General features: G+C 47.3%; 3 protein-coding genes across 4 annotated transcripts; 1 reads left to right on the top strand and 2 right to left on the bottom strand.

The window, feature by feature from the left end:
* The first annotated feature begins 6,914 nt into the window (after positions 1 to 6,914).
* Ubr2 (ubiquitin protein ligase E3 component n-recognin 2) lies at positions 6,915 to 88,097 on the top strand. Of its 2 annotated transcripts, none has more exons than XM_021185715.3 (47): positions 6,915 to 7,341; positions 16,869 to 17,128; positions 24,574 to 24,652; positions 26,532 to 26,645; positions 28,784 to 28,914; positions 31,134 to 31,272; positions 31,883 to 31,945; positions 34,834 to 34,954; positions 35,821 to 35,928; positions 36,750 to 36,838; positions 37,636 to 37,734; positions 42,105 to 42,268; positions 42,356 to 42,455; positions 44,159 to 44,287; positions 45,174 to 45,357; positions 48,031 to 48,092; positions 48,889 to 48,999; positions 50,704 to 50,769; positions 51,827 to 51,949; positions 52,044 to 52,107; positions 52,866 to 52,990; positions 54,312 to 54,364; positions 55,399 to 55,501; positions 56,279 to 56,327; positions 57,789 to 57,943; positions 59,906 to 60,008; positions 62,553 to 62,662; positions 62,773 to 62,853; positions 63,235 to 63,413; positions 63,990 to 64,189; positions 64,981 to 65,074; positions 65,532 to 65,693; positions 67,628 to 67,731; positions 69,249 to 69,327; positions 71,830 to 71,978; positions 73,083 to 73,138; positions 73,298 to 73,394; positions 73,610 to 73,677; positions 74,738 to 74,873; positions 75,405 to 75,495; positions 77,205 to 77,335; positions 78,881 to 78,989; positions 79,596 to 79,652; positions 82,794 to 82,871; positions 84,066 to 84,236; positions 85,827 to 85,928; positions 87,837 to 88,097. In XM_021185715.3, the coding sequence occupies exons 1-47, from the start codon at positions 7,264 to 7,266 to the stop codon at positions 87,976 to 87,978; spliced, it is 5,268 nt and encodes a 1,755-aa protein (XP_021041374.1). In that variant the 5' UTR covers positions 6,915 to 7,263; the 3' UTR covers positions 87,979 to 88,097. The 2 variants fall into 2 exon arrangements, with proteins under 2 accessions (XP_021041374.1, XP_021041375.1); XM_021185716.3 differs by lacking the exon at positions 37,636 to 37,734 and adding an exon at positions 37,805 to 37,903 and having other exon boundaries at positions 6,916 to 7,341.
* Positions 88,098 to 95,101: 7,004 nt separating this feature from the next.
* Positions 95,102 to 108,406, bottom strand: Prph2 (peripherin 2). Its single transcript, XM_021149850.3, has 3 exons — positions 107,767 to 108,406; positions 98,952 to 99,198; positions 95,102 to 95,336 (listed from the first exon to the last, which is right to left on the bottom strand). The coding sequence occupies exons 1-3, from the start codon at positions 108,345 to 108,347 to the stop codon at positions 95,124 to 95,126; spliced, it is 1,041 nt and encodes a 346-aa protein (XP_021005509.1). The 5' UTR covers positions 108,348 to 108,406; the 3' UTR covers positions 95,102 to 95,123.
* A 16,952-nt stretch (positions 108,407 to 125,358) lies between these two features.
* Tbcc (tubulin folding cofactor C) lies at positions 125,359 to 126,557 on the bottom strand. The gene has a single exon (XM_021149462.2). The coding sequence runs from the start codon at positions 126,506 to 126,508 to the stop codon at positions 125,486 to 125,488; it is 1,023 nt and encodes a 340-aa protein (XP_021005121.1). The 5' UTR covers positions 126,509 to 126,557; the 3' UTR covers positions 125,359 to 125,485.
* Between the last annotated feature and the right edge of the window lie 15,790 nt (positions 126,558 to 142,347).

The raw sequence follows: 142,347 nt of genomic DNA on the forward strand, positions 1-142,347 counted from the left end.
GCAAGCCACTGTATACCCCTATTCAGTGCCAATGTCCCCTGCTGCCAGCATGCCCAAAAGAAAGGCTGAAGAGGATGCTAAAGGAGACAAAACCAAGGTGAAGGATGAGCCACAGAGAAGATCTGCAAGGTTGTCTGATAAACCTGCTCCTCCAAAGCCAGAGCCCAAACCTAAAAAGGCCCCCGAGAAGAAGGGAGAGAAGGTACCCAAGGGGAAGAAGGGGAAGCCGATACCAGTAAGGATGTGAATAATCCTGCAGAAAATGGAGATGCCAAAACAGACCAGGCACAGAAAGTTGAAGATGCTGGAGATGCCAAGTGTCGTGTGTGCATTTTTGATAACTGTGTACTTCTGGTGACTGTACAGTTTGAAATACTATCTTTAATCAGGTTTTATAAAGATGCAGCATTTCGTTTTACTTCTTCTTCTTCTTCTTTTTTTTTTAAAGCTATATTGTTAGCACACAGAACACTTCATTACTGGGTGGGGGAAGGATCATGTGTCAGTAACAAAATTTCTCCCAAGCTGGATTGAGGACAGAAAACCTCTTTCCCTGATACTTTTGGAAGGCTTCTGTTGGCTCCCAGGAGAGATATCTTGGTCTTGACCTAGGTGGCCACCAAGGCACAACAATGCCTTGTGGTCTGGAAAAACTATAAATCTATTTTTATATCCTTTTCCCCCTGTACTGTCAGCATAGACTTAATTCCCTTAAAAACCAGAGACCTGTTGGAACCTGGCCCCCAAGATTGGTTTTCCAGTCCATTGGGCGATGTGGACTTTGCAGTGACTTCATCGAGTGTTCTCAGAAGAGCGCTGGTTCCTTTTATAAACGATTGTGGATCTTCAGACTGATAATTCTGCCATGTTCATTTCCTGAAAGTCAGGGTTGGCTTGTGAAAAGTTGTTAAACAATATCCTTAATGTGAGATGGCAACCCTCACTCTAAGCTACTTCCCCCTTTTCAAAGCACAGAATGGAGACTTCATTGGGTTTTATAGTGGCTTTCTGATTTTGGTAGTCTATACAAGCAGGGAATTTGGAAGTTCTTGTGTATTGTTGATTGTCTGCCCATGTCCTGCCTGAAATACCATGATTGTTTATGAAAAGTATCTTTAGTAAAGCTGGTTACAGTTAGAAATGCAAGTTTAATAGTTAATCAAGCTTGTCGTATTAGATACTAGTTTAGTTCATTACAGAAATTTGTTTTCTAGGTTGAACAGATAGTAAATAACTAGAATAAGCAATTCTTGCCTATTCAGATATATTGTAGATGGGTAGATGGTCTTCAAAAACCCCAGAGATCTACAGAATACAGAATTTAAAGATATTTTATTATAAAAGGCCTTTTTTTGACAATGAGATAGTCAGCTCCTGGCAGCACCCCACTCTATTTCAAGGAAGATGACGAGCATCGACGAACCTCCATATGGAGTTTGCTTCATATGTGGCAAGCTAGCCACTAAGCAAGAAACTGCCCTTGCTTCGACTGCTGACAGTACGCTGTTCAAACTGGACAAAGACACAGGAAAGTCAACTGCTGAGATTTGCCAAGACAGAGTAAGCAGTCCTTCACAATTCCTGCTTCATAAAACATCTGCCATATACTGGACCAGAAGGCTAAAGATGGATGCTTCAATGTTATAGAAGCATCTGGCAGAAGCATCTAAGCAGCTGGCTTTCTCTGTCATTTTATCCGTTTTGGAAGCTGCTTGCCTGTACTTCTTATACACTCAGGTAATGTTTATTCCTTCTCAAGTTGCTGATGGGTTATAGTCTCACAATTAAGCTTAAGTTGTTTAGGATTTAAGAAAATGTTCTTGAGTCTAAGAAGATGGTTTAAGTTGGTAATGCAAGTCACGATTGAGGTTGATTTAGGTACAGAACTCTTAGCTCACCAAGACAGGATAGACAGTAGAATAATTTCTCCAAGGTTGCCGAATACACATGGACTGGACATTATTCTTACCTGATGGTTTTCATCATTGTTCTTATGTTATATAATTTTAAAGAGAGCCTTTTATTGGACTAAAAGGGGGAAATGTATAGGTAATCCTTTGTGCAATGTGTGGAAACATTCCCCTGTCAATTAAAAAAAAGCCCATGGCCAGTAAGCTGAAGCAGGATGAGAAGGTGGGACATTCTGAAAATAAAGAGAAAATTCTGGGAGTCAGCGATAAGAGATTCCACCTGGGAAATCTGAGGTGATGGTTGCAAGAAACCGAGAAGGAGGTAACTGTTTATGTGGCACACAAAGAATAAGAATAAATAGGATAATTAAGCTACAAGCTAGTTGGAAAACAGAGCCAAGGCTACTGGCCTAAGTATTTATTCATATATAAGAAGTCTCAGAGTTGTTGTTTAATGGACCTGGGCATGGGTAGAAAAACCCAAGGTTACATTGGGGTACATTGTGTAAATATCAATTATTAATTCTGTATTGGCAGAGAGCTAAATGCAGGCAGGATCTTGGTATTGTTATTTCTATGGCCCATTACTGGTCTCGTGTTTTGTAAATATTTGTTCTTCTCCTCACCTGACTAATGTAATGTAGAATTGTATCTGATTACTATGATAAAGATCTGACAGCCAATAGCTGGGCAATAAGTGGAGGGTGCATCTTCCAGGCAGAGAAAGGAATGCAGGGAGAAAAAAAAAATCAGAGGCAGGGATTCAGCTAGTGGACATGGAAGTGAACTGATGGACCAGAGTGGAGCAGAGAGGTAGACCTGACCATGTGGCAGGACGTAGTGCTAGGATTAGTAGTCAGGAGACTGACCAGCAAAGGTCTAAGCTTTAAAATATTTATAAGCTGCCGCAGACCCTCCGGGTCCCGTGCCTGTGTAAAACGGTTCTCTAGAGTAGATGGGCAAAGCTTAGGATGGAGTGACAGACAGACACACACACAAGAGAGGTGTTGAATCTGAATGTAATTTTCTGGTGGAGACTCAGACCTTTTATAATACAGAGTAACAGAATAGGGCACATTGAAGTTTTCCAGGTGCAAGAGGAGTGACTTCAAAAGGAACCAGATAAATGTTTACTTTAGAGATTATCACCCTGCCTAGGATCAGCCCTGTGCCAGGCAAGAGTTTCACACTTTTAATGTTAATTGGGCTAGGGGGGGTATTAACTCTTGCCTGGCCTCAGGAATAAAGTAGTGTCAAGGACCTTGGAAATCTTAGGTCTTGTTAATTCTTATCTATGTCTGGAGAATTCCCATTATCAGTATAGTATATTAATTTGCTGTTGGCATGGAATGTAGTCTGTAATAAGAATTTCTATCTCAGTGAGAATTCCAGTCTCTTTCTGCAGATAACTGAGCTAATGGCTAGTGCTTTATTGTTTTATTGCCTGCGTAATTAGTTACTGAATAGGTTAAGCTCCTTGCTGCTATCTGGGACCTTAGCACACTGGGAAAGGCTTTAGCTATGTTAGAATTCAATCTTAAAAGGCATTACATTAAGGTAATACTAAATAGAGCACACGTGAATCCATACACTAGGCTAATGCGTGGATGGAAGATTGATTTTATGGTTTATAAAGATTATGGGAGAAAAGTGACAGACCCCAGGAAGAGAGTTTCCTTGAAACTCATTGCTTCATCGGTCAGCTTCCTAGCTTTCGCTATGTCAAACTGACTCAACCAAAGTACGTGGCAATAAGCCTCTGTGTCATTATTTATATTGCTGGTGGGCCTGAGATAGTCCCGCTATAGAAGAAGATGATGGTTCTGCAGAATTGAAAACAGAAGTCAAACATAGACGCTGAAATAGAGAAAATAGAATCAAAGATAACATTTAACAAGCAACGGCTTTGAAGAATTCCTTGGCCATACATGTAGTCCAGACAACAAATATCATCAAACACTAAAGCAATATCATATGAGTCAGCTGCTCTGCCCACAGTACAATACAATGAGGTAGCCACAGAACTACACACATCTGGAGGCTTAAGCATATATCGAAGGACAGAGACTAAGGTTGGGAAATGCTCATCAATAGATGGCAGGAAAATCCGATCCACCAAATATGTGGAATGCTGTTAAGACATTCTATGGGAAATTGTGGGCAGGTCGTTGTGGTGTCCTCCTGGAGTCACAGCCCTGAGGAGGCATAGGGAGAGGATGGCTGCAAGGTCAAAGCCAGCCTGGTCTTCAGCATGAATGCTAAGGCTGCATAGAGGTCCTGCCTCAAACAAACTAACTTATATATGAAATTATATGTTAACATGCATTGCGTTCATAAACCTGTAGGTCTCTTTTGTTTCCAAGCCAAGAAATACCTAGAGCCATAGAAATTCAAACCAGAGGTTTTACTCAAAACCCACCAGATCAGAAGCTCTGATATCTCATTTCCAGGCTTTAGAGTTCCATATTGTATACATAGATAAGCTTCAGAGCCATTGTCCTAATATATTCATAGTGAAAAATGAAAGACTGATAACCCATCCAACCCATGCACTTTTAAAAAGAGCATCATAAATATCAAAGTATTAGAAACATCGACATGGTAGTCAGGGATAAATTGTGGAGGGTTGTGGAGAGTGCTTAGTCATTAAAGCACTTTTCGTGCAGACATGAGAGTCAGAGTTAAATCTCCAGAACCCACAAGTGGGTATAATCCTCCATAAAGAGACAAGGGATCCCTAGACAAGCTAGTAGCAGGCCTAGCTATCTCTGTAGCTGTGAGTTTGATTGACACGCTCAACCTCATGGAATAAGGATGACTCCCATCACTCATCTCCCGGTGCATGTATACACACATATACAAAAATGGGGAAAATAAGCTGAGTGTGGGGGTTACACATCTTTCATTCCAGTACTCTGGGCGGCAGAGGCAGGTGGATCTCTGTGAGTCTGAGGCCAGTCTGGTCTACAGAGTAAGTTCCATGATATACAGGTCTACATAGTGAGATCTTGTTTCAAGAAAATGGGAAAAAAAAAAAAAAGAATAAAAATGTTCCTGGGTATGGTGGTGAATGCTGTTCTGTCATTCAGGAGACCAAGTCAAGAAGATACCAAGTCCATGCCAGCTTGGGCTACATAAGGAGATCCTGTTTAAAACAGGCCTAGGAGTACATGGGAATTGAAAATGGAGCCATTGGGTCATTTTTAGAAAGGCATAAAGTTAAGAGTGTGGGGAGGTGTGAGTGGATCTCAGAAGAAAGGGTTTATTGCAGCTCACAGATTCAGAGAGTGAGTCTACATCATGGTGGGGGAGCCTGGAAGCAGATAGGCAAGCATAGAGCTGAAGCAGTAGCTGAAAGTTTACAACTGATCCACAAGTAGTAGGCAGAGGTAGGAGCTAACTGGAAAGGGCTAGGACTTTTGAAACCTGAAAGCCCTCCCCTACTGACACACCTCCTCCACACAGTTCCACCAGTGGGGAAGCAAGCGTTTAAATACATGAGCCCCTTGAAGGGCCATTCTCATCCAGACCGCCACACATGCTCTTCCAGGGTCCCACTCCTGACTTTAGCACATCTAATGCCTTTGTGTTCCCTAACCACAAAGGTACCACTATTTTTGGCTACCAAGCTTTTAAGACAATGGCCCCCAAGTAATAGGAGTTGGAAAAGACTGGGTAGTCTGGTATCAACCAGAGCTTGAGCTTGCCTCCCAGAAAGACGTGTCTTACAGTTTCTACAACTTGCAAGAGAGACTGGAGTCAAGATAATGATGGACCAGCGATGGACTAGGACCACACCTTGACCAGGGCTGCCCTTTCTTTAAAACTAAACCTCATGTCAGGACTCTGAAGGTAGTGAACGTGGGGGTGGGCAGAGGGGGGTCACTGGACCTTTTTGTCCCTCTTCCCAATGTGACTATATCGAATAAGTCTCCTTTCTCTGCCTCTTCATTATTGCTTATCTCTTTAATTGTCATATTGAGGATATATGCTTGAGCCTAGCTTGTTAGAACCGCTGGTTCCAAGGTCTAACCCTAACAACTCCAGTACAAAATACCAGCCTCTTCCTACAGGGCAACTAGGCTTTGTTTGTCTGGTCATCTGTGAGAGCCTAAACTTCTCCACGAAGATAATTTAAAAGATATTCAAATACATGTCACAAATTACAGTCAGTATATATAAGCCTCCAATCGGTCTGCTTTTAGATCTGCTTCTGTCAGTATAGTCTTAAAGCAATGCAGCTAAAAAAATAAATAAATGAAATAAAAAATCCAGTATTTCTTCTGCTGCTTTGTGGCCTGCCATTGAACCTTAAAGTCTTTTTTTTTTTTTTCCTTGACCTTTTGAGAAACTGCAAAAAAACAATGGCAGTGGCAGCTCTAGCCCTGGCTCTCCCTCCGCGCAGCCGCAGGAGCAGGCAGGCTGGACGCGGAAGTAAGCGCGTGCTTCCAGGGTTGTCTGACTCTGAGAGTTGGTCTTTAAGTTGATTCGTTGGATGCCTTTTCTGATGCAGCAAGACTTAAGGAAAGAAAAGGATATCTATCAATCAATGGTCATAAATTAAATTTCTTGCAATTGTACCTTAAAACTTTTCAAAATCTCCGTACTAAATACACCTCGGTGACTACTGCCAGGATGACAAGGCATTAGAACCTCGGGATAGAACGCGCGATTCATTCATTCTTTTGATAATTGAGGGCTTATCAGATACCAGACTTTTGACAGACTGCTGAGTGTCTATCGCGCCAGGAATGATTATTCTTGGTGCTGGGGAGATAAAAAAAAAATGACAAGAATAAATAGGACTAAGAGACTAAGACGAGATCTCAAACGTTATTTCGTTCTTCTGGTGTCAAGCCCCTCTCACGGATTCTAAATTGTCTTTTTTCCAGGCTTCCGCCAGGGGATGGACTACAACTCCCATGATACTCGTGCGCCACTCCTTATTAGAGGCTTCGCTTCTCTCCCTGGCCGCTCGGGACGACTACAGTACCCAGAATGCCCTGCTCCCCCGCTTGGGTGTTTTTGCCCCTCTCTTGGCGTTGAACGCGGTAGTGGCTATCCGGAGTGCCAGGCCTGGGGTTCTCGGTGTCCTTCCCCGGGTCACGGGCGAGGAGGCGACTTGACTTCTGGGCGCCGAGCCCGGGCGCGCGCGCAAGCGGCTGCCGTCCTCGCTGCAGGTTCGCGTCCCGCTTTGCTCCTCGCGCAGCTCGGCTCGCGGCCGCTCGGACGGCCCGGGACTGACGGCCCCAGGACAGGGGTGACCGTCGCGGCTGCGGGAGCAGAGGCGAAGCTGAGACCCGGGGAGAGGCGACAGCGGCGAGAGCACCGGGGGAGAGGAGGAGGAGAGAAGATGGCGTCGGAGATGGAGCCCGAGGTGCAGGCCATCGACCGCAGTTTGCTGGAATGTTCTGCCGAGGAGATCGCAGGGGTGAGTGCGGGAGCCCGGGAGGGCTACGTCCGGCTCTCGTAGGCCGCGCCCTGGGGGAGGAACAGAGTCCTGGGAATCCCGAAGCCCGCCACTGACTTCGGCTAACAGTGGCGCTGGCCATGTCCTGTGGGGAAAAGGACCCAGGAGGCCATCGAGCCTGCTCCGCGCCTTCGGTGCTCAGATCCTCCTTATACCCGGCGAGTCTTACTACAGCGCTTTCATTATCCCTAATTAGCTTCACCCTCCATTAAGTCCACAGCACTTGGGCTTTTGCCGTATATGCTGGCTGTTGGAAGATGGGAGCGAGAGGCTTCCTAACGTTGTCGTATAAGCGCCCTACTTTCCCTTCTGATGCCATTTCCTCTCCCAGCTCCAACTTTGTTGCTGGGGGGTGGGGGTGGGGGTGGGGGTGGGAGTTTACCCAGGCTGCAGGCAGCACAGTCCAACATTACCCCCTCGGTGCTTTTTTAAAAAGTTGTTTTGCACTTGTTTATTTCGTTAGTTGGTAACCTTGGTGCCTGTGTGTAACGTAGTGGTGCCTCGACACGTTTGCTAAGCATGGAGGCTGGCAGATTTGAAAAAATAATAATAATAATAATTTTTCTAGGAGTTGGGAAAAGTTGGACGGAGAACAAACGTTATATAACTTTGAAAAAGCAGCTTGGTGAACAGATGCAAGCTCATTAATGAGAGCGTTGATCACAGCCTATCAGGAACCCTTAGGCCCTAAACTTAAGCCATTCAGACACAGTAAAGACTTAAAATGTAGTATCAGCAGCTCCGATACAAGTAGCAAAGTTACAAAGACAACAACTTTCAACAAACTCAGCGTCATCTTTTGCCAGTGAGGGCAGGGGACACCTATCAGAACAGATTGTCCACAGTGACTGAAAATAGCTCAGACAATTGGGAGCCTAGTCTCAGAGGCCTCCAGTTGAAAAAGCTCCCAGGAAATGAGTGACTCTTTAACACATCATCACACAGGATGTTAAGGGTCAGTAATTGGGATGTGCAGTCGGTGATGAATATTTGGAGTGAATAGACCAGAGGAAGATAGTTTGGGTGAGGAAATGAGAGGGAAGTGGGGGTAATTTAAAAAAAACAAAACAAAACAAAACAAACCACTGTTGCCTGGTGAGTTTTAAGTTTTGTATTCTTGTAAGGCTAAGTAAGGTGTGCAGTCTGTTTTCCTGTACTCTGTGTGATATCACACAACCCAAGGATTTTTTTTTTACCTGATACCTCCCCCCATCTGCCTTTGATTTATCAAAGACATCTGGAAAAAGAAATGAAGGCCCTATTATAAGAAAACAGGAAAATAAGTAATTAGTGACGTGGCTTGGTATCTTATTCTAACTGTCAGATCTGCTCGTGTTGGAGGCAGAGGGGATTTTTTTTTCCCTACCACTGAGTTTGTTGCATCTGTTTCTGGTGGTGACACCAGCTGTGTTACCCCCATTCTGACAGTGGCGATGTGTCCTGAGGATCTCGAGGAAGCCATTTATAAAGCCAGTGCCAGAGGCAGTTACTCCCAGCTCGCTCTTACGTGGTGACAATTTCAAGCAGATGGAATGGGGAAAAATAAGGGAAATGCAACAAAACCTTTATTTTTTTATTTTTTTTTATTTATAATTATGTGTACATGTGTGTGTCTGTGTTGCAGTATGTACATATGAGTGCAAGGTCCCCTGGAGCTGGAGTGACAGATGCTAGAGTGAATTCTGCTTCAAGAGTGGTCTCTCCAGACTTACTCGGAGACTTACTCCGAGTTTGAGGAGATCTCCATCCGAGCTCACTTTACTTTTAAGCACCGTTCCTATATAGATTTATGAGATTAAACTTAAGGAAGGCCAAAAGAAATCCTTCAGATACATCAGGTGCACGTTAGGATGGATGCTATGATGTCTGGAGGGTCTACTGGGTGCATTTAGTTAGGATGCCAGACACGTCACATTGTTCTTTCAGCCCTAGGCTCCAGCATGGCCCTTGACCACAACTGAAAACTTTAGTCAAGTGTGGTGGTTCATACTTTTAATTCCAGTGCTGCTGAGGCAGAGGTCAGCAACCTGTCAGTTTGAGGCTAGCTTATTCTACATGGAGTTCCAGGCCAGTTGGGGCTATTTGGAAAAAAAAAAAAAAAAAAAAAAAAAATATATATATATATATATATATATATATATATATATATATATTAAAGTAAACTTTAGGAAAGATCTAATAGAGAACAGAATTATCTTTTATTAGATATTTTCTTTATTTACATTTCAAATGTTATCCCCTTTCCTAGTTTCCCCTCCGAAAACTCCCTATCCCTTCCCCCCTCTTGAGAACGGAATTATTGCTGAATTTGGACCTCTATAATTGGTAATTTTCTAAGACCAAGTAATTCCGTTTTAACTTAATAAGTACTGATGCCTTTTGTGTCGTTGGGCTTTCAGTGTCCCAGGCTAGCCTTGAACTCACAATCTTCCTGCCTGGGCCTCCTGCATACTGGACTTCCAGGCATGCGACAGCCACACCTGGCCTGTGAGTAAGTACCAAGTCTTCAGCACTTTATTGACACTATATTAGACAAAGGAAGGACTCTTTGAGCGCATCCTTTTTGACCAAGCTGACTCTACTGTTGTAATTTTTTTTTTTTTTTTTTTTTGGTTTTTCGAGACAGGGTTTCTCTGTATAGTCCTGGCTGTCCTGGAACTCACTTTGTAGACCAGGCTGGCCTCGAACTCAGAAATCCGCCTGCCTCTGCCTCCCGAGTGCTGGGATTAAAGGCGTGCGCCACCATGCCCGGCTTACTGTTGTAATTTTAGAGGGGACCAGTAAAGCCAGCTTCTGTCAGTCTTCTCCTTGGTAGAATGATTCAAGTACAATTGATTATTCCCGTATGTTCTTACTGGTGATTATCATGTAAGAACTACATGTATTGTTTTCTCCCAAGCATAAAAAGAAATCTAAGCTGTGTTTGGATGGTGAGCACTCTAGGGCCTGAGGCAGCGGGGTCACTTGGAAATTTCAGTCCAGCCTGTGCTGTATAGGGGACCCTTGTCACAGAGAGAGGGGGTTGAAAAGAAAAGAAATTTGGAGCTGGGTAGATGGCTCATTCAGGCACAGCAGTGTATGGCTGTGATCCCAGGAGAGCAGGAGACTGGAGGATTCCTGGGACTTGCTAGCAAGCTAGTCTGGCGGAATCAAGGAACCCTAGATTCTGTGAGCAACTTGTTTAAAATACGGCATCAAGCAATTGGGGAAGAACCTGATGCTCCCTCTTCCTCCTCAGGCGTGCGCGCACACGCACACACACACACACACACACACACACACAGAGCCAATGAGAGACTTCCAGATGTTCTGTCTATCTGTGGGTGTGTGAGGGATGAAGGACGTGGAGCTACCCGCATGTCAGGCTCTCTTGCCAAGGAGTCTATTCTTTCCTTCCATCTTTTCTGTGGACTCTGGGGATTAAACACAGGTTACCGGGCTTGCCAGGCCAGCTCCTTTAGCCAGTGGGCTCTTGCCTGCACTTCTTTCTTATAGACGGTTTGTGTAGCATTGTGTGTGTGTTGCTTCTTTCTAGCTTCCCTTTGTGAACGGTCTTAGTGAGGAACAGCGCACAGTGTGTGGTTCAGGGGTTGGGGAGCGGTCCTAGAGTTGGATGCTCATTTTCATCTCTCCTCAGATCTCTAAGCTGTGAACAACTGCTAATCTGCTGCTTTCCATCTCCATAGATTCACTTACTCTGACCATCATATCAGTGGGGCCACGCAGTGCGTTTTGTGATCGCCTCCCTTCTGTTCCCAGAGTTCATCAGTGTTGTAGGAGGCATCGACCTTTCACTCCTTTTTATCGCCAAGCAGTAGCCCCTTGTACAAACGGATATAGCACATCTTATCTGTTCACGAGTGGAGAGAGATTTGGGCTTGCTCTTTTGGATATCTGGAACGTGCTACTGTGAATATTTGTGTAGAGGTGTGTGTGCACACGCTTTGATTTCTCTTGGCCATGTCCCTGGGAGGGGAGCTGCTGGGTCATATGTTAATAATAACTCTTTTGAGGAACTGCCAGCCCATCTTCCAAAGTGGCTGCCGCATTTTATATTCAGTCAGCAGGGCAGGAGGGTTCGTGGTTTTCTGCATCCTGGCCAGCTCTTGTCTGCTGTCGATTGTTGCCATTATGGTCGGTGAGAAGTGCTGTCTTGTGATTGGCTTTACCTTTCTTACTTGTCATGAGCTTAGGGCCTATTTCCAAATATTTCTACCTATCAATGTAGCTTTCCTCCAGCTGTATACTCCATTTGGCCAGTAGGGTTTGCTGTTCTATAGCTAGCTAACTTGCACGTTGCATATAGCCTTGCTTGAAGGCTAGCCAGATGTGCTTGAAGGATGTGAGTTAATTGGCTGTAGAACACTTAGGAATAGTAATGAAGGAGGCCAGCCTCTGGGGACTCCTTTGTTTTTGTGTTTATATTTTTATAACTGCTCTCAATCCCAAGACTTTAACCTTTAATAAAAGGAAGGCTGGGAATGTCGTCCTAGCATATTTGCTCTGGTAGAATGAGATGGCGGTTTCTTTCCTTGATGGGGACTTCCAGGGTGGTAAATGTCTGTTACCCTAGTCCCTGTTTCCGAAATAAGGACAAATGAAAGCACAGCCAAGTTAGAAATCCCAGTGACATCTCACAGACCACTCAGATATAGGGGGCAGGGGAGAACTGATACAGAAAACTGATGGTTTATTATTTTGAGAAGTATATGAGCAATCACTATCAGAGACATCCTAAAATTTTCTTGCTTTATATAGTGATGCTAAGTTTAATCAGATTATGGTGTCTGTAATAGAGTTCAAATATGTTACATGGTTTTTAATTTTCCCACAGCTGTAGTAAACTTTTGTATTTGTTTAATTATTTGGGCAGTACTGGGTGCTGTACCCACAGCGTTATGTTCTGTAGTACTGAACTACGCCAGCCCCAGTTGTTTACTTTCTACAGATGGAGAACATATGTCAGCCTTTTTAGCTGGATTTTGAAATAATAGCATATAATAAAATGATATTTAAAATTAGATACTTGTCTTACTAATGGCATGTTTTGTGTAAGGATAATAGCCTAAACTTTTGTCTTTCCTCTAAGATTTATTTTTAATTTTTAGTTATGTATATGTATGTATATGTCTGTGTGTATATGTCCATGTGTGCTGGTGCCCTTAAGATGCCAAAAGAAGTCACCAGATCCCCTGGATCTAGAGTTACAGGTGGCTGTGAGCTGCCCCGTGAGACTGTCTCTGTGCCACAGTCCCTTCTCCAGTCCAAGCTTCTTTTGTGACCTTTCGGAGCAGACTTGATACACGTGCTGTGGAAGCCACAATTAGTAGTACAACACAATTTCTTCTAGGAACCATTTGTTCTTGATTACAGTGCTGTAGGAGGAAAGCTTCAGGAGAGCTCCAGCATCAAATAAGGAAAACTAAACTCTGTTCTTCACTCTTTTAAATAGGATCTTAAGTGGCACAGACTGACCTCCACTTCCTAAGGAGCTGAGGCTGACTTTGAACTGATAGTCCTGCCTCCACATCCAAAGTGCAGGGATTACAGGCTGTGCCCCCATCCCCTACCCATTTCACCATTACAGGCTGTGCCCCATCCCCTACCCATTTCACCATTACAGGCTGTGCCCCCATTACCCATTTCACCATTACAGGCTGTGCCCCCATCCCCTACCCATTTCACCATTACAGGCTGTGCCCCCATCCCCTACCCATTTCATCATTTTAAATTTAACCTTTTTTAGAAACTCATGTTCTCATTCTCTCTTGTGCTTTCTGTCTTATCATACTGGGGCTTGGATGCAGGGCCTTGCTCACTCCCAGCAAGGGCTCTAACCCTGAGCTATAGCCCCAGTTCTTTTCTTTTTTGAAAATCTATTTTTTCAAGACTTATTTCTGACAAGGCTTGGTACCACATGCCTTTAATCACAGCACTCAGGTAGTGGAGGCAGGAGGATCTCTGTGAGTTCCTAATCTACATAAGGAGTTCCAGGCTAGCCAAGGCTATAAAGTGAGACCCTGTTATCCCCCTCTAGTTTTTATTTTAAAAGGTGTGTCTGTCTGACTGGGTGTCTGTCTGTCCTACTGGGTGTCTGTCTGTGTGCATGGGTGTACTCCCATGAGGGCAGGTACCCGCAGCATGCAGAAGAGTGTTGGATCACTTAGAGCTGGAGTTATAGCTGGGTGCTAGGAGCCAAATCATGTCCCTGTGCCAGAACAGCACATGCATTTAACCTCTGACCTATCTCTCCAGCCACTGCATTTATTTTTTAAGTGAGTATGTTTGTTTGTATGGATGGATGCCATCATGCTTTGTTCTTCCACAGGAAAAATGCTTTTAAGTAAAACTTTTCCTAGTGTTGTCATTTAAATTGTATTCAGACTTTTTACTTTTTCATTCATAAAAAAAAAAAAAGTGCATAGGCTAATTTGATAATCCTTATTCTTATCTTTGCTTATCTGACAACGGGTAAGCAATTAGACGTTTCCCATCAGATACGACGATAAAGGTGCCATTTAGAACTCAGTGAGTCAGACGTGGTGGCGCATGCCTTTTATCCCAGCACTTGGGAGGCAGAGTGAGAGAATGTCTGAGAGTTCAAGGCCAGTCTGGTCTTACATAGTTGTTCCAGGACCGCCAGGGCTGTGCAGACAGACCCAATGTCAAGAAAACAAACAAACCCGTCAGTGAGTAAGACTGCGCTGTCCTTTAAGTGTGGAGCTTACAGTGAGAGTGAGAGTGTGTGTGTGAGTGTGTCCGTGTGTGTGTGTGTGCACGTGCTTCCTCACGTGTGTGTGTGTTCCTGCAAATACAACATCTTGATTTAGAGTTACTCTTTAAAAAGGGAGAATCCTAAGCTCTTGGGATTGCCTCCTAAGAAATACAACCATTTTAAAAATAATTTGTAGTCTCTTCCATCTTACATACCGTAAACATGAAAGCAGCGTTTGGAAAATTCACTTTTATATAAGCAGTAGAAACTCATTCTCTCAGTACCATTCCTTATGAATGTTAGATTTTTAGCAAAAGTTCTCTGGAACATGAGATTGACTAAAAAGCTAATATATGCCACTCATGAAATTTTTGTTTGTTTGTTTGTTTTGTTTTTCAAGATAGGGTTGCTCTGTGTACTAGACCTGGTTTTCCTGGAACTCCCTTTGTAGGGCGGGCTGACCTCGAACTCTCAGAGATCCACCTGGGTGCTGGGATTAAAGCCATGCACCCTAATCCCTGGCCTACCTCGTGAATATTTAAAATGTTATGGTGAGCAGGGTTGACGTTTCTGTAGATAATAGTTACGTGAAGGCCTTACATCCACTTCTCAATTTCTTCTTCTTGTGTGCGTATGGGCACTTTATCTACATGCCTGTGTACCCTGTGCATGTCTGGTGCCCTTGTTTAGAAGAGGGAGGGCATCATATCTCTTGGAACTGAAGTTACTGATGGCTTATGAGCTACCACATGGGTCCTGGGAACTGAGCCTGGATTCTCTGCAAGAGCAACAAGTGCTTTAACCTCTAAGCCAACTTCCAGCTCTGTACACAGACTTCCTCTGGTGCTAGCTTTCATCATAGTCCCTTGAATTCTTGGTCTTCCTGCTTCTACCCCTGGTGTTCTGGGGTTACAGGCACACGTCAACCATGCCTGACTTGACTAGGAATCTTTTTTCTTTTTGGCCTTTCTTTTTTTCAAGATTTATTTATTTTATATATATATGAGTACACTGTCACTGTCCTCAGACACACCAGAAGAGGGCATTGGATCCCATTACAGATGGCTGTGAGCCACCATGTGGTTGCTGCAAATTGAACTCAGGACCTCTGGAAGAGCAGTCAGTGCTCTTAACCACTGAGCCATCTCTCCAGCCCTCTTTTTTGGCTTTTTTTTTTTTTTTTTGAGACAGGGTTTCTCTGCTTTTTGGCTTTTTAAGACAGGGTTCCCTGTGTAGCCCTGGCTGTCCTGCAACTCACTCTGTAGATCAGGCTGGCCTCAAAATCAGATCCACCTGCCTCTGCTTCTCAAGTTCTTGGACTAAAGTTATGTGCCACCACTGCCCAGCAAATAGTCTTTTTAGCAAGATTGCAACCTAAGTAAATGCTGGGTCTGAGAGTTGTGTTAGCAGTTCAGGTAACTGTGTTTTAATAGAGTGGCTCATTTAATCTCACGTTTTGAGGTTCATAATCTTTTTCTTGCTTAGAGGCAACATGACAGACACAAAGACATTTACGAGAACAATGAACACATGGGCAGAGGGCAGGCATGCAGGGCAGGAGGCAGGGAAAGGAGTGGGTTTAGACTTAGAGGCTTACCTGACCCGCTGCAGGCCTAAGCCCACCCCCACCCCACCCACACACACACTTTCTTTCTGTGTATAAGTACAATGGGATTGTAGACCTATTTGCAGTCATTCACTGGTGCTCAGGGTTTTAAACCTGGCAATCGGGGAAGGGAGTTGGGAAATGGACCTAGAATACACCTTGCAGGAGGCCAAGCAAGTGCACTTGGAGAGGATGGGTAAGGGATTTTGTAGTAGATGAGAGGATGCCTGACTGATGGCGGAACAGAGCCTTAGATGCTAAGCGAAGCAGAAGAGGGATCTTCACAGACTTGGACGGCAGTGGGAAGATCGCAAGCTCAGTTTCGGGCATTTTGACTTGGTACCTGTGAGGTACCCAGTTATATAAGAGCTGGAAGCAAAAGTTGAGACACAGAAAAGGGAGGTGTTTGTTTTGTTTTGTTGTTTTCAATTTGTATCTAGTGGGGAGAGCCAAGAGGAAAGGATTTATAAGGAGAAGTTGGTCAGAGAAAGAAGTCATAGTCCATAGGCCAGGTTCTGGTGAGACCATATACATGTGTATGCGAGTGCCACACACACACATACACACACACACACCCCTATTCATCTACCCCTGACAACAAATCCCTGTCACAATTTGAGCAGAGCATTAGACTTCAAATGAACATAGCAGCTGGGGTTTGAATAAGGTGAGTGTGAGTGGGTGTGTGGGGTGGTGTGATGTAGGGAGCACATATGTTAAGGCAGAGGGACAACCAAGTGAAGTCTGTTTTCTCCTTCTACCTTTATGAGGGTCCTGGGATTGAAATAAGTCATCCGGCAAGCACCCGTTCAACCATCTTGCTGGCCCAGATTAAATTTTTTTTTTTGTTTTGTTTTTTTGGTTTTTTGAGACAGGGTTTCTCTGTATAGCCCTGGCTGTCCTGGCACTCACTTTGTAGACCAGGCTGGCCTCGAACTCAGAAATCCGCCTGCCTCTGCCTCCCGAGTGCTGAGATTAAAGGCATGCGCCACCACGCCCAGCCTCAGATTAAATTTTAATGTACAACAGCATAAGCAAACTATGATTTTTAGTAATAGTAGTAGTAGTAAGTTTTTTTTTTTTTTTAACCCAAAATGACGTTTTGTATACTTACTGAAGCCAACAGTTAGTTGACTTAATTTAAAACCTTGTTTTCTTTTTCTGAAGAGATGGCTGCAAGCAACTGACCTCAGCAGAGAAGTGTACCAGCATTTGGCCCACTGTGTGCCCAAAATCTACTGCCGGGGCCCTAACCCCTTCCCTCAGAAGGAAGACACGCTGGCACAGCACATCCTGCTGGGACCCATGGAGTGGTACATCTGCGCCGAAGACCCTGCGCTGGGCTTTCCAAAGCTCGAGCAGGCAAACAAGCCTTCTCACCTCTGTGGCCGAGTGTTTAAAGTGGGGGAACCTACATACTCCTGCAGGTAAAAGACTACAGTTCTCCTGTACAACCGCAAACTTTTATTTCTAGATTATAAAACCTATGCATTTCAAAGTCCACAGTTTAATAAACTAATTGGGAAACAAATATTCACGAAATGATTCCCCAGTTCAACAAACAGCCTGTCATCAGCACGGGAGAAACCCAACCGTCTCCGTGCTAGCTGCAGTTCCTTCGTGACCCTTCCCGATGCATGGCGTTCACAGTGATCCTTTCTGAGGTGGCCATTGTTCTAGAACTGGCTGTGGAGCCTCGTCACCTAGCGCCTTTGTTGCTTTCCTATCCCTTGATTACCTTTGGGTGGTTCTGTCCTTTCTGGCACGGTGAGGTGACCACAGCTTTCTGTATTTGCTGCGACCTATATGGAGAACCAGCTATGTATCCAAAGAGTTTCTTCTTAATTGGGAGTGGTAGAAAGTAGGATATGTTGACTGCATGGGCTTACTGATACAAGATGGCCTTAAAAGATTGGTGAAATTGAATCTGAGAGAGCAGGCGGAGAGTAACATGCCCTGACCTGTCTGACTTTCCATTGTGATTATCACCGTTAACACTTTTGTCTGTCCAGAAATTCTCTATGCATGGTAGGTATCATGTGTGCATGTACACGTACAGACTATCTTAACCATAAGTATGCACACATACACACAAAATGGGCTGGTGAGGGAGCTTAGTGGGTAGAGCCTCAGGACCAGATTTGATGATTTGATGCCAGAGACCACTGGTAGAAGGAGAGACCTCCACACATACTCCATGGCACCCAAAAGCCTATACACATGTGTCCATGCACACAAAATGGACAACTGTAATGAAAATAAACATAGAAGCCGGATGTGGTGGTACACGCCTCTGATATCCGCATTCCGAGTCAGAGACCGGCATAGCTCTGACATTGAAGCCAGCCTGGTCTACATAGTAGGTTCCAGGATAGCCAGGGCTACACAGATCTTGTCTCAAAAGAAAGAAAAGATATATGTATGCAGATGTAAAGTTTCTGTTTGACAGAAACTTAGCATCTTTCCATTCAGTTCTTATATATGGCTAGATACTACTCCACTGTGCAGACATACTGTTGATAGAGGCCCTGTTTAACTTTTAAAAAGCATTTTCTTGTAAAATTCAAATTAAGCTAATTAAGGTGTCTGGGTTCCCATGTTAGTTTCCCCTTACTAGCGTGGTCAGAATATCAATTCTAATTGTACCAACCAGTGAAGCACTATTAGATTGAATTCTTTAGTGTTATAAAGATCTCTTTGTGTGGACTGCTGATGCGTAGAGAGCAGGTCTGGTTCAACCTTGTGATTTGTGAATATGGAAGCTGTGTTTCAATGGGTCTCTCAGTGTCCATTATACCCAAAAGATACAAGGCCAGTCACACATTTGTATGCTGTACAAGTCTAAAGTCTTGAGTATGATCCCCTGGCTTTATTTGATTTATTTTCCCATAATCTTGACACTTTTGAAGACTACAAACTAGTTCTTTTGAGAATGTCCTTCCAGTTGGGTTCATCGAGTACATGATCTTTGCACCTTTGGCCAGATTGCCACAGAGAGGGGGAATCTGACCCTGCCATGGCCTGTGGTCCCATTGATCACCTGGATATGCTGCTGTCTCTACTGTGAGGTCACTTCCCCCATGTGGTCAAGAGTCCTGTGGGAAAGCACTTTGGTTCTGTAGCTGTCTTTTTCTCTATACAGTTTGAGCTTCCTTGTTTTTTAATATTTGTGCAGCTCTAGAACTTGAACATGAGATGTACTGACGTGTGGCTGTCGGTGTGGTGCCGATTGTTTTTATTTGCGCCCTTGTCCTCGCCTCCCGCAGTAGGACCCTTCCACACCATCAGCTCTTTTTATACAGTTCGTGTTGACATAAGTGCTTCCTCAGTTTCTGGCACAAGATGCCACCCTGGCATCTCAGATTTCTCCCCGCCTGCCTCGAAATCAACCATTTTCCCAAGAAACTGGTTTTTTTTAGTAGAGATAGTATTTGGAAATAGCACAATGGCCAGGTGGCAGGTGTGCCTATTGCTTTGGGGTGTCCAGTACTTCTGTACCCTCTCCTAGGGCTTCATTTTATCTCTGTCCAAGCACTGAAAGTAGATATCCGGGGTCAGGCTCCAGTGATTTCCTACTTCTAACCAACCCATCTGGGTTCTTTTGAGGTTGTATAGTTCCCTGCTCTGACAGGAGGAACATGAGTCCATCATTTTGCGGTGTGCGGCCATTGCGTGGCTCTTGCCACCCAGCTGTGTGTGATCACCCTTCTTACCTTGTGCAGGGACACAGCCTCGCCTTCCTTGTATCTCTGCTGAACATCTGTCCTGACCAGAACTCTAAAGCCCCCTGGTTCTCTGCCTGCTGGAGCAAGGGTCTTTGTGTGGTGCTCTCTATTGCAGGGCAGTGTAGGAAGCCTGCAAGCCCCGCCCGAGCCTTAATGAGGGGCTGATGTCACATCGTCTGCTGTCCTTAGGACACCTTACAACAGAGCGTTTGCTAGGATGGCTGGCATGACGGTGTCTGGGAGCCCTAAACTCCCAAACTTCATGGCTCAGTCCATGAAGCTTCATACCTCATCACTACCAGTCTGGTGCTGAAGACCTGGATAATTCCCAGAGAGTCCATCTGAGTGGAGGATGGCGGCTGCAGCAGGGATAGAGATACTCATTCAGCATGGAGTGTGGGACGGGGCATTGGTCGCACTGCACTCAGCCAGGGAGCAGAGAGATGGATGCTGCTCTGCCTGCTTCTCCCTTTGTTCAGTCAGGACCCCAGCCCGCAGGCTCGTGATGGGTGATCAGGATGGGTCTTCCCACTTCCTTTAAACCTCTCTGGAAGCATCCTCATAGATATATCCAAAGATGCATGTCTACTGTGATTTCTAAATCCAGTCTCATTGATGATGAGAATGGCCAGGAAGTTTCCACCCCACACTCATCCTTGAGCACACAGGAAGCTATTTTATCTCCGATGTGCTTGTGTTGTCTGTAGCCCTGGGCTGTCCTTGGCTGACCTTGGGGTCCCTTCCCTTAGTTACTGCCCCTTGGGCTGCCTAGTGTTCAACCTCTCTGTACTACATCTCATCGCACTTGGTCTCAGTGGCCACCATGGTAGGAGAGCTACATTACTCTATACACCAACACAAGCCAGTCAGGTGGAATCACATTTAGTCCTCTGAAGTAATGCCCTTCAGGAACCCAAGGGGCAGTGAGTTACTTCCCTACAATCATTAAGCTTAAAACTGGGCTGGAGAGATGGCTCCGCAGTTAAGACCAGTGACTGCTCTTCCAGGGGTCCTGAGTTGAATTCCCAGCAACCACATGGTGGCTCACAACCATCTGTAATGGGATCTGATGCCCTCTTCTGCTGTGTCTAAAGAGAGCGACAGTGTACTCACATACAATAAAATAAATAAATCTTTAAAATAATAAATAAGTAAAGTTTAAAACTACATCCAATGTAGAGGAAAACTCTGATTCAGTTTCCGTTTCTCCTGTTATATTCTCATAATACAGATGCCAAAATATGTGGAGATCATCCATCCCCATCACACACACACATACACACCCTCCAGCCCCCCCACCCCCCGTGAGTGTAGGCAGTCAGTTTTAAAGATAGGTTGAAGCTTCAGTTCTACAGGACTGCCCCCTCCCGCTCTATCTCAAATGATTATAACAATTCTGAACCCCTAGTGTTCAGGAGGATCGCTTAAGAGTCCTGGGACTCTCTCCTTGGGTTTGATTAATTTGCCGCATGGAATTGTATTTCTTGAGCTACTATAAATCATGTTGCAAAGAATACAGATAGAATGATGTGCAGGGCAGGATATGGAAGGCAGGGTGTGTCTGTGCCTCCCTTGGGAGCTCAGCATCCTGTAAGCTCTCTGTGCTGCAGCCTTTTTGGGTTTCACGGAATGGCCGCGAAGCTCAAACAACAGAAAGGGTGAGACCCAGTGCTAACACTAGGCTGAGGGGTAAACCCAGCAAAGTCTGTCTATGGCCTCTTCTCAGCCTCTGCAGCATTTCCTCGAGGTGCTGTGGGGCAGGAACTCTTCTGGAATCTCCATTAGGGTCCACTTAGCTACTCTCAAGTTTCTTTATGGCTATCTTCAGGACAGAAAGGCTGGGATGAGTGTCCTTCCAGTTCTGGTGACCTGGCTTAGAAGGGAAAACAGGTTTGGCAGGAGAAGGTCAGAAGGAGTTTGTTTTCTGAGGCCTGAGGCACCTCCGTGTTATTCCAGCCACTAGGAAGGCACAGGCGGGGAACATGTGTGTCATATCACACCAGGCCTCTGACTACAAAGCCCTTGTTCATTCTTGCCTGCCTTTTATTCTCACATGCCAGTGTGTTAGTTGTTGTTTCACTCATATTTAATAAAATGTGGGAAAATGGGCTAGTGTCTTGTTTTTTCAGCTAAATTCAGATGTGTAGACGTGTACTTTTTTGTTAAAAATATATCATGGAGGCTGGAGAGCAGCTCAGCAGTTACGAGCACTGTCTGCTGAGGACTCAAGTTCCCTTCCCAGCATCCATGTTGGTCTGCTTGAAACCACTTGTAACCCCAGTTCCAGGGAGGCTAACTCACCTCTGTCCTATGCAGGCTATACCCACATTTAGATACACAGAAATACATATAATTGGATACTAAAAATAAGTATTGGAAAACATGTGATATGCTGGTGATGGCTCAGCAGGAGTGGGTCTTTGTCATCAAGCCTTAACCCAAGTCAGATCCTCGAGACCACGTGATGGAAAGAGAGGACTGACAGCTGCAGGTCATCTCTGACCTCTGAATGTGCACTGTGGTACATAGGCTTGCTCACTCACACACACACACACACACACTCACGCTCACACACCTATAAATAAAAAAGTATTTTTGAGTATTCTTCTTTTGATTTAATGGATTATTTCTTGTGACCACTGAAACTCAGAAGTGTGGCCTGCTATTTGGAACTGTCATCCCTAGTAAAGGCTGGGGAGTTTCTGAGATGGAGAAAGCAAAGACCTCGATACGGTTGCCTAGGTTGTCACCCCCAGAGAAAGAACTGTGGGGTAAGAATCCCAAAGTACGAGATCTTGATGAATTTTACTGCAGAGAGAAGCGGGGCATGCCAGCCTCCTGAGAGCTGTGCTGCTGGAGTTTGGGACCCCTGTCTTATGGACACACTAGGTGGAGGAGAGGAAGGCGTTAAGGTGGCCCATTCTAAGACAGGTTCACTCTGTCTGTCCCTACATGGGGTTTCCAGGTGTGTCAGATGCATGATGGGAACAGCTAGTTTGCAAGGCTGGCCATCAGCACAGCTGGCCACGCTGTGTCCAGCCCCTGTGGGCGGTGCTGTGGGCTAATGTTGCAGCCGCCACAGGATGGCCTGCTGTAACATAGCTCTGAGGTTGCATCAGCAGCCAGGCTCCATGCAGTTTGACCCTTAGTGGAAAAGCAAGTTGTCTTGTGGTACTGCCCTCTTTTACCACAAAGTACGTGCAAAGGTTACTACATAGCACGCTTGGGCTGTGGAAAGAGATGTTGGTAACTCAGCAAGATGGACTTGTCCTGAGCTCACATCCCCTGTTATCCCAAACTGGGCTGCCCTGTGAGTCCTGTTTCCCAGCTGCAGATGTGAAACGTGTCTAGTGCCTCAGGCAGAGCAACAAACATTGTCAGCTCCCAGGGCTACTGCTGAGAGTGCTGGGACAGTACAAAGGTGACATTTTGCTGCTCACTCTGTTCCTTTTTTATTTTATGTATATGACTACACACTTTAGCTGTGCAGATAGTTGTGAGCCTTCATCTTGTTGTTGGGAATTGAATTTAGGACCTCTGCTCTCTCCAGTCGGCCCCATTTGCTCCAGCCCAAAGATTTATTTATTATAAATATGTACACCGTAGCTGTCTTCAGACACAGAAGAGGGCATCGGATCTCATTACGGGTGGTTGTGAGCCACCATGTGGTTGCTGGGATTTGAACTCAGGACCTTTGGAAGAGCAGTCAGTGCTCTTACCCGCTGAGCCATCTCTCCAGCCCCACTGTTTCTTTAGTAGTGCTGCTAGTTGTATGTTTCCAGTTCTTGTTCAGTAGCATTTACTTGTCAACCAGCTACTCCTGAAAGTGTTCTTCAGATTAGGTATAGAAAACCCTGCCATTCTGGGTTTGCAGCCTCAAATATTCCCTCTGCCTTAGAACATGAGGCATCTATGTCTCATAGGAACATTTGCTGCCCCATTCTTTGGGAAATTTTTATTTATTTATTTAACTATAGACAAGCAAACCAGCAAACTGTCATAGCTGTCTTGATTATTATGGATACTAAACATAATTGCCTTTATGCACTAGAGGTGAGACTGAGAGAAACCCATCCAAACGGGGAAATCCAGAAGAGATAGTTATGAATCTAAGAACACCAAGGAGCCAAATAATGAAAACCTTTCATCCCAACACTTGGGAGGCAGAAGTGGTCAGATCTCTGTGAGTTCAAAGCCAGCCTGGTCTACGTAGTGAGTGCCAGGGCTGTACAGAGAGACCTTGTCTCAGAATAAAGGAAACAGCAACATCAGCACTCTGTGGCCTTCACTTTAGATGCAACTCCCAACAAACACTTGCTAACTCTGACTTAGGGGGTTGCTTAGCTTCCGGGGTCAGTGTTCCTGAACCTGTGGAGCAATGGACCATTCCAGTCACATGTGCGCTCACTGGCTCCTTGCACGCCCCAGTGTGAAGCGAAACCTTTGTGCTGATTGCATTGAGCGAAGATCCAACAGATTTTTGGGGAGTGGCATCTGCTATTTTGGCACTGGTAGAATCCTTGTTGTTGTTGTTATAGGTATTTAATAACTCTTCTTAGTTCTTACGATGACCTGGCCAGCCCCCTCCCCCCCCCCCCCCGGAATCAAGTCAAAGTCATATTGATTTAATTAGCTTTAGCACAATTACTGGATAGTTTATTCCTAAACTGGTTCTCTATGCTAGGTTGGCTGTTTCTCAGCTTCGCTGCCTAAGATACTTGCTGTTTGCTCCATCAGTCTATCCTGGGCATTTCTCTTGGCCACATGCTCCTGGTATCCCGTCTAATGGAGACCTCCTACTCTCCTGTCTTCTCTCTCCTCCTTCTCCCTGTCTTCCTGGTCCCTACCTGCAACCCTCAGCCTGGTAACCAAAGCCCCATCTACCTCTATTCTCCCCATTAACTGGCTGTAGGCACTTTTATTTAACCAGTCAGAGAAGATTGGCAAGCAAGCTTTACACATCACTTGGTGTCCATGAGAATGTGCTTGTCTGGACTGCAACCAGATCCTGGGGGCCAGTGTTTAGCACTCACATACATAGCAGCACCAGGCCAACCCCCAGCAGATTCTGAGGTTGCAGGAGAATGTATTAATTTTTGACTCTCTGATTTATTCATGCTCTCTCTTTTCTTTTCTTAACTCCACAGAGACTGTGCAGTTGACCCCACCTGTGTTTTATGCATGCAGTGCTTCTTGGGAAGTGTCCATAGAGACCATCGATATAGGGTCAGTAACATTGAAATGGCAACCGCACGCGGTATTGACTTCTATACTAATTCTGTCTCATTTTAAGCTTTAATGGATGTGAGGGCAAGCTGGCTGCAATGTCTGTCACCCCGTTGATCCCAGCTTGGTTTAGCTGATCTGTGGCCAGGTGGCTTTCCCCTTCTCCCTCACGGTTCTGTTTGGGTTCCCTCCTCAAGCTACACGCTCGGTTAAGAACAGAGACCTCCCCAAATGTACGACCGGTCTTGAGGGTATGCCAGGAGCGGACCCCCTCGCTAGAACCTCCAAACCAGACCTCATTTTAAAGCCTAAATATATAACAGTAAAGGGGAGAAGATAGTTTCCCCTTGTGGGATTTTAGTTTTGTTTTTAGGAAATGTAGCTGGGTAGTAGATGTGCATGAACTGGGCAAAGCCCTGGGTTCTCCCGAAGGGGAGCAGAGGTCAGCATAGAAAGATGGGACGATAGCCAAACGTGGTGGCTCACGCCTTTAATCCCAGCACTTGGGAGGCAGAGGCAGGCAAATTTCTGAGTTAGAGGCCAGGCTGGTCTACAAAGTGAGTTCCAGGACAGCCAGGGCTACACAGAGAAACCCTGTCTCGGAAAAAAAAAAAAATGCCTATGCTGCTTAGAACTCGAAGAGTTAAGAAAGATAACCCAGAAATCAGGCTTCCACATCAGCGTCAACCAGTTTGATCTGATATTTTAAATGATAAATCGAAGCCTGTGGTGATGGATCATTCAGGGCCACCTCCAGCACCTGAGACTCTGGATAGTTTTATTATGGGCAGATGATCCTGCCCTGCCCTTCTTCCTCTACTAGGAATGGGAGCTGGGGCAGCAGGACTCAGACAGTAAGGGACAGTTGTTAAAAAGAACCCCTGCTCTCAGGGGAAGAAAAAATGGTGGAAGGAGCCCTAGTCCTGTTCTTAATTAGGGAGCTACTGGGTCAGGGCCTTTCCACCAGTTTATTTTTGTTCACTCTAGCCTGGTGTCAATGATAATAGGAAAAGAAAAGGGGCCATATATAAAATCAGTTGTCTTATTCTCATAGACCAGGGACCAGGGAGAGGCACCCCAGGTCCCTTCAGCATCTTGGGCTGGTGTTTCGTACAGAGCATGTGTGAACAGCCAGAGCAGGGCTGCCTACCCGTTTGTGTCTTGGCCCACATCTGCATCTCCTGAGAATAAGTGGAGTGTGCAGTCTGGCGTTGATGGTGCTCTAATACAGAGCACACAAATGCTTACTTTGGGCAGAATAGAATAGAATTTATTCTAAAATTTGGTACACTTGATTTTGCCCGTCCCTGACGCTTTTTTGATTTTGTTGGTGATGGTGGTTTGGGTGGCACTTTTTTTAACAGCAGAATTTCTGGTGTGCCACCGACTAGCCTGTAGGGTCTGTCTTGCCAGCCTTAGTAACTAGTTACTTAGCTTAAGAAACTGTGACTAATTAATGAAGTCTCCAGGTGCTAACAAAGTTTCAACAGTGAGTGCTTTTTATCAACTCTTTTAAAGAACAGATTTTTAGGAGCTGTTAAAGAGGGGGAAAAACCTGTTCCCTTAACCTGCTGTGGTATGGTATCATTAGCAGAGACAACAGTGCTCCCAAGGGAAGTCCCAGGGAACCTCTGCAGTCTCATTAAGAAAGGCAGTCTCTGAAATATCTGGACTTTTCCCCACTGTAGCAAAGTAGCTCTTTTTCATTTGAAATCACTTACTGACTAGGAAATACTGATGAGCCCCCTTTTATTTGATACTTTTCCCCTCCAAAGCAGAGAAACACTTAAGCAGCTTTCTGTCCTTAGCACTTGGCATTCTTATTTATCATGGATAACCCAGTGAGCGCTTACCAGGTACCATCTTCTTTTTCTTCAAGATGACCACATCGGGAGGAGGGGGCTTCTGTGACTGTGGTGACACAGAGGCGTGGAAAGAGGGACCTTACTGCCAGAAGCACAAGCTCAGCAGCTCTGAAGTCGTGGAGGAGGAGGTAAAGATGCCCCAGAATTGTCACCCGTGCGCGTGCCCGGAGGCCGGAAGCTAATGCTGGCTGTCTTCTTCTGTTGCTTCCACCTTACTTTCTGGGACAGGGTCTGCTAAGCAGCTGATCATTGAGCCCCAGGGAATCCTGTCTCCTCCCTGATGAGGGATTCTGTTCCATAGAGAACCCTGCCTACTGTTCTAGGCCCAGCTTTTATTTCAGATACTAGGGCTAACTTAGATCCTCATGTGTAGCGTGTAATTATTTAAAAAACAACAACAACAACAACCAAACAATCCATGCTATTGCCAGCTAGGCTCTGATGGTCTTGGCCTATTCCCTGCCCAATACTTATCCAGAGACCAAGACCACATGTTTCCCCCTAGCCAACCCTCTCACACAAACACCAGCTCTGCCTCTCGAGCTCCGAGATCGCTCTTTTGACCCCGCGGCCAGCTGCTGCCAAACTGCCCTGCATTCCGACATTTCCGTGGCTAGCTGGGGCACACTCTCGCCAGCCCATGCTCTGCTGCACCTCTCCCCTGGAGCTCAGTCCTTGACCGATCTTCCCGTCCCAGAGCCTGGCCGAATTCCACCCCAGCTATGTTCTTTCCCTCCGGCCCACCTGAGTTGCGGCAAATGGAAAACACCAGACAATCTCAGTTTAGAATCAACAGATAACACAATGCTGGGCATGGAATCTATTGTCCTAAACTCGTCCATTATTCTTTGTTAGAAATCTTCTGGTGGCGCCACCAGATCCAGCAGCCCCCTGTCTACATGTCACCTCCTTTCACTCTGGCCTCACCATCCAAAAAGACCGTTCCTTCCTCCTGTGTCCGTCTTCCTCTCTAGGACCCGGAAGGCCCACCTCCTCCTCCCTCAGCGATTGGCTTCTTGTCGTCTTTATTACCAATCAATTAATTAGGGGAAGATTCTGCTTTACTCATGTCCAAGGCTAGCTAGACTAGCCTTCAGCTTCAGCAAGAGACCCTGCCTCAAAAAAGGTAGAAAGTGATAGAAAAAAGACACCTGACATCAGCTCTGGCCCTCCGTACATGTGTACACATGTGCTTGCATACCCACTTACATACATATGCCACACACACATATGCATACAAAAGAATAAGAGTCAAATAATATGGGTAAAAAGAACAGAATAGTGTTTTGTCATGCAAAAGTGATGTGAAATCTAAACTTTTATTATTCATAAATATTTTTAATAGTCATACTTCATTGTTTTAAAGATATGTGTGTATGTAAATATATATACATATATATCTCACCAGACTGTCTCTGACCCGCCAGCTTCCAAATAATGACACAGAGACTTAGATTTAGATTTGTTTATTTATGAAACGTTCAGATTGAGCGGGCAGTGGTGACACATTCCTTTAATCTCAGCACTTGGGCGGTAGAGGCAGGCGGATTTCTAAGTTCAAGGCCAGCCTGGTCTACAGAGTGAGTTCCAGGACAGCCAAGGCTACACAGAGAAACCCTGTCTCAAAAACCAGGAAAAATAGAAAAAAGAAAAGTTCGGACCGTATATCTCAGACTTTTCCCCAGTTAGCATATATACTTAATTAATCTGTTTATTCTGATTTACGTTCTCCAGTGTAAATTTGATAGCTGATCACCTTTCCTTCTTTTGTAGGGTTATTTTATGTTTTGTCTTTTGTTTGCATTTGTGTATGTGCATCTGCACACATGCATACCAGGCAGTCATGTGTGAAAGTCAGAGCGCCTTGCAGGAGTTGGTTCTCTTTGTCCACCGTGTAGGCCTCAGGGATGGAACTCAGATGCTTAGGCTCAACCAGACCTTTTCTCAGTTCTGCCACTTGCAGCTTCCCACAGCATGCTGGAAAGGTGGTTTGATGTTAGTAGTTAGAGACTCCTGGGCGCCGTTCCAGATTGTTCAGTTACACTTACTGGGCGTTTGAGTGTCTGGGTAGAACGACTCAGCTGATTTAAAATTGAGATCACTGAAAGAAAACATTTTAGGAAGTTTAATTTTGTATATTGTTACTCATACAGGATTAAGTTCATTAAGAAACAGCCCTGTCAGCCTTCTTGTGTTTGGGAGTTGAAGCTGGAAGGCAGAAGAGGGCAGTGTGCGCTAATGGGTTGTGTCTTCTGCTCTCCCTCAGGATCCTCTTGTGCATCTATCAGAAGATGTGATCGCCAGAACGTACAACATTTTTGCTATTATGTTTCGATATGCAGTAGATATACTGACCTGGGAAAAAGAAAGTGAATTGCCTGAAGACTTGGAAGTGGCGTGAGTACTGCCCGTTCCTTAGATGTGGGGCACTAAACTTTAGCATCTTTCCCACAGCAAGGAAAAGATGTGGTCTTTCATTTTAAAAGTATTACTTTTTTTTTTTTTTTTTTTTTCCGAGACAGGGTTTCTCTGTGTAGCCCTGGCTGTCTTGGAACTCACTTTGTAGACCAGGCTGGCCTTGAACTCAGAAATCCGCCTGCCTCTGCCTCCCGAGTGCTGGGATTAAAGGCATGCACCACCACGCCCGGCTTATTACATTTTTTTCATTCATTTATTTGCATATGGGAAGGAGGGAGAATTGACACTGGCATATGAATGGAGGTCAGAGGGAAGCCTACAGGAGGCAGTTCTAGCTACAAGTAGGTCCTGGGGATCGAACTTGGGTTGTCAGACGATGGCAACTGTGCTTCCCTCCTTACTGTCCTAGGACTTTAAAAAAAAATTGGTTAGATTTTTAGCAGAATCTTAAGTTTGGTATTAGAGTTTTGCAGTTTGTATGATTAATTGATGAAGGTTTTCCTAAGTTGATTGGTTTGTAACAGTGTTAAACTATGTAGGACTAGCAAGATGGCTCAGCAGGTAAAGTCCTTGCCAGCAAACCTGACAGCTTGAATTTGGTCCCTAGGAAGAATTCACATGCACCCTCACCTCTCCATCCTTTGTAACCAGGCTGGCTCAGACTGGAGAGATGTGCTTTCCTCCACCTCCCAAGTGCTGGGGTTAAAGGCGCTCCACCGTGCCCACTAATAAAACTGGAAAGGGGTTAGGGCATGAGCTCTTCTATATGTAAGTGAATTTAGGGGGGTTATGAAAGGCTTAAATGCAACTTTAGACATTTTGCTTCTAATTTTAAATTTTATTCAACACTGTGCTATTTTCCTGTACATCCGCCATTTTTATTTAGACGATTGAGGTCATAATCTTGTGATCAGACAGTTGAATTCAGCCACAGCTGTGTTAAAGGACTGGCTGCTTGCCCTGGCTACATGCTCGCCTCACACAGCCTTTTCTTTTCTGAAAAGTCACCCCCTGCTTGTTGGACCTCAGTTCATAGCTGAGGGTGATTGTGGCCTGGAGAGGATGGAGATTGGACACTAGGAGGTCACTAGATTAATTAGACGTCAGTCACCAGAGGTTGACTGCTCTGTTTTTTCAGTGTGTTCTAGATAATTGGGATTGTGGGTAAAGTGTTGAATAGCTTTTTTTTTCTTTCTTTTTTGTTGTTTGTTTTTGTAACAGACTTTCTCTGTGTAAGCCTGACTATCCTAGAACTCACGCTATAGACCAGCCTAGCCCACCTGCCTCTGCCTCTGCATCTACCTCTGCCTCTGCCTCCTGAATCCTGGGATCTGAGGCGCGTGCTACCACCACCACCCAGCAGGGTAAAGTGGTTTTTTTTTGTTTGTTTGTTTTTGTTTTTTTTTAAAGATTTATTTATTTATTATATGTATGTACACTGTAGCTGTCCTCAGACACTCGAGGAGAGGGAGTCAGATTTTGTTAAGGATGGTTGTGAGCCACCATGTGGTTGCTGGGATTTGAACTCCTGACCTTCAGAAGAGCAGTCGGGTGCTCTTATCCACTGAGCCATCTCACCAGCCCAGGGTAAAGTGTTTTTAATAGGACAAGTTGTTGTGCACTATTTTGGAAGTGTTGACAATTACTGTATTCATGAAATTGAGTCTGTCCGTTCAGCTCAGAGATCCCAGTTGAACGCCTGAGAAACAGATGGCTTTCTCCCTTTTGTCCCTCCCTCCCTCCCTCCCTCCCTCCCTCCCTCCCTCCCTCCCTCCCTCTTTCCCTTCATCCCTCCATCTCTCCCTCCCTTTCCTGTGTGTGTGTGGTTGGGCGGGGAGGGGCTCTCTTTGTAGCCCTAGCTGTCCCAGAACTCCCTCTATAGTCCATACTAGCCTTGAACTCACAGATCTGCCTGTCTCTGCTTCCTAAGTGCTGGGATTAAAGGCATGTGCCATCACGGCCCGGCGTCTGGTTTGGTTTGGTTTGACTTTATTTTCATTTAATTGCCCAGGGCTACCAATACAGAGCACTCTGATGGACTTCTTTGGTAATGTTTGCCGCCCGTTACTGTCTGGCTAGCAGCCTGCATCAGCCGAGCCCTCTGGCCTGCACTTAAGCTGGTCTCCTTCCCTCCAGCTCCTCCAGATGACACGCCCACTCTTTCCACTGCATTGATGGCATTGATGTTTTCTCCCCAGAGAGAAGAGTGATACCTACTACTGCATGCTGTTTAATGATGAGGTTCACACCTATGAGCAAGTCATTTATACGCTCCAGAAAGCTGTGAACTGTACACAGAAGGAAGCCATTGGCTTTGCAACTACAGTTGATCGAGATGTAAGTCATATGTCGTAAGAAATACAACATTTTTTGATATGGGGGTCTCTCTGCATAATCCGGGCTGGTCAGAACTTGCTGTGCTGACCATACTGGCCTCGAACTTACAGAGATTTGCATGTTTCTACCTCCCAATGGCTGGGATTGAAGAAATTGAACTTTGTACAGATAAGCTGGCCTAGAAAAAGTAGTTAAAAGTATATATTTCTAGGCTAATTTTTTTTATTTCATTTGAATATTGGCCCAAATATATATTGCTAGAACTAAGAAGTTACCAGGCAGAACATTAAAAAGAATATGCAATTGCCCTAATTCTGTTCAGTGATTAAAAATGCTGGGCTGTGAGAATGGTCATTACAGAAATCGAGAATAACTGACCTGTCGTCAGAGTAAAACACACACACACACACACACACACACACACTGGTAGTTTAAGCATTAAAGAGAGCATTAAAAAACAATTTTAGTTTTTCATTAATGACTAGGATGGATGTTAAAATATTAAGGACTAACTGACTCAGTCTGTTCTGTGCTCAAGCATGTTTCCTGGTCTGCAAGCCAGTCACACTAAGTACAATGCTTTTACAGTTAGTTTTAAATGTCTTTCCAGGGGCGTAGGTCTGTCCGATATGGAGATTTCCAGTACTGTGATCAAGCAAAGACAGTCATTGTGGTAAGTGATTTAGAAACATGTCAGTTGTTTTTTATTACCTTAAGACTTACTCTATGTTCAGCATTTATTAAGACATTTGCCTTCATACATCCAGTATCACGTGAGCTGTATTTCCTGCTCATGTTTCTTGACATCAGTTACTCTAGTTCTTTCAAAGCTCTGTAAGATTGCTAATGGGACAGTGGATACTTAGCAAAGACGTATGTCTCTGTCTTCCCATCTCCTCAGAGAAATCTTACAAGACTCTTTGCACTTGACCCCCAAGCTACCTCCATGGTCCTGACTTTTTGCTTTGTTGTTAATTATTTTTAGGTTTAGTGTGTGTGTGTGTGTGTGTGTGTGTGTGTGTGTTGCCTCCATGTTTGTATCTGTGTCACACGCTGGTACCTGAGGAGATCAGAAGACGACAGTAGATGCTCTGGAGCTGGAATCCTGGGCTACTGTGAACTGTCACATAGGTGCTTGGCACCAAGCTTGGGCCTCTGCAAGAGCAGCAAGTGCTCTCAACTGCGGATTGCTTTTAGTTCTAAGGGCTCTACACGGACTTTTAGGAACTAATCTTGCCTTTATGAACAATATTGAAATCCAAGAAAAACACTTTTGCCATACTATGACAAGGTATATTCAGTATCTAGTAGCATTTAGTATTTTGTTTTTTAAAAGAAAAATCTTCCCCACATTTAGGTTTACTATGTATTTGGCTGTGGGGGGGTCAAGACAGGGTCCCTCTGTGTAGCCCTAGCTGTCCTGGAACTCACTCAGTAGAACAGGTTGGCCTTGAAGTCAGAGGTCCACCTGCCTCTTCCAAGTGCTGAGGTTAGCTTAGGTTTATTATAATTTATTTCATGTAACTGCATTTATGCAACTGTTCTTTTCTAAAAAGAGTTTTATGTGTTGTCCCATGTCTTCAGTATGTAGTAAGAAGTAAGGTGGTGAGCACCTATGGAGAGAGACTTCTGTCTTACTCTCTTCCGCTTGCTTTAGGATTTCTGGTTTTGTTTGTTTTCTTGAGATCGTATTCTCTGGTAGCAGGCAGTGCTTCTTGCATGTAGAGCAGTGCAGAGCAGATTAGCGCAGCCAATGCAGATTCATGAAGTTCCCATATTTCAAACAAAAACTCTAGAGATGTTGCTATGTCCTTGATTTTTGACCTGTATGTAAATGCATGCTAACAGTTGCTCCTCATTTCTCCTTGCATGCCTGCAGATCCTTGGCATTAGTGTTTGTGATCTCTGGTGGTGTTTGCATAAGAGTGGCCAGGTATATTGGTTGATACAGAAGAGTCCAAATATACTTAGTCTTGTGAAAAATTCAGGTGACTCCAGGACAGACATATCTTTGCTAAGACTAGACCTCCAGGAGTCAGAAAAAAAAGGAAATACATTTTTAGCAACATCACATTTCTACCTAACAAAATATTCATACCTAAAGGCAAAAGACAGATGGCAGATTTGGAAAATCCATTTCTAACACAGATGTATGTGATGTGTGCATACACAGAAAGCCATACATGTTAAAAGTAGGTTATGGGGATGGGGTAAAGAGAGAACCCAGACAAGGCATAAAAGGAAGGGAAGTTGTATGTTCACGAAGTGCTGCTGGGCCCAGTAGACATTTCTCTAACAGAGAGACATAGCCAATAAGAGCGTGGAGACACGGAACACACGCTAACTGAGGAGATCAGCTGCCTCACTTTCTGGAATAACTTCTATCCAGAAAAATAGAGTCAACAGGGGGTAGGGAAATTGAAACCCTTTTGGGTGCTGATGGGCACATATAGGGACAGGAGCCACTGCAGAAAGCTATGTGACAATTTCTCTAGAAATTAAAAATAGAATTACCATATGAGCCAGTAGTTTTGCTTCTAGGTATTCAGGTAAAAGAGAAATTTACAGAACCCAGTGCCTGTTGACAGGTGAACAGACAAAATGTAGCACACTTTACAATGGGCTGTGACTCTACATTTAAAGGTGAAGGCCATTGTGCGATGCTACCCTGTGCACAGTGGAATGAGCAAGCCGTGGGTGAATACTTGAATGAGGGACAGAGGAGTAGAGTGATGGTGGCTAGGGGAGTGGGAGGGGCAAGCCCATCATCAGTGGTCATAAGGTCTTAGCTTTCAAAATGAAGCATTCTTGGAGCTAAATCTACGGTAAGATGGCTCAGGGCTTAAGAACACTGGCTGTTCTTGTAGAAGATCCAGATGCAAATCCCAGGACTCACAGGACAGCTAACAACCGTCTGTAACACCAGTCAGCCCAGGGCCTCTGATGCTCTCTTCTGGCCTCCACGGGCCCTGGGTACATGCGGTATGCAGACACCCATACACATGAATTACAAAGTAAAACCTTAAAAGACCAAATTCTCTAGCTGAGTACAGTGGCGCCCACCTTCAATCCCAGCAAGAGGCAGAAGTGGGAGGAGCTCTGAGTTCAGGGGGAGGGTGCATCCTGAAATATGGCTTGTACAGCTGGGTGACCGTGTTCTTAGGAATAGTTGAGATGATGGTAAGTTTTATGTTGTATGGTTATATGTATGTTAGCATGGTTTTTAAAGTTGACACACATCTGGGCAGCGATCTGGACTTTGTAAGTAAATAATGTAAGTCTTTTAAGAAATCTAAGGCAGAAAGCAAGGTTACTTGAGCATTTAAGCTTTTTATGAGTGTCACTCTGGGTTTTCAAATGCATGGCCAGAGGCTATGGTGACTCACAAGGTGGGCTCTCTCACTGTTGTCTCTGAATCTTTAGATTTGTCTAGATCGTAACCTGAATCAGTAAATTAAAAAAAAAAAAAGTGCTTTGTGGTTGTACAAAGAATACTGACGTCTTTCTGCCTCTTAAACAGCTGTTTTAAGTCAGTCTCCTCTCCCCCCTGTTGCCTTTAAGAGGAACACCAGCAGACAGACCAAGCCGCTCAAAGTTCAGGTTATGCACTCCTCCGTGGCTGCTCATCAGAATTTTGGTTTGAAAGCTCTGTCGTGGCTGGGAAGTGTTATTGGATACTCAGGTAGGTTTAATATGTTGAGGCCATATCTAAATACCTTGACAAAAAGAACTATTCTCAGTGACACATCCTGTCGAGCATTTCCTAAGCCAAGCTGCAAAATGCTGCCATAATTAGAGCCCAGTGGTAATGCAATTTAAATAAAATTCATTTAAATAATTTCAATGTTTGGCCTCCTACAGCTTTTGTACAAAACTAATACTTTTGCATCTCTGAAAATGTGTACTTGGAACATACAGTTTGTGTTGGCTTGGGTTTAGATTTATCTTTTCTCGATTGACAAAGAGACAGTTGTAATATACTACAATTATGAACCTCATACCCAAAGTCAAAAAATGCAAGTTGGGTGAATTAGGGCTAGGTAGGCAAGACATTATAATGTTACTATAATGTAGTGGCTTTCAGTTTGATGGGAAATACTTTACGTAGTACTACTAACCCCCATTGATGCACATTATAGCACAGGGGCCATGGGTTCCTCGGTAGCGGTGTTGTGTCATGGCTTCCTTAAACAGGATGGTGTTCGTGGCTAATTTGACTACAGCTGCTTCTGTCAGCAATGCCTAGAGAACAGCGTTCTCTCGGCATTGGGGATTCTTTTTCTTTAACTAAGCTCATTAAAACAGAAGAGACCATTGCCATTCTGACAGACATGAACTCTGACCTCCTAAAACAAGAGATGTTTGTAATTTGAGATTTCTAATTTTTTTCTCCATTTTTATAAAAATAAAATAGCTAGTGTGCTCCTTTCTCATTTTCACCACTACGATATCATGTGGAGCTCCAACAGGAGCCCCTTAAAGTCATCTGCCATTAGCATTTGAATCTTTTGGTTTCTGTTTCATGACTGTTCTTCCTTCTGTTCAAAGATGGCCTTCGCAGGATTTTGTGTCAGGTTGGATTACAAGAAGGTCCAGGTGGCGAAAACTCTTCTCTGGTCGACAGACTGATGCTTAATGATTCCAAATTATGGAAAGGTAACTTGTTTATTGCTTCTAAGGGCTGAGGGATCAATGTTTCTTTTAACTTGAAAATATTGTTAATAAATATGTTTATGCTTTTCAAAATTACAATTGCAAAGCTAGATTCAGTCATAGCAAATACACTCAGCCTTTAGCAAACACACACAGACATTAGCACTCTAACCCTACTTTTGGGAAAACATTTGTAGGGAGGGTGTACCACCTAGAGTAAACAACCTTTACATACAGCCTAGAGATGTACGACCTAGAGCGAGCAGCTTTTACAGGCCGAGAGCCTAGCTGCTGTAGAACTCTCAGTCCTCCCCCTGCCTTCATCTCTGAGTGCTGGGAATACAGGCACGTGCAGCCTTCCCTAACTCTAAATATGATTTTGTGATAAAGCATAAAGGTTATTTACTCTAGATCATAGACCTCCCCTACAGAATTTTCTCCTTCAGAACAAAGGGGAGGAGAATTAACTCTGCATGCATTTTATTTGTAAAAAATGTTGCAGGGTGGGAGAGATGGCTCTGAGGTTGAGAGCACACGGCTCTAGCAGAGGACCCAAGTTCTGTTCCCAACATACACATCAGGTGGCTCACACTGCCTGCCGAGGCCAGTTTCATGATCTCCATCATCTCCTGGACACACCTGCATACATAGACAGACGTAGATAATTAAAGGCAAATCTTTTTTTTTTTTTTTTAGAGGGGGATGAATTACAAACGTTATGTTGTGGACAAAGTGGAGAGAGTTTGCTCTGAGGTCTGAGACACACAATGCTATGACGCTGGGCCCGTGGCCTGTCTCACACGCTGTGCTGTTCTTCCCCGCAGGGGCTAGGAGTGTGTATCACCAGTTGTTCATGAGCAGCCTGCTCATGGACCTCAAGTACAAGAAGCTGTTTGCGCTTCGTTTTGCTAAAGTAAGTAGGGCTTTCCCTCAGTCTTGATGATAAACAAACTGGTTACATAGGGAGTGACTCTAGTATATGAACTCCAAAAATATTAGTGTTCAACATTGAGTTGTCACGCTATCCAGCTGGAATTCTAAGAAACTTCACAGTCTTTTTACCCTTTATTAATAAAGGTGTAGACTCCCTTCCCCATCCACCAAAAAATAAAAATGCGGTGACTGGGACTTGAGGTGACGGAGACACAGCTCCGTGCCATGACGTGCCAGTCTCATCCTACTGTTAGAGTTCTCAGAGGCCGGGTACCTCTGTGGGTCCGGATGGGGATGGTGCATCCTGACGGTTGACAGAGTGGACTCACGGTTGGCCCACAGCTGCTAAGCACTTACTTTATGTAGGTCCCCTAGTAGAAGCTCTTAGCCAAGGAAGCAGGTGATTGTCATGTGGAGAGCTCTTCCTATCAGAACATCTGTGCTTGTGTTCCATTTCCAAATCTATTGATGATGACCTTGATGGGGTCACATGTTTATATGTGTTCCAAGGCAGCGCAAGCCTAGTTTGAGAACAGACAGCATGATGTTGCTGTGTCCCTGTCCCACCGCAGTGTACACTGGCCTCAAGGTGTTAGGAGTTCTGACTCCCTGTTTGGGCTCCAGAAGAGCCTATTGACGCAGCTCTCCGTGGCGAGATCCTCGCGTGTCCATTGTTCTTCAGTGCCCTCCGTTCCGTCTCCAGCACTGACTTTTCAGTACCCTCCCTAACCGTGTGGTCGCTGTGGATTAGAGGTGAATCTCCCCCTTGTTGTTTAGAATTACCGGCAGTTGCAGAGGGATTTTATGGAGGATGATCACGAGCGAGCAGTGTCGGTGACTGCTCTGTCTGTCCAGTTCTTCACCGCACCGACGCTGGTGAGTAGTGTTCGCCTCTCCTCTGTAACTCATAGCCGGCACTCCTTGCCTCTTTTTGCCTTCTTACTAGAACTATGAGCGTTTGCAGAGAGATTATGTGACAGATGACCACGACAGAGAGTTTTCAGTCGCAGACCTCTCGGTTCAGATATTCACAGTTCCTTCACTTGTAAGTACTGAAAGACTAGAGAACACTCTTGGTTTCAGAATGAGAGAGGTAAGACCGGTGTGTGTGTCCCTGGATAGGGGACACTTGTTTTAGGAGGCAGTCAGATGTCAGACAGGGCCAACTTACAAACCTACCTTTGAATGTCAAGGTAATCATGGAGGATGGTCCATTTGAAATCAGTGCTCACTTTCCCATAGGGTTCCCTGGTGGTTTGGGCTGATAACATTCAGCTGGTTGGTTTATCAAATATATTCTTGGCATTCAAACCGGATAATGTGCCAAATGCCACGGTAGATCTTGAAGAATCTTCTCCTCAGCCCTCCCCACCATAAGGAAAGAGCAGCTACAGAAAGCAGCTGAGTCACTGCTTGGTCTGTCTTGTTGCTCAGGCCAACCCTGGCCTGCTCAGGGTGACTGCTGGGCTGAAATGCCATGACTAAAAGCAATATGGGGGTGGGGGTGGGGGAGTTCACACTGTATTCTGTCAGTGAAGGAAGTCAGGACGGGAACTCACACAGGGCAGCAACCTGGAGGCAGGAGCTGATGCAGAGGCCATGCAGGGTGCTGTTACTGCCTTGCTCAGCCTGCTTTCTTATAGAGCCCAGTACCACCAGCCCAGGGTGACACTACCCACACTGGGCTGGGCCCTCCCCCATCAATCACAAATTAAGAAAATGCTTTACAGGCCTGCTGACAGCGCTGTCTAATGGAGGCGTTTTCTCAATTGAGGCTCCCTCCTCTCAGATGACTGTAGCTCGTGTTAAGCTGACATAAACCAGCCACCACACTCCTGAAGCTTCCAAATCAAGGTTTTCACGTGTGGGAACTAAAAATCAGACTTTGTTGAACAAAGTTCTTAGCATTTAGTAGGCATGGTCTCTTAATGTGAAATGGCAAGCAGAACAGAAGTGACCCAGACAAGTAATTGATCCTCCCAGACAGAGGACCTGGATTCAGCTCCCAGTACCACATGGCAGCTGAAACGGCCCTCTGATGTTGCCCCCTGACCTCCACAGGTACTGCATTTGAATGTAGTACAACACCCATGCAGGCTAACACCAGTATACATTAAATTTGGTTTCTTAGAGAGAGGATAAGGGCGATCTAGCCTTTCCCAGAGTTTGGAAGCCTCTCTTAGGAAGATGCCTCATGTGGTGACTGAAGGAAGGCAGATGTGTGCAGAGTCTGCAGTGGGAGGGGCCCTGTGGGGAGCGTGGAGCGCTCGGGGCACCCGGAGAGCTGGAGCACAGAGCAAAGTCTCGAGCTTTGAGAACGGTTTGTATGCACTAGTTTCCTGACAAGTGCATGCGCTACTTAAAAGAAGGAAGAGACAGGTTTTTCATTTGTTTTTGTTAAGGGCTGTTCTACTAATGAGTATCTTTCAGTAATTGCTCATTAATGAATGTTGTTAGAGGCTAAATCAAAGAATTGTGTGTTTATCTTAAGACCATGAGCGGGCACTTGAATCACCGTATTTTGATTTATTGTGTATGTGTGCATGTGTGTGCATGTGTGTGCATGTGTTTCTGCAATACCAGGATCTAACTCAGGACCTCATGCATGCTAAGAAAGCTCATTCCACCATTGGGCTGTAGCTCCAGCCCTGCATTTGTAGAATGATTTTAAAAGAATTAGGCTCTTTATAAGTTAGGGAGTAAATTGGAGAGAAACAAGAACGTGGATCTGGGAACTTAATTAGAAGTGAATGCTGCAAGGCTGGGTGAGCTAGCAAAGGCACTTACTGCTGAGCCTCACCCCAAGCGCGTTGCTGAGACCCACAGAGAGGAAGGAGAAGGAAGGCCTCCTTCCTACAGGATGTCCTCTCACCTTGTCCACACACCGTGCACACACAGAAATTAGTTAATTAACTGATTGATTGAGGAGCAGTCATAGAAGACTAGACACACAGCCCCGGTGTTCACGGGGATGCAGGGAGTTTGTGGGATGCTTCAGTCAGGTTTACGGAGCTGCCTGAGGGACTTGAAGGACGAGAGCTCCTGTGACGGCTGAGACTTGGGATTGAGGGGTGCTTAAGATGGTTCTGAGGTTTCTGACCTGCAAATGACTGAATGTCTGAACAAGTCTTTGATGGAGGTATTTGTTTCCGGTATCTCCCTGTCCTGGCAGACATGTCTAGACCTGGGGTTGTCATGATCCAGGTGCTCAAGTTTAGAATCCTGGTGCTTAAAGAAAATGCCTTAAGAGAGTTGGCCTGGCAAGTGCAGTGTTTCCCCCACACACACCCCTGCCAACCCCAGAGTAGCACTGAGGATGCGGGTGCTTACTGTGCAGCAATGACAACTTGATGGGGCTGGAGCAGAGGAAGGTGGATGAAAATCAGTGAGAGACCAGTCTCAAAAGAATGAGGTGGGGAACAATAGGACAGCTGGCCTCCACATACCAGGACAGACACACACACACACACACACACACACACACACCAGAAAGATGGGAGGTCAAAAGAAGGAAGAAAGGAAACGTGCAGTCAGGGCTCAGCTTTTCAAGACAGGGTTTCTCTGTGTAGCCCTGGCTGTCCTGTAACTCACTTTGTAGACCAGGCTGACCACCTGCCTCTACCTCCTGAATGCTGGGATTAAAGCCCACCTTGGACCCCTGTCTCTCTTTTTTTTTTTTTTAAGATTTATTTATTTTATATATGTGAGTACACTATAACTGTCTTCAGACACACCAGAAGAGGGCATCAGATCTCATTACAGATGGTTGTGAGTCACTATGTGGTTGCTGAGATTTGAACTCAGGACCTTTAGAAAAGCAGTCAGTGGTGCTCTTAACCGCTGAGCCATCTCACCAGCCCCCGATCCCCTGCCTCTTAACTGTACCGCTACACAGACAGAATTTAGCTCTTTGGCCTGTCAGGACAGTGAGCCCAGGAAAGGCAGTTGCAGCATTGCTGGCTTCACTGTGCAGCTTCTATCTGTGTGGTTCTGTCTCTGGGAGCCCTTGTCCTTGCCCAGCAGCCCATGAGTGATTTCAGACGTGACTGTGAGCAAAAGAATACTGACTAGGTTTTGTGAGAAGCCTTGTTAGTGACTCTTAACACATCCTGGACTAACAATGATGAGCACTAGATATTAGCAAAAGTACAAATGTTGTGCATCGGTTGGACCTTTGTCACCTCACCTTCATTTCAGAGCAGTCTAACCAAGACCAGCAACTTAGAGAGCTAGGGACGTGGCTCAGCTGATAAAGTGGTTGATTTGGAAGCATGGGGCCCTAAGTTTGATTCCCAGCACCCACATGACAGAGCCTGCAGCCTGGCCTCTGACACAGGAAGCTGTCCTCTGACCCGCTCATGAATATTCATATACGCTTGGTGATGTTATGAAAACTTTGACTGCCCCCTGCTCCGTGGCTCCACTTGCAGGAAGTTATTCTAAGTATTTTCTGCCACTTTATGTAGTGGATATTTGTGACATCTATTACAGACCCAAAAACAATGCAAATGACAGCAGTGCAAACCTGGTAAATATGATAGGAAAGTAAGCCGGGAGACCAAGAGTGAGCCAGATGGCATGCACTGCTCCGTGTGTGCAAAGGGCAATCCCTAAGTTAGTGTTCATATCAGGTCCAAGCCGAACGGCAGTGATAACGGTGTATTCTCGGTGGGGAAGAGGTAGATGTGGGTACATACGGCCAGACTTAGTATTCACTGCATCCTGAGTCTTGTTACGGACACGCACTGTAGGCAGGGAGGACTAAGCACCAGCTGTGGAACAGTGCAAAAGCCACTCAGCAGTTTGTGCTGCCATGGCAGACCTCGGGCGCGAGAGCACCTTTCATTTCCTAGAGTTCTGTGCACATAGACAGCAAAGCAGACATGTCAAGTGGTGAAATAAATAGAGGAAATGCAGTTTCCTGTGAATTTAGAAAGTCTGACAAACCTGTGCCCCCTGCAGCAAGCACCCATACTTACTGGATAAAGGTGTACACATGCCTCTGTTAAGGAGACGTTACATCATCAGGCCTCCTGCTGGCCTTAGTGGACACTACATACCCAGGCTGCACATACACGCATGTAGGCAAATGCCCATCTACATAAAACATAGATCAGTCTTTAGACGTCTGGTAGTGCACTAATTATCTGAGATGTTCGTGTTGAAAGTCTGAAGTCTGGGTGCTAACTAGTGGTGCCGGCTCTGGGAGGCGATGACCAGACTCTTTCTGATAAACCCTGTTGTAGGCTCGAATGCTCATCACAGAAGAGAACCTGATGACTGTTATCATTAAGGCCTTCATGGACCATTTGAAACACAGAGATGCCCAGGGCAGATTCCAATTTGAACGCTACACTGCCCTCCAAGCCTTCAAGTTCAGGAGAGTCCAGAGCCTGATCTTAGATCTCAAGTGAGTATTCCTTCATTTCCAAACCAATTACAGCTTGTAAACTGCCAGTGCTTTCATGTTCACAGCCACTGCTGTCTGTCTGTGTAGGTATGTATTGATTAGCAAACCAACAGAGTGGTCAGATGAGCTGAGGCAGAAGTTCTTACAAGGCTTCGATGCCTTCTTGGAATTACTGAAGTGCATGCAGGTATGTAGAAGCTAAATGTGTTTCTGTTTGCCTCCTCACACCCCATTTTGTGCACATTTTCAAAAGATCAGTTGGGTGAAGACATTCCTCTGTAGTTGAGGCTTCCAGCAAAAGATGTTTCAGTGGAAGAGTGAGGTGCCTCTGTACAAGTCAGATGGCCTGAGTTCTGACCTCAGTTGTCCTTGCACAAAACACAACAATAGTAAATACATTTTTTTTAAAAGATGTTTTGGTTGGGACTGGAGAGATGGCTCAATAGTTAAAAGCACTGGCCACTACAGAGGACCCAGGTTAGGTTCCTACCATCCATCCACTTGACAGCTCTGAACCATCTGTAACTCCAGTTGCAGGGATTCAGTGCCCTCTTCTGGTCACTTTGGGCACTGCGTGAATGTGGTGCAAGCAGAATACATGAAGGAAAAAGACTTTTAATGCAAATGTAAAAAAATACATTTGGGTTCTCATAAGTGCTGCTGAGAGGTTGCAGGTCCTTTGTGTGGCTGTTTGTTAATGTACATACATGGAAATATACTAATGCTCATTATTTGAGAAACTGTAGTTGTTTTTCTATCATATAGGACCCTGTGCACAGAGAGGAGACAGCGTTCTGCTGCTAAGCTTTGCTCCTGCCAGACTCACACAGCCTCTTGGGTTTTTGTGTTGTAAAGAGGTGTGTGTGTGTGTGTGTGTGTGTGTGTTTGTCTACGTGTGCATTGGTGAATATATGCCATAGCACATGTATGGTGGTCAAGAGACAGCTTATGAGAATCAGCTCTTTCTTTCTACCATGTGGGTCCCAGAGTGACATCGGGCTCTATTACCCACTGACCCATCTCCATGGTCCTTGTTTTATTATTAATGTTTCCATGTTTCCATTTTCTCTTGGTGGGATATGCACATAGTACTATCTAGAACCCTTTTTCTCGTTAGTGTCTTTGTGAAGCATATCTATATGCAAATCAGAATGGAGGAGTAGACACCAATCGGAGTAAGTAGTTCTAACAGAAGCCAGGGCTGTGGCGAGCCTGTGGCCCTATTCTAAGAAGTGATCAAGACTGACCATTCCCTTTTGCAAACTTGGAAGTGTTCTGTATTCTGTTAGAACGTGATTCTTAAACATCAAGATAGTTTAGGTGGTTTCTATTTTTAATTCCCCTTGTTTGTAGTCTGTTTATCCTGGTTCCATTCTGTGGCTCTCGACACTGTGGGCTACATGTGAGTGAGTGTAAAACCTGCCTTCTGATCTAACTGCATATTTCATACTGCATGCGTGACATTGCACAAGCTGTTAAGGGACAGAGGATGGGACTCGGCTGAAACGTGTGCTTGGTTATCTGTGGGCCCTGGGTTCAGCCACCACTGGCACACAAAACCTGTGTAGGAGTGGGGACACATGTCTGTAATGACAGCCCAGAAGAAGCTGAGGTAGCGGGGCCATGTGCTCCAGGCCAGCCATGCTTGCTTAAGGAGACTGTGTCTCAAATATACAACCATACATACATACATACATATTTACATACATTCCCCTGACGCTTCCGGTTTAAAATTTTACCTATTTTGAATAGTCTCTATAATCAATTTATATTTCTTACACATCAATCCTGAGGTTTGTTTTTTTTTTTGTCCTTTTTATTGAATGTCTTGGGTTTGTGTGTGAGGAAAACCCTAGTTGTTCTTCTTACAAACTCTCTGTGCTTTCTAAGGGAATGGACCCGATCACGCGTCAGGTGGGACAGCACATTGAGATGGAGCCAGAGTGGGAAGCAGCCTTCACACTGCAGATGAAGCTGACACACGTCATCTCAATGGTGCAGGACTGGTGTGCTCTGGACGTGAGTTCCTTCCTGTGGGGGCTGCAGAGAAAATGGAGTGAGCAGGCAGAAGCCTGGGGGAGGCGAAAGGTTTGAGGAAGTACTGTAAGCTTAGCTCATAGAGCACACTCAGCAAGAGTTCAAAGGTTAAAACCCTCCCCAGACATGAAGCCTAGAAAAGTGATGGATATGTTTATCCAAGCATAATTTTTTGATTTTGCTACATTTATCCTGGGACTTAAATAATTTGGGCCTTCTTTCATCAAAAAGAGGTCAGAGGTCAGAGAAGCATCCATGAGACTTAAACAATGTATGAAAACCTCCTAGACAGGAAAAAAAGTCAGGCCAACTGCATCATTCTTTGTTATGAGAGGCCTGTGGTTGTTGGGGAGCTCTGAGAAGGCTCTTCAAGGAGACAGAGGAAGGGGAGGCCAGGGCTGCCCGATGCCTGGACCATGGAGGTCATCTCAGTCACAGTCTAGCTCAGGTGGGCCGCAGTTAGTATTTACCTAGCAGTGCCGGGTCCAATTTGTGTTTTAAAAACTACTCTCTGAAGAGATTGGATGGGCGGGACAAGAGTTGGAGGAAGGCGTTTAACAGAGACGTGGTGGAAGTGCCTTTGGGTTACTGGACATCGAGAGAATAGCTAGTTTTGAAAGATTGAAAATAAAAAGTTGTCACTTTGACTAGACTAGACAGCATGGACTGAGGTAAAGGACATTACTGGTAACTTGTAGGTTTCCACAGCTTTATTTATAAGTGATGTCATGCACTGGGGAGAGGACCATGGCATTCTGGGAGGGAGGGCTGAGTTTGGGTTGGGCCAAACTCATATTATTAATTGAGGTACTATGAATGTAGTAGCAACCCAGTCTTTTGTAACTTATGCTCCAAATCTCTTTTTTAGGAAAAAGTGTTAATTGAAGCTTACAAGAAATGCCTGGCTGTGCTGACGCAGTGTCATGGCGGATTTACTGATGGTGAACAGCCAATCACACTCAGTATTTGTGGACACTCGGTGGAAACCATCAGATACTGTGTTTCCCAAGAAAAAGTTAGCATTCACCTCCCAATTTCTCGCTTGCTTGCAGGTAAAGAATCTCCCCTAAAAAAGAACCCTGAACTTCCCCCAAGTGACTGATATTTATGCATACCTACTGTGTACTGGACATTCATTATCCTACCTACTGTGTGCTGGACATTCATTACCCTGGGAGTTCGGCATGTGCTTGCCTATCTGACCATTCTGCTATGATGTAGCGATTACTACACTTGATCCATACCCGGGAGGACTGAGGCATAGAAAACCTTAGTGTCAGAACAAAAAAGGAGCCAGGCTAGCATTTTGAGATGATTGGGCACAGGGTCAATAATAAGACACTGCAGGACTTATTCCGACATCACTGTGCATCACATCGTAGTAACTGAGCTCAATCTGTTACAAGTCACACCGACCACTCACCTTTAGCCACTGCTAATAAATCAAAGCCACCATAGCTTTTCTGTGTAAGCTCTTTCTTGTCCACTGATCAATAACCCTTTAAGCAGAAGGTTACGAGGGAATGCCTTACTGATCTCCGGCTGATTTACAAGTCACTTAAAATTGCTGCACTGTCTAAAACTGACCCTGCAAAAGCCAGAGGCAGTGAGTGTGCACCTAACTTCGGTGGTGGGTCCCTCGGCGCAGTGCCGTGAGGTCTTAGTTCTAACTCCTGTCCTGCTCACACTGTGTCCCCTTAGTCAGCTCTTAACTTAGAGTATATGGACATCCTGTTGCCATCACAGAGCCTGTAGTTAGTGAGTGTGGCTCAGTAACATTTCAAACGTGGTATGAAGGTGCACTTTGGTGTTTTGGTTTCTTTGGCTGGTTTTTTATTTTGTTTTGTTTGGTTTGTTTTGTTTATTTCTAACGGGGAAACTGGCGACTCCACACCATGGCTTCCTTGAGTGTATGTTGAAGAGATTATTAATTCCTGACTCAGCTCCTCTGATAGACTATGTCCTTGCTGAGTTTATACATTCCTCAAGTGAACATTGACAGTTCATGTCTTCCAAGGAATTGGCCCATTTTACTTAAATTACTAAATTATGAATGGAGTTTTTTATTGCTTCCATGTCATGGGGTCAGACTCCTTCCATTCTGAAAGGTCTGTGTTGAGCATCCTCATATTTTCTGACTGATGACCTCCACACACCCTAGTGTGTCATCAGGGCGTGGTCTGAGATCCCTTCCACTGAGGCTTGAGAGTGTCTGCTTCTAAACATCTGAATAGTAAAATAATACAAGCTGTGGTGCTGGCTGACACCTGTGACCCCTGAGTTCCAGGCTAGCCTGGCCTATAATGAATTCAAGGCCAGCACTGCAGAGTGAGACCCTGTCCCTAAGTAACAGGAGAGAGACAGGAAGGAAAGGAAGAAGGGAGGGAATGGATAAAGGACAGAAGAAGAGAAGAGAACGTTCTAGTCATAGGAAAAAGCTCTGCCCCTCCTGCTCTCAACAACTAAAAGTCATGGCTCATTGGTGAGCTGACCAATGCACTAGACTAGAGGACAAAACATGTCAGTGATATGCCCAGTCATGCTTCCAAAACCTGACTGTCTAGATAAGAAGCCGAGGCTAATAACTGTCCACAGTGAAAATTCTGATGCCTCAGAAATAGACTAATTTCTGCCTTATCTTCCCCTCCTGAAGGCGTCTGGCATCTTCTCCTCCAGCAGTAAATGAGCCCTGCCCTGGGTGTTTGAAATCAGAGTAGAGAACAAAATAAACACACAGAACAGTCTATACAGCTGGCTGTGGGGGCACATACTTGTGACCCCAGCACTTGGGAAACAGAGGCAGAAGGACTGACCACAAGTTCAAGACCAGCCAGCGTTATGTAACAAGAACTTGTCTCAAAACAAAACAAGCAAAATAGTTCCCAGACAAGGTGGAGAGGGTGCTGCTAGGGCTTCAGCAGTAACTCTTTAACAGGTTCGTAGAGATGGTTGCCACAGAAGGAAGCAGGCCTGATAGGTCCTGATAAGCACTCGGTCCGAGGAATGACATAACAGCAGCCTTCAGAGTGCTCTAAGGTTGAGCTAAGGATGCTCCTCTCATGGATAGGGAGTAAATGGGCTTTGACTCCAAACTGGAAATTCTAGGGAACTTCATTCTGAGGCCAGGGTCAGCATAGACCATAAGTCCAGGACCAGTCTCTCTGTTCAGTTGCCCAAAGGATCTCAACTTCGAGCAGTAATGACGCCTGTGGCCTGGGAGAAAACTCCACACTGGCCAAGGGGTATGAATTGGTGCCTGGCTTTGTCTGTTCATCTAGCATTACTTCTGAAATGTCAGCGGTATTGATTAAGGTGAGTTCTAACTCCCTCTGATAGAGATTTGTTGAATAGCTTTGTTTAGGACTGGAGAGGGATGGCTCAGAGGTCAGAGCACTGACTGCTCTTCCAGAGGTCCTGAGTTCAATTCGCAGCAACCACATGGTGGCTCACAGCCATCTATAATGAGATCCGATGCCCTCTTCTGGTGTGTCTAAAGACAGCTACAGTGTACTCGCATAAAAAAATAAATAAATAAATAAATCTTTTTTTAAAAAAAGAAAAGATTTGTTTATAACACAGGTCATTTTAAAACTTAATTTTTAAACCAATACATGCCCAAAGATATTTTTGTAGTAAGATGTTAAGCAGTAGGCTGAGTGATCGTTGAGTTAACTGCACACTAGTGTGACCTGTAGAAAACCTTCTTTGTTTGTTCTTCCACGCAGGTTTGCATGTTTTGTTAAGCAAAAGTGAAGTGGCATATAAATTTCCAGAGCTCCTACCTCTAGTAAGTGACTTTGACTTTGAACAGAACTTCTAGTCGTCATGTGTGTGGTACTTGAAACCAAACTGAACAAACTTTTCTTAGTTTAGGTTCTCCAGAGAAAAGAGCCTATAGGGGTGTGTCGAGTTAGTGTGTGTGTGTGTGGGGGGGGTGAGCTCAGGGGTTACTCCAAGGCCTTGCCTCGTGCCTTATGGAGTTGGAAAGGAGTCAGGGGAGTATTGTGGTTCTCTAGGGAGCCCAGAGGACAGTTGACGTTATGGCTACAAGTACACAGTCCATCTTGGACGCAGAATCCTTTCTTTAGAGAGCACACTTTTGGAGCTAGGGAGGTGGCTCAGTGGGTAAAGTGCAGACTGAACAAATGGGAGAGCCACAGTGTGGCACCAGAGACACTCACAGCCCTGAGAGAGAGCCTGCCATAAACAAGGTGGAAGACAAGAGCTGATAGGCCAGGTTTTCCTCTGACCTCCACACAGGCACCACGTCACGTGGATGTCCCTCCCACACATGAGAAACTTTACTTCTACAGCTAGCGCCATCTGAGTTAATAAAGCCTGCCTACTGTCTTTATAGAGGATAAATGGATACATTGCCATTTTCAAACTTTACTAAAATATTTCTCATAAAGAATGCCTCTCGCCCTCAAATAGATGGAGCTGACCATACCTAACTAAATTAACACAAAATGAACAGTCATACAGTTACAGCTTAAAGCAGATTTGATATATTATTCTTTAAGCTTTGCTGTCAACCACCTTTCCTTGTGCAGATTTTAACAAGTGGGTTATTTTTAACACAGAGTGAACTGAGCCCACCCATGTTGATAGAGCATCCTCTTAGATGTCTTGTCTTATGTGCCCAAGTGCATGCTGGGATGTGGAGAAGAAATGGCTTCTCTCTAGTAAACCAGGTAAGTGGTTTTGTTTTTTAATTCTGTGGTATTTTGATTCCATTCATTCTCCAGCTTTTATGAGAAACCTTTTACAGTTTTAAATGGACATAGCCATTGAGGATTTTGCATCTGGGATCTAGAGAGATGGCTCAGCAGTTATGAGTGCTTGCTGCTCTTGCAGGGGACCCTGGTTCTGTCCCCAGCACCTATGTCAGGTGACTTACCACCTCCCATAACTCCAGTTCCAAGGGATCTAACACCCTCTATTTTGGCCTTTGAAGGTGTCACGCATATTTGGCACAGACATGCAGATAGACACACACACACATTTACACAGATAAGTCTTTTTTTTAAAAAACGGTTTGGTGTCTGTGACACATTGTTTAAAAATTCAATGCAAGGTGAGCCAGTGTTCCTTAGAGCTCTCGTTTTATGTTTGATCAAGGATCGTGGAGATGCACACCAGTGCTCTTAGCATTTACTGGAAACAATTTTTAGAACGAGGTTGGAGACTAAAAACTAAAATTTGTTTTGCTTAAATTAGATCAAACACTGGGTGCGTGAGCCAGTGAGGTCGCTCAGTGGGTAAGGGCACTCACAGCCAAACCTAATGACCGTAGTTCAGTCCCCAGCATCCACACTGGCCTAGATTGTGTTTTACTGCTGTCGTAAATACCAGGACCAGCAGCAGCTTTGGAGTGGGAGTGTGCTCTCACTGTGGAGGTCAGCCAGGGCAGGACTCGTGCTCGACCCTGGAGGAACACTGCTTATACAACCCAAGGCCCCTTGCCTAACAGGGGCACTGCTCACGGTGGCTGGGCCTTCCCACATATATCACAAATCAAGAGAACGCCCCAGAGACTTGCCTAAAGGCCAGTCTTGTGGAGACGTTTTCTCAGTTTCGGTTCCCTCATCCTCTTTGGCCTTAGCTTGTGTCAAGTTGACAGGAAAACTAACCACACATGTGGCTAAAGAAGAGCGCCAACTCTGCAAATTGTCCTCTGAACACCGTGGTCTGTGTGCCCTCACACATCGTGTGTACACACACAGTAAGTGCAAGGAGAAATAGAGATGTGATAGACTCATGCCTTTAATTAGGTATTCGGAAGACAGAGGCAGGGGGAGTCTGTGAATTTGAGGCTAGCTTGGTCTACCTATATGTAAGTTCAAAGTTCAAGTTGTAGGTTAGCCAGGGCTGTGTAGTGAGACCCTGTCTCAAAAAAAGAAAAAAAAAATGTAGGGGTGTATTGAGGTTAAAAATCTTTTTCATTGACTATAAGATTCAGTGTGTGTATGTGTGTGTGAGAGACAGACAGACTAGACAGAAGGAGGCTAGGAGGGCAGAGCATATGTGGAGGTCACCGCATAACTTAGTGTAGTTGTCCCAGCTTCTTAGACATGAGTTCCAGAGATCAACCCCCAGTCATCAGATGTCACAGTGAGGCCTGTACCTTCTCAGCCATCTGTCCTCCCCTCATCCACGATTTTGGGAGACCCAGAACACTGGCTGGAATCTGCAGCAGACATCAATGGATATCTCTAGTTTACTGGTTTATTCATGCTAAGATAGTGGTAACTAAAAGCCCACACCAGCTCCAAGCACACAGGAAGGCACACACTTGTGCTTACACAAACCCATGCTTTTTTCTTGCAGTGGGGAAATGATCGGGAAGCTATACCCATCAGAGCTTATTTACCTAATATAATTAATTATCGTTTTAGATCTATTACTACCATAATGTGAAATGCAGGCGAGAGATGTTCGACAAGGACATAGTGATGCTTCAGGTAATGAGTTAAAAACCCTAACTTCAGGGCTGTGGGGAGGCCTGGTCTTGTTCTACTGAGTCAGTCACCTAACACTCCCTTGCAGATCTCTGAATCCTACCTGCTCTGCCTACTAACACTTCCCACTCAAGGCCAACAGCCTGCAGAATGCAGTGTCAGACTTAGCATGCCAGGTGCAGCTGCTACAGTCAGACAGACAGCTGGCTAGACAAACAGACAGCTCAGTACTTAAGAGCTTTGCTGCTCATAAAGGAGCCGAGTTCTTTTTTCCAGCACCACGGCAGGCAGCCACAACCACGGGGCCTCCAGCTCCTTTCTGGTCTCTGTAGGCACAGCACTCATGTGGCAGACACTGGCACGCATCACCGTAAATTCTAAAAGATAAACAGACTGGCTTGGTGGTGCACGCAGAGACAGGCAGATCTCTGAGTTCGAAGGCAGTGTGCTTACATAGTGAGACCCTGACTCAAACAGACTTAATAGCAGCAGCAGCAGCAGCACCAAAAGATAGGTGCCATGGATATGGTCCAGCACTGGCTGCTCTTCAGAGAACTCTACTTCAGCTCCTAGCTTTTGAGTCCAGTTTGATTTAGAACTTTTTAAAATGGCATTAAAACTAATGTAGAAGCTATCGTTTTATGTAATGGAGTGCTTACCACAAAAGGGGCTCAGTAACAGAATCCGCATGTATGTACTAGGGGCTTAATTGATATTCCTCTCAGTTCCTAGTAGGCAGTGAGCTCTGATAGGAAACTGCAGCGGAATTCACAGGCGTGTCCTTCAGTGGACTGAGACAGGAAAGGAGCCGAGCTGCCTGTGTGGCTCTGCTGGGGTTCAGTTTTAAGGGAAAGTTCTTTGTGTGGATTGCTTGACCTGCTTAGATTCCTGTCCCCGCTTGGCAGCCACATGATAGAGGGTGTGGCTAAGTAGGTGTCCATTTTTTCTTCAAATTGGTGGTCAAATAGCTGTTTTCTTGTGCAACTTTAAACATCTCTCACTAACACTGAGTGTCCCTTCTGACCTTCCTCTTCTCCTTTGTCTCAAACAAACAAAAAAGACAGGTGTCTCCATGATGGATCCAAACCACTTCCTGATGATCATGCTCAGCCGCTTTGAACTCTATCAGCTCTTCAGCACGCCTGACTATGGGAAGAGATTCAGTTCTGAGGTTACCCACAAGGTAAGAGCCTGTGTCACAACGCCCATGTATCCTGTATGCGTGAGGGACAGCAGTGGGCGTGTTCTAACCTCTGCACTTGGCCCTCCTCCCGCAGGACGTCGTTCAACAGAACAACACTCTGATCGAGGAGATGCTCTACCTCATCATCATGCTTGTGGGTGAGTGCGCACCGCCTCGCTGTGGGCCTGGCGACGGCAGCAGGGCGCTGAGCTTGCTCCATTAGTCATGGGAAGGGAACGGGCACACACACACACATACCCCAGAAAGAGGAAGGGGTGCAATGGCCAAAACAGATGAACTGAAAGGCTGTATTTGGGGGAAGGGTGGAGGGAGACTGGCACAGCTTGGGAACAGACTGTGAGCAGAGAGTTGCTAGGGCTAAAATCTTCGCTTTGTTTCTGCTCTCTTGGTTCTTGGTATAAATGTCTTCTTGGCTCCAAAGACAGCAACCCCAAGTTAATGAAGACCAGTGACTCAGAGACGTCTGTTTATTACCTACGTCTCCTGTTCGCTTGGCCCTGCTTTCCCAGTTCTTTGATCCCTTCTGCTCTGTCATTCCCCCGCTGTTCAGACCTTCTGTGACCGTAAAGTAGCCAATCCAGTGGGCAGAGGTGGCCCTAATGAAGAGGGTCTCAAAGTGATGCCAGCCTGTCCTAGGCAGAAGCACAGAGGAGGAAAGGGTGTGACTTCCACTGGTCCCATTGTACTTCTGGTCCTTCTCCAAAGCAGCCATGAAACCTTAAGTGGGTGCATCAGACTCAGTATACCGGGAACTGCTACTGCCTTCCAAACCAGCCTTTATTTCCCACAGCAGAGTGACCCAGACAGAGGATGGATTCTGTAGCAAGAACTGGAAGTCTGTACACGTAAGTACATGGTCCGTTAACTGTGTGCATCTACCTTTCATTTTGGACAGGAGAAAGATTCAACCCTGGGGTTGGACAGGTGGCTGCCTCAGATGAAATCAAGAGGGAGATTATCCATCAGCTGAGCATCAAGCCTATGGCTCACAGCGAGCTGGTGAAGTCTCTGCCTGAAGATGTAAGTGTCCACAGTTAAGAAACCAGTAAGCTGCTCCTCCCAGCAGTGTGTGCACTTGCCCCATGGGCACAGGCTACAGTTCTAAGATGGCCATTCCATCTGGAAAGGAGAACATTGGGAACAGTGGCTAGGGAGCAGAGCTGAGCTAGAGAGACCTCTGAAGAACGCGGTGCTTAGAGCTAAGTGGTTTTGTCCACAGAGCAGGGGCACATTAGGGTCTGTCTGAACTCCCCAGGAGTGCAGGTGACGCTTTCACTTGAGGGAGGAGGTATCCACTCGAACTTGAGTAAACACACATTCTCAGGGCTTTTTCCTTACTCCGGTGCAGAAGGGTCTCGTGGTTGGTTGGTTGATTGGTTGGTTTGGTTTTCATTTTAAAGAGGGTTTCTCTGTGTAGCCCTGACTGTCCTGAAACTTTCTCTGTAGATCAGGCTGGCCTCAAACTTAGAGATCTGCCTGCCTCTGCCTCCCTGGGGCCAGGATTAAAGGCGTGTGCCACTATCATCTGGTGGAAGAGTCTTTTTTATAAGATTGGGGTGACTAAAGCACTGGTATAAGGATATTCACAGGTTGAATTATAACTGGTTTTCCTCCCGAGGCCATTAGGGCCTAACTTTCCGCTCTGGGGCTTCTCAGAATCTCAGCTCATGAAGCTGAGAAGGCCTGTTTTCATTAAGGCTCTTCAGTGTGTTTGCTTGTCGCTTTACTTTTTGTTTTAAACTATGTGTATATGTGTCGATGTGTGGGTGTGTCCACCTGTGAGCACAGGTACCCAAAGAGCCCAGAAGATGGCACGGATCCCTTGGGGCTGGAGTTATAGCTATTGTGAACTAGGGCTACCTAATGTGGGTGCTGGGAGTCGAATTCAGGTCCTCTGGAAGAGCAACGAACGCTCTTAACTGCTCAGCTGTCTCTTCCTCTCCCCTGCAACATATTTTGCCCTAGTTGAAATAGATCAAGCCTTTAAACTTTTTTGCACACCCAGGACTGTGCAGTTCCAGGCCTTGATTAATTTGGTTGGCCTTGCTTAGTCCTATCATTTCTGACATCTTTTTTGACACTAGTGCTTCAGCTGGGAAAGTGCCTCAGCTTTCTCTGGTGGTGTTAGGGATGCTTCCTGGACCAAGGGTGTGGGTTAGAGAGACCCTTGCTCTCTGTGTTCAGTCCTGGCCTTCAGCCAGCTGTGGAATCTCCAGTCTTTAAACACAGTGGGGAGCAGTGTCCTGTTCCAGGGGCCCAGTGAGGGTCACGGGACAAGCACACTGCTCAGACGCTGCAGTTGCTGTTCATACCCTGAGTACTTTGTTCTCTGTCCCTTCAGGAGAACAAGGAGACCGGCATGGAGAGCGTCATCGAGTCCGTAGCACATTTCAAGTGAGTTCATGACATGCGTTATGAAGTTTTATTTTAAACATGTATTTACTTTCTATGCACCTGTGCTCACTGTGGCATATGTATAGAAGTCAAAGGACAACTTGAAAAGTCAGTTCTCTCCTATAGTGTGTTCCAGAGATGGAACTCGGGCTGGACAGCAAGTGTCTTTTCCCACTGGGCCATCTTTCCAGCTTCCAAAATCACTTCTTAATGTGTTTCTTTTGATACAACTAAGGGTGATCTGATGCTCTGAGGGTGGCAGGACTTTTCAAGTTTTAATTCTAGACTAGACTTCTCATTGGTGTTTAAGATCAGGCCGTTTCAAGGCCAGCCTGGTCTACAAAGTGAGTTTCAGGACAGCCAGGGCTACACAGAGAAACCCTGTCTCGAAAAAAACAAAACAAACAAACAAAAAAAAAAGATCAGGCCGTGTGTGTGTCTGTCTGTCTGTCTGTGTCTGTGTGTACATATCCGTGGAGCTAGAGTTAGCAGTCATGAACCACATGATGTGGGCGTTTGAAGCTGGCCTCTGGAAGAGCAGCAAGTGCTCTTTACTGCTGAGCCACCTCCTGCTCTACACTGTAGCTGCAATGTCTTTATGGATTCTAAAGATAGGATCATGTATTCTACACGCTAATACAGAAAGGTTAACACTACTTACACACCATGTTACAGCAGAACCGGTAACACCATGTGTACTCCATGTTAAAACAGAGAATTTAACACCGTGTGTACTGGTGTCCCCTGGCTTAGAAATGCAGCGGTTTGGAAACCTGTTCAGTTGGGCTTCTGGGCTGTGTCTCCATCGCATTCACTTGCATAATTCGGACTAGTTCACAGTGGAGGTGCTGACATATATGATGGCTCCTGCAGTGGCTTTTTTTTTTTTTTTTTTTTGATGTATAGTGTCAAGTCTACCCACAGAACAGTTTCAACTTGACACCCTAAAAATGTAGATGTGAGAGCTCCCGCCTTACTTGACCATCTAAGACTCTCGGCATGCGTGACTTTGCTAATGATACTCTTCCCACCAGGAAACCTGGGCTCACAGGACGAGGCATGTATGAGCTGAAGCCAGAGTGTGCCAAAGAGTTCAACCTGTATTTTTATCATTTCTCCAGGGCAGAGCAGTCCAAGGTACGGGGGAGCTCAGAGCAGTGGGAGGTGCTAAGTGTGTTTTCCTTATGAGGAGCAAGCTTTCACAAATAACACAGCAGCCCTGTCTAGCGTGGCAGGGCTCGCAGCACAGCGTCTGTGTGGATGAACACGGTCAGATGCACATAAACACTCCTGACCTTATTTGCTTTGTTATCTCTCTATGCTGGAATCACACCGGGGACCTCGCACAGGCCAGACAAGCACTGTACCACTATAGTCCATCCCCGATTCATTTCTCTTGTCTTCTAACAGCAAAGTTCCACTGTGTGTCGTGATCGACTGGCCCGTTTGGCACACATTCAGCTTTGGACTGGCTGATGTGCAGTGTGAGCCTTCATGCAGTTTTTCTAGTAACTTCAAAGACTTACATGTTGCAATCTCATTTTAACATATGTTTTCGATAAGTGGTGTAAAAAATAAAATGGTGAAGTTTTTATTTTATTATGTACACTTCATAGCCTACGTTAAGTTCCCATTTTGTACCTCTTTTCCCTGGACCTTGAAGTGTTAAAGAGCACACTTGAGGATTCTGATAATTGACAAAAAGAATTAATCTTGCTATATGGGGAGGTGGGGGGCTAAATATTTAGGAAGTAGAAACCTACCCAAGCCATTCCTGGAATCTAGGCAGAAAGATCAGTTCAAGTCCAGCCTGGGCTATGTGGGTCTCTGTCTTTAATGAAGACAGGCTCGCATCCATAGATCCTTATGTATATGTATTGTAATTCTTATCCGTATTACTTGGTCTTTCATTAGGCGGAGGAAGCTCAGCGGAAATTGAAAAGAGAAAATAAAGAAGATACAGGTATTTTCATCTTCTTTCCAAAAGCCCACATCAGCCTCTTACCGAAAAAAGATTTTCTCTTTGCCATGGTGACTCTCCATGGTGAGGTGGAAGATTTAAGTATAAGCTTTTTGTGTGACCAGTCTCCTGTTCTGAGAAATAGCAAGTACAGCAGTTTGAAGATGTCTGCACATTGGAAACGGTTGTTTCCTCCACAGACATCTGGAAATGGCTCTGCACTGGCCAGACTTGTCCAGTGTCTGCCTGCAGGGGCCTCAGTGCCCCCCTCTACTCCCTTCATTCTAAGGGGTGCTGCTTGTGCTCTGGTAAAGGGTTTCAGGACCTGGAAGCTGGGCCCAAGAATAGTTTCAGCCTCCTTCCATCCCTCCCAGCTCGTCTGTGTCCTAACTGTCTCACAGACAGGAGAGAAGGACGGCCTGGGAAAGCCCAGCATGGGAGCCTGCAGGCTAGGGAGGAGGCGCTGCAGACTGAGTGCTTCTGCACAGGCGTGAGGAGGTTGGATCCCCAGAAGACAGAAAAATGGAGTGGGTGTGGTGGCCCACCTGTCAGCAGGAGGCCAACAAAGGCAGGGACACCAGAGCAAACCAGCTAGCTGAGTGGCCAAGCATCAGCAGGTCCAGCCTTGGTCTCTCTATATTGCTTTTCACAAAGTAACCTTGGGAGACAACCCAAGGTCAACCTCTGGCCTCCACACATGTGCCACACACACACACACACACACCACGTACACACTGGGAGAGAAGGAAGTCTGTACCAAGTCACACTGTGTGGTCAACGGTTTTCTGTCAGTCTTGAGACATTGTGGGATAAGAGAGGCTCTTTCATGTAGGTGGGGTTGTGGGTATTTTCTTTTTTAATATACAGCTGTTCTTGTGCATTTGAGTGGAAAGTGGAACTGGAAGATAGAAAATGTCCTTTAGTGACATCAGAAGTGCCTAACAAGGTGCTAGAGAAATGGCTCAGCAGTTAAGAGTTCTGGCTGCTCTCTCAGGCACTCTGCCCCTTTTCTCTCTCTGCCCCCTTCTCACTCTCTCCCTTTCCCCCTCCTCCCTCTCTCTCCCCTCGCTTCCTCTGCCTCTACTTCTTTCTCAACTCCCCTTTCCGTGCCCCCAAATAAACTCTATTCTTTACTTAAGAAAGAGAGAGAGAGAGAGAGAGAGAGAGAGAGAGAGAGAGTGAGTGAGTACTGGCTGCTCCTTATAGAGGACCCAGCTCACAACTGTCTATAATTCCAGTTCCAGGGGATCCCACACCCTCAAACAGACATACAGAAAAAAAAATCCACATTAAATACATACATACATACATCTTTTTAAAAAGAAGTTCCTAACAAGCCAGGTGTGAGGCTGACACCTTTAATCCCACAGAGGAGGCAGAGGCGGGGCCGCTGCATTGGAGGCCAGGCTGGTCTACATAGCAGAGAGGGATGGTTCCTTTAAACATGTCCTCCTTCGTTCCCAGCACTCCCTCCTCCGGCTTTGCCACCGTTCTGCCCTTTGTTCGCGAGTCTGGTTAACATCTTGCAGTGTGATGTCATGCTGTACATCATGGGAACGATCCTGCAGTGGGCTGTAGAGCATCATGGGTCTGCCTGGTCAGAGTCCATGCTACAGAGGGTATGTCAATGTACAGTTCAGATTTTTTTGTAGTTGGAAAAAAACAGTCAATCTCAATAAACAGAAAAACTAGGCCCCTGGGATACTCCCCTCCCCTCCTCTTGTTTCTGGTGAGGACTGTGCACATGCTCGATGCTTCCTTCTTACCGGGTGCGTGTGCGAGGCAGCCTGGGCCAGCCTACTGACCCCAGCCTTTGCGTCGTCTGGGATGCTGGCAGACTGTAAGAGCTCTCACATGCTCCTCTTTTAAAGAAGCTTTAGCTCACCGGTGTCCATGTGGATGCTTAGGGTCCCGTAACTAACCGTGGCTGTGCAGGGCTAGTCTCACTTCATAGCTTTAGTGTGAGTCTTCAGTGTCAGATCCATACACGCTCCGTGAGCAGCTACTGCTTTGTTCATTACATAGGTGGAGAGACTGCGCATCGGTGAGGTTCATCTAACCTCCCCTTCCCCCACCGGTGGCACTGTTATTATCTGGTTACTATTATTCTGCTGCTGTACACCAGGCACTGTACCCCTCTAGCACCTAGAACCTCAGAACTCCAGAGGGAAGCTAACTGTTTCTAGGTAAAGATGATGACATAGTCTCCGAGGGGTTCCCTGCAAGACTCCAGTGTGAAAACAGTCAACCCAAGAGTCCAAGGGAAGGGAGCCTTCCTCTGCAGTTGCCATGCTTGGACTGTCTCAGCAGGCTTATATATCTTGTTGGCTAAGGACTGTGTAATGCATACCCCTTCCCTGTATAAGTGTGTATTTAAGTCGTAAATACAGAGCCTGGCGTGGTGGCGCACGCCTTTAATCCCAGCATTTGGGAGGTAGAGGCAGGTGGATTTCTGAGTTCGAGGCCAGCCTGGCCTACAGAGTGAGTTCCAGGACAGCCAGGGCTACACAGAGAAACCCTGTCTCGAAAAAAAACAAACAAACAAACAAAGACATAAACACAGGCCACTGTAGTATCTGGAACACTGCCACCACTATGGGAAAAAATACCCATGGCAGTGATGGGGTAAGAATGCAGTGTCATCCTGTGAGCAGGCGTCTGTCACGCAGGCCTGTCTAGCTCTCAGAAGTCCTTGGCAGTCAGCCGCCTGGGTGGAGGGAAAGCTAGAGTAGCTCACCCCCGTCCCTTCAAACCTTGGAAGCGCAAGATAAGACCTGTGTTACAGAGAACACGGAGCAGTAGGCTGTGTCCTCTGGTTCTCTCAGACACACGTGAGGGATAATTTGTGAGAAACTACAGCATTCAAGAAAAAAGTATCTGATTTCAAATGGTTAAGATTTGGTCCTTAGAGGGGCTGCAAGAGATGGCTCAGTGGTTAAAATCCCTTACAGCTCTTACAGACCAGGGTTTGATTCCCAACACCCACATGGTGGCTTACAAACACCTAGAACTCCAGTTTTAGGGGAGCTGACCCTATTCTGGCCTCTTCAAGCAACAGGCATGTGGTCCACAGGCCTGCAGGAAGTCACACACTTAAAATTAAGTTACATTAAAATATTTAGAAATGAAAATTGAGTCCCTGAAGTTGGGAACAGGATAGGTAAGTGTGTTAGATACCACAAGTCTTGAATTTAATCAGCTAGGCAGGATGTTTTTCCAAAGCTACAGTATAGGCATGAGACAGAACTAGAACTTATAGATAGATAGATAGATAGATAGATAGATAGATAGATAGATAGATAGATATAGATATAGATGACATTGTCACAGCAGTCGCCATAAAGAATCCAAGGATTCCCATTCTCTGCCTAGCTGTTTGGGAAATGTTGTTTTTCTTTGCCAGTTCTCTGTTGAGGCGCCAGCCTGACCTCTAACTGAATCAACAATCAGGATTGGCTTTTATCATGTTTACTCTCTGGTTTGTCATTTTTTAGTAATAATTATTTTTATGCTTGTAAATGTATACTTGTATTTTGGTTTTTGGATTGTTTATTTTCTAACCCTGAGAATGTTTGCTGAAGGTGCTGCATTTGATCGGGATGGCTCTCCAGGAAGAGAAGCACCATTTGGAGAACGCCGTGGAAGGGCACGTGCAGACCTTCACCTTCACTCAGAAGATTTCAAGTATGTGTGGCCTTTCTGCTCACCCTGCACTCGTGCTAAGTGACAGCTCCTAGCTGCTTCTACAGGACGAGTGCTGGTGCTGCGTGCAAGTGCCAGGGGCCGCCTGCTCTATATTAGTTATCCTGGGGCTGTGTGTTAGAGAATGCATGTGGATGGCAGTTATCACTGGGTCCTTACTTAAATATGAAAGGTCTGTGCATGTTCGACCACTCAAACGTTGGTTCACAAACAGCAGAAAACAATGTGGAGTCATTAGCTTGACAGGGGATGTAACAGGTCACAGCTCAGCCTTGAGATTCAAGTGGACTTGGTCCAGAGCCTCCTGTGGAGGAGTTGCTTCATGTGTGGTCCGTATGTGAGCTTCACCTCAAAGATAGGCCTTCTGTTTGGAAAACTGCTGTGTTGTCAGCATCCCACCACGACGTTATTGCTGTTAGCTTACAAAAGTATGGTGTTGAGCCGGGCGTGGTGGCGCACGCCTTTAATCCCAGCACTTGGGAGGCAGAGGCAGGCGGATTTCTGAGTTCGAGGCCAGCCTGGTCTACAAAGTGAGTTCCAGGACAGCCCGGGCTACACAGAGAAACCCTGTCTCGAAAAACCAAAAAAAAAAAAAAAAAAAAAAAAGTATGGTGTTCTACAGTGTTCAGAGACAGAAGATTAGCCGTAGGGCGTTGGATTATAGCTTATATAGAAGAATTTGATTGTTTCGTCAGTGTTTATTTTTGAGTAATGTGACTTTTAAAAAGCCCAGGGAAATATTTTCTGACTTTTTATTTTAAAATTTTTCCAGCAATCCTGAATTCAGTGATGTATATGTATTCACATATTAGCTGTTTTGTGATACACAGACACACACACACACACGTGTATATATATGAGGAGCTGAGAGGGTTATATAGTAACACCTCATTCATACTGCTGACGCTGACCAGTTAGTACTTGGTGTATTTGCATTTCTGCTGATTGATGGAAACAGTCTCACTGTGTACACCTGGCTGGCCTTGAACTCACTGTAAGCCAGGCTGACCTCCGACTCACAAGGACCTGCCTGCTGTTGCTCCTTAGTACTGGTGCTAAGGCCTAGTGTGCCATCATGCCTGATTCAATATTTAACTTTTTTTTTTTTAACTTATTTTTTTATTAGGTATTTTCCTCGTTTACATTTTCAATGCTATCCCAAAAGTCCCCCATACCCACCCCCCAATCCCCTACCCACCCACTCCCCCTTTTTGGCCCTGGGGTTCCCCTGTACTGGGGCATATAAAGTTTGCAAGTCCAATGGGCCTCTCTTTGCAGTGATGGCCGACTAGGCCATCTTTTGTTACATATGCAGCTAGAGACGAGCTCCGGGGTACTGGTTAGTTCATATTGTTGTTCCACCTATAGGGTTGCAGTTCCCTTTAGCTCCTTGGGTAATTTCTCTAGCTCCTCCATTGGGGGCCGTGTGATCCATCCAATAGCTGACTGTGATCATCCACTTCTGTGTTTGACTTTTTTTGTTTTTGAGACAAGCTAAGTAGTCCTGGCTGCCCTGAAGCTCAATATGTAGACCTGACTGGCCTCGAACTCACAGAAATCCTCCTGCCTCTGCCTCCCAAGTGCTGGGATCAAAAGGTATATGCCACCATACCTGGCAGTGCTTCGCTTCTTATAGAAGAAAAAGCTGTGTTTCGTATTTTAAAACAGACAGGCATTCTGTCCCTCCTGAAGGTGGCAGCTGTGAGTCTCCTGCTGTGGCTGTCATGCAGTGCTCATACTTCCTTGGATCAGATTGTGTCACTTTCTGCCCGTGGTAACACACACATTCAGTTTCTGTGACACTCTCTGGTCCCAAACCTTTGGCCTCCACTTGTGCTTTCCCTGCCTGGCTCACCATGTGGGTGAATTCATGGTGTTTTGATGGGGAAGTAGGAATTTCTGGGCTGAAAGGATTTTTTTTGTAACTTTGTTCTTTTAAGTGCTGACAAAATGTCCCGTTGTCCTTTAAGAGGAGTAGGACTGGGCAGTGGGCCTGTTTGTTCAGACAGCTGTGGTTTCCTGCTTTGCTCCCTGGTTTAGTAAGAGCAGCAGGGAAGGGGAGCTGCCTCTGCCCACTGCATGCGGGCTTTGCTCTTCACTGGCACCAGCCCGTCTGTATTCTGTCTCTGCCGACATTTCTCCATGGTTCGCATCATGCCTTCTGTCTTACATCTCAATGGTGCTTTTATTTTCCAATAGCCATACAGCACTCTGAATCCATTCATTGTCTCACCGCTATAAGGTGTCACTTTCCAGGAGGTGGAGCCCAAGGGCTGGCTGGCCGGCTAGTCTAGCAATCTCTGAACAGATGGCCTAGTGAGAGATCCTGTCCCAAAAAGTACAGTGGAGAACAAGGGAGGGAGACTGCTGGCCCCCGCCTCCCACATGCACACGCACACACATACACAAACAGTGTAAGTGGAGTCAGATGATAGGCAGCAGGTGCCATACGCAGTTACATGTCTCTCTGTAGGACGAAGTGCCAAGACGTGTTAGCTGTTACTGTGCCTTCTCTTTCTCTCTCAGAGCCTGGTGATGCACCACATAACTCCCCGAGCATCCTAGCTATGCTGGAGACCTTGCAGAACGCTCCCTCCCTGGAAGCCCACAAGGACATGATCAGGTGGTTGCTAAAGGTAACATTTCCACATTGCTGTGTGTCTTGAGAGAAGCATTAAATATTGGCTATTTGTAATAACATTTCTTAACATCAGCATAACAGTGTTTGGGGTTTGTTTTTTTCAAGATGTTTAATGCAATTAAGAAGATAAGAGAGACTTCATCCAGCAGCCCCGTGGCCGAGGCAGAGGGAACCATAATGGAGGAGGTAAGAGAGCGAGGTGGAGGTGGGCTAGCCAGCCTGTGCCATTCCCCGGCTCCTCAGACGCCAAGGGTGGATCTCTGAGATTTTGAAGCTAGCCTGCTCTACATAACTTTTTCCAGGCCAATCAGGACTGTTACATACTGAAGCTGTGTCTCAAAAAAAAGGAAAAAAAATGCAGCTAAACTAATAATGCAAACAAAACTTTAGCAGGTTAATATGAACAAATTTTCTCTGCAGTAAATCGGTAGTTAATATTCACAAACATTAAATTCCAAAAGATAGATAGATAGCTCTTAGTACCTACAGTACAGATGCTATGCTTAGGGGCAAAGACTGGGTACAGCCTCTGTGTGCAGAATCTAGCTAAATGGAGCATCATTCCAGAGCTCAAGAGACAAAGACAAAGCAGAGAGGAAAAGGAAAGCCGAGATCGCCAGACTGCGCCGGGAGAAGATCATGGCCCAGATGTCTGAGATGCAGCGGCACTTCATTGATGAAAACAAAGAGCTCTTCCAGCAGACCCTAGAGCTGGACACCTCTGCCTCTGCCACTCTTGACAGCAGGTAACCCGAGCAACGGCTTTTAAGACTCCTGACCGTTGGTTCTCTATATGCTTTTAATTGAGTAAAGGTGGTGGGTAATTTTGTGGCCTCCAGTTTGTGGAGTTCACTCCTAGGCCAGGGAAATAGCGCCGGACAGGCAGTGAATTCTGCATGCTGGCACATGCTTGTAATCTCAGTGCTGGGGAGGCAGGCGGCTGGGGCAGTGGCCAGGCAGCCTGGCCTCACAAGCAAGCTTCAGGCCAGCGGGAGGTCCTGTGACCCTGGGCTGAGCCATGGCTCCACACACATGTGCACACATACACAAAGAGATCTCTGCCTCTGAGTAATTCATGTGTCTACTTAAAGTGTTATTTTCTACAACGTACCTTTGACATGAAAGAATGAGCACTCTGGGCTGGTGTGTGTTACAGGCAGGTTGCTGTGAGTGGAGATGGCTTTAAGCACATGAGAGAACCCTGCCACGTCCTGTCATCAAGACCACGTGTTGTGTGTACCTATCTGGAGTCTGTCATTTAACGATTATAGAGAAACTTCTTAGGCTCATTCAGTATTACAGTCATAACCTTTGTATTGCAGCCCTCCCGTTTCAGATGCAGCTCTTACAGCGTTGGGCCCAGCACAGACACAGGTCCCTGAACCGAGACAGTTTGTCACCTGTATATTATGTCAAGAGGAGCAGGAGGTGACTGTGGGAAGCAGGGCGATGGTCTTAGCAGCGTTTGTTCAGAGGTCAACGGTTCTGTCAAAAGACAGGACGAAAACCATCTCGGACCCAGGTAAGGTCTGCTGCATTATCAGATCAGAACCCAGCTGCCCTGACAGCATACAAGCAGCCTCCATGCCAGGCCTAATGACCCAAACCTGTGATCCCTGCCCAGAGGCCAGAGGATTGCTGAGAGTTCAAAGCCAGCCAGGGCTAGAGTGTGAGGCTGGGTCTTGGCATAGCCCTTAGCATTTCTGCTCTGAGCTCAGGGCATGAGGCATGATGGGGAGTTAGATTCTGTCAGCAGCCAAAGCTTCATTCTGATAGCTCATGGTCCTTTATACTCCAGAGTAAATGCTCAAGTCCCTGTACAAGTTGCTGTAGTGCTGCTCACTGCGAGGGAGGGTCTGGGTTCCGTTGTAGTACTGAGATAGGGGAGAGCCCCGCTCCATGCATAGGATTTGCATGTGACCTTGGTTCATCTTCCTAGGCACTTGATTTCTAGGTCACAGTTCAGTGCTGTTTAATGAGAGAATGACAAGGACATAAACCAGGCAGCCGTGTCAGCATCTGTGGAGGGTTCCCCTGGCCTGGACGTTTTGGTCCACCTTCTGTGACCCCACAGATGCAGAGCTCATGGTTACGGAGGGCCTGTTACTTAGAGCACCTTCAGCCTCACATTGCAGTTCAGGACTACTTGAGTTCCACTTTTTATGGTCTGAGAGTCTTGCATAAATTAGTGCCATCGAAAGTTGGAATAAATTAGCATTTCTTTACGTAAGTCTTCACAAATCCAGGGATGCACATTGATCATAGGAAAGTTAAATACTTGGAGTTTTGTTTTTTGTTTGTTTTATAATGCAGAAAAATATGATCCATTATTCATGCACCCCGATCTGTCTTGTGGAACACACACTGGCAGCTGTGGGCACGTTATGCATGCCCATTGTTGGCAAAGGTAATTTATATTCTTATTTTACTCAGGGAACACCATCTGAAGGCTCGGGATTAACTTTTAAAGCAAAGGAAAATTTGTTCTGGGGGTGGAGATAAAAAGAACTAAAGATCCTGGCAAATTTCCTAAGCATTTGCTTAATGAATAAGTACTTGCTTTGTAATGACTGTAAAAGAATAACAGGAAACGAGAGCCAGTGAGAGCACCAACAAGTGTCTCTTCCCACTTGTGAAAGGCCTTTAGATCAGTCAGGTTTTGTCGTTTTTATTGTTTATAGTGTGTCTGTGTTAGGACTCCAAATCCACTGTGAGGATTAGTTATACTGCCTGTGTTTAAGCCAGCTCAGTTCAGGATTCATGTTTTTCATTGTTGTGAGAAAAATGCCTTAGAATGTTGACACTTGACCTCCTGCTAACATGAACACCCCGGATTTTGACGCTCCTGTTCTCTAATTGTAAAGGTATTTTGATTCCGTTCAAGCTAAGGAGCAGCGAAGGCAGCAGCGGCTGCGCTTGCACACTAGCTACGACGTAGAGAATGGCGAGTTCCTCTGCCCGCTCTGTGAGTGCCTGAGCAACACCGTGATCCCCCTGCTGCTTCCTCCCAGGAGCATCCTCAGCAGGTAGGCTCTGCCCAGCACCCTGGTGCAGGACTGGCTCTGTGGGTGAGGAAAGGATCCAGCTGGGGAGCAAGGTGCAGGGTCAGCGCCGCAGCGGCAGGCGACCTTGCCGATGACTTACTCGGACATTTCTTCTACCAGACCTGTGGGCTGTGGTTGTGACCTTGAGAAATGAACAAGCCAAAATGTAAAGTTTTTTGCTCACCTGTCAGTACTGCAGATGATGTAAAAGTTGTTTGTTCATAAAAATCCAGTATCTCCGTTTTTCCTAGAGATCCTATTTTAAAGATACTCCCCATGCTTTTCAAAGACACGTAGTCTACTGCTGGGTATGGTGGCGCACACCGTAGCCCCAGCATTTGAGGGGCAGATGGATCTCTGTGAGTTCCAGTCCCAGCTGCACAGTGAGACTCTGTCAAAAATAAAGTCTTTTCACCTCCATATGTTTCCTGTGGGCACAAACAGCATACACATGCATAGTAAAGAAAATTAAACATGTAAAAGGGCAAGAGAGATGGCCTAGCCGTTTAGAACCCTGCTGCTCTTCCAGAGGACCCATGTGCAGTTTCCAGCACCTACATGGTGACTCACAACTGTCTGTAATTCTAGTTCCAGGGGATCTGATGCCTCTCCTGGACTCCATAGGCACTACTCACATATGGTTCATATACATACACACAGGCAAAACACTGATGATACACATAAAAAACTGAAGTAAGACTTTAAAAAACAAATATGTAGGTTTTTAAATACGTTTTATGAGTGTGAATTACCTGTTTCTGCGCAATTCTTTGGACTCAGTTCAAGACAGAGGCCAGCTTTTCTATTTTGTTTTAGGAACTCCACGATTGGCTCTGTCTCTGGTGCCATAAAACATTTTACACTGTTGTTAGGTTCCCACTTACTCTTTTTAGTCACAGGAGCATCGTGGTGCTAACTTACCGCTGTATTTGAACTAAGAAGTATTAACTGCCCATGAGGAGATGTTGTATTTGTTGAATTTTACCTGTGACTTTGGTGGCTTAGTTTTTGGTTTCTTTCCCATGGTTACTGATAGCATAGCCATCGCTGAAGAACGCTATAGGAGAGCAGTCTGTGGAACCTGAAGTAACTGTGATAGTGTCAGCTCTGCCCCTCATAGCCTGTAAGTCAGGCTGCATAGCTCAGTGTCCATGTGTAAAGTGGGCACAGTTGTTCATCATAGTAGTACTTGGACAATTAGATGAGCCACTTTGCGCATCTTATAGTAAGTAAGGGCTTTGCTCGGTTTGTCACATAAGTATGTGGTGAGTGATGTCTGTGGTGATTGTGGGATTGAAGAAATTCTGCCATGTTCTAGTACTAAAAATAAGTGAACCTTTCAATAGTGCTGCCATCATTGATCAAATTACAGCTCCGTCTCTACTGGCCAGTACCAAGACTACATTTTCAGCTTCGGTGCCGGCATTGAACTGACAATCTCAGTCATGTAAGCACCCTCAGTCCATCATGAGAGAGGACGATGCTCTCTGCCTGCCACCATGTGGCCTCTAGGGACTGAACTGGGCTTGTCACCTCGGCCGTCTCACTAGACACAGATTTTGTTTGTTTTTGATACAACAAATTTTCCCTACCCTAATTTTTGTTTTGTGTTTTGTTTTCTGTGTGTGGGTGTCTTGACTGCATGGGTGTCTATGTGTCACACATGTGCTTGATACCACCCATGGAGCCACAAGAACTGGAGTGACAGATGGCCATGAGCCACCACGTGGGTGCTGAGAGCTAAACCTGGGTCCTGTGTAAGAGCAGCCAGGGCCTTATCCTCTGAGCATCATCTCTCCACCCCAGCCTGGATTCTCAGTTATTTTAGATGTCTAAAACACATACGTTATTTAAGAAAGCTTTTGTGTCTTAATCTAATCAATAAAGAACTGAGTGTTGTCTGTGACCTCTTTCAGGAGGTTAAATTTTTCAGACCAACCAGATCTGGCACAGTGGACGAGAGCAGTAACGCAGCAGATAAAGGTGGTCCAGATGCTGAGGAGAAAGCACAGTGCTGCTGGTAAGTGCTGGCCGCCTGCTTCTGTTTGTCTCTTTACATGGATCTATGTGTGTGTGTGTGTGTGTGTGTGTTCATATGTGCCCACGCGCATTCCGTGGTGCACATCTCGAGGTCAGAAGAAATGGGGAGTTGGATCTCCCCCTCCCTGTGGGTCCCAGGGATCCAGCTCAGGCCAGGAGCCTTAGCAGCAAGTGCTTCACCCCGTGCCATCTCCCCCACCCTGGGAACTTGTCTTTTTCCTCTACCGTATAAATTGATTGATAGGGATGTCTCCAAATAAAATTGTTTTAAAGTATTTGAAAGTGAGGGTCTAGGCTAGAGAGACAGTTCAGCAGGTGAGAGCACTGGCTGCTCTTCCAGAGGTCCTGAGTTCAGTGACCAGCAACCACGTGGTGGCTCACAGCCATCTGTAATGGGATGTTACCCTCTTCTGGAGTGTCTGAGGATGGAGACAGTGCACTCACATAGAAGTGAGAGTCTAGAGAGATGGGTCAGTGATTCAGAGCACTCAATGCTCTGTAGAAAACCCAAGTTCAGTTCCCAGCACCCACAGCACAGGTTCACAACCACCTATAACACCCTCTTCTGGCCTCTGGCCCCTACATGCGCATGTGAATACACTCAAAAACACATACAGAAATAAAAGCAAAATCTTTAAAAAAGAGAAAACCAACACATACTATGGGCTGGAGCAGTGCCTCAGCAGTAGAGAGCACTGGTTGCTTTCGTCACATATCCATGTTCATTTCCTGGCACTGCATGGCAGCTGTTTGTAGTTCCAGCTCCAGGGGATCTGATGCTTGGAGTGGGCCACACACACATGGTGCACAGACTTACATGTAGGGAAAACACTCACATATTAAATAAAAATAAACAGATCTTCTTAAAAATATAAATAGTCTGAGCATCTTGGCACAGCCTTCAATCCCAGCACTGGGGAGGCAGAAGCAGGGCAGGTCTCTGTCAGTTTAAGGCCAGGCAGAGTGATGTGGTGAGACCCTGTCTCAAAACTAAATAAATTAAAAAATAAAGTATATAAATAAATAATAAAATCTCTTTCTGAGGAGGGCTAGTGGCACACACCTCTGACCCCAGCACGTGGAGGCGGAAGCAGGTGGATCAAGTTCGAGGCCAGCCTGGTCTACGGAGTGAGTTCCAGGACAGCCATGGCTACAGAGAGAAAGTGTTCCCTAGCCCCTGCTCTCCACTCGGCCTGGGGATGTGTGGGCAGAGGCGTCATTAGTCCTCACACGTGCAAAGGGCAGCCTCCCAGCTTTACTGTACCCAGGGGCTGTGCTGTGAGGTTAGAGTTGTCTACCATACCGGGTGTGGTCAGCCACAGTAACGCTCACTACACTTCCTGTGGTATTTTGGCAGTTAGGAGTAATAGGAGTGTTTTTCAGGTTTTTGTGTGTGTTTGTTTGTTTGTTTGTTTGTTTGATCATGTGGCTAAAGTACACAAACATTGTGCTGATTATATTCTGCTAAAAAATTATATAAAATGCCTATTTCTGCAGACACGCCTTCTTCAGAGGACACAGAAGCCATGAATATAATACCGATCCCAGAAGGCTTCAGGCCTGATTTTTATCCTAGGTGAGTATAAGATATTCTTCCCTTTCAATCTGGCCCATTGGAAATGAAGCTAGGTGAGTCGTTGGTGTAGCGTGGCCTGACAGGACTGAGGGCGAAATGGTACCTGAAGTTTAAACACTGCGTGACAGTGGCTGTAGTAGACTAGCCAAAATGTAAGAAAGAGCATGGAGCGTGGTAGTTGTCCACCTGTGGGTCGAGACCCCTGTGGGGTAGGATAGCCCTTCGTGGGGTCTCGTATCAATATCCTGTCCATCAGATGTTTACATTACAGCTCATAACAGCAGAATTACGGTGGAGAATTAGCAGTGAAATCACTGATTGGGGTTACCACATGAGGAACTGTGTTAAAGGGTTAAAGTGCTCCCTCTGGTGTAGAGGTTTGCTCTGACCAGCGCCTGCTGCCCTCCCGTGTATACTGCCACAGTGTCCCCAACTCCCTTACACATCAGCACGACGTCTAACCCTGGCCATTGGGCTTGCCCATCAGGTCTCAGGCTTCCTTCTGACTTCCACCTTTCTCTTAGAGACCCACCAAGCTTTTAGTCACCCAAGTCCAAACCGTCTTGTTGTCCCTAAGCCAATAAGCTACAGTAGACAGTTGGGGTCCAGAACATGGCACCGCTGCTCATTCTCTGAGTTCCCTCATCTGTAACGCAAGGTATTTCCCAGGTCTGGTGACATGACATAATGCCCTATGTGCTCTGCCTGTTGTGTCTGTCCTGAGTGACCCAGCGAGCAGGGCGTCTGGCCTCTGCCTGCTGTGCTCGCCAGTCTGTCATTTGTCCCTACGAGTACCTGCATGCCTTCCCTCCCCAGCTTCCTTTGCCATTTTTGCTGACTTCTACTGGGCATTGAACTAGGCCTGATGCATGCAAGTGCCCTAACACTGAGCTGGGTACAGTTTCTTGTTTTGGGGTTTGGGGGGGGTTGTTTGGTTGTTTGGTTTGGTTTTTTTGAGACAGGGTTTCTCTGTGTAGCCCTGGCTGTCCTGGAACTCACTCTGTAGACCAGGCTGGCCTTGAACTCAGAAATCCACCTGCCTCTGCCTCCCAAGTGCTGGGATTAAAGGCGAGCGGCACCACGCTGGACCAGTTTCGTGTTTTGAAGACAGTAATGTCTTATTGTTGCATAAGATCATCTTTTTCCAGTTTGGGATTAAATCCCCAAACTGGTTTTCTGTAGAGTGTGTTTGTTCCTGGTTGTGCAGTGGTTCTGGTCCATGCCTGGCGCTTGCTCTTCCTGCGCTCAGACCAGTCAGCTGTCCTCTGTCCTGGAGGCCCTGCCGCGCGCTCGCGCGTGCACACACACACACACACACACACAGCTCAAAGCTCAGTCTCATACCAGTCAGGACAAGGCTCAGCGGTCCTGTCAGTTGTCCTTGGCTGTGTGCATTTGTTTGTTCTGTTGTTTTTGAGATGGGGACTCATGATGTGGCACTGGCTCCATCTCACAGAGGTGCCTCCCTTAGGAGTGGCCTTACCCCACCATGGAGAATGTTCCCTCATTCTCACGTATCTGTTAAGAAAAAAACACCATTCTCACTCCTTCCTTACCATCTTTTCCTGTCTGGAGTGTGTGAAATATCCTTCTGATGTCCCTTCCTTTTAGTTGATTGGCAGATTTTTGAAACCCTTGGTGTCTCTCCTGCCCAGTCTGTGTGTGGAGTCCTGCTGGGTTCTCCCTCGGGGCATGGTTCTCTGAAGTGGTCCCCTGTCTGCTCACACTGGCCTTCCCAGGCTGCTCTTCTCCTTGTCCTCACAGTCTTCCAGCATGGCTCCCTCTGCCCACCACCCACATGAGGGATTGAACCCAATGCCTTGCTCTCCTACTCTAGTCCCATGTTTGTTCCTGCTTGCTAACTTAATCGAATGTTGTGACATTTCCTTCAGTGTGTCTGCTCCTTGGGTTCTAATTACAATAAGACACAGGCGCTCAGCCGGGGCGTGGTGGTGCACGCCTTTAATCCCAGCACTCGGGAGGCAGAGGCAGGTGGATTTCTGAGTTTGAGGCCAGCCTGGTCTACAAAGTGAGTTCCAGGGCAGCCAGGGCTATACAGAGAAACCCTGTCTCGAAAAACCAAAAAAAAAAAAAAAAAAAAAAGACATAGGTGCTCAGTGGGGACCCGCTGAGTCTCACAGCAAGGTCAGCAGCCACCACCAGTCCTTGATCAAGGGCTCCCAAATGTAAGTGTGTAGTCATGTCCTCTGATGTACTGTTCTGGGAACACCAGTCTTTGTGGAGGTGGGGGACATTGCTAAGAGCAAGCAAGCGACCCAGACATTGCATGGTTCAGGCAGTAGATACATGTGCTTATCCTGCCTTCAGCCCTGAGGCTCTGCTCACGCACAGGGCAGATCCCCCTCAGTCAGGCCCAGGGCCACACAGCTATCTCTGCATATGTTACATGGTTTGTGTGCAGCACAGGACAGAGTGACTTAGAGATGAAGCTGTGGTACCCATGTGTGCACCTGTGAGCTAATCCTATGCATGTTTCCACAGGAACCCATATTCTGATAGCATAAAAGAAATGTTAACGACATTTGGAACGGCTACTTACAAGGTGGGACTGAAGGTTCATCCTAATGAAGGTGACCCCCGTGTGCCCATCCTGTGCTGGGGGACCTGTGCATACACCATCCAGAGCATAGGTAAGACTCTCACCGCTGTGTCTCCCAGTCACCAGGTGCTTGGCAGCTCTCCTTAACCCCAGGCAGAGGCAGAACCCCCTGAAGCCAGCCTGGTCTGCAGACTCTGCCAGCCAGAACTTCTAAGAGAGACTCTGCCTTGAGGACCAGGCTCATGTGTGCTGCACAGACAGACACGGAGACAGACACTCATATTCTTTAAATGAATATTTAGTATGAATAGCAGTATAAAGAAGTAATAAAAAGCCGGGCGTGGTGGCGCACACCTTTGATCCCAGCACTCGGGAGGCAGAGGCAGGCGGATTTCTGAGTTCGAGGCCAGCCTGGTCTACAAATGAGTTCCAGGACAGCAAGGGCTATACAGAGAAACCCTGTCTCGAAAAAAAAACAAAAAACAAAAACAAACAAGAAGTAATAAAAAGAAATCAAGAAATAATTGTATGCGGGCAAAATGCTAGTTTGTCTTACGGCGTCTGAGTAAGTACAGTCACAGGAACAAGCAGAGCTGTGGTTATAGCACTTTCTTACTAGGGACTCGGTTGGGTTTTTTTCTTAACTTTCTGTGTAGGAATGTTTGCCTACATGTATGTCTGTGCACCACAAGTGAGCCTGATGCCTACAGAGACTAGAATTGGGCATCAGACCCCCTGAGACTAGAGTTGCAGCCAGTTAGGAGCTACTAAGTGGGTTCTGGGAACCAAACCCAGGTCTTCTGCGAGAGCAGCGGGTGCTCCTTTCTCCTGAGCCCTTTAGCCCTTTTTTGTTTCTTTCATCCAAAGTGAATTCTTGTGAAATGGCTTAAAGTTGCTAAACTCTAGCTGGGAGTCATGTTGCACACCTTTAATGCCAGCACTTGGAAGGCAGAGGCAGCCGGATCCGAGTTCGAGGCCAGCCTGGTCTACAGAGTGAGTTCCAGGACAGCCAGGGCTACACAGAGAAACTGTCTTAAAAAAAAAAATAAACGGGGGTTGGGGAATGATAATAAGAAATGACAAAATCACATTCTCCTCAGAAATGATTGAACTTCTTAAAAATGTGCAAAGAATAAATAACTTTAAAAATATATATGGCATTCAGCTTACCCTCTCAACCATCTTGAATCTCTAGAAAGAATTTTGAGTGATGAGGAGAAGCCTGTTTTTGGACCTCTGCCTTGTAGACTGGTAAGAACACTCGCTCCTCTTAGTAAAACTCACTTGCTGTAAAGATGCCAAAAATGTTGTGTGAGGTCTGGGGTTACCTGGTGTCTGTTTGTTCCGAGGTGTATTTTTAGACAGGATCTGCTCATTTCTCTGCTAACTGTAAAGCCGTCTTTATTTCAGGACGACTGTCTCAGGTCGTTAACACGGTTTGCAGCAGCACATTGGACAGTGGCGTTACTTCCTGTGGTACAAGGACACTTCTGTAAACTCTTTGCATGTGAGTGCTCCGTGTCTACCACCATCTCTGTCTGCAGCTTATGGTCTCTGGGAATCTTGTTTGTAGGAGTCTAATGTCTCTGTTACAAATGCAGTATTTGCTAGTACTGTCTGCTACTGCTGCTCTGACATGCAGATTCAGACATGTCCCTACTGCATGCTTCTGAGACTGATGCTGTGTCTGCAGTGTGCTAATGTGTCTTCTTCCATCTCTAGCCTTGGTGCCTAATGACAGCTATGAAGACCTCCCATGCATACTAGACATCGACATGTTTCATTTGCTGGTGGGTGTTTACAGTTTGCTTTGCATCCTCTTCCTGGCACTCCAAACACTGCCTGGGACTTGATGAGTCAGCAGACAGAAGGGCAAATGGGAGGCACTGCCGAGCAGTGGATTGCCGCACACTTGTCTAGTTAGGTCTGGGGCTCCTTCCTCTCCTACTTAGCTGTGTGGCTGAGATTTGTAATACAACTGTCTGCTCTTAACTCACTCAGGTAAAAATAGCAGTGGCCTCATAAGTGATGCTGACATTAGTGCACAGTCCATTTAGAGGTTTTGTGCATTTTAGGAATCTGAACAGATCTGGCCCTGTGGTTGTAATACTTAGGGGCAGACTGCCTCTTCTCTTCTCCCTTTTTTATGCTTTTTTAAATTAAGATATGTCCATTATACAGAATTGTAGCTTCCCCTGTGAATTTTCCATAGGTACACACACTCACAACATCACATCACCTCCCATCTCCCTACTCTGTCTCATCCCCCCTGCTTCCGGGGCTCCTTCTCTTCCTTTTTACTTTCTTTTTTTTTTTTTCAACCTACTTATCACAGATGAGAATAACATATCCTATATATGTCCTTCTGGTCTGGCATTTTTAATTTAATATAGTATCTGATTCCATCCTTTTTCCTATACGTGACCTCACTTCATTCTTAATGGCTAAGTAATACTACCTTGTATGTTTTTCTTTTTTAAAAAAATTTGACCATGTGAACCACAGCTCAAACATGGAGGTCATGTCCTCTGACCTCTTGAGTGCATATACAAGAAAATAAGTGGGAAGAAAATGAAAAGTTTTCACACACTGTTCCTTATAACAGGAATCTGCTCATATGGATCCACTGGATCCATAGGGATCCACTGGATAAATGAGAGTCTAGTTAGTGACTGACCCTCCAAGCCCCTTGAGCTCCACTAAGGTCACTGATCCAGTCCTAGTGGATTTTTAAACCCTCCCCTTTTAAGTTTAAATGAGGGCTAAGCTGGGAAGAGATCCCAGGAGTGCGCAGGAGTGTAGCTGGGAAGAGCGGCCCATGCTGGTGCTGATGCTGTGTTTGCTGTCTAGGTGGGCCTGGTGCTCGCTTTCCCGGCTCTGCAGTGTCAGGATTTTTCAGCAAGCAGCCTGGCCACTGGGGACCTGCACATCTTCCACCTGGTTACCATGGCACACATCGTACAGATCCTTCTTACCTCATGTACAGGTACCGTGTCACAGTCAGGATACTCCCTCCGTTTGTCTTCTGTAGAACGTTTTACATTTCTTTCCCCTTTGAAAATCCCCTGCAGTTTGAACAGTTTTGCTTTCTTCGATTTAGCCCGTACACAGAGTAAGTTAAGCTCAGCTGAATGCTGTGTTTCAGAATACCAGTTCTATTTGAACTCACACATTTCAGTAGTACCCCGGACAGCTCATTCTTAAGCTGTTTAATTCAAGCATCCTGTTATTCAAACATTGCAAGGCAGTGTGTTGGTTAGCTGATAGTCCCCACTGTGTGGTAGCTGCAAGACAGCGTGTTAGCTGGTACTACCCACTGTATAATGAATGGCTGGTTCACCGGTCAGATGGGGATCCATACTATGTGCACAGTTGAAAATGAAAATCCTATGTATTTATAGGCATATTTCCATATATGTGAGTGTGTGGGTATGTTTGGGTGCTTGGCTGGTGTGCTTATCAGCCCTTTCAGCCACACAATAGGAATGGAGACTACTAGTGTTTCCTTGTCTTTCAGAAGAGAATGGCATGGATCAAGAGAATCCCACTGGGGAAGAAGAACTGGCCATTCTCTCTTTGCACAAAACACTTCACCAGTATACTGGAAGGTGAGCCCCTAATCTTCCATGGTTGGCACACCCATGTGCCAGTAGGGCTCAGTAGGGGTCAGCAGGAGAAAGGGTTGATTTGTTGATGAGGGGAAATTGCTGTGCATGGATGTGTAAGAAGAACCTATGGGAACCCGGCGTGGTGGCGCACGCCTTTAATCCCAGCACTCAGGAGGCAGAGGCAGGTGGATTTCTGAGTTCGAGGCCAGCCTGCTCTACAAAGTGAGTTCCAGGACAACCAGGGCTACACAGAGAAACCCTGTCAAAAAAAACCAAAAAAACAAAAAACAAAAAAAGCTATGGGAGCGACTCTCCATACATCTGATAAAGCTGACGTTCCTGAGAGGAAGGTGGCAGTGTCCGCAGCCGCCCACACTTGCCTGGCCATGAGGCCTTCATCTGTTCATCAGATGCCAGCTGGTGGTCAGATGCACTCTGAAGTTGCTGTCCTAGAACTTACGTTATTTTATCAGCAATTTCCAAGTGCAAATCAAATTAGCATGGTATATTTCTAAGATGTTATCCAAGAGTGACAGATAACATTCGATTCTTGGAGCAGCACTTTGGTGTCACTGTGCCTTGGAGTAGGAGTCCTGCTTAGATCTGGAAAATGTGTAGCAAGGAGCTAGGACTATTCTGGGCTGGAGACATGGACCCCCGTGGAGGAGAGTGCTTGGTGCACCAACATGGTAGCCTCAGTTTGAAGTTTGAATCCTGGAACTAATGTAAACCGCCCTGGGGCGCGGGGGGAGGGGGGGGCAGGGGGGGAGGCAGGAGGATCGCAGGGCACTGCTGGCTTCCAGCATACCTCCAGGCTCAGTAAGAGACTGTTCCCCAAAGGATAAGTGCAGAGTGATGAAGGCAGACACTCACATCCTCTTCCCGCCTCTGAGTGCACACACATGTTTGGGCATGCCATGCATGCACACACACATTCTTAGACAGAGTCACCCATCTGAGAATCTGTACTAATGTACTCATCCAAAATCCAGAGCCGCTCACAGGGGTTCACAGACACATACTGGTGTTCTTTATGCAGGCAAGGAACTAAAAGTGACCCAGATGTTTGTGTAGGGCATAGTTTGATATCAGTTGTGACCCATTCTGAAATGCAATGGATAGGTTAAAAATTATAGCGTGTAGTGTGTTGTAGGTAGCTTGGTAGTCTTAAACTTCATGTAGCTAGAGCTGTGTAAGACAGTCAGCCTGGAAACAGTCTACCTGAACAAGATGTGCTAGTGTAAGAGTCTGGAATGACTGCTAGAGCTGTGTAAGACAATCAGCCTGGAAACAGTCTACCTGAACAAGATGTGCTAGTGTAAGAGTCTGGAATGACTGCTGGGTTTTGGTTTCCTGTTTTAAGATGAATCCTCCGCATGCTGCCCTGGCTAGCCTTGAACTCACAGAGCTCTGCCTGCCTTTGCCTCCCAAGGCTGGGGGTCATGCGTCACCACCCATGGTTTGGATTTTCATTTTCTAATTTTTGTACATATGTGGCTCTATTGCTTTTGTAATTCCTAATTTACCATTGGAGGCTCTATCTCTGTGTTCTTGACATCCCTTAGTGCCTAAGGCTGCTGCCAGCCTTTGACCCACGCCTCCTGACCATAGCGTCAGTGATTCCAAGTGTCAGTTGTCTGTCTTCACACTATGCCTTACCGCAGTGAGCTTTCCTCACGGTTTTTCCTGATCCCATTTTCTGTCCTCAGTGCCTTGAAAGAAGCCCCCTCCGGCTGGCACCTGTGGAGGAGTGTCCGGGCCGCCATCATGCCTTTCCTCAAGTGCTCTGCTCTGTTTTTCCACTATTTAAATGGAGTCCCGGCCCCTCCAGACCTTCAAGGTAACTTCCCATTTCTTCCAAGTGTAGTGAATGCTTGTGGTCATCTGCTCCCGCTCTTTAGAGTAGACATGAGTCTGGGTGTGATGGCGTATGCCTGTAATCGCAGAGCTGGGAGGGAGGGGCAGCTTAGTCTACATCATAAGTTCCAGGACAGCCATTGCTACACAGAAAAGCACTGCCTGAAAAATAATAACAATAACAACAATAAATAGGTTAAAGATGAGTAAGGAAATGTGAACGGCTGTGCTCGATTGACACGCTCAGGCCTCAGTCACACCCCACACGCACAGACAGGATGCTGTAAACAGATGCGCTAATGAGCTACTGAGAGCTTAGGGCGTGGCTGTGGCAGCACACCCTTAGAATGTGCATGTGCATCCATGCCTGTGTGTGCTGTGCCTCCACATCTCAGGCAGTGTGACCGCGAGCACCTCCGTGTGCATTCACACAGCACTGGGTCTCAGTATCTGCTCTGTCACCTTACGTATTACTCAGAAGCTAGGTTCCTCGGGATTTTAATGGTTTTTTTTGTTTGTTTGTTTGTTTGTTTGGTTTTAGTTTTATTTAATTTATATGTGTAAATGTTTCGCTGGCATATATTGTGCACCGTGAGCACCTGTTGGAACCCCTAGCACTGGGGTTGTAGTTAGAGATGCTTGTGAGTCACCTCATGAGTGGCAAGAATTAAACCCCGGTCCTCTGCAAGAGCAACAAATGCTCTTAGCTATGGAGTCATCTCTGCAGCCCCAGTCCCTCAGATGTAAAACAGCAAAAACTAACAGTGTAAGAACTTCTTTTAAAAAAAACAACAACAACAATGTTATTATGGTGGGGGTGGGGGTGTGTGCGCTCTCGAGCACTTGAGGTCAGAGGACAGCTTTGGGAGTCAGTTCTCTTTGTACCACCCCCATGGAGGAGAGTATTGTAGGACCATGGCTCTGTCTCTGATCCCTGCTGATGCTGGCACTAGTCACAGGAGCCAGCGCAAGGGTGCAGCATCACCTAAAGACTGCTTGACTGACACCAGCGCTGGCGGTCACTACCGTGAGTCCATCTCTAGGGAAGAGCCGCCTGACCTCCGACTGACTGCTCTGTCCAGGCTCACACTCAGCCCAGGATGTAAACTGTAGCTTTGCACATTTGCAGAGGCTCAGGCTGAGTCTCAGGGACTGTAACTGGTTTAAGAGTCATGTGACACCAACCTACTCATGGAGTCGTCGTCTACCAGGGGCCTCTTACAAGTCATGTACATAGCATATTTGATTTTGTCTTACTTAAAAAGAAAGAGGCTGGCCGTGGTGACACACGCCTTTAACCCAAGCACTCAGGAGGCAAAGGCAGGCAGATCTCTGAGTTTGAGGTTAGCCTGGTCTAGAGTGAATTCCAGGATAGCCTGGGCTACATAGTGAGATCTGTCTCAAAAAAAAAAAAAGAGATAGACAGACAGAGACAGACAGATGGCAGGCAGGCAGGCAGGCAGAGTCTGCCCCCTCTTCTGTCTGTGGGGACGTAAGTGTTTATGCCTCTTTTCCTCCCTATGTGCAGTCTCTGGAACAAGCCACTTTGAGCACTTATGTAACTACCTTTCCCTGCCAACCAACCTCATTCACCTTTTTCAAGAAAACAGTGGCGTCATGAACTCCCTGATTGAAAGGTAATGTTAGACGTCTTTCTGCATTATTTAGAATGATTTAGAAAATAAAGCTTAGTCTTTCCCATTTCAAAATTTTTCACTGTTGAACTTGATAGACTTCAACACATTTTTCAAGTTATAAGAATTAGGATGTTTTGCCAAGTATGGCAGGCAGCACACTTCTTTAACCCCAGCACTCCGGGAGGCAGGAGTCTGCATTGGAGGCCAGCCTGCTCGACATAGTGAGTTCTAGGACAGCCAGGGCTACACAGAGAAACCCTGCCTCAAAAGTAATGCCTAAGTTTTTAAGAGAAAGAATAAGAGTGTCTAGCTAAGGATTTGGCTTCAGGGTAAGACTGCTGCCAACCCAGCAGTGTGGTCCATGGAGGAAGAAGCACCATAAGGAAATGTGCGTCGTCCAGATGAGAACAACTGAAGATGGTGTCGGTGACACCTGCACGGCAGTGGAATGTATTTAGTGTCAGAGAACTGTTGCATGTCAGAAAATCGAGGGAGAATGGCAAACACCTGGAGTCTTAGCACTGGAGAGGCTGAGGCAGGAGGTTGAGGCAGGGCCAGCTGTCTCACAAAATAAAACTAACGTCCCCTCCTCTGTTTGCCTTAAAGTTGGTGCCAGAACAGTGAAGTTAAACGGTACCTGAATGGCGAGAGAGGAGCGATAAGGTGAGTTAGAGGAGCTCGGTCAGGGGTTTGTGGGTGGCTGGTGAGAAGCACATAGAAGTGTGAAGGCCGTGTTCGCCTTCTGGCAGGAGTCAGACAAGAACAAAAGTGCCCTGCATCCTTGATACAGAAGAGAAAGGATGTTAGCTGTGTTTGGGGAACTTCTGGTGTGGGGAAACTGCTTTTAGAAATGTTGCTCTTCATCCTGGGTTTCTTAGCTGTTTTCCTCTTTTATTTCTTTTTTTTTTTTTAAAGATTTATTTATTGATAATATGTAAGTACACTGTAGCTGTCTTCAGACACTCCAGAAGAGGGAGTCAGATCTCGTTACGGATGGTTGTGAGCCACCATGTGGTTGCTGGGATTTGAACTCCGGACCTTCGGAAGAGCAGTCGGGTGCTCTTACCCACTGAGCCATCTCACCAGCCCTCCTCTTTTATTTCTTTTTATGCTGTTTCATTAGGAAGAATTCCAGATGGTCCAAATATCAGGCATGGTATAATGAGCTTCCATGGGCTGGATGTCTCTCCTGAGCAGAGGAGACAGTCCCAGCTGGTGAATTTAGGAGTCACCTGTCACGTGCAGGCTGTGGTTTAGTGGCTACTCACTGGAAGGGTGAGGGTGACTGTCCAGGAACCCCAGATAGCCTTGTATACTAAACTTCGCAGGCTCCCCTGTGCTCAGGACCCAGAGGCTGCTTAGAGCCAGGGGAAGCGGTGGCTGGATCTCAGGTGCGTGCTCTGGTTACCCCGCCTCTTTCCTGGAGGAAGGTTCCTAGCTGGACAGTGCATGGGCCCAGCTACCTCTATGCGCTGCTTTTTGTCTTTTTAAGATTTTTATTTATTTATTCTATGTATGTGAGTACACTGTAGCCATACAGATACAGATGGTTGTGAGCCTTCATATGATTGTTGGGAATTGAATTTGTAGGAACTCTGTTCACTCCAGTCAACCCTGCTCGCCCAAAGATTTATTTATTGTTATATGTAAGTACACTATAGCTGTCTTCAGACACACCAGAAGAGGGCATCAGAGCTCATTACAGATGGTTGTGAGCCACTATGTGGCTGCTGGGAATAGAACTCAGGACCTTAAGAAGAGCAGTCGGTGCTCTTACCCACTGAGCCATCTCGCCAGCTCCTCTATGTGCTATATATGTGTGGGGCCACCTGGGTCTTCCCTGCTCCTTGTCAGCTGGGAGGAAATCACTTGACTCCCACAGCATCCCCTAGTGCGGAGCCAGTCAAGACCAGTTCTTTTCCTATTTATTTCATCTGTGTCTGAGTATTAGTTGAACACTGTGCCTTAATTAGGGGTTCTGCTGCTATGAAGAGACGCCATGACCTTATAAAGGAAAACATCTCCTAGTGCAGGCTTACAGTTCAGAGGTTTAGTCCATTATCCTCATGGCAGGAAACATGGCATCTTGCAGGCAGACATGGCGCTGGAGAGGAAGCTGAGGGTTCTACATCTGGATCCCCGGGCCCCAGGAAGAGAGAGTGAGCCACTGGGTCTGACTGGAGCTTCTGAAACCCCAGAACTTGCTCCCTAGTGACACACTTTCTCCAGCCAGCCACACCTGCTAAGATTGCCACTCCTTCTGAGCCTATGGGGGCCATTTCCATTCAAACAACTGCACACTGGCTGTGTAAAACCTTCCTCTGGATCACACAGGTGTCTCACTGCTCAGGACTGCTGCTTCTGGAGTCTCCAGCCCCATGTTCCGAGAAGGCTGCCTGAGCTTGCTAGTACAAATCCAGAACCCAGAGCGCCTGCTGTGAGGGGTTGAACCTGTAAATGTCACTTGTCACACACACACACCCACACACACACACACACACACCCTTAGCTAGCAGTCTTCCTGTGGGACAGGATGTGTGCTTCTTAACTTGAAGTGCTGATCACAGTAATTGACAAGCTTTGAAAATATAGACAGCACTCCTGGCACTGTGCGTCTCTGAAGTTGGAGTTCTAGCCTGTGTGCTCCCTTTAAACTGCAGTGGATGATGATGGCTCGCTAGTGCTGTCCAAAGTACTAGAGAGTGGATACCACAGCTATGAGCTGTGGCTCACACTGAGAAAGAAGCCCTGAAGTACTGACTGGATTTGAACTTCTTTTTCCGAGTTTCTTGAGTCATAGAACCAGTGTAGCTGATAGAGAGGGAAGTTTAGTCCATTATCCTCATGGCAGAAAACATGGCATCTTGTATTCTTACAGTAAGTACACACTTTCTGACGTCAGTCCTGAAGTCGTAAGGGTGGGTTCTCCGATACTGCGCCATCAGTAGAAGTCAAGAGTGGGTGTTCTCACCTGCTGCTCCTTCCCGCAGCCACCAAACATTTGCTTAAATGGGCAGAGACTAAAGGCATCTCTGTCAACCTCGTCACTCATTCTGAGCACATCAGGTGAAGAATGGGAACTCCGAGACACTACCATCATAGCCCCATCCCCAGCTCCCCGCCCATGGGCTCCATTGAAAGAATCCAGACAAGACACATACAATGAGTGTAGGAGACAGAATTGGTTTGGTTTGGGCAATTTTGTTTGTTGTTTTGTTTTGTATTCTAACATTGTTGTTTATAGATATTGGTGCGGGCGTGCCACGCCTGTGTGGAGGTCAGAGGACAGCTTGCAGGTGTCCGTTCTCTCTCCACTCTGGGTTCCAGGAGTTGAGTTCAAGGGAGAGTCACTCTAGGTGGGCTTTATTCCATCCCTAAAGTCTCTGCAACAGAAAACTTCCCTTGACAGAGCCATTTGGATTAACTTGGGGAGACGGGGTGGGTGGGTCCTGTTCTTTACGAGGGAGCCTCCAGCTAGAACATAATCTTAGGCAGTTTAGATAGTTAACTGTTAATGGCCTTTCAGGTTTGTCTCCACCACAGTCAGAAATCAACTCTGCCCGCACTGCAGGTCCCTAGTTCTCCAAGCTGTCGTGGGTTACAATTGGGGGATTCATCCCCCTGACCCTCAGGCTTGCCGATGGTGAAGAGCAGCTGGGTTGCCTTCTCTGGCTTCCACCCGCCAGGCCATCGGCTGCTCAGTACACCTTCCCTTGCTCTACTTTGACTAAGCCAAGAGTTAACCTTGTGTGCTTATAACATGACCTCATATTTACCAAGTTCTTCTCCTTTCTCACTTCTTAGCTACCCCAGAGGAGCTAACAAACTGATAGACCTTCCAGAGGACTACAGCAGCCTCATTAACCAAGCATCCAATTTCTCGTAAGTTACTCTTTTGGTGCCCTGCCCCTCAGACCCTTCTGCAGACAGTCAGATGGGTTTGTGGGGGATCTTTGTTTTCACTGGGGAAGAGAAATCAGAAGTCCTTTCCATTTATTTATTTTATGTGTCTCAGTGCTCTATCTGCGTGTGCACCTGTGTGCAGAAGAGAGCATTAAACATATCCTCTTATGCATGGCTGAGAGCCACCCTGTGCTTGCTGGGAACTGAACTCAGGACCTCTGGGAGAACAGCCAGTGCTCTTATCTGCTGAGCCATCCAGCTATCTCTCCAGCCCTGCATTTGTGATTCTTTTTTTTTTTTTTTTTTGAGACAGGGTTTCTCTATGTAGTCCTGGCTGTCCTGGAACTCACTTTGTAGACCAGGCTGGCCTCAAACTCAGAAATCTGCCTTCCTCTGCCTCCCGAGTGCTGGGATTAAAGGCGTGCTCCACCACACCCTGCTGCATTTGTGATTCTTAAGGAGTTTTCCGTTTCTGGGTATCTCCTGCGTCTCCCTCCTTGCTCTGTAGACCCGTCACTCCGAGTGCTGTGCAGAGTCTCTGCCCTCTTTTACTCTGTTGATGTGCTAAAGCACTGACCAGAGCAACGTGGGGAGGAAAAGAGTTAACCTGCTTACAGGTTACAGTCTGTCACTGAGGGAGCTCAGAGCAGGGGCTCAGAGCAGGAACCTGGAGGGGGGACTGAAGCAGAGGCCACGGAAGAACACTGTCACTGGTTTGCTCCGTCTGCGTTCTTATATAACCTGGGCCCACCTACCCGTCATCAATTAGCCATCAAGAAGAAAGTGCCCCCACAGGTGTGCCCACAGGCCGTTCTAACAGAAGCCATCTCTTGTTTGGAGCTTCTTCTCTCCCCCTCCCCATGTGTCTGGGAAGCTAATATGGGTGTCTGTTGTGCGTCACTCCATTTAAGTGGCTGTGCTGCGGTACTTTGCACACTGTGTCTGAGATTTGTGCGTGACTGCAGACATCACTCTTCCCTGCCCCAGTAGTAGTTCCTGTTGTTCACACAGTGTTTCCATCTGCCTGTCCCCGATGTTGCTCCCTAGGTGTTTCTGGTAGGTGGTATTAGTGTGTGTCCCAGTGTCCTGTCACAGGATAGTGAATACTGACAGATTGTCTTCCAGGGTGCTCTGTGCCTGTTCCTTTGTAACAGTGCTGTCTTTATCTTCCAGGTGCCCCAAATCAGGTGGCGACAAGAGCAGAGCTCCTACTCTGTGCCTCGTGTGTGGGAGTCTCCTCTGCTCTCAGAGTTACTGCTGCCAAGCTGAGCTGGAGGGTGAGGATGTCGGAGCCTGCACAGCACACACCTACTCCTGCGGCTCCGGGGCCGGCATCTTCCTGAGGTAAGGCCTTTGGCTGGCCGTGTTCACCTGAGCACTTCCGGGACTTTCGAAGCCACTGTGCCACTGTGTGCAGACTACAAAGAGCCAGGGCTCTCACATTTCCCGTATGGCTGGTGATAGCTCCCAGCTGACAGCTCAGCTCCCCTTTGTGCCTCCTTAAATGTGGGGCGAACCCTGTCCCTCGTTTCCTCCCCAAATTCAGGTAAAGAGTTCCCCCATCAGGGACTGCAGAGACTGAGCACAAGAGCACCTGTATTCAGGTCCCAGCATTTGGGTCCGCAGTGCAGCTCACAACTGCCTGTAACTCTGGTGCTAAGGGCTCTGCTGCCCTCTGCTGGCCTCTGTCGACTCGCACACTTACACATACAGCATAAATTTGTACATCTTTAAAGCCCAGCATCATCTTTGCCTCTGTGGTGCTGTTAGGTTTCCTCTGAGGAGGCACGGGTTGCCACTCGGTCCTGTACTCAGATAAAAATACTTAGTAACTGTTGTGTGTCATTTTTTAACGAGTAATTTTCTCATAATGTGGAGGAAGCTGAGTAGTCTTTTATGTTTAGGAGTTAGCTGTCTTTCCCCACACTTAGCTATTTTAAATTCTGCGCTTGGAGCCCTGGGTTCTCGACACAGTCACTGTCTGCATCTGCAGCACATCATTGCCAGGTACATTCCCGCCGCGTGGCTCCACTGAACACTTGTGTAAAGAGTCCCTTCCCTTGTTCTCCTGAATTGGCACCTCGGAGGCTTACCTCCTCCATCTGCTAACCTAGGCCTAGGCCTGGGGACTTCCAGACTGCACACAGGCTAATCTAGGCCTACAGTGTTTCCAGCCTCTGAGACTTTCTGCTGAATAAGCTCACCCCTTCCTGGTTCTTTCTGAGCTCTGACTGGCTGCTCAGCTCAGCTGTTGTGACTCACACTCCTCTCCACGCTGACTGATTCAGACTGACGTCTCGGCTTCTGAGTTGCTCTGCTTGACCTCATGCTACCTTTGGCAAGCTCCTCTGATCTTCTGGCTCCTTCTCATTCTCTGACTCATTCTGTCTTCACCGTGTCTGCTTGCTCTCTCTTCAGCCTGTCTCTGTAAAACCCTCCCGGTAAATCTGCCTTCTCTCTTCCCTCTGGCTCCGCGCTGCTCTCTCAGGTAGCTTCCTCTTCCTCAAGAGAGTGAGGCACATCCTATTCTGTCAGATCTTTCTCTGATTCATAATTCTGTCTGCCACTCAATTAGACATCACTTCCAAACATGGCTGTGTCCTTCCACAAACTATGGAATTAATGGTATATCCTAAAGGCAAGTCTGTATTCCAGCAGAGGGGTTAAAGGTGTGTGCTAAAACGGAGCCGTACCACAACTAGAAACAGGTTTCTTTCCATAAGTAGCACAGTCTCAAGGTTCACAGTGGGATCAAGTCCCCTGCACCAGACTTGGGCAGATGCCTTGCTACTTGCAGGTATCTCTGTTACAGCTGCTCTCGCCTCCTGACCTGGCCTCTTGTGCATGTATTTCCTTTCATAGCCTTTTCTCTTTGAGTTGAATCAACATCATGTTACTTACATAAATGCACAAAGATGAATGTTCTCTCTACAGAGTGCGGGAATGCCAGGTGCTATTTTTAGCTGGCAAAACCAAAGGATGTTTTTATTCTCCTCCTTACCTTGACGACTACGGGGAGACTGACCAGGGACTCAGGTAAGGACCCAGCCTGGGGTTAGGAAGATGAGCCCCATCGAGAGCATGATAAGCAGGGAGGTCCTGAAGTCAGCTGGGCTGGTACCCAGGAGTGGGCTCTGCTGAAGGTAGCTTGTCACCCGTGGACTTGTCACCTGTGGACTCGTGCTCAAGGAGCACACCTGGCTCCTGCATTGCTGTGCCACCTTTGGAAAGCCAGGAGTGGGTGGGAGAGGGCTTGGTTGGTAAAGTGCCTGCCCTCATGTGGGCATGAGGACCTGGGTGTGACCCCAGGATTCATGTAAATGGCTGAGTGTGGGCTGCATACTTGTGACCTCAGTGTTGAGGAGGGGGAGAGGGAGGTGTTCCTCTGCCTCACCAAGTCAGTGAGCTCAGACAAAAAGCAAGAGACTGTCTCAGGAAACACACTGGCAAGTGACTGAAGAGGAAGACCCCTGAGGGTGACTTCTAGCTTCTGCCTGCGTGTGCACACAGCCAGGAGCACACCCACACACGTGCATGGCCACTCCCATGCAAACAGAAAAAAAATGGATTCTTTTCGAATGTCTGAGGGGATAACTTGGTGGGTGAAGTGCTTGCCTCCAAAGCCTGAGGGCTTGTATTCAGATCCCCGGCCCTCTCTCACCCTAGTGCTACAGGCAGACACAGGCCACCCCAGAGCTCATCAGCCAGTCAGTCTAGGCAAAATGGTGAGCTCTGGGCTCAGTGAAAAGGCCCTGTCCATGAGATGAGGTGGAAGGAGACAGAGAAGACACCCAACACTGGCCTCCGGCCTCCACACACCAAGCATGGCATATACCCCTGCACATACGTGCACATGTTGAGAATAAATTTTTAAGTTTAATATAAACAAAAGGGCGACGACTGTTGGCTGAGGTAAAGGCCTGCTTCAGGAGCCTGCTGACCAAGTTCAGTCACAGTCTCCCATAGAAAATGGAAGGAAAAGGGACTCCAGAGAGTGCCTCCAACTGCCACGTGTACACACATGGCAAAGGAGAGAGACACAGAGAGAGAATATGAGAATGAGAATAAAAACTTGAGAAACCCCCCATGAGGAACATAGATAGGACAGATGTGAGAAAGCCAAAAGACTGCTTTCAGTTGCCCATAGCATCCCCAGCATCAGCCCCACAGGTCCAGCCTGTGTGGCTCCCTTCAGGGGAGGCCTTTCCTGTCCTGATGACAGGAGACCAGATGTGAGTGCCCAAAGATATATGTGGAGAAGAGAATCACACTGATGCAGACGCAGCTGCCCTTGATGCTGCCTCTGCTGGGAACTTCCCGCTCACAGAGCCCTACTCCAAAGCTGCTTGGCCCCAGGGGATGAAGGACTAAAGCAGAGGTGACTTCCCAGGCTTGAATAACCAAGGTTGGGCTGTGTACCACCAAATACCCAGTTAACATGGGCCCAGCGGCAGCAGGCATCTAGTTACCCAGTTAACATGGGCCCAGGGGCAGCAGGCATCTAGTTACCTTGTTAACATGGGCCCAGGGGCAGCAGGCATCTAGTTACCTTGTTAACATGGGCCCAGGGGCAGCAGGCATCTAGTTACCTTGCTGAGGCTTCTAGGTGACAGCCCCTGTCTTGTCCTGTCATCCTTCCACCCTGTCCTTTGCCCCACGACCTTTTTACACATCACCCACAGAATAAAGAGCTTCTTAACTCAGACCTGGGCCAGCAGCCCTGTTTCCTGACCTCAGTCTAACTGTGTGGCACTGGAGTACCTACCTTTTCTCTTCAGCACATACCCACAACCCAACACTGTGCGTGTGCATGTGTGTGTGTGTGTGTGTGAACAGAAAATGCACAGTTGGAAGCTAGTGCTGTACACCTTTCCTGGCACAGAAGGGGTTGGGACATGAGGAATGGATAAACTGTGCCTATGAGTGACATGTGTCTCTTTCTAGACGAGGAAATCCTTTACATTTATGCCAAGAGCGGTTTCGAAAGATCCAGAAGCTCTGGCAGCAGCACAGTATCACAGAGGAGATTGGACACGCGCAGGAGGCTAACCAGACCCTGGTCGGAATTGACTGGCAGCATTTATAATCGCTCCTCTACTAAAAACTTGACTTGGAGTTTTGTAACACAGCTGGCTTTTCCAGAAAGACAACAGGAAATAAGTTCGGCTGAATCTATTTTGAAATAAATTCTTTATTTAAGCTTTTCTTCCCAGTTTTATTTTTTTAGTCTGGCTCCAGAGACTGATAAAAAGTCATTTTCTGCCAGATTTTATTGCTGTGTCCCTTAGACGGACGTTCCCTGGGTTGACAGCCCTTTCTAGACCAGAGTCTAGCTCCTTTGGACGGTGCCTGCTTCAGCTGCAGTAGCCTGAGCCAATCAACGTTGCTGATGGTGTCAAGCTTGCTGGCTGTCCACCAGAGGCCAAAAGGAGCCCTGGGGCCTGTCAGGAGGACACGTCCCACCATGGTTCCTGAGACTGAGATGCGGTTCACCTCTGGGACTAGACCTCACCTCCAGAGCAAAGCAAGTGAATTTGAAGACAGGACTTGCTTCTCCCTATGGCCTAGAGAGCTGGGGACTCTAACAGGAGAGCAGCTGGCTTTTCATGGCTGTAAATGGTTGGTCAAGACTTTTAGCTTTGAAAGCATTACTCAATTAAAGGGCTTTTTGAAATGTAAAGGACCTCCTAATTTTTCAGACTGTAGCCTTCTGCTCCAAGGCTAAACAGAGAGCGTGTGCGCACCCTCACTCAAGCAGACGGCAGCAGACAAGCAAGAGCTCGGCTGAGTACAGTGCTCCAAGCCTGCAATCCCAGCTCTAGGGATGATTAGGCAGCACTAGGAGTTCAAGGCTAGCTCCAACTGTGTTACAAGCTTGGGGCCAGCGTGGGTAACTTGAGGAGACCCTGTATCAAACCAAACAAAATCCAGAAGGCAGTGTTTTGAGCTGCCTGCCCTGCCCTGTCCTGCCCTGCCCTGCCCCGCCCCGCCCCGCCCCGCCCCGCCCCGCATCTGGATCAGATGTGTTGCTGCTTGTCTGCTGGTTGATGTAGGATATTCCTCAGACTGCACACAAACATCTGTTCTTTTTAGGTATTATTCTAAGAGCAGCCTTTCTAGAACTATAGCCACTTGAACTATAGCCACAGTTACGGCTCTGGCACACCGCACACCTATTTCCTCGTCTGACGGATATCCGTCACATTCAGAGAAGTCACATAGACATGGTGACAGCAGGTTCAGCAGAGGGATGGACTCCAGTCTCCAGGAACAGAAAGGGGCTTTCAGCTTTTCTAACCATCAAAGAACCTTTCACTCAGCCTTTCAAATCTCACCCACTCAGCTCTATCCATGCATCAGTGTCTCAGGAGAGTCAGACATCCAGACCAGAGGCTCAGAGAAATGCAGGTAGCACAGTCTCCAGGATCATGTGAGGAGCTGCCTCCCCTCCAAAGGATGGACTTCAGTTAGCTCTTCAGCGTGGCCCAGGCTCAGGACTGAGAGAGTTTGTAATGGGAAGCCCAAGCTAGATTCTCCGTGCTCGCCCTCTGTCTAGCCTTCCCTTGGCGGAGTCAGACTGGGCTGTGGATGATGATGCTTTCGACCATCACATGCCATTTCTTTAGATTTTAAATTCAGCTTCTGTTGGCTCTTCATCTTCCGTTCACAAGGCTTAACTGTAAAGTTATGGGAACACCTCTAGACTTGAGCCTAGTGCTAGAGCGCTTGCCTAGTGTGACTGAGGGCCTAGGTTCAGCCCTGGTACCAACCCAAAAGGAAAAAAAAATCATGAGCACAGCTTGCTTCTAAACAGGCTGAAAACATCTTCTGCTTTCTCACCTGACTCCACAGGAGCCTGGCATTAGCAGAGGTGACCCTGTGTTTCACTCCTGGGAACATCAGGGTCTGGGCAGTGACTTCCCAGGGAACGGCAGTCTTCACACTGTGGCAATGTCATGTCCTCCCCCTACCGACACGTCTTACTTCCACTTGTTCCGCATGTTTTTGTTGTAGAAATGTTTATATACCATGCTTTCCATATCAGGGGAGATCATGTGTTTAATAAATTGGCTATAATTTTAATATCTGTGGACAGTTGTAAAATTTGGAATGTATCATATGTAAAAATTTTAAAGATATTCAAATAAATGCTTTAGGTGTTGACATTGAGTTGCCTCCATCTTCTCCATGTCATTCGCACACACGGGGCCCCAGCAAAGCTCCCTGTGTCACCTTGCTGCAAAAGTGGGACAGCGATATTAGCCTAAAATTTAAGAAGCTTAAACTATTAGTGTCAGCTATGACCACTAGCCAGGCCACACTGACCTTCCGGGAGGCATGGGCGTTAGCTCAGCCCATGAAGTTTCCGGCTTGTCTATGAGAGTGGGAAGTCCAGGGCCCCTGGACCGCAGAGCAGTGCACAGCAGGTTTATGGGAGACTCTCTCGGCCTTGCCTGCTTCCCTGTGGGTCCTTGTTCTTCTACACCCACCCGACACTTGGCTTCTGCGATGTGTTCAAGAAGGAGACTACTCAAGAGTGGAATTCTGCTGTGTTCTCAGAATTCTCTTACCAGACTGAGTCAAAATACCAAGTTCTCCATGGGACACTGTCAAACACCAGGGTCTCCATTGGGCTTCCCACCTCCTGGTCATTAAGGCTAACTCCTGCCCTAGGCCAGCTGCCTCTCACTGACTGCTGGCTCGCTCTCTCTCTCCTCTCTCTCTCTCTCTCTCTCTCTCTCTCTCTCTCTCTAACTATATCTGGTTGGTTGGTTTGGGTTTGGTGTTTTGAGACAGGGTTTTTTTTCCCTGTGTAACCTTGGCTGTCCTGGAACTCACTCTAGACAAGGCCGGCCTCGAACTCACAAAAATCCAAATGCTGAGATTAAAAACGTGTGCCACCATAACCCAGCAGCTCTGACCCCACCCTTACCTGGGGATGTTTACTGAGGTATACTTTACGGACAAATTAACCCTCTTTAAGGATACAGGGTTGTTTACATCTTGGCAAATGCACAGTTGTTTAACCAGCACAGTTGAGAACTAGAACAGTCCCTGCAGAACATACCCTCACAGCCCTTTGTGGTCCCCTCCTCCCTGCCCTGAGTGTTGCCTCTCACTCCTCTGTCCTGCACCCTTTCCAGAATAGTAGGTGACTGGAGTCACATGAGGTGCCTTCCCAGCAGCTTCTCTGCTACTCGTGCATTTTAGAGCTGGAGAACATAGTTACTGAGCATTTGGGAAACCCTGAGTCCCATCCCCAGCACCACTAAAGCTACTGTAGCATTTACAACCTACATCCCAGCAGGTGGGTTGCAGAGGCAGGAGGATCAGGGGTCCAAGGTCATCTCAAGTACATGAGTTTGAGGCCTGGGATACAAGAGAGAGGGTTTCTAAAACTCTTTAAAAAGTCAAGTATGTTTGAGGGTCACACTTGCCTCTGGATGCTGATGGCATCCACTGTGCAGACCTTGGTACAGTCTCTAATTAAAGGCCTGGGTGATGTTTGGTGACCATCTTGTGATTACAAGCACTCCTATCTACATGGGAGCTTTGTGTGGACCCGGGGGTTTTTATTTCCTTGAGTGAATGGTTATGAATTTCCTTCCATCACGTTGCCCACTGCCGCCAGTCCTGTGTCCACAAATCGGGTACCCATCCAGGCCACTCGTGCATAGACTTCATACCTTCCACAGGTACAGCTCTGCCCTGACACACAGCCACCAAGAACTCCACTGCGCAGCTGGGCTGTGATGGCGCACGCCTTTAATCTTGGGAAGCAGAGGCAGGCAGGTTTCTGAGTTCGAGGCCAGCCTGGTCTACAGAGTGAGTTCCAGGACAGCCAGGATACAGAGAAACCCTGTCTCGAAAAACCAAAAAAAAAAAAAAAAAAAAAAAAAAAAAAAAAAAAAAAAACTCCACTGTGCTAGTGGATAGTAACTGAGAAACCCTGATTGTTGTCGCTAAGCTGCAAACCTGCTGGGCTAGCATGCCGGGTGGGTGCTGGGTGAGGAGGGGCTGGGAGCTTGCCTAGCAGAGCAATAGCTAATCTTATTAGCCCATATTGAGGTTGCCTGGGGTTTACGTGGTGGCTTAGTTTTGAGCTGGAAGCATGTCAAGAGAAGTTGTAGGTTCTTACTGAAGCCGAGACGACAAACTCCCAGGATTCCTGCCTTTCTGGTCATTGAGCATAAGAAACCATCAGCTGTTATTTTACTAGAGACTGTTTGGAAAATAGAAAACTGGGCCAAGAGAATGATGACGTGGCCTTCAATCTCAATACTCAGGAGGCAGAGGCTGGTAGATCTCTGTAAATTCAAGACCACTCTGATCCACATAGCAAATTCCAGGCCAATCAGGGTTACATGGTAAGACTATCTCAAAAAAAACTAAAATAAAACTAAGAGGCTGGGTGTGAGGCTAGCCTAGTCTACACAGCAAGTTCCAGGCCAACTTGGGCTACAATGGACACAGTCTCAAAAAGAAGTCTGGACTGGGGATGTCGCTCAGTGGTAAAAAGCCCGTGCTAGGGTGTAGCAAATCCCCATCACAGCTTTTAAAAAGGAAGGCAGTCCCTGCTTCTGTCTTTGCCAGTTACCCTGTCTGGGGCTGCGCTGAAACAGCTGTTAGTGAGTTTGCACATGAGCTTGAGGAGGGACCAATGTCCCGTAAGGAAGAGCCTGGTTGGTACCAGAGGATTACTTGGACTGGTAAGTCACCAAAAGGAACGGTCATCCTGTCAACTCTTGGCTACCTAAAACTACTTCCAATGCAGTTTATCCTAAACCTCTGAGCCACGTAACTGTAACCCAGCCCCGGGGACGCCTACAGTTACCTATCTGGGAGAATGATTGTTTTAGAAATCCAGCATGGGCCGGGTGTGGTGGCGCACGCCTTTAATCCCAGCACTCGGGAGGCAGAGGCAGGTGGATTTCTGAGTTCGAGGCCAGCCTGGTCTACAAAGTGAGTTCCAGGACAGCCAGGGCTATACAGTGAAACCCTGTCTCGAAAAAAACCAAAAAAAAAAAAAAAAAAAAAAAAGAAATCCAGCATGGAAAAAGAGGCTTGATTGAGGGGGAGGGCCGTGCAGTGGGCAGGGTGTTTAAGACATGGTTTCCTCTGTAGAGCCCTGGCTGTCCTGGAACTCACTCTGTAAACCAGGCTGGCCTCAAACACAGAGATCCACCTGCCTCTGCCTCCTGAATGCTGGGATTAAAAGCGTGTGCCACCACTGCCCAGCTAAGACTTAATTTTTTTTGAAGTTATTATTTCTGCATCGATGGGAGGGTGCCACATATATGGAGACCCATGGAGGCCAGAAAAAGGAATCAGATCCTGAAGCCGGGGTTAGAAGCAGCTGTAAAATTACACCTGCGGGTGCTGAGAACTGTCCATGTGTACTCTGGACGGACAGCAAGCACTCTTCATCGCTGAGCCCTGTCTCTAGCCCTGACCCCAACTCTATTTATTTAAAGACTGGTCTCATGTACCGCAGACTAGCTCTGGATCTTACTATGTAGTACAAGATTCCATTGAACTGATCCTCTGGCCTCCACCTCCCAAATGCCAGAATCAGAGAGACATGCACTGCCGGACCTGGCTCCTGCCTTTTTAAACAGGTACTGGCTAGAATTTGACATCCTGTGATGTATGCTGTTGAATAGACGGACAGTCACTTAACAGTGATTTTCATACAATATAGTTTTTAATATCTCTTAATACGATTGTTGACAGCATAGTTAGAAATGGGTCTAGAGTACCTTTCACCATAGTCTCAGCCCTCCTGAGAGGTGACGGCAGGACCCCGAGGGTCCCCGCCACAGATGCCTGGCTCAGCATCTGGGCCATTCCTTGCTCTGAGAGACTCAGAATACTAACCAACATTGGGGCCATAGTTCGTTGGGTGTACCAGCATCTCTAATCTGGTCTTCCCCCTGAGAGAGTTAGAACCACGCAGCACAGGCCAGAAGCAGCTGAGCCCTGTGGGATCTGGACACCATAGTCTGGGTGCCACCAAAATCATAGTTTTGCTTCCCCTGAGAGCTTGCCTGACATTCCCAGAAGAAACAGCAACTTTCCACACACGCTAGCTCGGAAAGATGACCCGTCTCCAGAATCTTCTAGATATGGAAGCATTCCCATAGTGCTTTGTGGGAGGGAAAAACAGAAGCTCCCAGGGGCCCTTGCCCTCCTGAACAGTGCAGTCCACAAGGACTGTTGTGGCCATCTGAGACCACCAGGAGGCAGGGCTTGGTCCCCAAGTGGCAGATTCTTTTTTTTTTTTTTTTTTTTAGATTTATTTATTTATTATATGTAAATACACTGTAGATGTCTTCAGACACTCCAGAAGAGGGCGCCAGATCTCGTTACGGATGGTTGTTAGCCACCATGTGGTTGCTGGGATTTGAACTCTGGACCTTTGGAAGAGCAGTCGGGTGCTCTTACCCACTGAGCCATCTCACCAGCCCAAGTGGCAGATTCTTAATTGATCACCACATCTCTCCCACAAAGGACAGCAAACTAACCCGGGACCTTCTCAGGCAGTGGCTCACCCAGCACTTGGTGAGTGGAGGATGCCGGAACATGCCGGCTAGAGTACGTGACTGAGAGTCTGGGAGTGGGGCAGGTATGGGACACTCACTGGGTTTTACTAAAGGAAAGTTTTTACCTCCTGCACCATCTATGAATTTCTATGTGGAGGTAACCCTCGAGACTCCAATACTTTTTAAAAAAATATCATTGCTTCTCCCCCATTGTGTAACATGAAACAAATAATGACCAGCCTGTTAACCCTATCATTAAGGAAAACAAACAACATGGCCCTTAGAGTTTTCTTATTTTCACCTTGCTTTTATGTTTCAAGTGATGGTTGGGATGCAGAACTTGTAGCTTAAAAGAGGCAGACACTACTGAGGAGGGGAGAGGCCCTTGGTGTGGCCAGTCACCTATGAGAGATCTGAACTCACACTTGGACAGAGCCCTGGACTGGCCAGTCCTGTGAGCGTTCAGTCCTGGCCATCTGCTGCATTGTTCAGTCACTCACATCTGGAGGCAGCCGTTTCACAAATGTTTGTAACCTGCCCTAAGGACCCTGAACTTCAAGGCCCACATCAAGGAGAGTCAGTAGGTGACCAGCTTTCTCGGGAAATTTGGACTTTCAGCTGGATAAAGGGGGTATCCACAGTCCCTGCAGTCCACTAAGTGTTGAGGAGGGGGAGAGGCCTCAGGCCATCAGCCAGCCTCTGGAGCTGGGCCTGCGTCTGCACCTTCAGCCTCCACCTGATTGCTCTTGCCCAGCTTCTTAAAGCTTTCCAGAAAGGCCTTCCAGGTCTCGGGCACGCTCTTCTCCAGCAGCCAGCCCTCACTCTCACACTCGGGGTCCTCCGGGTTAGACACACTCTCCAGCGCTGTGTGGAGGTAGCGGAGTCCGGCAGTGATGCTCACCTGGTAGGGAGAGAGGAGACTTAGAGCAGACATGAGGCTTAGCTAGGAGGGCTGTTAGGACAACGTGAGCAGTGGCAACTCACATCTCCCTGGATGTGGGGCTGGAACAGATGGTCACATTTCGACCCATCCCACCCTGGCCTCCCTTCCAACCCCCTGGAGGCGTTTAGAACATTTGATACTTTCTGCCTAGATCATCATGGCTCTTCAGTCACCTGTTAATCCAGAGCCGACCCCAAGTGACCTGTGCTGTGCCTACCCCTCCTCTTCCTTCTTCCTGCCCTTCCCCCCACCACATCGACCACCCCAGTGCTTCACTCCATAGTCCACTATCATGGTGTGTTTCTTTGTCCATAAGAATGTCAGCAGCGAGCCGGGCGTGGTGGCGCACGCCTTTAATCCCAGCACTCGGGGAGGCAGAGGCAGGCGGATTTCTGAGTTCGAGGCCAGCCTGGTCTACAAAGTGAGTTCCAGGACAGCCAGGGCTACACAGAGAAACCCTGTCTCAAAAAAAAAAAAAAAAAAAAGAATGTCAGCAGCTTTACTGTGTGGGATCACAAGGTCACTTCCTGGGCTGGCAAGTTAGCTTAATGGGTAGAGACTTGGCTGCCAAGGAGCACAACTTTTGTTTGATTTCCCCCTAGTGGAAAGAGACAGCTGACTCCTGCAAGTTGTCCTCTGACCTCCACAAGTGTGCCATGGAGCTCATATGCCCAAACATGTATACACGCACGCACACACACACACACACACACACACACAAATATAACCTTCTTAAAACTCACTCCCAGTCCAGGCATGGTGGTGGTGCGTGCCCTTAGACCCAGCACTCAGGAGGCAGGGGCAGGTAGGTTTCTGTGAGTCTGAGGCCAGCCTGATCTACATAGAGAGCTCTAAGACAGCCAGATCTATGTAGAGAGATCTTGTCTCCAAACAACAGAAGAGTCACTTCTGGGCCTGGAAGATGTCTCAGCAGGCAAGATCACTTGCTCTTGCAGAAGACACAGGTTCGGTTCACAGTACCTACAGGGCAGCTCAGAACCATCCATCACTCCAGTTCTGTGGGATCTGATGCCTTCTCCTGACCTCCACTGGTACCAGGTGGACACATGACGTGCATGCAGACAGCCAGGCAAAACACTCACACATAAAGTAAATCTGAAAAGATGGAAAATCATTTCCTCTTCTGCACATCCTGGGTGTGCAGTCATGAATGGATGCTGGTCTCCAGCTGTCCACGTTTCTGCACCAGCAGCCACGTGCCAGACTCTGGGTCCTAAAGTATCTACCAGCCTGCACGTAAATGGCTGTGAGGCGCCAAGAGACAATGACTGCATCTTCTGGCTTGCAGATTTTCTGAGGAGGTGACAGCTGCCTCTGGTGGATGGCATGGGACACGAGGCCAGGAAGAGCTGTCAGCTGATTGGTGGTTGGCATGGTGGGTACCATTTTTTCCTTTCGTTTTGTATTCCACTCACTACTTACCTCTATGCAAGCTCAAGTTTCCTGTGCAATTCTGGGCTGTTTAAGACTGTCCTCTCCCCCATACATTGGATGCACCCTCACACCCCAGCCCCAGAGCACACAGGGTGGGACAGTACCTCACCAAACATCTAACCGTGGGTGCACTGGGGTGTATGAAATTGTAATGATAGTGACTGGCCAATTTTAGGTATTATTATTGCCTGTCGAAAGTTTACTAACATGTTTTACAATGGGAGAAGCTATCTTCTCCTGAAGGAAACCCGCCACACTGTAGACTCTGCACTTGATAGTGGTCTGCCCCTTTGTCCATGTTTGATCATCTCCTGACTGGATTGTGATGCACAAGGGGTCAAGGCTAAGTTACGACACTGCCCGCAGCTCCAGCAGCCTACTGCCTGTGACAGCTCCGCTCCCTACAGGTTGAGGGTGTTCAGACTCCCTGGTCCCCTGAACTGGTCCCATGAGCTGGGTTCCAGCAGTGGTGAGCTAGAAGGTGACCAGGTGCTCCACTGCAGTCTACAGGACAGGCATCTTGTCATGGATCTAAGGTTGGTGACTGTCAACCTGGTGGCTAGCTGCTCCCCTCAGGACACTCATCCCCAAGACTGCCACAAGGTGTTATCAAGCCAGTAAGTGGCCTTGACATCAAAAGCTGTCACATGTGGCCCTGTCACTCCCCACGGTGGCTTAGAAGAGGTGTATAGATACGCCCTGAACTTGTCCATACACTACAAGAGAGATCCAAGAAATCTTCTCTAATAGAAAGAAACTTCCTCAGCTAATGTTTCTGTCTTGCTACATTTTGGTTTTAGAGAGTAGGGTTTTTTTGATGCACGAAGCACGAATTCACCCCCAACTAGTTTGTAGCCTGTTCAGCACCTAGAACAGCTCCCAGCACCATGTGTTAGCATTTCCTTCCAAGGATTATTTGGACAAAGGAAGATGGGGGTGTGTGTGGGGGTGCTGAACTTCCAGAAACTACAGAAAAGGGAACTGAGCCTTATAGATGACATAAGGTTAGACTAGCAGGTAAACACCAACTAGACTCTCCAAAAGTACAAATTGATTTAGACGTTCTTGCCTGAATGAAGGTCCCAGCATAAACGTACACGGGAACTCCCAGCAGTCCCCAGAAGTAATGCCGCCATCCCCGTGTAACAGTTTACGTAACCATCCAAGGCCTCAGAAACAAACAGGGGAAGTACTGGGGAACCCCAAAGTCTGGCTAAGTGAAAAGCCAAGCACAAGAGGTTGTGTAGCTTCCCATTGGTCCATGCATACCAGGTGTCCACAATAGGTACAAACGCGGGCACAGTTACAAATGGGCTGGGTGCTGAGTGTTACCGCTTAGTGGGTGTGAAGTTTTCATGGGGTGGTGGGCGAGAATAAAATGTTTTAGAACTAGGTTGAAGCCGGGCGTGGTGGCGCACGCCTTTAATCCCAGCACTCGGGAGGCAGAGGCAGGCGGATTTCTGAGTTCGAGGCCAGCCTGATCTACAAAGTGAGTTCCAGGACAGCCAGGGCTATACAGAGAAACCCTGTCTCGAAAAACTAAAAAAAAAAAAAAAAAAGACCTAGGTTGAGGTGGTGGATATGTGCTACTGTGAATATAATAAACGGCTTAAATTTGCACATGCCTTTAATCCCAGCATTTAGGAGGTGGGGGCAGGCAGATATCTGTGAGTTTGAGGCCAGCCTGGTCTACTTGGGGAGTTCCAGGACAGCCAGCTCTCTATATAGAAAGACCCTATCTCAAAAATAAAAAAGGAAAGGAAGAAAAAGTCTATTTTTTTTTGGTTGATTTTTACCTAAATACTTTTTTGTAAGTAATGACACCAGACACAATGGCACATCTGTGATCCCAGCTTTTTGGGGATACTGAGGCAGAGGATCATGAATTCAAGGGTAGCATGGGCAACATAATGAGAGTATGTCTCAACTGCATGGCAGTGGACACCTCTTTCATGGTACTGGGAAGGATAAGGAATTCTGGGCTAGCCTTGGCTACTTATCAAGTTCAAGGCTAGCCCAGATTACATGAGAGCCTGTAGGGTTTGCTCCCCAGGTCTGTCTTCACCATGTTAAACCCAAGTCTGGCAGGCTCTCTTTCCCTGCCCTCTGCGGACCTACCTCAAAGAGCCAGACGAGAAGTGTGACGACACCCATGGAATTCATGAGGCTGCTGTAGTAATTCAACAGAGCGGCCCTGCAGCCCCGCAGCCAGAGGTTGAGCTCCTCGGTCTGGTGGTCATAGCTGTAGTGTGCTGAGTTGTTGGTGAGCTGGTACTGGATACAGGGCCTCGGGGAGCTGGGGTTACAGCAGCTGAAAGGGACGCCATCCACCAGGTACCGCCCATCCACGTTGCTCTTGATGCGACTGGAAGAGAAACAGCCTGGCTCAGGTTCTGGGGACATCTCACCATGCAGCAGATCCTCCCATGCCCTGAGAACCTGGATTTTCATTCATGTACAGCCTACCACGTGCCAGCCGCTGTACTAGGAACTACAAATAGGACAGCGAACCTATTTCCTGGAGTGGATGTTCTAGAAGGTGGAGGCAGGATTTAAACCCTTAACCAGCCATCTCTCCCCTGCATAGATCACTTAAGACCAACGTCTGCTGTGGCTCAGGGCCTGTGCAGAGGCAGGGCATGGAGGCTGGGGATGGGCAGGGCATGGGGGCTGGGGACAGGCACAGCCCTCACCTCTATAAACACACTAGCAGCAGGGTCTCCTTACTGACTTTGAAAGGCAAGGCTGTGTCCTCTGCTCACTGAGCCGCCAGGCAAGGCTCCCAGCCACCCCACATGTCTGTATTAATTCATGTGTCTTTAGGGTCTGCAGTGCCTTCACAGTGATCCACAGTCCCAGAGGAAGCTCTACGGTGAAAGGTCCTTCCAGCCCCCACACACTGTACCAGGGCTTGCCAATAATTCCTCCAATAGCACACTTAAGATGTGTGTGTGCTTGGCTGAGCATGCTGGAGCATCCTGCAATCCCGACTCTCTCGGGAGGTGGAGGCAGCAGGATCAGTTTGTTACCCTCAGCTACACAGCGCCTTCCGGGCCAGCTCAGATTACAAAAGGCTGTCTCCAGAGATAAATACATAAATAAAGGCTAAAGAGACAGCCCTCTTGGTAAAGAGCTAGATCACACAAGCAGAAGGATCTGAGTTCCATCTGCGGATGTGACAGCTTGGGCTTTAGGGACTCAGATGGATTCCTGAAACTCACTGGCTAGCTAGTGTAGTTCCAGGCCAGTGAGAGAGACTCTGTCGTGAGGAGGAGGAGGAGGAGGGGGAGGAGGGGGAGGAGGGGGAGGAGGGGGAGGAGGGGGAGGAGGGGGAGGAGGGGGAGGAGGGGGAGGAGGGGGAGGAGGGGGAGGAGGGAGAGGAGGGAGAGGAGGGAGAGGGGAAGGGGGAGGAGGAGGTGGCAGTGGTGGTGGACGGCACCTGAGGTCACCTAAGGTTGTCCTCAGCACTCCACACACACCCATGCATTCTCGTGCATGAATGCCCACACACCATCATACTCATAATACACATGCATAAAATAAAGACTGTCTTCTAGCCCTCATCTGAAAGAGCCCACGTCGGGCTGGTGAGATGGCTCAGTGGATAGTGGGGCTTGCTGAGCTTGGTGACCTGAGTCTGATCACCAAGACCATGTGGTAGGGAAAACCAGCTTCCACAAGTTGTCTTCTGACCTCCGGAGGCATGGTGCAGAGCATGCACACCTGTAGACACACCACAGACACACACACACACCGATGAGGATAATAAGAGTTCATTGTTTTTAAAAACTGTAAAGCCCACGAGGTTGCCCTACATGCTGGCCTTAAACCTTAGAGATCTTCCCTCATCCATCCATGGAGAGTGTCCTGGATTTTTTTTTCTTTTTTATTTCAGTGAGCTACATCTATGGCAGCATGCTGTGGGGGTGGCCCATAGGGTCCATAGGTTTGTTCAGGCGGATATAGACGGTGAATCTATACAAGTGCTCTATGTCTGTGAGTGACCCCTTCTTTTTTTTTTAAAGATTTATTTATTATTTATTATATGTAAGTACACTGTAGCTGTCTTCAGACACTCCAGAAGAGGGAGTCAGATCTCATTACGGATGGTTGTGAGCCACCATGTGGTTGCTGGGATTTGAACTCTGGACCTTTGGAAGAGCAGTCCGGTGCTCTTACCTGCTGAGCCATCTCACCAGCCCGGGTGACCCCTTCTTAAGTCTCTGTCATGTAACTAGTCAGCCATGGGAGAGACAACCTGGACCACACCGGTCTGACCAAGCTCTGTCTGTAGACCAAGTAGATGAATGGTACCTCGGAGTTTTGTGAGGTTATCACCATCACCACTATCACCATCATCGTTATTATTATTATTATTATTATTATTATTATTATTATTGGAATTCATCAGTGTCTTACTTTTCTCTTACATTTGTTACTGTGTGTACATGCCTATATCATGACGCCATGTGGAGGTCAGAGGACAATTTGCAGGAGCTGATCCCGCCCACTCCTCCCCCAACTAAGCCATCTCACCTGTTCCCTCCAACTTATTTGGTTTTATGCTCTCTTTCCAAGAATATCCTTTGCCTTAGGGTCCACCTGTGGGCCTTTCCTATGAGCTGCCTGCTGCTTTCCACTGTCGGGATTAGTTAAGGCTCTAGGTAGGCTGCAGGCAGTGGCGTGGGTTATGCTGTATGTCCACATGCCCTTCATTTTTTTTTTTTTTTAACTTTTTTTTTTTTTGGTTTTTTTTTTTTTTTTTTCGAGACAGGGTTTCTCTGTATAGCTCTGGCTGTCCTGGAACTCACTTTGTAGACCAGGCTGGCCTCGAACTCAGATATCCGCCTGCCTCTGCCTCCCGAGTGCTGGGATTAAAGGCGTGCGCCACCACGCCCGGCTGCCCTTCATTTTTTATGGGCAAGATGCACTACCTAACAAATAGGTGGCATTAGGTGGCATGGGCATGGGGCGGGTAAAAGAACTGACCACTGACTTTGACTCCTGCCCTGTACAGACCAGCCTCTTCCCTTCAGACAAATTTCTTTTTTTTTTAATAAGACCATTTCTTTTTTTTTTTTAGATTTATTTATTTATTATATGTAAGTACACTGTAGCTGTATTCAGACACACCAGAGGAGGGCATCAGATCTCATTACGGATGGTTGCGAGCCACCATGTGGTTGCTGGGATTTGAACTCTGGACCTTCGGAAGAGCAGTCGGGTGCTCTTACCCACTGAGCCATCTCACCAGCCCCGACAAATTTCTTAATCCTGGCCTGCCTCGGCTTCCTTGTGCCGTGAGGATTATGTGTAGACCAGACAGGTTAAAAAAAAAAATGCTTGAAGAGGCCGTGGCACACAAATACAAAGTGAGGGTGAGGGTGAGCGCATGCGCAAAGTATGCCTCTGTGGGCAGTGGTCACGCAAGAGCCATCCCGAGTACTGGGGAGCCCACATCAGGTTATAAAATGAACAGACCAGAGGACAGACGTCACAGGAACACGGTCACTTGTGAGTTAGTAGCTGTTGTTCTTGGCCTTTGAGGGTAGCTGCAGAGCAAAATTCTCGCCAAGGCAGAGTGTGCAGACTATCAGATGCTCCTGCCTTCACCTCCCAAGTGATCACAGGCATGTGCCACCACACCCAGTTTACGTGGAGACGGGGATGCATCTCAAGGCCACCGTCACGCTGGGTACACGTGTATTCAACCAACCGAGTTCCACCCCACGCCCACTTCTCTGGGCTGCTACCTGGAGACAGTGAAGAAACATCATCTTCTCCGCTCCTCCTGTACCTCAGGAACCACTGCCCAGCCCCACTCGGGTCCCTACACTCACCCCAGGTGCCCCCAAGATGAAGTAAAGCCCGCCCACCTGCCTCACCCATGCCGCCACGAGTGTATCTGAAGTCACATAGCGATCATGGGGCTGAGGCCAGCAGAGACTCCTGAGTGTCCCCAACTCCCCACCTCCCCTTCCTAACCTTCGGTGAGCAAGACCCGGCTGGTCTCCACAGGACGTGATCATGTCTCCCTCAGACAGGGGTTCCCTGAGAACAGACTAAATTCCTTATATAGCTCCTCATTACCTGAGTGGTGTGGAAAAAAAAAAAAAGCTAAGCAGAGGGGCGGGGAGCTATACACCCCACTCTCTAAACAGCCACCAGGGTCAGCTCTCCCTCTACCACAGTTTCTTAGAGTCTCACTCTTTCTTTCTTTCTTTCTTTCTTTCTTTCTTTATTTATTTATTTATTTATTTATTATATGTAAGTACACTGTAGCTGCCTTCCGACGCACCAGAAGAGGGCATCAGATCTCATTACGGGTGGTTATGAGCCACCATGTGGTTGCTGGGATTTGAACTTCGGACCTTCGGAAGAGCAGTCGGGTGCTCTTACCCACTGAGCCATCTCACCAGCCCGAGTCTCACTCTTTAGATGAGTCACCAAAGGTCAGAGGTCAAGGGAATGGCCCCCAGTTCCCCCAGCTGTCCCCCTGTTCCTTGAATAGAATTAAGTCACTGGATGACTGAATCCCAAGTCACCCACTAAATTCCATGTTTCTCCAGAAGAGTCTGCAGGCTGCCTTGAGATTGCCCTGGCTGTGGGGTAGTCTAGAACACAGGCTCAAAACCTAATGCCCGCCCCCACCCCCACCCCAAGTAGAGTACTTTTACAGCCTGGGAACTACTCTGATATAAATAGCAAGCTCACCCCTAAGGAGCTCTGCACTGACCTGGCTTTGTCTTAGGAGGTGAGGGGGGGCCCTAATCTGCCAGAGGAAAGGAGGGCAGGGCCCTAAGTAAACAAGCAAGGTGATACAGGGATGGGGGCACAGCTGTATGCCGCAGGGCCCAGGGAAGTCCCACCTGAAGCTTGGCCCTTCCTCCCCTGTGCTAAATTGGAGTCCGTCTTCGGGACCCAACACCCCAATCTGATGAAAGAGGCTCAGCCCTAAAATGAGATAAAAGAAGCTCTGGTTGGGGACAGATACATGTTCCTGAGGACTGGGGTCATTCCCGGCCTTGGCTCCTCCTTCTGCAGATGTCAAGCAGTGACATCACAGTATGTCCCTTCTTCCAGGCTCATCCAGCACCCCCAGCTGAGGAGGGATGCCATGGCACAGTTACAGCCTCCGGGACAGCCGGCAGAACCAGGGGTGCGGAGGGAAGGTTAAGAGGGGGGAGCTGTGGTTTGGTGGGGCACCTCTTTGCTATATGGGGTACTGATATAGAAACACCAAGGCTCATGCATCCCTCCACACCCCCCACACTAAATACATACATACATACATACATACATACATACTTACATACTTACACACACACATACATACACACATACACACATATATGCATACATACACACATGCATGCATACATACATACATATACATACATGTTATTTTAAATTTCTTTTTAAAAGCTTTTTGTGGCTAGTCACATGCCCTCTGGCCTCATCCCTGCCATCAGAATCATACCCTAAGGTTGCTGAGAATCCAGAAAATAAAGTAGTCTATTTCTCAGGGATTGGGGGCTCAAAATACAAATAAATAAACTTTACAAACTTCAGAATTTCCTCTTCCTTTTTTATTGTTTTTGTTCGTTAGTTTGTTTGTATGTTTGTTTTTGGGTTTTTTTGTTTGTTTGTTTTTCAAGACAGGGTTTCTCTGTGTAACCCTGGCTGTCCTGGAACTTGTTCTATAGACCAAATTGACCTTGAACTCAGAGACCTGCTTGCTTCTTTTCCTATTTTCACACCTTTTACTGTGGTCAATCATATGTTCAGAGAGTACAATAGCAAAATCCCTCCAGGACAGTGGGATTAAGATAATTGCGTCCCAGCAAGTTGGTATGGTACACATTTTTTTTTAAAAAAAGACATTTTTAAAGTCTTTTTTTAAGACATACTATTGGGCTGGTGAGATGGCTCAGTGGGTAAGAGTACCCGACTGCTCTTCTGAAGGTCCAGAGTTCAAATCCCAGCAACCACATGGTGGCTCACAACCACCCGAAATGAGATCTGACGCCCTCTTCTGGTGTGTCTGAAGACAGATATAATCAATAAATAAATCTTAAAAAAAAAAAAAAAAAAAAGACATACTATTTATTGTTGCGGGGCCCAAGCATGTCACAGCGCTTGTGAGGAGGTCAGGGCACACTAGCTAGAGTGAGCTCTCTTACAGTGTGCCACCAAAGTCACACTGTCAGACTCAGCAGCAAAAATCTTCACCCACTGAGCTACCTTACCAGTTCCACCGAAGTAGTTCTGACTGAGTTAAATGTCCACTTGGAAATTTGGGTCCCCTGGTCATTGAGAGTAGAAATGACCCATCATTTCTCTACTCTCAAAGCAAAAAGGAATTTGAAATTACAAAGAAACTTTTATATTGTTCTTCAAAGACTGGCTCTAAGGAAAGACAAAATGCTGACAGAGAGGACTGGGGAAGGGGCAGCTGAAAGATCAGCTTCTGCCTCCTTCGTGAAAGAAAGAAGAGAAGGAAGAAGGGGAAGGGAGAGGGGGAGAGGGCGGGAGGAAGGAGGGAGAGGGAGGAGGAAAGAGAGGGAAGAGGGAAGGAGGGATGGAGAAGGGGGAGGGGAGGGGGAGGGGAGGAGAGGGGAGGGGAAGGGAGGAAGGCAGGTAGGCAGGAGGGCAGCTGTTGAGAAGGTGGATCAGTGGTAAAGCAGTTGCTTAGCGTGCCCCAGGCCCTGAGTTATGTAGGTCCCTATCAATGAGTGGGGAAAGGAAAGAGTCCCTAGGGGAGGACTTACTGCTGTTCTGCCGAGTGAGCATGGTATTAAACCAACTCCTAAGGCCTTACTACCCCACATGCGAGCGCTCTCAACCTCCAGCAGAAAGGCTCTGACAGTAGACAGTGAGCAGCAGAGGCTCACGACTGGCCAAGGGCAGAAACCAGAGACTGCAGAATGCTCTGCCCTCAGTGGAACATCTCTATCACACCCCGTCCTCCCAAGGCTCAGGGATCATCCCGGGGGAAGGAGACAGAGTGCACGAGACCCAGTGGATGGCTACAGGAAGCCAGTGCTTTCTAGACACCGAAGGGCAAGAGCATCTATAAACTGTTCGCAGCTTTTGACTGCATTCATGAGACCTGCTCGAAACCAAGCCTGAAGAGGTAGATGTGGACAGAAACTCCTCTCACTGAGGAGTGATTGACAACTAATGGCTGCCAGCCAGGACTGGGGGACGGGGATGGGGGGGGCAGTTTTCCTCAGGGGTGTGGGCTCTGAGAGACTATTCATGCTCTGGTAGATGGCCAGACATTTGTGCACATACCTATAGCAGTAACTAGACTCCATTTATTTGAGAGAGAGAGAGAGAACTTGAACCTGGGAGAGAGGAAGCAGGGAGGGAGGGAGAGAGAGGGAGGGTAAGGTGGGGGTTAGAAGGGCATAGCGTGGAAGGGATTAAAACACATCAGACACCTGTGAAACTCGGTCAATTTGAAAAGGAGAAAAAAGAAGCGACTCCATCTGGAGTCCACAGTTAGAAAAAGAAAAGAGAAAAATGGCAGAGATGGGTGAGACCCTCTTTCACCTGGTTTTAGCCTCTCTTGTGTCCAAGGGGCTACTTATTTCCTGGCTTCACTTCCTCCCAGCTGACTCATGCAAATCCCGCCCTCCCACCCTGTCTCCGCAGACTTGTCATCGGAAGGGCAGAACTGGTCACAATCCTCTCCTTGCCTGGGGATTTGTGGCTGTAATCTCCTTCCACAGAGAAAATGACATCCAAGCCGTGACCTTCACTGGGCCTCCCTCCACCCGAGGTGCAAAGTCTGGTCTAAGTTAGATGCCAGCCGCCCAGGAGCCTCTGGGGTGTCAGCCAGGGTATGTCACAGAGCACGCCCCTCCCTAGAGAGCATCCTCTGGGGAAGAGTAGCCTGAGCTGACGGCGAGGCTCATTCTCCCTGAGCCCTCCCCACCACAGAACTTCATCTTCATGCGCACACACACCAATCGTACCTTGGGAAACCTTAGCTGTGCTGTGCCAACAAACAAAACAGGTCTGTGGATAGCGGGACTTGCCATGCTGCGAATGCCCGCCTGAAAGGAAGTGCTGGGACCACCACGCCAAGAAAAAACGGTCTCCCTGCAGCCATCCTCTGCCCTCTGCGCACACTGTATACACGCACACAGATAACAACACACCAGGCATGGTGGCACATGCCTTTAATCCCAGCACTTGAAAGGCAGAAATAAAAGGATCCCTCTGAATTCAAGATTAGTGTAGTCTACATAAGGAGTTCCAGGCAGCCAAACTCCATACAACCCTAAAAAAAAGGAAGAAAGAGAAAGACCAGAACAAGCAGGCACTTAACTAACACCTGCTATACACCAGGCATAGACAGACCAGGCAAAGTACTCCAGGATCACAAGTTCCAGTATCTTTCCTTGAAAGATGGGTAGAAGACGCAACACCAGAAAGGAGCACAACCCAGAGCAGCTTGCCTGCTTCCCACCCTGCATAACAGGAAGATAAGTCACCATATCCAGGCACAGACTCCCGTAGGCACCTTTGGCCTTGTCAAACGCTTAGGAAACTAAGGTGCAAACCAGGAAATGTCAGTTCTATGACAGGCGCCACCTCCGGTAGAGCAAGATAAGTACGGGAGTGAGCTCTGAAGACCCCATTCTTACTGTAGGAAGGGGCCTGTGTTCTGGCTTTCCTGGTAATTCCCATCTATTTTAGCATATCATTCCACACCTTTGCCTTGCCTCAGCCGGATGTGAAGCTGAACCAAATGAGGTTGCCACCATTGAGGGCCAGACGAGCCAGGCTGCTGGCAATGTCACAATGGTCCAGCATAATGCCCCTCATACGGACATACATCCGTTCTATACTCAGTAGAGGGAAAAGGGGACTGGGCAGGCTGGGGAAATCGAAGACCTGGGTCGGAGCGGTGGCTACTCACTCTTTGACCTCCTTGGAAGAGAAGTCCAGGTAGCGATTGCTGATCCACTGAATCTCGAACCAGTCCCGGAAGCCGTTGTTTCCGCAGCACTTGAACTCAATCTGGAGCATGTCGATGGTCTTTTTCATGAAGCACCGGCCGGGGGTGTCTGTGTCCCGATAATACTTCATCCCATTCTTGAGTCCGTAAGCCAGGGTGCTCTCCAGGGAGCCCCGCAACAGAAAGCAGCAGAGAGCTACCAGGAAGAGGATGACGTTAAAGAAAACGCAGACAGCCAGGTACGGCTTGAGCCAGGGCTTCCACTTGGCATACTTGGCCGGGTCCAGGGCATCATAGCAGATCTTCCCAGCCAGAGAGTTGAAGACACAGGACAGAACTCCCACCCCTATCAGGGAGTTGGGCACAAAGTGGCTCTCAGAATTATTCATCACTTCGCTCCTCTTGCGGAGTTCAATCTTCAGGAACAGCCCCAGGCTGAAGAGTACGATGCCAGCCAACACGGACAGCCAGTTCATAAGCCAGAGCCCCTGGGCCAACTTGACCCGCTTCTTCTGGTCAAACTTGACTTTGAGCAGCGCCATGCTTACCGAGTGCGTTCAGCAGCCTCCCACAGTTCAGCTTCTACTCCTAATCTGAATGAGCTCCGGGGCTGGACCGCTAGGGTCTAGGGAAGAGCACCATGGGCCCAAGCTGCAGGGAGCTGCCCATTTTGGGGCCTCCCTAGCCTGGGATCCCCGTTAACTCAGTAACGGTAGTCAGAGCTAATCTAGGCCGCTGTATCTGCAGAGTCCTTCCCAGCCAAGGAGGGACAGTCCGAACACTGCAGATTAAAAGTGGGTTCCACAACGCAGTCGCTAATCTCTTTAGCCGGGGTCATCCCATTAGACAAAGCTATGCCAATTCAAAACATGGCCGGGAGGAGCCTCCGTGTATATACATGCTGGACCCAGCTCAGCTCAAGAATCCAGAGCCAAAAGGACAGAGGCTGGCTAAAAGAATAGGCTGGGCAGTTCCTGCACACCGCCGTGAGGTTCTCTTGGGTCTGTGAGTCTGAGGCCAAGAGAGGGGATTGGAGAGATGGTCCGTGGTTAAGAGCACTGACTGCTCTTACAGAGAGCTCAGACTTGGTTCCCAGCACCCACACAAAAGCTCACCCTCATCTGTAACTCAGTTTTAGGGGATCTGATACCCAATACTGGCTCCAATGAGCCCAGACACATAAGTGATTCACAGACCTACACGCAGGCAAAGCCACCATTCACATGTGTTAAGATAACAAAGACAGCAGTGGCCCACACTGTCAATCCTATCGCTAGGGAAGCAGAAGTAGGCATATCTCTGAGTTCCAGGCCAGCCTGGTCTACAAAGGAGTTCCAGGACAGCCAGGGCTACAGAGAGACACCTTGTCTCGAACTAAAGATCACAAACAAATAATTCCAGATTCCAGCCCTATCTTGGTGGTTGGGTGTTTTGTGAGTTTGTTTTTATTTTAGACAGGGTCTCACTTTGTAGCCCAGGCTGGCCTGAAACTCACCTTGTAGAACAGATTGCTTCAAATGCACAGAGATCCAACTGCCGCTGCCTCTTGAGTGCGGGGACTAAAGGAGTACAGTAGCACACATGGCTACATGTAGCAAGTTCAAGGTCACTGGGAGCTGCTTGAGAGCCTATCTCAAACAAACAAGCAAACAGTCAACCAAAGTAGCACCGTGGTCACAGCAAGGGGCATGGGAAGCCTTAGGGAGTGAGTCTGCTATGTTTTGTTGCTGTTTGGGGTTGGTTTTTCTGTCCTGTTTTTCCTTGTTAAGACAAGTTCCCTGGAGCTCTCAATATCACTACACCAGGCTGGCCTCGATATTGAAGAAATCTTCCAATCTCAGCACCACCAAGCCAGTTAATTGGCATTTTGTAGATATTGTTCAAAGATTTATTTATTTATTATATATAAGTACACTGTAGCTGTCTTCAGACACACCAGAAGAGAGCATCAGATCTCATTACAGATGGTTGTGAGCCACCATGTGGTTGCTGGGTTTGAACTTAGGACCTCTGGAAGAGCAGTCAGTGCTCTTAACAACTGAGCCATCTCTCCAGCCCCCAGTAGATATTGGCTTACAAAATTGTGAACAGAAAATACAGAGTACAGAGTTACCATCCCCAGACGTCCCAACCAGGACTAGCTTAAATGACTCTGTTATATTTTTATATTGTTTTGTTTGAGACAGGATTTTGCCTTGTGGCCAAGGCTAGCCTTGAATTATCCCCCCTTTCTGACTCAATGGCTGAAGTATAATTTTTTTTTTTTTTTGGAAACAGGTTTTCTCTGTGTAGCCCTGGCTGTCCTGGAACTCACTTTGCAGACCAGGCTGGCCTGCCTCTGCCTCCCAAGTGCTGGGATTAAAGGGGTGTGCCACCACACCCGGCTACAGTTTTTTTAAAAGATTTCCTTTTTAATTATGTATGTAAGTGGAGGTGGGAGATGTGCACGTGGGTGCAGGAGCCCACAGAAGCCAGAAGAGGGCGACTGAATCTCTGCAGCTGAAGTTACAGGCAGTTGTGAGCTATCTAGTTGTAGGGGCTGGGACCAAACACAGTCCCTGTAAGAGCAACAAGGGACACCTCTCCTGCCCCAATTTCTCTCCCTCTCCCTCTCCCTCTCCCTCTCCCTCTCCCTCTCCCTCTCCCTCTCCCTCTCCCTCTCCCTCTCCCTCTCCCTCTCCCTCTCCCTCTCCCTCTCCCTCTCCCTCTCCCTCTCCCTCTCCTTTTCCCTCTCTTCCCCCCCCACCGGCTTTTTGAGACAGGGTCTCTCTAGGTAGTCCTGGGTTGTCCTGGAACTTACTATGTAGCTCAGACAGATCTCAAGCTCACAGAGATCCGCACCCCACCCCTGCCTCCCAAGTACTGGGATTAGAGGTGTGTGCCACCATGCCTGCCAGTCTTCACCATCCTCAAGTGTGTACGATAGTAGTATGTTGATATTTTTAATTGGCAATTGCCTCACTTTTATACTGAGGATCCTGTGCACACATGTGTGTTCAGTCGGGTGATTGTGCCAGAATTTCTGCATGGAGGGGAGGAACAGAGCGTTGCTGTCTTTCTCTCTGCCAGGCTCCTCCTGGCTAGGCTGGCTGCCTAGGGAGCCCAGATTATGCCCCGCTCCTAGAGCAGGGGTTCTGGGAATGAGCCACCATGCCAGCGTTCTACATGGCTGCTAGGGACCGGACCCTAGGTCCTCACGCTTTCTTTACCCATGGGTCCATTCCCATCCCTGGGCACCTTTTCCTTGCTTATTTATCACCTGTACCTTCTTCTATGAAGTGTCTGTTTGAAATTATTTTTTTAATCCGCTGATTTTTTTTACCTTAATTTGTTTATTGATTATTTGGATATTTCACATAATGCGCCCCAATTCCATGTACTTCCCGGTCCTCTCAATTCCACCCTCCCTCCCAGAGAAACCTCCCCTCAAAAATTAAAAAAAAAAAAGAAGTAAATAAAAATACAAAATCCAAGCCAGTAGCACACGCCTTTGATCCCAGCACCCAGAAGGCAGAGGCAGGACAGCCAGGGATACGTAGAGAAACCCTGTGTGGAAACCACAAAAAGAAAAAAGAAAAAGAAAAAGAAAAAAAAGAGCCTGGCAGTGGTGGTGCACACCTTTAACCCCAGCACTTAAGAGGCAGAGGCAGGTGGATTTCTGAGTTCAAGGCCAGCCTGGTCTACACAGAGAAACCCTGTCTCGAAAACAAACAAACAAACAAAAAAAAAAAAAAAAAAAGCCCTAGCTGCTCTTCCAGAAGATCCAGATTCGATTCCCAGCACCCATGAGGTGGCTGGGCATCTGATGATCTCTTCTTGTCTCCTCAGGTACCAGGCATGCACATGGCACACAGGTACACATACAGACAAAACAGCTGCACACATAAAAATAATAAATAAATAAATAAAAAGACAATTATAATTAAATCAACCTGTCATTCAAAGTTGGGTTTCATTATCAGTGTTAAACCAAATCAGAACCAGTTTCCCACAGCCCAAAACTTCACAAGGCTATCTACCCCTCAATCCCGTTCAGCTACTTAACAGTCTACATCTCATGAGTCGCTTTAAAAAGCCATTTCTGGGCAGGAGAGATGGCTCAGCAGTGGAGGGCACTGGCTATTCTTCCTGAGGACCTAGGTTCAATTCCCAGGTCCCACGTGGCAGCTCACAACAACATGTAATGGGATCTGATGCCCTCTTCATATATGCAAAAAGAGCAGTCATACACATAAAATACATAAATAAGTCAGTCATTTCTAAGCTATGGGATCATGCTAAAGGATGCTTTAGGAACAGCTGTAGAAGGAATAGAAGGTACGAAGTGAAGACAGACTGGTCCACAACACAAAGTGCTGCTTGCCCATCCGCTAGTAGGGTTCTGTGTTCTCTCTCTCTTTCTCTCTCTCTCTCGATTTATTTATTTATTTATTATATATAAGTACACTGTAGCTTCAGACGCACCAGAAGAGGGTATCAGATCTCATTACAGATGGTTGTGAGCCACCATGTGGTTGCTGGGATTTGAACTCGGGACCTTAGGAAGAGCAGTCGGTGCCCTTAAGCACTGAGCCATCTCTCCAGCCCCCTGGTCCTGTGTTTTCTATTCATTTATGTGTTTATTTACTTACTTGTGAGAACGCATCCCACAGATCCCCGGCTGGCCTCAAACTCACTGTGTAGCTGAGGACAATGTTGTACTGGCTCACCGGCTTCAACCCCACAAGAGTTTCTTTCAACACAACAGGAAGCACATGGATGCTTTTTCTTTGGAACACACATCTGTACAGGCATTTTGATAAGGAATCTAGCTATACCCGTTAAACTTTAAACTGTTCGTCTCTGGCACTGGAGGGATGGCGCAGTGGTTAAGAGGGCATGCTGTTTGGTTCCCAGCATCTAATGCCCTCTCTGCCCTGCTTTGGCACGAGGACACAGAGAGAGAGACAGAGACAGAGACAGAGACAGACAGAGACAGACAGAGACAGACAGACAGGCAGGCAGACAGACAGGCAGACAGACAGACAGACACAGAGAGAGGGAGAAACAGGAATAGGAATAGAATAATGTAACTCTTTCAAGTTACTTTCCCAGCAGTAATGCTATTAATAAGTGCAAAGGATCTTATGAACAATTCCTTCAAATTCCTGTCCTGTGGTGGGAATAAGAGCCCAGCAGGTAGGTCAGGCCTTCAGGTCAGAATCCCCTCCCTTCCCTCATGCATCAGTTCTGCTTGCATGCCCCCTCCCCCTTTAAGCCTTCCAGGTCAGTCAAGTGTGGTGGTGAAGGCACACATCTTCAATCCCAGCACTGGGAGGCAGAGGCAGGGGGATCTCTGAGTTAAAGGCCAACCTGGTGTGTAGAGTGAATTCCAGAACAGCCAGGACTACACAGTGTGTGTGTGTGTGTGTGTGTGTGTGTGTGTGTGTGTGTGTGTGTGCTTAAGTAGGCCAGAGAGGGCCTCAGATCCTCCAGAGCTGGAGCCATGTAGGTGCTGGGAACCAAACGTGGGTCTTCTGCAGCCCTAGAAGTGTACTCTTTTTTAAAAATATCTTTTCCTGGTTTTTGTTTTGTTTTTGTTGTTTTTATTATTTATTTTATGTACATGAATACACTGTTGCTGCCTTCAGAAGGCATCAGATCCCATAACAGATGGTTGTGAGCCACCATGTGGTTGCTGGGATTTGAACTCAGGACCTCTGGAAGAGCAGTCAGTGCTCTTAACTGCTGAGCCATCTCTCCAGCCCCTAGAAATGTACATTTTAAACCAACACGTTCTCCTCTGACTTCCACTCACATGCTGTAGCAGGAATAGATGGGCATATAGACACAGACAGACAGACAGACAGACAGACAGACAGACAGACAGAGAAACACACACACACACACACTAAATATAAGGAGGTAATTTTATATATATATAATTTCCACTGTTAAGAGCACAGTGGTGCATGCCTGCAATCCCAGTACTGTAGAGGATTACACTTTTCAAAGCAGACATAGCAGGACCTTGTCTCTAAAATGTTTGTTTCCAGATCTAAAATCAACCAAAATGCACACAGAGAAGGCATGAGAACCAAGCCACGAAACGAAGGTTATTTGTCCTCCAACACAAGTCACCTTGGGAAACAGCACTGATTCCTTTGTTAAAGCAAAGTTTGGACGCCACTGGCATATATCCACAGGCAGATTCGGGGACATATAGAAAACAATTATTATTATTATTACTGTTACACCACAGTTGGTTAAAACAACACCCGGGATCTCTGATTTATCTACTGTGGTGTTTGTATGTGTGTGTGTGTGTGTGTGTGTGTGTGTGTGTGTGTGTAGTGTGTGTGTGTGGACGCCACTTGGCATATATCCACAGGCAGATTCGGGGACATATAGAAAACTATTATTATTATTATTACTGTTACACCACAGTTGGTTAAAACAACACCCGGGATCTCTGATGTATCTACTGTGGTGTTTGTATGTGTGTGTGTGTGTGTGTGTGTGTGTGTGTGTGTGTGTGTGTGTGGCGGAGGTTGGGGGGTCCAACCAGGGTTTCTCTGTGTACTCCTGGCTGTCTGGGAACTGGCCCTAAAGACCAGGCTGGCCTCGAACTCACAGAGGTTGGCCTGCCTCTGCCTCCAGAGTGCCTAGGTTAAAGGTGTGCTGCTGCCTGGCTCTTCAATCTTTGGATCTTTCACCCTTTTTGCCCCCAGAGACATCGGAAAGAGCGAACTTCTCTGGCTGGAGTTGCTTTGCTTTGGTGCAGACACTCCTGGCTCCCTCATGCAAGCGTGTGGAAGCTTCCCGGAAACTGGGTTTAGATGGCTGTGGGAAGCTCTTAGGGCATGTATGTGGATGAGAGAAAATAGGAAGGAAGAGCTGAGCAGAAGCCAGGGGTAGTAGGTAAGTAAAAATAGCTGCAAAGACGGTGGATTAGCCACGCACCTTTCTCCTGGTCTGTGGATAGTAAACCGCGCAGGGCACAGCAGAGGTTGTGCTGGGCCTATGCGCGCCCTCTGGTGGTCATGACAAAAAATGGCTTCAACGGATGGAAAGGGGATGGTGAGGTCATTTGTCTCTGCGAAGCCAGCATCCCTGAGGTCAAACTACCGAGGGAGGCAAGAGCAAACAAGAAGTGGGCCCATGAGAGGAAAGCGTTTCACTTTCATCGGGAAATTGCGCTATAATTAAATCTCTGTAAATGTTGCCCGCGTTATATTTAAAATAGAGAAAGCAGAGCTGACCATATGGCTCAGCGGGTAAAGGTGCTGAACGCCCAATTTCCGGCACCTGAGCTTGACCCCAGAATCACATATGTGTCAGACTTGTCTCAGTATCTGATTCTGTTTATTGGAATTATGTTTAGGGGTTTTGGTTTTTTGAATTTTATTTATTTTGCTTTTTGTTATTGCTTTTGAGTTCCTGTCTCTGTGTGACCATGGTTGGCCTCGAACTCACTATGATATGCCTGCCTCTGCCTCACAAGAACCAAGGCATGAGTAACCACTCCAGGCAGCGGCAGGCGGATTTCTGAGTTCGAGGCCAGCCTGGTCTACAAAGTGAGTTCCAGGACAGCCAGAGCTATACAGAGAAACCCTGTCTCGAAAAAAAAAAAAAATAGATTTTATTGTTTCTGAACATATCTGTACATCACCCTTTACTATGAAATCCAGTTAGTTTTGCTTTTGAGACAAAACCTCGCTATGTGTCCCTGGCTGACCTGGAAATCACTCTGTAGACCAGGCTGGCCTTGAACTTTCAGATATCTGCCTGCCTCTGCCTCCTGAGTGCTGGGATTAATGACATGTGCCACCACACCTGACTTGAGATCTTCTTTTCACACAGTATTATTATATTATTATATATTATATTTGTGTGTCTCTCAGCACTTTGAAACAACTGTTCCAGGGGTTTCTAGTCGCTGTTGTTAACAAAAGATGGCTATGGGCCTAATTGCCACTTCTTTGTGTGTGAAATGAATTTTCATTTGGACTAGATAGTTTTCTGTTATGGAGAGCTACTTTGTATATCACAGACTGTTTTCAGACTCCATGGCTGCTTCTCCCGGCTCACGGTATCCCAACTGTGGCAAGGAGAAATGAAAGTAGCATTGCCAAGTATCCCCAGAAAGGCAAATACCATCAGCAGTTGAGAATTTCAGTTTCTGTGGCACACTTTCTCTGTAAAAGGGGTCACAGGGACGTCAGAGACAGACCCGACCTGCATGAGAACCTATCTCAAAAAGACAAATACATAAATTAGATTAAGGGTCCCTGGGCTGGGGAGACGGTACAGCGGTTAAGAGCACTGGCTGCTGCTCTTCCAAAGAAAGGACCAGGTGTTCAATTCCCAGCAACTACACGGCAGCTCCCAACAGTCTGTAACTCCAGTTCCAGGGATCTGACACCCTCACACAGGTATACATGCAGGCAAAGCACTGATGCACATAAGAAATAAACTTCTATTTAAAAAAATTAGGAGCTGGAGAGATGGCTTTGAGGTTAAGGGCACTGACTGATCTTCTGAAGGTCCTGAGTTCAAATCCCAGCAGCCACATAGTGGCTCACAACCATCCGTAATGAGATCTGGTGTCCTTTTCTGAAGTGTCTGAAGACAGCTACAGTGTACTTACATATAATAATAATAATAATAAATCTTTTTTAAAAATTAAAGGCTCCTTAAGGATATAATAGTGAAAACATCAAGAAACACTGATCTAAGATGAATATTTGAGTGGAGTTAGCTAATTTGGGAAATGGAGGTGTGGAAGAAAGAACTAGGAGGGGGAAGGGAGAAGGAGGAGGAGGAACAAGAGGAAAGGATGGAATCTTCAGGAAGGGGGCCAGTAAAGGTAGACTGTGGGGCCTGGCAATGGTGACACACACTCACCTTTGATCTCAGAACTCAGGAGGCAGAGGCAGAAGAATCTCTGTGAGTTCAAGGCCAGCTAGGTCTACACTGTGAGTTCAAGGACAGCCAGGGCTACACAGAGAAACCCTGTCTCAAAAAACACAACCTAAAGGCTAAGAAAGTCTCTCACACAGCAGGTAGCATATAGGAGACACACATACGCATATGCACACTTACACTCATGCACAACACACAAGCGCAGAGCTCACAGAAAGATACCTGCCGAGCACAGAGCAGACCCCTTGAAGGCTAGGGGTTCAAGTGCTGTTGGTGGCCTGGGGTGGGCCTTCTTTCCTAATTTTAAGCAAAGAAACAGAGGCTGACAGGCCCATGATTTTGGGTAGACAGGTTCAAGGCCACTCTTGATCATACCTGGCCAGCCTAGACCAGTTAGCCGGAGGGGGTGGCTGTTGGCAAGATAAAAAGCCCACCAGGCGTCTGTCTCTGTCAGGAGGGTGAAGACAAAACTAGAGGTTTGACATCTTCATCATACATCGGTCTGCCTGTCAGGAGTCTGTCTAACTCCTAGTTCTTCGGAAGCTGAGGCAGTCAACAACCTTGTCATTATGGTAAGACATGAGCTAATGCCCCTTCCCCCAGGATGTCAGTCACCCCAGCTAGGGAGAGGCAGTTTCTTCCCCATTTTTTCATTTCCTCCAAGGTCACAGCTAACACTGGAGGCTCCCTCGGTTCTTTCCATTGTAAACTAGGATCCTTAGCAGGAAGCTGGTCCATAAAGGTCAACAGACTGATTAGCATGTCAGTGACAGGGGGAGGTTGGAATATTGCAGGTCCAGAGCCACATTTTCTTGGGATATCATTGGCTCCTTAATAGCCTCCCACTGCCCTCCTCTCTCGCTGATCTTTTGTGACCATTGGGTAAATTCTTTGGCATGGATGAACAGAGCCCCGGTGTCCAGCAGTCAAGAACTGTTTCTTTTGTCCTTCCTGTAGTGGTCTCTCTTCAGAGTGTTTCCTGTGACGCCTCATCTTTTCTTAAGTACTTCAAGAGAAACAAGGGGGGAGAGATGGCTCAGCAGATAAGAGCACTGACTGCTCTTCCAAAGGTCCTGAGCTCAAATCCCAGCACCCACATGGTGGCTCACAACCATCCTTAACGACATCTGACTCTCTCTTCTGGAGTGTCTGAAGACAGCTACAGTGTACTTACATATAATAAATAAATAAATCTTTAATAAAAAAAAAAAGAGAGAGAGAAAGAAAGAAACAAGAGAAACAGCAGCTTTGCTGAAATCACGTGCCAGGTAGCCTGACTCAGAGGCACCATGGAGTCCAGGAAACGTCGGCCTGTACTGTTCACATTCTCCAGCTGATCTTTCCCCTCCAACATCAAGCAGGCTGTACTGAGTGGGTGGTGCACACCTACAATGGCTGAAGGTCCCAGCGGAAGGACCAAGAGAGAGTTTGAAGCCATCCGGGACTACATAGTGAGACTCTACATCTTAAACAAAAGACAAACAAGTGGGCTAGAGATGGGGCTCGGTGGGTAGAACACTAACCCAGCATGGAGAAACAACCTGGGTTGATTCCCAGGGCTGCATAAACCAGGCATGATGGCCTGCGGCTGTGCTCCCTGCTCTCAGGGAGGATCGGTCAGTGCTATCCTGGGCTACAGAGCAAGTCTGAGGCCAGCCTGGGCTATATGAGATGCTGCCCCAAAGAGCTTTTTAAAAATGTAGCTACTAGAAAACTCCAACAACTTGCCCTCAGAGACAAGTTCATTCATGTTTTGTTCTTTTTTTTTTTTTTTTTGGTTTTTCGAGACAGGGTTTCTCTGTGTAGCCCTGGCTGTCCTGGCACTCACTTTGTAGACCAGGCTGGCCTCGAACTCAGAAATCCGTCTGCCTCTGCCTCCCGAGTGCTGGGATTAAAGGCGTGCGCCACCACGCCCGGCTCATGTTTTGTTCTTATCTCAGAATATAATGATTCTGGGCTGAGCATAGTGGCACACACCTTTGACCTCAGCGCTCTTGGGCCAGAGGCAGGCAGATCTCTGAGTTCAAGGCCAGCCTGAGCCGTGCAGTGAGACACTTCTTAAAAGCAAAGTGAAACAAATGAAAAACAGAAAGAAAGAAAGAAAGAAAGAAAGAAAGAAAGAAAGAAAGAAAGAAAGAAAGAAAGAAAGGAAGAAAACCATTCTGTCAACAATGTAGCTCAGTGGTAGAGCACTTGCCTAGCCTGTGCCAAGACCCTGCCTGGATGCCATCTGTCTCAGAGCTTCCATTACTGTGAAGAGACACCATGACCAAGGCAACTCTCTCTCCATATATATATATTTTTTTATTTTATTTTATTTTATTTTTTAAAGATTTATTTATTATTATATGTAAGTGCACTGTAGCTGTCTTCAGACACTCCAGAAGAGGGCATCAGATCTCATTACGGATAGTTGTGAGCCACCATGTGGTTGCTGGGATTTGAACTCGGGACCTTTGGAAGAGCAGTCGGCGCTCTTAACCACTGAGCCATCTCACCAGTCCTATATATATATTTTTAAATTTATTTATGTATTATATGTTAAGTACACTGTAGTTGTCTTCAGATACCCCATAGAGGGCGTCATATCTCATTAGAGGGCGTCAGATCTCATTACGGATGGTCGTGAACCACCATGTGGTTGCTGGGATTTGAACTCAGGACCTTCAGAAGAGCAGTCAGTGCTCTTAACCACTGAGCCATCTCTCCAGCTCCATGTGATCCAGACCTTGAGGCTGGAAGACACAGGCTTTTGATCGGGATCGTGACACACAGTGGCCATGAGAAGTTTAGGTCCAGGCAAGGTGGTACACACCTTTAATCCCAGGAGACAGAGGCAGGCAGATCTCTGAGTTCAGAGCAGCTTCCAAGTAGAGAAAAGCTTATGCCTGGGATGGTGGTGCGCATCTTTAATCTGGACCACACCTGCTGCTGCAGGCCCACATAAGGACAGCGGAAGGAGGACTCTTCTCACCCGCTTGGACACGCTTGCCAGCACATCTGTTGGAAGCTACTTCTTCAGGATCCCAGCTTATACAGAAGGGCAGTTGAAACACCAGCCTCGTGGGACCTCGTAGGACGGAGCAGCTTCCCATTCACGGCTGCCCATTGTTGGGTTACCTGGACTGCAGACTGTAAGTCATCTCTAGCACTGCCCAAAGTGTGTGTGTCAGAGAGAGACAGGGACAGAGTGACAGAGCACGTGTGCACATTGTGCTTCATTTTCAGAGGCTGGGAAGAAACCCCCAAGGAAGTGACATTTGAGTTATACAAAACTTTGGCCAGTGCACACAGACCCACCCAAACTGTGCGGAATCTGATGGAACAGAGCCCAGGAAGCTTGGAAGAAAATGTTTGTAGCCAGTCATCTTCCATTTGCTTCTCTAGATCCTGTCTTCATTTTCCTGCCCTGACCTGTGTCCTGGAAGGACCTGTGTACCAACAGACTGCATTGCTCGGCCATTTCCAGTTGGGTTCAGCCAGTGTCAGGCAGTAGGAGATTCAGGATCCATGTGGGCTGGCCCCCAGTTGCCTCCACTCCAAGGGTTGGTGTGTTGTTCCACTGAAAACTTCAACGCTTGTACGGTGTCCTCCCGACCTTCTCCTTCTCATCCAGGTAACAGCATCAGCCTTAGGGAAGGTCAGGTCTCAAGCAATCTTGTTGCTTTTCCCAAACTCTGCCTGCATCTTTGCAAAGCTTTGTAATGCTCCTATGTTAAGCTCTTCACAGACTCTCCAGTTTCTTCACAAGCCCTCTGCCTCCCACCAGGGCCTGCCTGATGCTGTGTGTGATTAATGACCTTGAGTTCAGAGGAGCTGGAGTGTGACTCATCGGAGGAAGTGGAACAGCTGGAGGAACAGCTGGAGGGAGGGCTTGTCTTCACTGCCCAGGAGTGACTCCCGGTGAGAAGGGGAGCCTAGGAGATGTGTAGACCAAGACACACTTTTAAAAGACCAGTTTGGTAGTGGCATACAAAATGGTTTAAACAACAGAGAAGGGGAGACAATTAGAGTTAGACTACAAGAAGATAACAGTTGTTATCAGATTGGCAAAGATCCGGAGCTGAGCCAGCTTGCAGCTGGCTGTGTCATACATGGGAAGACACAGCACTCTCAGAGCACCTGTAAATTAACAGACCTCTTAGGAATATCCTGATGCCAATATCCTGGGTGCTCAGAGCCTGTTGAGGTAGGGATTTCAGTCCTAGGTCTTGGCCTACAACTAGAAGGGCACATCCCTGAGTCATCTGTACACTCAGATATTCCATGATAAGTTTGCTTCTCTGAGACAAGAGTTTCTCTGGGTAGCCCTGAGTGAACTGGAACTTGCTCTGTGGGTCAGGCTGGCCTTGAACTCAGATCAGCCTGCCTCTCCCTCAGAGTGCTGGGATTAAAGGTGCATGCTATCACACGCAGCTTGTTGACAACTTTAATGTTCCTTAGATGCTGATGAAGTGAATCATAGGTTCCCTGTGTAAAACAATGGTTAACATCACTTGTTATTTAGTGTACCCGTAGGAAAGGGACAGGGTAGTATATATGCTTCCACTGGGAAGAAAAGACTATCCACTATGTTTATAATGTATAGGTAAGAAGAAAGCTGATAGTGAAAGTGACTTTTCTTCAAATACACAAAGGTCCAAGGTCAAGCAGGAAGGGAGATTAATTTTACCCTAATCCTCTTGTATTCCCCTTTCCCCCTTTTCCTGTGTATGTATATGGGTGTTTTGCCTGCACTTGAGCCTGTGCACACTTATAGGCAGTGCCCAGAGAGGTCAAAAGAGGAGGTCACATCCGGCCAGGGACTGGAGTTAGTTTGTTAACTGCCATGTATGTGGGCGCTGTGAAGGATGTTAATGGTGAGGTTTGCCTAGTCACGGGCATAGGCTGTGAAACAGGTGGCATGAAGACCAGGTGTCACTCAGGGAGGCACAGAGGACCCTGAACAGCAGGGAAAGCTAAGATTATTAAAGCACTGATCATGGTTCAGACTGTCTGTCTATTACACCTTGCTGCTTTGTGGCCAAGCGTAGTGGTATATGCTTATGTGATATCTATACTGGGGAGGTCGAGGCAGGGAGATGAAGAGTCCCAGCCTAGCCTGGGCTACATACAACCCTGTCTGAAGGACAAACTTTTTTTCTATACCATATTCGTCCTTAAATACAACTCTGGGAAAAGTTTCTGGGAAAGGGGTTGAGGGGGTTACTAGAGAAGGAAATGGCTCTGATGTCTGTTAGGAACAATCTGCTCTGGTCCAGGCCATTCAAGCAGCCAACCCAGGCGTATCCGGACAAGGGGTTCTGGATGCGGAGGCTGACTGCCTTACTTGTTCCCTGGGAAATTCCAGCCAACTCATGATGATTAAGTTACGCCAGGAAATATTTGAAGCAGGGAATGTTTTTGAGAAGCCTGAAGCTTTAGTAGTTAAGAGAATTGAATATGCTAAGGAAAGGGAACAGTAGACCTGGGTCACTAAAGACAGGAATGTCCAGAGAGTTCAAGGGACAAGATAGAAGAAATAGCTGGGTCTACTGGACCAGTGAGCAATGGTGAAAGCCCCCATGAGGGGAGAGCTCTAATAATACAAAGCCTGATCCAGAAATATTATTGGGCAAAATTGGAATATATATATATATATATAAACATAAAAGGGTGGGCAGAAGAGTTGGGGCCTTGGGGCAGGGGACAGGGCTGTTGGATTAGTGACCTTCTTGGAGAGATGGGAACACACTGACCTGCGCCCCTGGTGTTGCCTGCCCAAGGAAACTGGGGTACCCCTTCTAAGAGCTAGAATTCAGGCTTGTGAGGGAGCTCTGGGAGAAGCTGCAAGGGGAATTAATATTGCATATGGAAGAGTTTGAAAAGTAATATTTGGATGAGTTCAATAAATTGGAGGAAGAGATCCTACAAATTTAGACAAGTTAAAAGCATTAACGTCACCCTGACCTGCTAGCACTTTGTTCTCCTGCTAATGCTGCACCCACAAGCTGATGCCCGGATGACCTGTGGTACGGAAGTTTTCCGGAGAGTTAAAAGTTAACGTGTAGGGGCTGGTGAGATGGCTCAGTGGGTAAGAGCACCCGACTGCTCTTCCGAAGGTCCAGAGTTCAAATCCCAGCAACCACATGGTGGCTCACAACCATCCGTAACGAGATCTGGCGCCCTCTTCTGGAGTGTCTGAAGACAGCTACAGTGTACTTACATATAATAAATAAATAAATCTAAGAAAAAAAAAAAAGTTAACGTGTAACTTGCTTTATAGAGACTGAATTGTGACTTCGTTGTGTGTTGTACTTTTTGGTGACATAGTTACATGGGGGTTTTCAGGAAAAACAATGGGTCTGAGGAAAATAGTAAAAAGGCTTTTGATTATGAATTATTACTTAACAAGGAAGTGTGTAGCCGATAAAAGACTGAGACGCACTCAGAGAGAGAAAACCGTGAAAGCTGCTTCTGAGCGCAGTTTCAGGACGAGTCACCCATCAGCTGGCACCTACGTCCTTGCCTGAGACTGATTTTGTGCCAATCCAATCCTACCATTTTTAAGACCCTCCAATGACTGAGGCTGGTCCTCAGCCACCACCAAGCCATCTCACAGCCCCAGTATTCTATTTACTTACTCATTTTCTCCTTATTTTGGTTTTTCAAGTTAAATTTCTCTGTTTAAAAAACCCTGTCTCAGCTGGGCATGGTGGTGCACACCTTTAATCCCAGCACTTGGGAAGCAGAGGCAGGTGGATTTCTGAGTTAGAGGCCAGCCTGGTCTACAAGAGTGAGTTTCAGGACAGCCTGGGCTTCAAAGAGAAACCCTGTCTCAAAAAAACAAAAGATTTCTCTGTGTAGCCCAGGATGTCCTAGAACTTGTTCTGTAGATCAGACTGGCCTTGAATTCAGAGCTCTACCTGCCTCTGCCTCCCAAGTGCTGGGATTAAAGGCCTGTGGCACCACTGGCGGCTCCCAATATTTTTAACTTTTTTTTTTTTTTTTTGAGACAGGGTTTGTCTGTGTAGCCCTGGCTGTCCTGGAACTCACTCTGTAGACCAGGCTGGCCTCGAACTCAGAAATTCGCCTGCCTCTGCCTCCCAAGTGCTGGATTAAAGGTGTGCGCCACCACGCCCGGCTATTTTTAACTTTTATTCTTGTTTTTTTCCCTAGTGATAATGGAGATCAAATGCCAGAATTAGCCAACACCAGAATTTCTCTAAATATAGTGAGTAGTTACAAGGCCCTTAGCGTATGCTACTGGTGTGTTGCTTCCTGCAGTGATCAGCTGACTGACCGACCCTGATGAAAACACTGCTCCGTGCATCCCTCTCCTGTTGCTATCCTTTTAAGTAACTGACGTTTCTCCTTAGTAGATGCTGCACATCCTGAAACTATTAGCATTCCCTTCCACAGCTAGTGGGTAAGGGGAAGAAACTGGCTCATTTCTGACTCAGGAAGAGTGCTCTGTCGTCTGAGGCCACCCAGGCCCCTTCCTATTACTTACTGACATCCTGTCAGAGTCCATTTTCCCAAGAAGCTGCTTTAAATCCTCTTCTGGAGACAGAATATATATATATATTTCAAGCATAAGGCATTAAAAGGCATATTAAAACCTAAAAAAGTCACGTCCTAAAATTAACTCCCAGGCTAGATACAGTGAGATACACCTGTAATCTCGGTACTGAGGGACAGTCAAGTCTATCTTTGCGACAGCAAGTGCCAGAGTTGGGGCTGCACCGTGAGACCACTCTCAAAAGCAAATCAAAGCAGAACAAACGTAAATGCTGCAAGTAATACTGCTGGAGTGGTTTCTGGAGGGGAACAATTCGGAAAGAGAGGGTGTTAGAGCAAAAAAAACAGGGAACTTCACCTCTGGATGACTGCTAGCCGCATGGCTATGACGGACAACTTAATGTGGCCTGTGTTTAGCTCTCTTCCCAGTTCCATGCTCAGTGCTATTGTGTGTGCTGTAGAGATGGGGTACCACGGGGAGTGAAGCCTCAGGCTCCAAATCCCAGCCTTCAGGAGGCTGAGTTCTGAGGCCAGCCTACAGAGTGAGTCCCAGGTTAACCTGGGCTAGCATGGGGGCTCACCTTTAAAACAAAAAACAAAACACAAAGATGAGTCCACACCTACTTTCCTATGCCAGCGGGGGGGAAAAGAAACATGAGCAGGGTGTGGTGCAGATGCTTAGAGGTAGAGACAGGGGCATCTCTGTGAGTTCCAGTGCTGTATAGTGAGCCCCTGTCTCGACAAGGAAGACGGAGGGAGGGGAGCTGGCCACTTTAACCGTTTCAGTCTTACAGCTAGCTGGTTCCTACACCTCTTGGAGGCTATTCAAAACTTCAGCCTAACACAACACTGGATTCCAGAGGTTCAGGAAGGAGTCTTCATAGCCTTGCTGAAAAAGACACAGAACAAACCTTTAGTGGGAGGAAAATAGCCATTAATGGAGCTTTTATGGGCCTACTTCTTCCATTTAAACCGTCCGCTAATGGAATTCTCCGGACATCCTTATTATTTATTGAAGACCCGCTTTATCACTCCCTGTGATCCACGGTAAGAACAGCAAATCCCTCAAAGCTCCTCCATTCTCCCCCTAATTCTTCACGCTGTCATACTCAAAGGGAGGCAGGGGAATGTCAAACCAGCAAAAGTCCGTTACTCTGCTATGAATTTAATAGGACTCACAGGGGGGGAGTTTCAACAATTTCAAACCCCTATCACCGCCAACATAAGACAATATCAGGTAAACCGAATGGGATGTCACACTGAGTGTGGCCAGTGCTCAGTCCCACTGGATGTCTCTCTCCTCTTCAGGAAGAATACTCCAGTTTGGGGAGGCCACATTTCGGGCCAGCCAGTTGAAATCATCAACCTGGTCCCAGTTATTTTTGCTCCTATCTAAACCGGAGTCCTGGAAGTCCTTGTCGATCCCCGGGTAGCTCCAGGTGTAAGGGGCAAACTGGATGCCGCTGCAGTCCTCCACGATAGCCCTGCTGGTCACTTGCAAGAAGACGCGCGTGTCTTTGGTAGTGTGCACACGGAGCTGCTGGCAAGCCACAGCCAGGACGCAATCTCGACAATCCTCCAGGAACACAGAGGTGGTCACTGGGCCGCAGAGCACTTTGCAGCCACGGGCCTTCGCAAGCCGCAAGGTGTTGGGATTGCCACACAGTCTGACAGTGCAGTTGGTCAGGTCGCTCAAAAGGATGTCGCGCTGGTGCAGCTCTTCGGCTCTCTTCTCCAGGTCTTGGGACTCCAGGTTGGAGAAGCCACAGGCCCAGCTGGCCCCGGGAGCTCCCTCCTCCTTGGTCACGGGTGGAGAAGGGGCCGCCGAGGCGACGGGTGCGGCGTCTACCTGGGCGGCCCCCGCAGCATCCTTCTTCCGCGCCTTGAAGGCGAAGCGCTTCTTGGGCTGCAGCTCCTGGCGCCGTTCCGTTAGGACAGCCTGCAGCTGCGCCAACGCCGCCTGGCCCTGCCGCAGGTCGTAGGCGGCGAGGAAGAGCACCGAGTCGTTCAGGAGCTTCCGCAGCCCCTGGAGCCGGTTGGCCGCCTCTTCCAGCCGCTCCGCCGACGCCTCGCCCCGCAGCAGCTCCTCGACCGCTGCGCGCTCCCGGGCGAAGGCGGCGGCGAAGAAGCCGCTCTTCTCCTCCTCCACCTCCTGGTCCTGCCGCTTCTGCTTGCGTCTCTCCACCTCCATCTGCCTCTCCTGCTCGCGCCTCTGAAGTCGCTCGGGCACCAGGCTCAGGTCCCGCGGGGAGGCAGCGGCAGCGTCGGCCAGAGCCATGGAGCAGTCCACACCCTCCATCTTGACTCCAGGCTTCCTCCTCCGCCGCCTTGCCTCTGAGCGCTCGCTCTCCGCGCGAGGCCTCCCACCAACGCGCGCTGTGATTGGCCGGCTGCGGTGACGTCAGCTCCCTCCATATTCTCTTCGCCTATTGGTTTCTTCGCGTTGGAGGGGCGGGGAGGAGGGCGGGGCCGGCTGACAGGAGGGGGTGGGGAGACAAAGGTCCTGGTGGATGGGTGGGGTGGGAGGCAGGCGGGTGAAGCTTTTTTTTTTTTTTTTTCCTTCTTAAAGGGGCAGGACTTATATCCGGGATTGTGGGGTGAGTTGCAGCAGCGGCAGCTGCACATGTGGGTTTGTTTATAAGAACAAGGTTAGAAACTCGCAGGCCTCCCCCTCCCCCCAGCTCCTCCCTGCTACCCCCTTACAGGCCGGAGATCTGCTGCAGGGTGGTGGGGAGGAATCTGTGCTTGTGGTGTTGTGGGGGACAGGTAGTGCGAGAAAGATGGAGGGGGGGTTATTGCACCTCCCGGACCGCGCCGGAGGAAGCTGCAGCTGGAACAGCTGGCCAGGGAACCGCTTGCATGCCTCTGGGTTTTTTTTCTTTCTTTCTCTCTCTCTCTCTTTTTTTTTTTTCTTTCCCTTTTCCCTTCCATCACCTCTTTGCTCAGCCGGTCCCTGCCGCCCCGGTAACCCTCATCCTTCCTGCCCTCCCCCATCCACTGCAGCTCGACGCGGCCTGGGGGCGTCTGGGTCCCCGTGGGCAGTTACTGGGGCGGGAAGAAGGCGCGAAGCACCGCTAAGGGAGAGACTGGCTTCCTCGCTGAAGCGGGCTCCGGGGTTCCTGGGGGAGTCTAAAAACAGATTATTTTTTTTAATGGCCAATTGCTGCAGTCGGAGGGGGGGGCGGGGGAGGATGACATGCCACCCCCACCGTCTTGCTCCCTGACGCGGTGGCAGCCACTCCCTGCGCAGCTGGCAACCGCTGGCCGCGCGGGGCTAAGACCCTCAGCCGGAGCGCCTCGCTTCTCCCTATAGGGCCGGCGGTCTTTAGGAAGGCGATGGGGAAACGGTACATTATTTCTAGAGGTGGTGGGAGGGATTTGTCACCGGAAGTGAACGAGCCTAGCCTAAAGTCCAGACCAACCCGAGGTGCGAGTGGGCAGCCAAGACCGTGCAGTCCCTGGCAGAAGCCCAAGGCGGCGGCCGCCGAGGACTCGGGTGGCATCCTCGCGTGCTGCCTTCAGCCACCGTGCCTTCTGGACTCGGCGGCCCATACAGTCCTCGGTTTCAGCCCCATCTCCGCCCTGGTTGCCAACCTCCATTTTTGTTCTTTTAATTGGGATTTTTTTTTAACTGCCCAAAATACTCATTTGAAATTTTACCAATATGCCTGCGTTTTCCTGCAGATAAAGATGGGAGGAAACGAGAGCCATTCAATTAAGTTGGCATTAAGACTTGAGTTGCAAGCCTCACGTCCCATTTGCCTCCTTTCCTAACCATTAAAAAAAAAAAATCCAAACCTCAAGCACAAATTCTTGATTGAAGAGAAAGCATTGCACTACAGAATCAAGACAAGTGTCACTGGGTGGCAAATTCTTTCCTAGGTGGAGGGTTGGAGTGGGAGATCACATGTTCCTGTGTTCTTGTCTGTATACCTGCTGTAACAGAGCGCCGGTGAGGGGGGCGGTCGGTGGTCACTTATGCAGGCTCCTTATTTTCGTCAGTTTTGTTTCCTGGGCAAGCTAGATGAGGCTCTTGTTTTCTACTTTTTAAAAGGACTTTTATTTCACAAAAGTATGGATTTTGGACTATTGAAACACAGCTAATGACTTTGTTCAGGTTCAGGAAAGGAATGTAAGAGCCGCTTTCTTTCCTGAAAGATAGATTGGTTTTTTAGATTTATTTATTTGTCTTTTATGTACATGAGTATTTCGTGTGCGGTCGATGCATGTGCACCATGATGCAGTGTGCAGTGCTTCTGGAGACCAGAAGAGGGCATCAGATCACTGGAACTGGAGTAGACAGTTGTGGCTGCTCTGTGGGTGGGAGGAATCCAGGTCGTATAAAAGAGCATAGGTGCTAACCATCGAGCCGTCTCTCCAGATGAAAGATAGATTTAACCTATGGAGATTAAATGAAAACTGATTTGCTATAGGAAAGAGCAATGACCCCCTCATTGGCTTTGCTTTAGTTTCCCAGTATCGGAGCCTGCTCCATTCTAATTAAGAAAGTTTCCTGGCATCAGGCACATGCCTTTAATCCCAGTATGGGACTTCATGGCTAACCTGGTCTACAGAGCTTGATCCAGGACAGTCAGGCTACACAGAGAAACTCTTCAACCCTCCCACCCCCCATCCCAAAGTTAGTTGGTAAAAGGTTTCTTGAGCTTGGAGTTTGGACTGTCAGCTGTTCTGAGACTATGAGTGGTTTTTAGTGTAGGCTATTTGCAAAGTAGAAGCCAGTGTTACCAGCCCTTTCAAGATTGTGTTTCTGCCTAGGGAGAGGTTTTTGCAGTGTCTGCTTGACATGAAGGTGCTGAAAATTGTCTGTTGTTTAACCAAATGTTTAAGCATCAAAGGACAAAAGATGGAGGGTCCCACAGTTGACTCCGTGTGTTGGGAACCTTTTTTTTTTTTTTTTTTAAAGAAGTGTGAGGCATGAGAGCGGTGGCTGTGTGGTGGCCTTGGTGGACTGGGTGATTGTTTTCTATCCCCAGGCTGGAGTAGGCGATCGAGGCAGGTGTCAAGCTATGTGTCTGGTTTCTGAGTTCAAAACCACAGGCAGGTTGTTAACTGCTGACCGTTTGCCAGACCACGTTACTTTCTCTTCCTAACATTTGAGGGCAGTGAGTTGAGAATGCGTCTTTGACAGGATGGTCCTGGCTCAGCAAAGGTAAGTACCCACCGTGATGGGAGGAAGGGAGGCATGCAGGCATACTATTAAATGTGCAGCTCTCAGGGCAAGGCTGACGGATCTTGCAGACAACTTGCAAAGTGAAAGGGTAGAACAGCTTTGAATTTTAATGTTTTATTTGATTTGATTTATGGGGGCAGTATGGACACACCACACCATGGGAGTGGAGGTCAGAGGACAGCTTCCAGGAGTTTCTCTCTTCCTACCTTTATGTGGGCTCAGGCTGTAGGCAAACACTTGACCAGTTCAGCATTCCCATCTGTCCACTTTTTGTTGTTGTTGTTGTTGTTTTTCGTGACAGGGTTTTTCTGTGTAGCCCTGGCTGTCCTGGAACTCACTCTGTAGACCAGGCTGGCCTCGAACTCAGAAATCCGCCTGCCTCTGCCTCCCGAGTGCTGGGATTAAAGGCGTGCGCCACCACTGCCCGGCCTGTCTGTCCAACCTTAACTTATATTTAACAATGGTTTGTATATTTAATGGTTCTCTGTATTGGGTTTGACTTTTTTTTTTTTTAAGTTTTATGTTCTCTGGTGATTGACCTTACATGTATGTCTATGTGAGGGTGTCTTATTCCCTAGAACTGGAGTTACAGACAGGTATGAGCTGCCATGTATGCTCTGGGAATTAAACCTGGGTCTCTGGAAGAGCAGCCAGTGCCCTTAACCACTGAGCCATCTCTCCAGCACCCAAGGGTTTTCTTTCTTTCTCTCTTTCTTTTTTATCTATATGTATTTATTTCATATATGAGTAATTGGCCTGCATGTATGTGCACCCTGTGAGCTCAGTACCCACAGGAAGAGAGCCTTGAACCCCTGAAACTGGATTTACATATGGTTGTGAGGCACCATGTGGACGATGGGAATTGAACATCTAGAAGGATGCTCTAGCCACCGAGACATCTTTCCAATTCCTACATGATGTTATAAGGCCTTAACAGTGAACCTTAAACCAAGCTTTGAGCCGGGCGTGGTGGCGCACGCCTTTAATCCCAGCACTTGGGAGGCAGAGGCAGGCGGATTTCTGAGTTCGAGGCCAGCCTGGTCTACAAAGTGAGTTCCAGGACAGCCAGGACTATACAGAGAAACCCTGTCTCGAAAAAAACCAAAAAAAAAAAAAAAAAACCAAGCTTTGGTGGTTCATGCTTGTAATGCACTCAGGAGGCTGAAGCAGTAGGATCAAGAATTCCAGGCTAGCCGGGTGTGGCAGCACACACCTTTAATCCCAGCACTCGGGAGGCAGAGGCAGGTGGATTTCTGAGTTCGAGGCCAGCCTGGTCTACAAAGTGAGTTCCAGGAAAAAACAAAACAAAACAAGAAGAATTCTAGGCTAGCTTGGGCTATATAGAGATCCTATCTCTTAAAGAAGGAGAAGGATTAGGATTCTCATCTTCGTAGTTAGATGCCCCAGGAAATAAGTGAATGGGGAAAGGAAAGCATTTAAATGAAAGAAGCCTTCGTCTGGGCCCGGACAGCTCAGGAATGAGGCCCCTTGCTGTTCAGTGGGATTTCTCGGAGTTGTTGGGCAGATGGCAGAAGCCAGCCGCACCAAGGCAGATATGAGCCCTGTTTTGTAGTGGTTGGTTACCAGAGGGAGGCGTTCACCTGTTTACCTCTCAGCAAGCAAGCTAGGAGCATGCCTGGGTTGTGACACGTTCATTGAGGAAATCTAGTCCTCTCTTATCAGAGGGTAGGCCAATCTTCCCACCACTAATGCTAACATTTCTGGTACCTAGACCGCTGTGAGGGCATGTCCTGTCCTTCAAAGGGTCCTTATAAGGAGGGTCCTTATACGGAGCATGCGCAGCAGCTGCTTTCGCTCGGCCGCTCCTGGCTGCCTCCTCCCCCTCAACACGCTGTCTGCTAAGGAGTTTCCTCCATTGTGCCTCGGGCAGACGTTGCTCAGGTTCTTATCTGCTGCCTGCTTATCAGAGCTAACTGTGCTAGGGGTGGTGAGACAGACACCTCAGTGTGGAAAGCATCGGCCAGGCAAGCCCAGCGGCGAGCCTCCGCGGATCTCAGAAACGCACACACAGGGTGGTAGAAGGAAAGACTGCTGCATAGAGCTGCCCTCTGAGCCTCACACAGTCGACACACACAAGATGCACATCAAAAGAAAAAAAAAAAAAAAAGAGCTAAGCCAGGGAGACTCCAAGGCCGCCAAAGTTACAAAGATACACACTCAGTGGAGCTGGAGAGATGGCGCAGTGGGTAGCGTGCTGCTCTTCCAGAGGCTCGGAGTTCAGTATCCAGCACTCAGGTCAGATGGTTCATAACTACCTGTGACTGGTTCCAGGGAATCCAATGACCTCTTCTGGCTTGCGTGTGTGTGTGTGTGTGTGTGTGTGTGCGCGCGCGCGCGCCCGCGCGCGCCCGCGTACATACTCATAAATAGAAGAAAAAAAAAAAAAGATATACACTATACACCAGGAGCCAAAAGCTTAGGAAATAATCACACAGATTTAAAAGAGGGAGAAGTGTCAGCTGGCAATGCTTTGACTGGGGACGAGAAAGCAAAGGAATCGAAGTCAGCGAGGTGCTCTGTTCCGTTTTGATTGTGTGTGTCTGGAGGCCAGAAGGAAGGATTGAGCAGAGAGGAAAAACCTACAAGAGAGATAAGACATAGGCATGCAGTGTAAGAGACATCTTCAAAGACTGGAGGCGCTGGGGCCAAGCACAGGGGCAAAGATGCACTTTGGATGGAAGATGGGATGCCTCTTGGCTGCAGAGTGAGATTTTGTTTTATTCTTTAAATTATTTTAAAAAAATAATTTTGCCGGGATGGAGAGATGGCTCAGTGGTTAAGAGCACTGACTGCTCTTCCAGAGGTTTTGAGTTCACTTCCCAGCAGCCACATGTAACAGAATTCAATGCCCTCTTCTGGTATGCATGAAGACAGCAACAGTGTACTCACACACATAGAATAAAGTAAAATAATAATAATTTTGCCTGCATTTGTGTATGTGTAGTACATATGTGCAGTTCCTGCGGTGTCCAGAAGAGAGAATCAGATCCCTTAGAACTGGAGGTACAGATAGCTGTGAGCTGCTTTGTGGGTGCCCAGAATAGAACCAAGGTCCTCACCAGGCGGTGGTGGCGCAGGCATTTAGTCCCAGCACTCAGGATGCAGAGAGAGGCAGGAGGATCCCTGAGTTCGAGGCCAACCTGATCTACAGAGTGAGTTCCAGGAAGCCAGGGCCACTTAGAAAAACCCTGTCTCAGAGAGAAAGGAAGGAAGGAAGGAAGGAAGGAAGGGAGGGAGGGAGGGAGGGAGGGAGGGAGGGAGGGAGGAAGGAAGGAAGGAAGGAAGAATGGATGGATTGGGTCTCTTCAAGAGCAGTGTGTGCTCTTAACCACCAAGACATCTCTCCACCACTGTGTTTTTATTTTATTATTTGTTTGCTTGGTTGGTTGGTTGGTTTGGTTTGGTTTTTGTAGACAGGGTTTCTCTGTGTAACCCTGGTTGTCCTGGAACTTCCTCTCTAGACCAGGCTGGCCTCGAACTCAGGGACCCTCCTGCCTCTGCTTCCTGAGTACTGCCCCTAAAGGCAGGCACTACCCCCACCTAGCTTTCGTTTTTAAATTGGTGTCTGGGTGCATGTGCCTGTGTGTGTGTGTGTGTGTGTGGGTGGGTGGGTGGGTGGGTGTGGGTGTGTTCTTGAAGTCCAGAGAGTGAACTCTGGAAGATCAGCAAATACTTGCAACCACAGTGCCATCTCTCGAGCCCCCGCTTTGGTTTACACTGTGCGTGCATGTGGAGGTCAGAGGGCAGCTTGTAGGAATCAGTTCTTGACTTCCCCCATATGGATTCCTGGGGACACACTCAGGTTGTCACACGTGCCCATTTCACCAGTGCCATCTTGTTTGGGGGGGCCAGTGTTTCAGACAAGCTAATGAACCCACGAGCTTCCAGGACAGTTTTCCTGTCTCCACCTTCTACATCACCTTAGGAGTGCCAGAGTTCCAGATGTGAGCCACCTGTCTGGCTTGTTGTGGATTTCAGGGTTCAAACTCAGGTTGCCAGGTGTGAATGGCAAGCGCCCTTGTCCTCCTCACTCTCACTGTCCCCGCCCCGCAGCCGCTTGTAGCAGGAAGTTCTTTGCAGATTTCTGATCACTAGCTCTCGCCTTCTTCACAGACTTCCTCTCCCTTCCTTCATCGGCCAGGCAGAACTCCACTTTCTATCCTGAACCCCCTTCTTGTCTGTCTCTCCTTCCCATTTGGCAAGGTAACGTTCTCCAGGGACCTAAGCCCTGTTCATGTATTAAGATTTGAATCCAGGCTTCCGGCATCCAAGCTGTCACCATCGCCTGTCTAATCCCAATGCCACATCTAATTGCGCCACAGCCACAGTCTGACGTCAGGATCATCCATAGCGCGTCCCTGTCTCTCCTTCCTCTCTGTTCTGGTTCCCTCTCCCTGTCTATACCTTGACTCACTCTGGTCGTCCCCCATACCATGCTAGCATAAGCTGATAGAGTCTCTCTATGTAAAACGTCTGCTGGCTTGTTCAGAGCGTTCAGCCTCCTTGTGTGACCTTAGAGCCACAAAGCCATTGCCATTGTGCCTTACCAGCCCCATCTGCCACCATCGCCTCTGTAGCCACCCATTCCCTCATTAGTCCAGCACAGGACATCCATGTACTTCTATGTGCCCTGCTGCACTTTTTAAGTCTGGCTAACTTGCGCTGGCCACCCTGCTAGACATGCAGGTGTGGCGGCGGCAGTAGACAGGGCTCCTGCAGAGCTTATGGGCTGAGTGAGAACTGTAATCAGTGTGGTGTGAGGCGGGCTAACTAAGGGGAAATTTACTCTGTTACTTCTTCGTTTCTTTTGGCAAATGTTTCACTCAGGTGCCGGGTGCCCGGAATATAGCAGTAGACAGGAGAGGTAAGGTGGTCCGGTTTCATGGCCAGAAGTGGGAAAGTTCCAGTACTCCTAGCAACACACGAAGCAGGTGCAGGGAACCCAGAGCTGTGGGAAAGAGGAGTCTGGCCAGAGCAGTGTTATCAGCCCTGCTGTGTCACACGGCGACTTTGTGATACCAGCTCTTTCTCTGGGGAAGTTACATGTGAATCTCTTTGGATCAAAGCCAGGGCATCTGTAAGTGTTGCTAGGGACTAAACCCAGGATCTTGTATGTGACAGGCAGATCTTCTACAATGGAGCCACATTCTCCTCCCATCAATGGTTTTTTGAGACAAGACCTCGTGTAGCCCGGGTTGGCTTCAAACTGTCTGTACAGCCCAGGCTGGCTGCAAATTCCCTCATCCTGGTATGACAGATGTGAGTCACCACACCCAGCCTTCCCAGGATTCGGAATCCTCTGCCCTGAAGTGGAGATCAGAGGCAAGGTCTGGGAGGCGAGCAGAGCCTCACCACCATGGGTCCTTGTAAATCATGGCAGAAACTTTGCACTACATCTTGAAGGCACCTTCACATCCCCTGGGGGATTTAAGCTGAATAAGAACAGTGTCCCACTAACCTCCCCCTTTCCCATTCTAACACCGGGTCAGCCTGGAGACCCCAGGCTGCGTGATTCAGGGTTGAGCTGAAGCAAACAGTTGTCGGTTCAGACACCGTCGCGGGAGACTGTCCACCTGAGGGAGTAGTGGGAATGACCATCAGCTAGACAGAGGTGGGAGCCGGGGAGAGGAGGGTGGGAGGTGTCAGCAATAGCTAGGAAGGATGAGACAGGGCTTAGTGATCATGGGAAACTTCCACATGGGGAGCTGAGGCTGAGGAGAGCCAGCCGGTCCGTGTTGGACATGGTTGCTACTATGTCCCTCTCCCTGGGACAGCATGCGTTATCTTTTCCACATGACAAGACGCTTCCTCCATGACCCTGCCATGCCCCTCCTCTCTGGGCTGTGTTCTGCATTCTCTGTCGCTGGTGTGTGTGAGTAGTGAGGCCACTGTCTGCTTCTCTTTTCCCCCCATGTATATATATTTGTGTGGTGTGCAGGCTTGCGTGTATGCGTGTTCAAACTGGCGTGGTTGCGTATGTGTGTATCTCTGCATTTGGAAGCTGGCATCGAGAATCTTCCTGGATAGCTCTCATTATTCTTTGGTGCAGGGTCTCTCAGTTGAACCCAGAACTTGCAGAAGGGGCTGGGCTGGTTAGACAGCTTGTCCTGGGGAATTCCTGGCACCAGTTTTGAGCTCTGGAATCCACCCAGCATTTTGTGTACGTTCTGGGGGCCTGAGAGGCAGGTGTCTTAAGCACTGAGCCATCTCCCCAGCCTGCTTATAGAGATCTCTAATGTACCTTCACTCCGCTTCCGTATTCTTCACTCCGCTTCAGTACCCCTGTTGTGTTAATGACTGAAGCGCTAGACTCAAAGCAAGACCTTCCCTTAGGAGTGTGACTAGGTGGAGTTCGGCGCCTGTTCTCACTTCTAGCTAAAGGATAGAAGGGATCCAGGGCTAGAGAGGATATACTGAGCTGCTGAGGAGCAGGGTCAAGTTAAGAGTCTTCAGCTATTAGTGTTAAGATGGCATGATCACTCTAAGTCGTCCATTCTTTGGGTCGGAGCGGTGCTGGGGACTTATTTAAGGACTCTCCTGTGTCAGGCTCCATGAGTGAGCTCAGTAGCCGGCCAGCCCAACATGTTCCATACTTCAGGCAGTCCTTGAACTTGTCACCTCCCTGTAGCTGGGTCACATTACCTTTTACATGTAGTTTCAGCTTCTTTTCTTGTTAAGACAAGTAAGTGTTTCAAAACCTTTGTAATGATTTCTTTTTCATTATAAGTATGCGTGCGTGGGTGGATGAGGAGGCTGGCCAGGAAGACCAGAGAAGATCATTAGATCTCCTGGCACTTGGGTTACAGGCAGTTATAAGCTGCGTTTGTAAGTGCTGGGACTTGAACCTGGGTCTTCTGGAAGAGCTGCAAGTGCTCTTAAACACTGAGCTGTCTCTAGGCCCTTTTTCTTCTTTCTTCCTCTTTCTTCTTCCTCCTCCTCTTCCTCCTCCTCTTCCTCCTCTTCCTCCTCCTCCTTCTCCTCCTCCTTCTACCCCTCTCTCTCTCCCTCTCTCTATCTTCCCTGTGTTACTTAGGACTAAACATCAGGTCCTGAACATGCTAGGCAAGCCCTCTGCCTCTGTTATATCCCAGCTTCAGGCTCACTCTGTGGCCCAGGCAAGCTTTGAACTTGGGATCTTCTTGTGCTAAGATTATAGGTATACGTCACCAGACTAGGCATCATGATTCTTCTTCTTCTTCTTCTTCTTCTTCTTCTTCTTCTTCTTCTTCTTCTTCTTCTTCTTCTTCTTCTTCTTCTTCTTCTCCTTCTCCTTCTCCTTCTCCTTCTCCTTCTCCTTCTCCTTCTCCTTCTCCTTCTCCTTCTCCTTCTCCTTCTCCTTCTCCTTCTCCTTCTCCTTCTCCTTCTTCTTCTTCTTCTTCTTCTTCTTCTTCTTTTGTAAGCTTTACTGTTTATAATCTTCTATTTTGGGGAGCCATTAATCTAATCCCACCTCTCCTCACAGATAATAGTAAGCATATGCCTTGTGATTATAACAGAACATGCAACAGTTGCTAAGCCCCTGTGTGACTCTAAGCTCTATAAGGGCCATGATTGTGTCCTCTTTGTTTATTTGAGACAGCGTCTCACAGTGTAGAGCTGGCTGGGCTAGAACTCTCTGTGTCGATCTGGCTGGGCCTCAAACTAGAAGAGATCGCGTGCCTCCACGCCTGGCCTGTCTAGTGTCTTTATGCCTGTGTTACTTCACTTTCCACTGCCGTGACAGAGTAAACAACTGAGATCAATAACTTCCAAGAAGGAAGGGTGTGTTTTGACTCCTGGCCTCCGAGGTTTCAGTCTGTGTCACTTGGCCCTGTACGCTTTGTGGCAGAAGCCTCAGTGGAGACTTGCCAACGGTATTGCCCCTCGGAGGCGTTGAGAGGAAGAGATGTATCCTGTATCCCTGAATCCCCTTTGAAAGCTTGTCACCAGTGACGAATTTCCTCCCTCTAGACTCTGTCTCTTAAAGCCAATGAATGACGTCAGTCTTTCGACGCGAGGCCTTTAGGGAACTGTCAGCCTGGAGACAAAACGCTGTGCTGCGCTCCAGTATGCAGCAGGGCCTGTCAGAGTAGACTCTGGACACTTACTCGCTGAAGGAAGAGACCCTCAGGCCAGCGGTCCAGAGGCCGGGCTTGCGGGAATATGTATTCTGTATTTATTTGTGTATGAGCATGTGTATGGAGGTCAGAGGGGCTCTTGGAGAGACTTGGTTCTCTCTTTTCATCTATGAGTTCAAACCTAGGGAGCCAGGCTTAGCACCAAGTGCCTTTATCCCCCGAGCCATCTCACCAGCCCCTGTAGTGATATTTATTATGCATAAGCCCCCGAAGGGACTCATCTGAAGCAGGGACAGTTTTTAAGAATCATGGGGACCAGTGAGAGTCGGATCTATTATCTATCATCTTAGCGATCCAACTCAGGTTGTCTTGCTTGGCTGCAATCCCCTTACCCACTGAGCCATTTTGCCAGCCCTCTGTTTCTTTCTTTCTTTCTTTCTTTCTTTCTTTCTTTCTTTCTTTCTTTCTTTTAATTAGGTATTTTCTTCATTTACATTTCAAATGCTATCCCAAAAGTCCCCCCAGACCCTACCCCCCCGTTTCTTTTTATAGGTTATCATACGAAAAAACTGTGTCCAAGGCTTAATAGTAGACCAGATCTTTCTTCCTCCCTCCTTTCTTTCTTTCTTTCTTTCTTTCTTTCTTTCTTTCTTTCTTTCTTTCTTTCTTCCACTGTTCAAGCACTGGAACAAAAGTGGGAAAAGGGGTGAAAGGTGAGGGGGACCTTGAAGGCAGCCGTGTTGGGTCTTGTATGTAGTGGTGTGCAGATGCTCTGAGACGATGAGAGCGAGCCTGTGTGTCAGTAACGGATTTGCTAAGGCAGCACTGTTGAGTGTGCCATCAAGGGGAGCCCACTCATGCTGAGAGACTGTCCCCTTCCTTAGTTTGCAGAGTAACTAAAGCTTGCTGAAGTGTAGGTTTAAAAGTTGCAGGTTTTTCAAGGGACAGTGACACACACGTGTGTGCCACAGGCCTGAGGCTTCTCCTTCCTAGGAGGCCCCAGCGTCTGTGGTGCCCGGTTAACTTTTGGCTTGTCTAGGCAGAGCTGCAGGCATCTCTATGGTGGTTTGTCCGGAGGAGCATCATTTAGTGACCGACGTCTTTCACATATATGTTTGTGTGTTTGCGACAGGGTCTCACATGGCCCGGGTTGGCTCCAGAGTCACTATGGAGCTGAGGATAGTCTTGAACTCGCAGTCCTCCTAGTCGACTGCGTCTCTGTGGGGCTGCGACTTGGAGAGTGAGCATTGCATGCTGTTTTTCCTACTCGTTGCCATGAGCCTAACTCAAGTGACAAAGACTTCATTTGTGCAAAGTAGAGTGAACTTAGAGTGAAAGGGATTTTTGGAGGGGGTGGTTCAGACAGGGTTTCTCTCAGAAACTCCCAGAACTCCCTCTGTAGACCAGGCTAGCCTCAAACCCACAGGAGCTGTCCACCTTGTTTTTATTTATTTCTCCCCTAAGAATTTATGTTTTGCCTTAGGGTTTCATGGTTGCAAAGAGACACCATGACCGTAGCAACTCTTACAACAGCGACCATTTCATTGGAGGCTGGCTTACAGTTTCAGAGGTTTCGTCCTTTATCCTCATGATGGGAAGCATGGCAGCTTGCAGGCAGACATGGTGCTAGCCGTTCTGAGAGTTCTACATATCTTATCTGAAGGCAGCCAGGAGGAGAATGTCTTCCACAGGCAGCGGGGGGGCTTGGGGGTCTCTTTCACACTGGGCAGACCCTGAGCATAGGAACCTCAAAGCCCCACCCCTACAGTGACACACTTCTTCTAACAATGCTAAACCTTCTCCAATAAGGCCACACCTCCTAAGAGTGCCACGCGCATTCAAACCGTCACATGTTTTAATCCTGTGTATGTGTGCATGCGCGTGTGAGTGCTCGCGGAGGGCGTAAGAGAGCATTGGAGCCCCTGGAGAAGCTATGATTGATTACAGGGAGTTGAGGTGAGTGTTGGGAGCTGAACTCGGTCTTTTGCAAGCGCCATCTCTCCATCCCTTTCCTCTCTCCCTCCCTTGGGGGGTGGGGGGGCCACTCATGCAGAGGTCAGAGGACAACTTTCAGGAGTCAGTTCTCACTGAGGCGGGATCTCTAACTTTCTGTTGCCGAGGACTGCAAGCCTACCTGGCCCAGGAGCTGAACTTACAGGTAATTCTCCTGCCTCTGCCTCCCAACTCTGTTGGAACGCTAGGTTTATAGCTGTTTGCCTCCATACTGGGCTTTCTAACATGGCTCCTGGAGATCAAACTCGGTCCTGCCTGCTTGGCTAGCTTTTGCTTACTGAGCTGTCTTCCAGGCCCGTACCACGTTCCTATAAACAGAGTCTCACTGGGACCTAAGGCCTATTAATTAGGCCGGCCAGTGAGCACCGGGGATCCCTTGCCCATCTGTCAGTGCAGCGACTTCATCCATACACTACCATACCTGGCTTTATATGTGGGTGCTGGAGATCGAACCCAGACCCTCGTGTTTGTGTGGAGAGCACATTACTGACTGAGCTGTCTCCTATCCACCCCTTTTTCTGTCTTTTGTTTTTCAGACAGGGTTCTTTCTGTATAGCTCAGCAGTCATTGCATAGCCTATGGAAGATGGATGTGTAGCGTGTGTACAAATCTTCTTTTCCTTAAGAAGCAGAAACAAGGGCTGGTGAGATGGCTCAGTGGGTAAGAGCACCGGACTGCTCTTCCGAAGGTCCAGAGTTCAAATCCCAGCAACCACATGGTGGCTCACAACCATCCGTAACGAGATCTGGCGCCCTCTTCTGGTGTGTCTGAAGACAGCTACAGTGTACTTACATATAATAAATAAATAAATCTTTAAAAAAGAAGAAGAAGCAGAAACAAGGCTGGCGAGATGGCTCCTGGGGAAGGGAACTTGCTCTCCAGCTTGGTGGCATGATGTCATTCCCTAGAGCCAGGTAGAGGAAGGCGAGAGCTAGAACCGGTTCCCAGCAGTTGCCCTCTGACCTCCACAGCACACAAAGGCATGCACATGCGCACACAGTGAGTAATTGGTTCGGTGAGAAAGAGGCCGAGCCAGATGTTGTAAGGGGAGGTTGCTTGTTTTTAACTTTCAGTGCCAACACTGTTAGCTGCATTAGTTCTGTGTTAGCCGGGGTTCTCTAGAGTGACAGACAGGCTTGTCAGGGTTATGGAATGAATATGAGTATCTATATATTTAGAGAGAAGGAGGGAGGGTGGGGATTTATTTTAGGCTGTGGTCAAGATGACCACAATGCTGGCAGTTGCCTATGAGTGGAAGGTCTAAGAACGCAGTAGTTATTCAGTCCATGAAGGTGCATGTCTCAGCTAGTCAGTATAGCTGGAATCCTGAGGATGTAGGCTGTAATGCCTGACTGAATGGGCTTGCTAGGGAGAGCGGAGCAGGCAAAGAGAGAGAGCCTCCTTCTTCCATGTCCTTATAATGGCTGCCAGCTGAAAGGGTGGTGCAGATTGAGGGTGGCGCTTCCCACCTCAAAAGATCCGGATTAAAAATGTATCTTCAGGGGCTGGTGAGATGGCTCAGTGGGTAAGAGCACCCGACTGCTCTTCCGAAGGTCAGGAGTTCAAATCCCAGCAACCACATGGTGGCTCACAACCATCCGTAACAAGATCTGACTCCCTCTTCTGGAGTGTCTGAAGACAGCTACAGTGTACTTACATATAATAAATAAATAAATAAATCTTAAAAAAAAATGTATCTTCACACCTCAGATGGCTTAAGTAAGAAAAAAAAAAAAATCCGCCGGGAGCACGTCTTTAATCCTAGCACTCCGGAAGCAGAGGCAGGCAGATTTCTGAGTTCGAGGCCAGCCTGGTCTACAAAGTGAGATCCAGGACAGCCAGGGCTATACAGAGAAACCCTGTCTCGAAAAACCAAAATAAATAAATAAACAAAAGACCTCACAGGGGTGCCTAGCCTCTCAGGTTTTAGTTAATTCCAGGTGTAGTCAAGTTGAGAACAACAGCCATCACTACTTCCTTTTGTGTTTAAATTTTTTTAAAAAAATTTTTATAAAGATACTTTACTTTTATTATTTACTTTACTTTTATTTATTTATGTAGACTTCTGCGTGCATGTACACCTGCACCTGCAGGCCAGAAGAGGGTGCCAGACCTCATTATAGATGGTTGTGAGCCACCATGTGAATTGAACTCAAGACATGTGGAAGGGCCGCCAATCCTCTTAACCTCTGAGCTATCTCTCCAGCCCTCATGTTTTAAAATTTTTATCACATTTATTTATTTGTAAGTGTCTGTTGGAGTAGGAGAGCTAAGTCAGTAGAGGTTTGCTATTGCAAGCATGAAGACGTGAGCTCGCTTTCTAGAACTAACATTTATAATCCACATTTATAATCCCAGCACTAGGAAGGCACGACTAGAGGATTCCTAGACCTTGCTGGTCGACTGGCCTAGCCTACTGCAGAGTCCCCACCTCTGGGAAATCCCATCTTAAAGAACACGGTAGGGAGCCAGCGAGAACAAACACATGAGAGTGTCCTCTAGCCTCTACACACCTTACACAATTGGAGCATCCATGCATACAAACACACACACTCAAGCAAGTTCACACACACCTGTATAGTTACAAAATAAAACCCACCTGAGGTACATGGACCCTGAGGAGGAACACTCAAGAGTTCTCTTTTCCCACAATTAGGCTGGGTGGTGGCTCACACTTATAATTCCAGTATTTTAGAGGCTGAGGCAGGAGGATTAAGAGCTCGAGACCAGCTGGGCATCGGTGGTGCATGCCTTTAATCCCAGCACTTGGGAAGCAGAGGCAGGCAGATTTCTGAGTTCAAGGTCAGCCTGGTCTACAGAGTGAGTTCCAAGACAGCCAGGGCTACACAGAGAAGC

This window comes from Mus caroli, unplaced genomic scaffold, assembly GCF_978045245.1.
Source record: "Mus caroli unplaced genomic scaffold, Mus_caroli_1 scaffold_18, whole genome shotgun sequence".
In the NCBI taxonomy this organism is placed as follows: Eukaryota; Metazoa; Chordata; class Mammalia; order Rodentia; family Muridae; genus Mus; species Mus caroli.

What these genes read in the sequence shown, in the direction of transcription:
- Ubr2 (XM_021185715.3), top strand. Translation starts at nt 7,264, where the DNA reads ATGGCGTCGGAGATGGAGCCCGAGGTGCAGGCCATCGACCGCAGTTTG. An exon ending in ATACACCATCCAGAGCATAG is followed by an intron (nt 71,979 to 73,082) that starts GTAAGACTCTCA and finishes TTGAATCTCTAG; the next exon opens with AAAGAATTTTGAGTGATGAG. An exon ending in GGCGAGAGAGGAGCGATAAG is followed by an intron (nt 79,653 to 82,793) that starts GTGAGTTAGAGG and finishes CTCACTTCTTAG; the next exon opens with CTACCCCAGAGGAGCTAACA.
- Prph2 (XM_021149850.3), bottom strand. Translation starts at nt 108,347, where the DNA reads ATGGCGCTGCTCAAAGTCAAGTTTGACCAGAAGAAGCGGGTCAAGTTG. An exon ending in TCTTCCAAGGAGGTCAAAGA is followed by an intron (nt 99,199 to 107,766) that starts GTGAGTAGCCAC and finishes TTTCTCTTCCAG; the next exon opens with TCGCATCAAGAGCAACGTGG. An exon ending in TTCTCGTCTGGCTCTTTGAG is followed by an intron (nt 95,337 to 98,951) that starts GTAGGTCCGCAG and finishes TCTCCCTACCAG; the next exon opens with GTGAGCATCACTGCCGGACT.
- Tbcc (XM_021149462.2), bottom strand. Translation starts at nt 126,508, where the DNA reads ATGGAGGGTGTGGACTGCTCCATGGCTCTGGCCGACGCTGCCGCTGCC.